Below are 107,500 nucleotides of genomic sequence, written 5' to 3'. Positions count from 1 at the left end.
TTCTAGCTGACATTTTGGTCAAAATTAAGTTATTCACATATTCTTATTAAATGTCAACCTATTTACATGATGTAATGCCTTTTTTTATAGATTGTTTAAATTTTAAGACTTTTTATTTAAAAAAAAAAAGGTTTTATCTACGAAGTCGAGCTTAGCTCTATAAAGTTCTTTCTGTGAGCCAATCATCATTTTGAATGCATGCACAAGGACCAATCAGCATCAGCTTTACTTTATTATTCCACCGGACTGCTCCGTTGACGGCAGAAAAGACCAGAAAGACAAAATCACACAAAATCAGAGTCGACTAAATAATGCTGCACCACACAAAACTGAGAAAAGAAACCTGAAACTGAAAAGATGTGTGTAAATGTGATGATTTAGAAACATTTTTTAACATTTAGATGAAATGTTAAATTTTACATTGTTGAAAAAGAAACAGTTAGTAAAAAATGTATGAATTAAATGTGACAGATTTTTATTTGTGTAAATATAGTCAGTGAAACATTAAACTCATTTGCTCATTGTTTTCATTTGAAGTCTTTACACTGCAAAAAATGCTTCTCTTACTTAGATTTTTTTGTCTTGTTTGTAGTCCAAATATCTAAAAGTTCTTAAATCAAGAAGCATTTTCTACACAAACAAAACATATTGTCTTGTTTTAAGAAATAATATGCCAAAATGAAGCGAGTTTTTTCTTAAATTAAGCTAAAAAAATCTGCCAATGGTGTAAGCAAAATAATCTTATCACTAATTGAAAAACAAGATAATTTTGCTTACCCCATTGGCAGATTATTTTGCTTGATTTGATGAAAACTTACTTCATTTTGGCATATTATTTCTTAAAACAAGACAATATGTTTTGCTTGTCTAGAAAATGCTGCTTGATTTAAGAACTTTTAGATATTTGGACTAGAAACAAGACAAAAAATCTAAGTAAGACAAGCATTTTTTTGCAGTGTACATTTAATATTAATCCTTCAAAAGGCAAAAACTTAATTTAATTCATAGAACATTTAATTGAATAAACATACATAGTTTAGTAATTCATATAAAGCATACAATTTGATAAATATAACATCAATTACATAAAATGAACATCTGCACTGGATAAAATATTTAGCACAGCCTTATATGCTTAAGAAAAATATGCATCCTAAGACATGAAATAAATGTTATAGAAAGCAAAAATGCAACTTTCTCAGGCATCAACACATTGCTACAACAACAAATTAAAAAATTTTTTTGATAGTATTTTTTAAAAAGTAACGCTTCAATAAATGATCTGCCGGAAAATGACTTTTTAGAATTAGAAGGTTCTTTCTGAATTTACCATGTTTCTTTTACTCCAATTTGCAAATGTAAGACAATGTTGATCATTTACATTTAGAGGGGTCTCTGTCAATTTAATGTATGAAAGAGAACTGTCACACGAATATTGTTTGCTATATGGATCTTTGAAGCTCAATATCTCAAAATCATTTAGAGCTCAGACAGAACCTTAAAATGTTAAGGTGACGAATTTCTTCAAATTAAAAAAGTGCAAGACGTATTCAAAATGTTACTTGTTACATTATGATTATTACACATTTTTAAATCCTACTTTTCTTGCAAATGGTATCAATATTTTAGAAAACCATATAAAACTGACAAGACTAAAGAGTGTGTTCTGTTAGTGGTGGATTTTTTGCTTTTAACCATTATTATGAAATACAATATACACCAGATTGTGGATTTATAACATGGTTACTTCTGTTATCTAGGCGACTGTTTTATTATTACACAAATTAGTTGCATAACACACTTTTTGAGATTCGATAAGCTCTAGATTTTTTTATATAATTGCAAAAAGACATTGCGCTATAATTGTTTTTAGCCATTACAATTTAGACAAGATTCATAAAAATGAATTTGCTGTTAATTGTTCATTTTCAGCATATTACGAGAGATGAGCAAGCGACCGTGTCCACCATCCCCATGACCCTTTTTGGTTGGCTCTCTTCATTTCCCATGAGCCTCGGTTAAAAATGACCTTCCATCCCTCTCCTCTCTGCTCCAAACCCCCTCGAAGAATAATAAGGGTGCCAGACACATTAATTAGACGCTCTATTTAGATAAATGTCTGCGAGCGAACGTGAGGTAGTTATTAATATTTCATATTAAAATAATTAAATTCAATTTTTCATTTGAGCTAAATAGAACATCTACATTAGCATGCATTGCTTTTTCCTTCTTACGTCTTTCCTGATGTGTGCAGTTTTATTAAAGCCTTTTTTCCCTTTTGCACACATTTTACTTGCAATGTTCCCTCTGCAACACTGATTAGGTCAAAGTGCCACATGGAGAGAAGGTACAGGAAATGACTGTTAATTAAAGAGCTGACAGCTCGCATGTCGCTTGCTGTGTGTATAAATGGGAGTGTGTGTACGTGCGTGGGGGGTTGGTTGGGGTGTTTGTGTGTGTGTGTATGTGTGTGCTACATTAGGAATGAGCATGTTTCTGAACCTGAATACATACAGTTGAAGTCAAAATGATTAGCCGTACTGTGATTTTTAAATTTATTTATTTATTTATTTATTTTTATTTTAGCTTTTTTCAACTATTTTCCATCATATTTAAAAATTAAAAATTATATATATATATATATATATATATATATATATATATATATATATATATATATATATATATATATATATATATATATACTTACCAGTCACTTTATTAGGTACAACTGTCCAACTGCTCTTCAACGCAAATTTTTAATAGGCCAATCACATGGCAGCAACTGTAAATGCATTTAGGTATGTATCCAGTGAGCAGCAGTTCTGTGGGCGCAAACGCTTTATCGACACTAGAAATCACAGGAGAATGACGAGACTAGTTTAAGCTGATACAAAGGCAACAATAACTCATGTAACCACTCGTTACAACCAAGATATGCAGAAGAGCATCTCTGAATGCACAACATGTCAAACCTCAAGGCACATGGGCTACAGCAGCAGAAAACCACGCCGGGTGCTACTCCTGTCAGCTAAGAACGGAAAACCGAGGCTACAATTTGCACAGGTTCAGCAATATTGGACAATAGAAGATTGGAAAAACGTTGCCTCATCTAATTCAATTTCTGCTGCGACATTTGAATGGTAGGTGTAATGATGTGGTGGATTTTTTCTTGACACACTTTGGGCCCATTAGTATCAATTAAGCACTGTGTCAACACCACAACCTATCTAAGTATTGTTGCTGACCATGTCCATCCACAGTGACCACAGTGTACTCATCTTCTGATGGCTACTTCCAGCACGATGCGCCATGTCATGAATCAACTCAGACTACTTTCTTAAACATGACAATGAGTTCACTGTACTCAAACGGCCTCCACAGTGACGAGAACTCAATCCAATAGAGCACCTTTGGGATGTCGTCGAACAGGAGATTCGCATCATGGATGTTTAGCTATCAAATCTGCAGCAACTGCGTGATGCTATCATGTCACTATGGACCAAAATCTCTGAGGAATATTTCCAGTAGCTTGTAGAATCTATGCCACAAATGATTAAAGCAGCTCTGAAGGCAAAAGGAGGTCCACTAGTAAGGTGTACCTAATAAAGTGGCCGGGGAGTGTATGTATGTATATATATATATATATATATATATATATATATATATATATATATATATATATATATATATATATATAGATTGATGACCTTATTGATTATCCACAGAACAAACCATTGTTGTTATCTAATAACTTGCTTAGTTAACAAAAAAGCCCAGTTAGGTCATTAAATAGCATTTTAATCAGAGTACCAGCATCTCACAAAATGAGTAGAAAATCAGTATGCGCTGTCATCATGGCAAAGAAAATATCATTTAGTTATTGGAAAGTATAAACTATTATGTTGAAAAATATGTAAAAAAAAAAAAAAAAAACGACACCTAATTATTAGAATTTCACAGAAGGGCTAACCATTTTGATAGTATAGGTAGCATCATCTGTCAGATGAGATTTTCACCAGGGTACATTCCTCAATTGTTTCAATAAAATTGCAATTTTGAGCATTGTATTTCCCATATCGTTTTCCCATCCTGTAGATTCTCATCTCATCTTCCGCCACATCACATCGTAGAGCACTTTTGTGGCCCTGATCTCTAAAAGGTTCAAATCCATCAGAAAAAAATCTTAAATGCTTCTATTGTTTCTTGTGTGGGAGGTCAGTTCTCTGTTTCGCCTGACCAGAAAGGGCTAAATGGTTGCCAGGGAGACTGGAGATCATTTGAGCGTATGTGTGTGTGTGTGTGTGCTTGTGTCTTTGTTCCTTATGTGTGTATAGTGTAGTGCGTTTAAGGTATCTATCTGCCCTGTGTCATGCTGGTTTTATTTAGAATAAGAATACCAAGCATCTCCTGTCCAAAACTCAATGGTATAAAAGACCCCCTGACCTTTTAAAAGAGAGGACTAATAGATAAATGAAAGGAAGCCTGAAAGTATGAATGGTAGGGCAGCCTTCTGTTGGGAAAAAAAGCCATTCCGACACAGCAAGCACAATAGATGTAAAGCTGCAGCAATCACAGACGATGTGTTACACAGAGAAAAGCACACAGAAAAAAAAAATCATTACTGTTGCAATAAATAGAGCAAAACACCTATACAGCAAGAGCCAAGACTGCAGAATATAATAGCAACTGAAAAATATGCATTCATTCATTCACCTTTTCCAGGTTATGAAAGCGTTCATGAAATGTGCACTAATGACAAAATGTGAAATATTTCCACTTAATTACACATCAAAGTATTTATTTTAATATTATTATTGTAAATTCTACAATTTTAGTGTGGTTTCAAAGACTGGAAGCTCACTACTGTTTGTTATTGTTGTTTTGTGTGATGTACAAATAAAGCTTTTCAAGAACTCAAGAAAGAAAATGAAAGAAATCACACAAAGAGACAGTTTGTCTTTCCTGTTATTGTTTTCTTTTTTATCATCGTCATCTTCATCATCCTTAGCCCGACAATCCATTACTGGATCCTGACTGCCTCAAGTAATTTCCGCCAATGTTCTCTGTCCCGGGCAACTGCCCACCAATTCCTTATTCCTAAAACATTGGTGTCACTGCTAATGCAGTCTCGCCATCTTGGTTTAGGCCTTCTTACTTTTCTTTTGCCTACCGGGTCAGTGCTGAAGATTTTTTTGGAATGGCATTTTCATCCATGCGTATGACGTGTCCTGGCCACCTTAGCCTCGCAAGTCTGATATATTTAACTATATCAATTTCCTTATACAAGGCTGCAAGCTCATTGTTGTGACGTATCCTCCATTGATTATTGCCTTTTATTGGGCCATATATTCTCCTCAGAATTTTTCTTTCAAAAACTAAGAGCTTTTGTTCTATGGCTTTTGTCATTATCTATGTTTCTGATCCATAGGCCAGTACTGGGCGAATCAGGACTTTATAGAGGGTTATCTTTGTCTGTCTAGGCAGTGAACGGTTCTTCATGTACTTAATTCTTTTCTTTTTGCGATATTTAAATAAAAAATTATGAAATAAAAAACACACACAATTAATTTATAGCAAAATATCATTGTGTAAATTAATTTGTGGTTAGTCAAATAAAGTAGTCTTGTTAATTTTAATGCCACAAACACACACATATTAATATAAATAATAACATATAAATCATAATAAATTAATACAAATAATAATAAATAAAATAATATGAATAATAAATATTATTATTTTATTATTATTAATTGAATCAAATTAAATTTCAATAGTTTATTTATTTATTTATCCTATTTTTTTTGTTGTTGTTGTTGTGTTACCTTTTTCTCCGAACCCCTAGAAAGGAGCAAAAATGTAACACACACACAGACACCCACACATACACTCTCTCGCTCTGACACACACACACACACACACAAGGTGGGTTTTAATTAAATAAAATGTGCAATGTAACAGGAAAAACATTGTGCACTTAAGCATTCAAATCTCATATAACTTAAAATGATTCTGGTCTTTCAGTCTCTATAGGATCTTTTCAAAAAGATAAATATGAAATAATCAACATTTATTCATGAGTTTTTGCACTCAAAGGCTGGCTGATGATTAGGCAGATATGGGGACTATTTAACATGTTATTCTCCCCCTGCTCTCTTTTGGACTCTTCCTTGGCTCTGTGCCTAGTGAGTGTAATTTGGATGAGTACTGCTCGCTTGCCTTTGGGCTCATTAACAACAATATAAACAGTAATTACAGTGATCGCCTAATTAATTCATTGAAAAACAGGCAAAAAAAGGAAAAACACTGAATGGTTAAGAAGCAAGCAAAAATCTTTTGTCAAGCCAATGATTTTACGGCAGCATTGTTGACATAATTAGCAATTTCACATGCCACAATGTAACTTCAATAATTACAACACTGTTTCTGGCTTTATTTAGGTGCATTCTCTTTTTCCACATTATTTGTGCTATTCCCCTTTTACTGAATTTTTTGGATTATCTATTTCTTATTTACCAGGACCATTATTGCATATACACGACCTAACAAAAGTCTAGTTGCCTATCTAGGTTTTACGAACAACTAAAAATAACTTGACTTCTAAATCATCATTTAGTATTAACAATGGCTTATATGAAAGGCAAAGGCCTCTAGATTTCACTTATTTTACCAAAATAAAATATGATCATGACTTGATTTTTTATTATTTTATTAGGACAGTAAGGTCTGACTTTGCTTAGGCATAAATCATGGTGCATTGTAAAAACTAATATTGTGTATAACTCCTATGAGTTTGGACGACTCCATCCATACATCTCTGCAATGACTCAAATCATTTATTAATAGAGGCATCTGGAAGAAAGAAAGAAAGAAAGAAAGAAAGAAAGAAAGAAAGAAAGAAAGAAAGAAAGAAAGAAAGCTTTTTTAAAAGACTCCCAGACCTCATCAAAATTCTTTGGATTCATCTTTAATGCCACCTTCTTCATCTTAGCCCAGACATGCTCAATAATGTTCATTTCTGGTGACTGGGCTGGCCAATCCTGGAGCACCTTGACCTTCTTTGCTTTCAGGGACTTTGATGAGGAGGCTAAACAATGAGAAAGAGTGCTATCCTGATAAAGAATTTGCCCTCTCCTCTTGTTTGTAATGTAATGGGCAGCACAATCGTCTTGATACCTCAGGCTGTTGATGTTGCCATCCACTCTGCAGATCTCTCGCACGCCCACATACTGAATATAACCCCAAACCATGATTTTTCCTTCAACAAACTTGACTGATTTCTCTGAGAATCTTGGGTCCATGAGGGTTCCAATAGGTCTTCTGCAGTATTTGTGATGATTGGGATGCAGTTCCCAATCTACTTTCTGACACTTTTCCAAATAATCAAATAGAAGTCAAGCTATTATTTATTACGTTGCGTTGTTACATTTGGGGTTGACGACAAGGCTTTTGTCTGGTAATAATCTGGGCAACTATGATGAGTCTATTGTGTGGTTATTTTTGGTATAGTGAAATATTTGCATGACTCAAATATTCATTATCAGTCTTAATTAGCAAAACTGCTAATAAATCATTAAAAGTGTATAAATAAATACTGGTAAAAGATTAATCAAGTGTAAGAGAAATTATTGAGCTTATATTGCAATGACAACTTTGACTTATATCATTAAAATGTCATTAACTCTTTTAATGTAATAATCACCTTTATTACCTTTATATGTCTGTTGCTTTTTAAGAGCGCAACATTTGATATTCAATTTATCCAATGAGTCAACAACCTTAGAATGTCATCAAGTGTAGACCAAAAAAACAGACAATATATTACAGATCCACACAGATATATTCAGATTTTAAAAACTATTAAATTTCATTAATCAGAAATCATGTTGATCTGAAACTATTTTAAGACATGATTTTAATCTCTTATGTTTGAGCATAGTATTTTAGAGGCAATTACCATTGATCAGCAGTAAAGCAGACAGACAGAAAGCATGAATGAGCTCTTGAACTACATTGAAACCTAGCAGTAGTGGTGCCAGCTGACTAGTTGCCAGCAATGAAAACGTCTCACATTAGCACAAATTACTGACAGTCTGCCAGCTATCAGTGCCTGGCATCAGTCTCGGGTCTGGCAGCCAAGCAGAAATAGGAGGTGGGATCATATACAACAACGATAATGTGTGCTTCTGTGTTTTCATCCATTATCACCAGTGCTTCTGCCAATATGTGTCTCATGTTTCTGCATGTCATTTCTAAGTGGCACACGAGTGGTGTGTGCTTGTGTGCTTTAAAAAAAAATGTTGAAAAGTAATTTTGAGATGAATCATTCTATAATATATGTTTTAATATACATGCCAAATTTTAAAAGGTAAATTTTAATTTATTACCCTAAGTCCACCTGCCTTGATGGTATAACTAGATGAACTGTAAAAATGGCTATTCAATAATAATAATTGATCCATTCATTTTCTTGTCGGCTTAGTCCCTTTATTATTCCGGGGTCGCCACAGCGGAATGAACCACCAACTTATCCAGCACGTTTTTACGCAGCAGATGCCCTTCCAGCCGCAACCCATCTCTGGGAAACATCCACACACACACATGCATACACACCACAGACAATTTAGCCTACCCAATTTACCTGTATCGCATGTCCTTGGACTGTGGGGGAAACCGGAGCACCCGAAGGAAACCCACGCGAACGCAGGGAGAACATGCAAACTCCACACAGAAATGCCAACTGAGCCGAGGTTCGAACCAGCAACCAAGCAACCTTCTTGCTGTGAGGTGAAAGCACTACTTACTGCGCCACTGCGTCGTCCAATAACAATAATAATAATAATAATAATAATAATAGGGTGACGCGGTGGCGCAGTAGGTAGTGCTGTCGCCTTACAGCAAGAAGGTCGCTAGTTCGAGCCTCGGCTGGGTCAGTTGACATTTCTTTGTGGAGTTTGTATGTTCTCCCCGTGTTCGCATGGGTTTCCTCCGTGTGCTCCCGTATCGCCCACAAGTCCAAAGACATTTGGTATAGGTGAATTGGGTAGGCTAAATTGTCCATAGTGTATGAGTGTGAATGAATGTGAATAGATGTGAATGGAGTGTGAATGAAGTGTAAATGGATGTTTCCCAGTGATGGGTTGCGGCTGGAAGGGCATCCACTGCGTAAAAGCGTGCTGGATAAGTTGGCGGTTCATTCCGCTGTAGCGAACCTAGATTAATAAAGGGACTAAGCCGAAAAGAAAATGAATGAATAATAATAATAATACATTAATTCATTCATTTTCTTTTCGGCTTAGTCCCTATAATAATAATAAAATTTATTTTTATAAAGCGCCTTTAAAACTTAGTTTTCAAAGCGCTTTACACAACAAAGATACAGCTATAAAACAGTTTAGAAATTTAAAACATTCAAAATTGATGAAACATTCAAATATATAGAAACATAAAACAAACTAAGAATGCGCGAGCGTAAAGATTATTATTCTTTATCATTTTCCACATCCATCTCTTAAAAAAAAATAATAATAATCAGGCACCAGGGTTTAAATGAGACCCTTTTTTTCTCAGTTGCACAAAGAAAATGCAGAACAAACGTAAATTTCTGTAGAATAGTGTTATAGCTCCATCTAATGTTCAAAGAGGTAAGACAAATACCTAGTGCCACTATTCACAGAATAAATCTTTAATTTTGTAGTGTAATTTATGTAAATGAATGTAAATCCATGCAGTAATAATTAAAACAGTGTTTTGAAAATATAAAACTACAATCACATTTGCTCAAAGAGAAACCATCAAATAAATATTACACTACTTTCAAGACATGGTTAGATGACTAAACACAAATACCTAAAATAGAGTCTGAAGTCTGCACATTATTATAAAAATAAAAATGAGTTCATTTTCAGACCACAAAGGGAGACATTTTTTAATTAATGAATTAATTCATATAGCATTTTTATTGCTATACACGACCACAGTGTAAGCCCCGCTGGCCTCGATAACATCAAACCAAATCTAAATTTCAGTCCCACCACTGAAAGTCCATTCACCCAAGACCCAAGAGATTAACCAATGTATGTATGAATGGAGCAGTTTAATTCACGTCTCCTGAAAAGATTGCTTTATTTGATTGATAGATGTAATTTATCCCTTTATTCTGATATAAATGTTGATCAGCTAACAACGTTTTGAGATTTTATCACCAAAGCTCATGCTTGAAAGAATCATGGGATTGTGTCACTCCAGAAGTTCATCTCAGGACATGTGTTAACCCAGTTCTCTTCGATACAAAAGAAGCCTTCGGGGTAACACTTTACAATAAATAACAGTACATGAGTGATAATGTATTAATATGTAAACTAAACATTACTTTATTATGAATTAATGATGAGTTAAGATATGCACTGATCAGGAATTAACTTTAACTACAACATGATTCACACGAGTTCATGTGTAAATAATGACTACCTTAATTACTTGTTAGTACATGTTGTTAATTAACATTTAAGTTTAAGTTAAATGTAGCCAACATGAACTCATGAGCTGTTAATGTATAGTTGTGTCATGACTTTACTTAGAGAGGCACATCCTTATTAACTCATCCTTAACTACTCATAAACTCCTGTTCATGTTGATGTTGACAGAACATCAACTTTTCTATTGTTATTAAGTATTACTAGTTGGACGTGCATAAGGAGTTCATGAGTAGTTAAGAATGGGTTAATGATGATGTGCCCCTCCAAGTAAAGTCACAACGTAATTATAAATTAACATATCATGGTTAAATTAAACATAAACTAATGTGGTAATTAATACATTAATTAACAAACAATCATGTACTAACAAGTAATTAAGGTAGCCGTCATTCACACATGAACTCATGTGAACCATGTTGTAGTTAAATTTAATTCATGATTAGTGCATACCTTAACTCTTTATTAATTCAAAATAAACTAATGTTTAGTTTACATATTGTTATGTCCCGTGACTGTTTTATTTTTCTTTCTATATTGCAGTTTTTCTGTTTCCTGATTTCTTTTGTTTACAGATTGATGCCACCTGAGTCTAATCTGCGCAGCTAATCAACTAAGCTATAAAGACTGGCTACAACCGACCAGAAGGCAAGGGAGAGGGGAGATGACATGTCTCACTTGAGCTGCTCAGTCCCAGATACCAGGGGCTTCTTACTTCTTGTGGTTTCATGTTTATAATGTGAAACAAGTTGCTGGTATGAGTAAGGTGTGGGGTGTATTTTATTTTAAAACTTTTTTCTCCTGTTTTGGTGGGTAGGCAGGGAGAAAGGGAAGTAATATGTATTTTCTTTCTTTTGGGAATGTTTATTTTGTTAGGTATGCTAGTTTGTCTTAAATTAGTTATTGGTTGTTTTGTTTGTTATTTTGGACCCCCATATCCTGAAGTATTATTTTTTGGTTTTGTTTTGTTTCTTTCAAATTTAAGAAATATTATTTCATTTGATTACACAAGTCAATGGTTGCCTGATCAGAATATTAAGATGGTGTTGACTGTTGATACTGGGTATGGAAGCGGTACTCTCCCCTCTTCCTTCACTTGTTCGTTCCTAGCTGTGTTTTGCCTCTAGATTTAAATGGGAACGTAACATGAATGAAATGAACGTAATAGATTACAATAGTGTTACCGCATTCGGTAATAATGCTTGATCGACCCTAAAGGGTGTCAAACTAATTTTGTGTGTGTATATTTTATGACACCGCCCAGCAGACAATAGGGAAAATATTATAAGTCGGGAATCTGAAAGCAACCGGATCTAGCAGCAGTATGGAAAACACAAATAAAAAAAGAAAGTAGTGATTTCCAAAATTTCTTTGACTTTTATTTCATTGCAGACAAAATGAACACAAAATATTTCATGTTTTGTCTGGTCAACTTCATTTCATTTGAAAACATACTTCCTTTCCTGCCATTCAGACCTGCAACACATTCCAAAAAAAAAACTTGTGACGAGCAATTTAGGGCTAGTAATCAGGTGAATTGGTTAAATAATGATGTGATTTAAAACCGGTCATGTCAACAGGTAATTGTAATAATAATTTGACAAAAGCAGCATCTAAGAAAGGTCTAGTACTTTAGGAGCAAGGATGGGCTGATGATCGACAGATTGCCAAAAAATATGTGAGAATTTTTTTGAAATGTTTAAAAACAATGTTCCTCAAAGAAAGATAGGAAGACATTTGGATATTTCACCTTCAGTTAGAGAAATTTCAGTGTGCAAAGGACAAGGGCGGAAGCCTAAGCTAAACAACCATGATCTGCATCAAGAATCGTCATTCCTCTATAAGCGATATCACCACATGGGTTCAGGACTACTTAAACAAACTTTGTCAAGTACCACAATACGTAGTTACATTCACAAATGCCAGTTAAATCTGTACTGTGCAAAAAGGAAGCCCTATGTTAACAGTGTCCCCAAGCATTGCCTTTTCTGTGCTTGGAGGCATCTGGGATGGACCATCACACAGTGGAAACGTGTACTGGGGTCAGATGAATCAGTGTTCCAGTGTGTGTGTGTGTGTGTGAAATGAATGCTGTGTGCTGCGGACAAAAGAAGAAAAGGATCATCCAGACTGTTACCAGTCCAAAAGCCAAGGTCTGCCATGGCATGGGGTGGTGTCAGTGCCCTTGGCAAAGGTAACTTGTAACTATGTGGTGACACCATTAATGTTGAAAAGTACATAGAGATTTTGTAGCACATATGCTGCCTTATTTTCCAGGGGCGCTTATGCATATTTCAACAAGACAATACAAAACCACATTCTGCACACATTAAGTCCTGACTGGCCTTAAGACTTGACTGGCCTGCCTGCAGTCCCAACCTGTCTTCAATAGAGAATGTGTGGCACATTTTAAAGTGCAACATGTGAAAATGAAGACCCCTTACTGTTGCCCATCTTAAGACTTGTTTGCAGGAGGAATGGGACAAAATTGCACCTGATACACTTCATCACTTTATCTCTTCAGTCACTAAAGCCCTATTAAGTGTTGTGAAAAGGAAGGACAACATTACAAAGTGGTAAATACTTTACTATTCTAACTTTTAAAAAATGTGTTGCAAGAATCAAAATTGGATTATGTGTTTATTTGAAATATATATATATATATATATGAAGAACACATAAAAAATGTTTGATGTATTGTCTGCAATTAAATACAAGTCAAAGTAAATTTATAAATTGCTTCTTTCTTTTTTATTTGCATTTTCCATACTCTCCCAACCTTTTCTGATTCGAGGTTGTACATGAATTTGGCTCACTGAAGCATGTATTAGCCCACAGAAGCTACTGTAAAAAAAAAAACTGACCCTAAATAGTCAGTATTATTTACAGACTGCACACGGTCCTTCAAAAATCAATCCTAAAATAATGCTCTGCTGAAAAGAACATTTATTAATATTACTACACTCAGTTTTGAAAACTGTTGAGCTAGCGTCATATTTTTGTGGAAACTGATACAGAACCATTCAAAAGTACAATAAAAAAACAAATGCTCCTCGACCTAAAGCTTTTTTTGCTTGGCTTATACCCAGAGGAGTCAAATTATAGTTAAAGCGAACAAGTATTTATAGACCTCAGCTTGCTTTATGCCAAAAGATGTGTAGCTTTGCTGTGGACAAAGATGCAAAGACCAAACGCTACTCAATGGATAAGACAAATGTTGTCAAGTCTGCCATTAGAAAAAATAACTTACATACTAAAAGCTAAACAGCGTGTATTTGAAAACATATGGAGCCCTTTCATTATATTTCATAATGTTTGATGGACAATTCAGTTCTAGTCTTATAGTTCTGTGTTGATCCATTCTTCAATATATATTTGCTTAGTACTCAGTATATTTATAATTGTCATGTTTGAATAGATTACCATTAACGACACAAAGAGGAGCAGTTTTACTTTTTAATTTATTTTGTTTTGTTTGTTTGTTTGTTTTTTTGCTTTTAGTTTATATATATATATATATATATATATATATATATATATATATATATATATATATATATATATATATATATATCCTCATATTTTGTATAATTTGTAAATGCAACAAGGTAATTGTTGTAAAACATGTTTGCGAAATGTTGTATTTCAGTGTGTAAAAACTGAAAACGAAGAATAAAAATATTTTGGAAAAAAAGTACCATTAAAATGTATTTACATTTATTCTTCAGGGTCACATTCAATTGTTGAAGAGTGAATGTAACAACATTTAGAATTCATTCATTTATTCATTTTCCTTGGCTTAGTCCCTTTATTCATCAGGGGTCGCTACAGTGGAATGAACCGCTAACTTATCCAGCATGTTTTACACAGCGGATGCCCTTCCAGCTGCAACTCAGTACTGGGAAACATTCATATACACTCATTCATACACACACACTATGGACAATGTAGTTTATTCAATTCGCCTAGACTGCATGTCTCTGGACTGTGGAGGAAACTGGAGCACCTGGAAGAAACCCACTCTACACAGAAAATGCCAAATGACCCAGCTGGGACTTAAACCAGTAACCTTCTTGCTGTGAGGTGACAGTGCTAACCACTAAGCCACCCCAGCATTTAAAATATACAAAATAGTTTTATTTCAAAGAAGTGCTATTAGTTATACTTTATTTAACTAAAGAATCCTAAAAAGGGGTGGCACCGTGGTTCAGTGCATAGCAATTTCATGTTCAATTTTTGCATGTTCTCGTGTTTAAGTGGGTTTCCATGAAACAACAACAGAATTATTTCAACATTGATAATTATTAATAAAATCATTGTTGAATGTCAATAAAAAGTGATCTTAAAAGATCAGCATATCGGCATATAATAATAATTTCTGAAGAATCATGTGAAGACTGATAATAAATGAAGAATAATTCTTGTTTAAAAAAAATCTGCTTTGAATAATAAAAAATAAAATTTCTATAATACTGTTCAGAAATAGCAATGCAATGCGAAAAATCGAATGAATTATTTTTAATCAGTGACCCTGTGTCCTGAAGGTGACATAACATGCCAAATTCTGACAACTGATGGCCCATTTAACTCAAATGCACTAACAGAAAGTATGGGTGAATATGCAATGTTTGTTTTATCACGTCCAGTGGACAGCATCAGCTGTCATCCTGGTACTTTACGGCCATCACAGCAATCATTTTCTTTGGCAATCAAGTAGCAATTAAACTGAGGGGTTGCTCAAGTGATAACAAATCATGGGTATTAAGAGTGTAAAAGAGCACACTGTTCATTCACTTCCCATACAGCTTATGCTGGCGAGAAACAAACCTGCAACCTTCAAGAAACACTTCCCAAAGCCTGAACCAAATTGTCTCATGCGTTAGAGGGAAGAAAGACTGTAAAGTAATGAGTGTAAGGAGCTAAATACAGTTCAGGTAAGTGTGGGATATAATGTAATAATTACATTACCTTAGGAAAATTAATTCCTGTTTGTCTAATTTCCCTCTAACCTTTCCAGTAAACAGAAAAACACCAAGACTAACAAACTTTAGTCACAATGAAATGTGCACCTTTTAAATGACTAATAAAAGAATAAAAAGCGTGAACAAAGTTATTTTCAGGTCTTTGTTGTATGATTGTTTATATTGTGTAACATTCATTTCATCACAGACAATCTGATAGTAATGCTGAGCCTGTGTAACCATTTCTCTGCTTTAATATAGTTACAACAGAGTATAATTCTAGTGAGTCCCATATGTTGTTGTGGTCCATAAAATAGCATATTACCTCTTCTGTGTGGATAGTTGCCTATATGCTGATTGTGTAGGCCATGTGTGTGATCCATGCATTTGTCCTCTAAATGGGTGATCACATCATGATCTGAACTCCATCACATTAGTTGTAACAATGAGAGGAAGGAAGACAATGTGAAGACTTTTTATTATCTTATTTAACAATTGAAATGATCAGCCATGTGAATAATTACTGTATCTTTTAATTGAGAATTTTGTCATTGGTTAGGTGAAGTTGCTTGGTTTGGTGCACTAGCATTTTGTTGGACATTATAATATCTACCAAAATCTTTGAGATAACGAAAGTGTGCTAAATATATGAACCACTAGATGCCAGCAAATGCAAAGATTTGACGAAATGTTACAGTTACGTTTGAATCTTGCATTTTGAATAGAATTAATGTTGTACATAAACGTAAGTTAGGTGAAATCAGACATTTTTTTAATTGATTTCAGTCAAATTGTATTACATTTTGTTGGATTAAAACATTTTTAAGCCAGAAAACAACATGTCTCCGATTATTTAAGTGTAAACTATATATAAAAACAAAACCAACAACTACAAACTAAAACCATAAAAATAAAAAGAATGACCAGTATTTGCTTTGATATTCTTAACTGCAGCCGTGAAGGAAGGCGTGCCGTGATGATGACGCCATCAAGCATATCTCGTGCCACGTTCCCCATACGGCGCGAGAGCAGAAGACAACGTTTCCAGCTTGTTTCAGTACAGTTATAGTTTCGTTCTCTGCTGTTGCGTTGGACCCTACTTCTGTTTTGTTCTTTTGTTTACACCAGCCGTCTGCAGAAAGTTTGTCAACGTGAGTCTACTTTTCTTGTTTTCCTGAACTTTTCTTGAAGTTTGTTGCTGTTTAATGTGTTCTTTTTGAGTTCGGTGTTGCTGTTTAGCCAATGGCGTTGTTTATCCTTTATGGGAGAGATCGTAAAACATGGTATTTAAAACAACAAACAAACTTTTATTGTCAATAATAACAAACAATGCATTGTGGTTTCTTGACACCATCCGTTCTTTTCTGTCTGTCTTAATCGTGTTTTTAGCCAGTTAGCATGTTAGTAGGAAGTCTCCTAAGCCCAGTTTGTTAATCTAACATTAACGGTAACGTTAGGTCTTTAGAAAGCCTAACGTTAAACCAAAGGCTGTTACATTTCTTGATAATGGCATTTGCCTGCTCGTAAGGATATATTAGTTTTCTATGTATTACTGTTAAGCAATAATAACCATACATAACGCTTGATGCTTGTCCTGTTATTTTGGTGCCATAATCTTCGCATGATTTTTCTCAAATTGGCTTTTTCTACGAAATGAATGCTGATCTTGACTTATTTCAGTATGCCCGTCGTAAATGCTGAGCCCTTGTAAATGAAGTTGCAGATGATAGAGCCCTGGATAGAAGTCTAGCTCTTGGATGCTTCCATCCTTCATGGAGTCTGTGAGATTGAAGGGATGCTGCGTGCAAGGTTGCTATTTTATTTTGGAAAACTCCACTATGTACTCTTTTTAAAATATAGTTTAATAAATATTTATTATTGCGTTGAATTAGCCATAATTATATTTTAATGTATTTATTTGCAAAAAAAAAGAAGAAGATTATTTTAGGATTAGTTAACGAGGCCAGGTCTACATCCTCTGTCATTTTTTTATATAGCCTCTATAAAAATAATAATAAAAAAAGAATTGATGCAGTATCTGTTACAGACTGTCACTCGTAGATTTCTAAAGAGTGTATGGCTTAAAGCCGCTTGATTTCACTATATTTACTTCTATTATCTGGACAACTGCTTTTTGCTTTCATTTTAGGACAAGCATGGTACAGAGCATGTTTAGATGGCTTTAGATGTGTAGATGGCTTTCCCACAATTATGGAATGTGAGTGGGGAACGAGAAGAAGCGTACCACCCAGCTTTTTGAATGGCCAGAAAGAAGCATGGTGGTAGATCGGTGAATGTTTGACATTCATTATCATGGCATTCCCTAGGCACAATACTTGTTGCATACTAGATGGCCATGCCACTGTCATGGACTAACAAACCATTCTGGAGGAAAAGAGCATAGACAAAACCATCTGGCCACTGTGCAGGTCTTGTATCTGTCATGCCTGAGACAAATTGTCACTGTATTGGCCCTACACTATACTAATGAATTGTTGTGCTCTAAAACCAGGCGTTTCAGTTTTGATGTCGAAATGTATACGCAAGTGGTTTAAAGTATCAACGGGATTACCCTTCACATATTTTAAATAAATTTTTTCATTTAAAAAAAATGTAATTAATGACGAACCTAATAAAAGTTAAATAAATTATGTCAGCCACCCTGCTTTGCAAGATATTTGTATATCGGCATTGACCTTCTAAAAACCCAAATTGGTCGACCACTATCTGTAACCACTGTTGTCCTTTTTTATCGATTGTTGCAAGAAATCTATTGGATATTCAGAGTTATAAAAACTAACTAATTTAGATTTATGTTCGAACCGAAGTGTCAAAACCTGAAATACCATAAAAGATCTATTGTTCTCCCAAAGTGAGAGTCACAGTAAATTACCCATAACCAATACTACATGATATAAAATATACAACAAAGGAACAACAGTGTTAAGATTGCGAAGAAAATACATAACAATTTAAAGCAGGGGTCACCAAACTTGTTCCTAGAGGGCCGGTGACCTGCAGATTTTAGTTTCAACCCTAATCAAACACACCTGAACAAGCTAATCAAGGTCTTACTAGGTATACTTGAAACACCCAGGCAGGTGTGTTGATGCAAGTTGGAGCTAAACCCTGCAGGGACACCAGCCCTCCAGGACCGAGACTGGTGACCCCTGATTTAAAGGGTTTATGAACTGAGAAATATAAGATGCATATATAAGGGGCCATTTCATTAAAATAAGATATTGGAGTGTTTCAGACCTGAAATTGTCCTTGTTACTGAAATAAAAGCTTTTATTGACACCGGGAGGGCTATGCGATTTTTGGTAAAAAAAAAAAATGTAATTATGATTTTTCTGACTGATATTGCGATTTCAATTAAATTTGCGATTTGATTTAATAAATGGCTCTTTACTCAGACCCCAATTATTTTCTTAGACTACATTTGTCAAACTCTGTACTGTAGAATAAATCCTGCCCACCACCATATTAATTTATTTTACATGAGAGCACACCAAATGTGAATTTAAGTATTTGTGCAAGTAGATTTTACGTACAAAATTAAATGCAAACTGGGTGGCATTGAATGATGTGTAATGTGTTGTGTGTTTGCCACCAACATGCAGAATTTCCTTCAAATGAGTCCATTGCGGAGTTTAGGACATTCAAGATGCGCAAATTTTGCGAGATTTAAAAATGTAAAAAAAAATAAGTAGTGTTGTTCATGTGGTGAATTTATAAAATATTAATAGTTTTAATTCACAGAAAAAGTGCTATATCAAGATGTAAGCCCTAGTAACATGTATACAATCTTAAAGGTGCAGTAGGTGATCTTCAACAATGCCTTACAACTTAGCATAAATTTGTTGTTAAACTAATTAAAATCTACATTATCGATGCTGTAAAAAGTCCCTTATGAAACTGAAAAAGTCTTATCAATCTTTCATCGGAAGATTTTAGTGGCTGAACAACACTTCTGTGAAGATAAAACCCATTTGTAACAACAACATCTAACATTACATCAGCTTTGAGTGAAGCTAAAACAGTTTTAAAACAATATTACCTGTCTGAGAGAAATCCTTCAGACATTGTGTCATCCTTTCTCCAGCGTGTAAAGGTAACTCCAAAATTAATTCAGGTTTTTAAAAAGTTTTGATTCAGCAGGTTTTTACAGATCGCGCCCGTGCTCTCTCTCCTTCTCTCATGAACTTGCGGTGGTCGGCGGAGCTGCGTACAAAAGGCTGCACAGTTGTTCAATTCTGCATTTGCTGACAGACAGGCTTGGCTACTTATCGAAATTATGAGAGATGTCGGCCCGACTTTATTTAAGTGGATGAACATTTTTTAGTTTTATGCCTTTCCAAAATTTCAAAACACATATAAACATATTAAGATCATTTACCTTAATCATTACTATTGGCATGTGAAGAGACTTTCAACCAGCACAACAAAAAATGTTTCTGAAGACAATCACCTACTGCACATTTAACCTCTTTGAGAGCAGCCATGCTGTGTTCCTCAGTAAAAAGGAGTTTGACACCCCTGTCTCAGATCCATTTAAAATGACATGTCTTTTCAGGGCTTTAATTTAATATGTGCAAATAGCAGCAGCCTAAACCCATTATAATGTTACCCACAGCTACACTTCTGTAAGAGGAACAATACAATCATTTTTTGTAATGAGCACAATAAAATGCCTATATAAATACGCATCACTTAAATAATACATCAACAAAATGAAAGGAATAACTTTTAACTAGTACTGTGAGGGACTCCACATTCAATGAGAAGAGGAAAAAAATATTATTTTTGTTTGTTGTTATTGTGAATATACAAAAAATATTAGAAAGTGTCTTATGCTCTACTAAACTGTACCACTCAATGGAAACCCTATTATGTCTTAAATCTAAGCTGCATAAACTACATATGAGGCATTTATGTAATGTATCTATTTTGTTCATCAATGGCTGTTATGTTCAATAGATTTTGTTTATATTGTCAAGCTCTGTATATTTAAAAAAATAGCCCTGCTATATGGTATTTCATAGCATGTTTGTCTGTTTTTTGAAGTGTTATTAAACTAGGTTCAGTAAACATTATAGGGCTGCTGATGATGATTTGACAGCAGATGTACATATAAAAGCAGCCAGAGCCTCAAGTTCTGTCATTTTATTTTTTTTGGAGCTGTTGAACAACATAGGAACAATGAGGGGATGAGTCAAGGTTTCTGTTGCTTAGAAACAAGCACCCACCCAGAAGACACCAGCCTCTATTAACACATCCTTACATTGTGTATTTATAATGTACAATGTTCTTCTCCTTAAATTTTTAAAGTGTGTTTTAGGGGTGTAACAATGCACCAATGCCTTGGTTTGGTTCATTGTTTTGGGGCCACTGAGAGGGCAGGGCTTGTTCTGTGGCACAATCAATGTTATAGAACACTAGGTTTCCTTTTAATAACAGCAATAATTAAACCTAATAACTTTGTGCATTGACTTTACATGTTTCTGTTTAATGAAGACAGCTGATCTGGGTCAATTAAAAATGAAATTTCTCCACAGCAGAATAGTCAAAATAAAAACGTTATGCTACCATGCCGTACATTTGAAATACAGCCTCAGTCTGTCTATCTATCTGACATGGTGATCGATTACAGGAGGGTTTCTCCTACCCCCAGCATGACAACTATTAATGGTTTAGACATTGAAATTGTCGACACATAAATATCTAGGCGTTGTTATCGACAATATGTTGACATTCCAATCTAACATCCAGGGTGTCTATAAAAAGTGCAACAGTTTTTTTTTCTGAGGGCACTTAAATAGTTTAGAGTATATACATCTATGATGATACTGTTTTAGAAACAATTTATTGAATCCGTTTTCTTTTTCTGCTTTGTAGCATGGTAAGTTAATCTGAGTGTGTCAAAAAGGAAACCGATTGAGTAGCCTTGTGAAGATGGCAGGCAAGATTATCAGTTTTTACCAAACTGGGCCAATGGTAATTTACCAAAGTGATGTCTTGAAGAGAGCCCAGGTTATCTCATGTACCCTGGATCACCCATTGTATTCTGTGTTTCAGTTGTTGCCATCAAGATTTCGTTTTACAGTTCCTATGTGCAGGACAAACATTCATTCATTCATTTTCTTGTCGGCTTAGTCCCTTTATTAATCCGGGGTCGCCACAGCGGAATGAACCGTCAACTTATCCAGCACATTTTTACACATCGATCCCCTTCCAGCTGCAACCCATTTCTGGGAAACACTCGTACACTCTTTCACTCACCTACACGACTGACAATTTTTTAGCTTACAATTCACCTAAACTGCAAGTCTTTGGACTGTTGGGGAAACTGGAGTACCCAGAGCAAACCCACGTGAATGCGGGGAGAACTGCACACAGAAATGCCAACTGATTCAGCTGTGGCTCAAATCAGCAACCTTCTTGCTGTGAGGCAACAGTACTACTTACTGCGCCACCGCGTCGCCTGCATTTAAAAGAATATATTTATATATATATATATACACACAACTCTGTATTTGCTCCCTTTTTTATGAGCTGAACTCAAAGTTCATAAATCTATTTCTATGTAAAAGTCTTTAAAATTACAAAACCAGTCTGTATTTGATGTGTTCACTATTTGCCAGTTTTAGTGCAACACATCTTCTTCACATTTTTATTTATTTTTCTGGCGTCCAGGAATTGTGTACAGATCGCTGCAACATGAGGTGGTTATGGATGAATGGCATAAAAACAGGCCTTTGGATCTCGTTGCTTTTCCCTGTTCATTCAAAAAGCCATCAATAATGTGCAGCTGTGTTCGTAACGTATGTCTTCCTCTACCATATCCACACCGCCACCATGGGCAAACTCCGTTCACAACATTGACATCAGCAAACTGCTCACCCATGCTGTCTGTCATCTGCCCTGTACATTGAAAGCCAAGAATCATTTGTGAACAGAACACCTCCCCAAAGTGCCTGATGCATCAAATTTTTAGAGAAAACTCAAATTGGTTGCTATGGCAATTACAGTTCTTACAGTTTGTGTAGAAATTGTTTGGTTTTGCAAACCGACTTTTGCCAGCAGTTGTGCAGATGGCTGTTCTCAAATGATCTTGAAGATAAAGATGCTGGATGTGGGGTTCTTGGTCTGGTGTGATTTCACATGGTCTGTGATTGTGAGGCCAGTAGAATGTACTGCCAAATTCTCTTAAACCCATTTGAAAGGCCTAGAGAAAAGAACATTCTGTTCATGGTGGACATCCCTGCAGTCAGCATGCCAATTGCACTTGTGTCATCTGTGTTATTGTGCTGCATGATAAAATTGCACTTCTTAAAGTGGCCAGCCATGTGCATCTTGATATGCCACACCTGTGAGGTGGATGGATTATCTAGGCAAAGGAAAAGTGCTCACTTACACTGATTTAGAGTATTAAACAATATCTAATATTGGCTTTTTAAAATTAAAATAAATGAGTTTAATTCTTACAGTGAAGATGCTTGAAACAAAGTTTGCATACTTTTATTACATATTTAAAAATTGAGAAATTTTTGTTAGTTTCTTCTTTGTCCTATTCTCTTGTGGTATTTAAAATTGTGAAATTCCATAACATTTGCAATATACAGGTCTAATAGCGCAAAACATTTATGTTAATTTATGTAAACCATGAATCATATATTTTTAGTTACAAATTTGACCAAAAATAATTGTGATTCTGATTTTCCCCCTATAATCAAGCAGCCATAATATAAGAGAATTTCTTCTGTTCTGTTCTTTTTTTTTTTTTTTTTTTGCCAGGTAAAAATCTTTAGACAGAGCCTGGTCAACTGGTCAAGCCTGTGGATTTCCTCTGGCACTAGGTAAGGATCTGTCTTTTATATCATATTTCCTTTAATATTGATCATCAAAAAAGAAAGAGGTGACCTAAAGGATTATGTTGTGGAATAACTTGATCAGACGCTTTTGATTTTCTGGTAGAAACTACTCTTTTAAAAACATGACTTGAACATTCTGTAATCTGCTGTTGCCTAGCAACCAAGAGGAAATAAAAGTCCACCTGTGTGGACTACTGTTACTGGCCAATCCTGACTCATTACATCCTCTGTAAACTGGTGTGCATCGGTTGACTTTCACAGAAATTTTCTTCTAAAAACCACTATAGTGTCACTGCCTAAATCACTGAGTTATGCCTAAATGGTCATGTTTGTGATCATGGATTGCTAGAAGTCTCTGCATTCTTAACTGGCTGCATAGCTGTAAAATCACAAAATATGTGGTTTCTGTGTGAAAAAAAAGTAATGTGAAGAAGCTTTTAAAAACTGACTAATGTAATATTTTCACAGGGTTCTTATTCATGTATTCTTAACTAAGGCTAAACGATAAATCGCATGCTTTTGTCTATAAAGCCGGCTCTGCAATAAGCAGTGAATTTCCAGCACCTGTGTTCAGCTGGAGCTGTGTTTACTACACAAAGATTAATATAGTTAATGGAAATGAACAAAAAGGCCTTATTCTTCAATACGGAAGTGCGCTCGTTTTTGTGATTGTTCTAGAACTTCTGATTCAGCTGCCTATGGGAGAAATGACTAGGAATAATAAACTGCAGAAAACAGTCTAACTACTAGCTCTACAAACAAGTGTTTGCATTATTATACAAACAAAGCAGAATTAAATAATAAGAAAATGTCAGTTTGCAACAGTAGAGTAAGGGTTTAACCCCAGCATCCTGGCCAAATTTGCACACTGGCTGCTGTCCATCATGCACTCCTAACTATCCCCATATGATAATTGTCTCCTCTCCACCAATCTGCTGGTGTGTGGTGTGTGGTCTGACATATCATCAGTGTCATCCAGGTGGATGCTGCACACTGGTGGTGGATAGGAGATCCCCCCATTGTGTAAAGCAATTTGAGTGTCCAGAAAAGCACTATATAAATTTAAGGAATTATTATTATTATTATTATTAACATCAAGCAGCATAAGTTGTTTTTAATGTCTAAAAATAAATAGAAGTGAATGAGACCGAAGTCAAAAAGATTTTATTGACTGCACTCGCTCGTATTCTCGTGAAGAATAAGTTGAATATCTTGTGTCTTTAGAGACCTGGGAGTAGGGATGGTTTAATGCCTTAATTTTAGAGTTGGTATGATATCAAAATTCTTGGATATCGATAGCATAGGTAACAAATAACCAGCCTCAAAAGTTAATTGAAAACCTTAGGTAAAAAACAAGATTTCTATGTATTGATACCTTTGCATCACATTGTAACAAATGTTACATTTTTATTTCATTAGGGGTGTCACTGAAAAAAATTTAAATGGTCTATTCTAAATTTGCTAATCTTGTCTGCAAATCATTTTCAGTTGGTATATTTCTTTTTCCAAGTTGTAAAGAAAAGATTTGTTAAATTTCTCATAGCAAGTTAAAAAAAACCCTGATGTACAGAACATTAGCGCACAAAAGATATGGAAGATTTCTTTAGAAAAGTTAAAATAATCAAGTAATTGCAGAAAGGCCTCACTGAAAACAGGATTTGCATTTCACATGCTAATCAAACTTTAAAAGGCTAAATTGCCTGCGCAAGCATGTTTGGAGTGCAAAACCAAGGCACAGAAGATTATATTTGAACAAAAAAATAGCTAACTTTCAGCAGCAAAAAAGAAAAAAGAAAAAAACAATTAAATGAAAAGAGTCAGAACGAAGCAATAAAGAAATTTGTGGAAAATGCCTGAAGTGCAGATAACATATTCAAAATGTGAATCAAAAATACTTCAATAAGATAACACTGAAGGAACAATATATGAAATAAAAATAAGCTAGTTAAATTACAATTTGTTTGTATTCTGACCACATGGCTTTATGGTATAATGCAGGGGTGTCAAACTCAATTCCTGGAGGGCCGAAGCCCTGCACAGTTTAGTTCCAACCCTGCTCCAACACACTTACCTCTAGGTTTCAAACAAGCCTGAAGGACTCAATTAGTTTGATCAGGTGTGTTTAATTGGGGTTGGAACTAAACTGTGCAGAGCTGCGGCCCTTTTGGACCCGAGTTTGACACCTGTGGTATGATGTATCTATAAGGTGTTTACTGTGTTTGGTCTTTTAAAACACTGTTGTTATACATTGATCCACTAAGCAATGTTCTTATGACGTTTGTCTACTGCAGAAAAACATCCATTATTTCCAAATTCTACAAATGTAGTCTGTGTTAGTAAATGCAAGTCTATATATGAAATCCAGGCATACTGTTGTATGACAGCATTTATATGACTGTTCTATAGCCTACAGCTAATCAATCTGTCAGGTTCTGGGCTTCATTCAAGTATTAAATAAAATGATAAAAGAAATATCCTAAATAAAACAAATAAGTGTATAAGAATTTCACTTACCAGGTCAAAGTCACTTACCAGACTTGAATGCTTTGTGAGCAAAGTTAGGTGCACAGCATGCCAAATTATCTGATAATTGTAAGAAATAATCCCAAAAGGCAGTTGACTTTGTGAAGCCACATAAAACTAAAGCAAAAACGTAATCCATGTGCCAAGTGCAGTGGCTGGAATCAGCCAGAATGACTATCACAAGTGGTCATATCTTTAATTATGCAGAATTCTATGGCTTAAAATATATTAAACGAATGAGTTATAAAAAAAACATCCACTCCCTCACAGTTGTCAAAATGGCTGATATTGGATCTATGTACCATATAGATTTTTTGTACCAAGCTGTAAACACCTTTTTTTTTCTGTAAATGTGGGTATTTTTACATCAGGCCCAATAGAGATTTGATATATTTTGGAGCCAGCGCCCCATTGGCCCTTCAATGAAATGCAGTTTCAGTAACTTCCATATTAACTTGAAAAAGAGAGCAGGAGGTTGCCGCTTGGATTGATCAGTGTTCTAAATATTAAATTATTAAAGAGGAATAGTGCATTCACGTGTCAATCCTTAAATTTGTGGAAAAGATCAGGATGGTAAAGTGACAATTGCTTGGTTGAGATCTGATGTGCTCCTGTAGCAACGCATGATTTATAGTAACTCTTGCATATGGGTGCGTTTGTTGGGTCAATTCATTCATCTTTAGCATCTGTTTCATATTCAAAATAAAGACAGTTTCACGTCTAATATTTTGCGTGCGTATCATCCTTGATCAATCACATGATTCTGTTGTTATGTATTGGGTTTAAACATCAAATTGATTCATGTGAATCCTGTGAAATACAGAATTGAGCAAATTTATGATTTTAAATTTAGCATGTATTGATATTTTTCCATATACCTTAATCCTCAATGATTCCTTTTAAACCATAAAATCTTAATCTTTTTAGTTTTGTCCTGCCACTTCTTTAGTTTTACTTAAGATAGTATCTATTTGTTTTTGTCCATATGAAATGATGGAAAACATTTAAAAGATTGTTTGTTTTCTTATTTCAATTTAAAGGGTTGATTTGCTTTTCTGTGCAGAACCTTTTTTTTTTTAAAGAGTGAATTGCCTTCATTTCTTAAGGTGGCGAATGTAATAATACACTATAAAATCCAACAGTCAACTTTCACAAATGAAATTTGTGTAGTTACCTCAATTTACAGAAAGTTAATTCTATGTATTTGAAAAGGGTTTAGAACTCTGTGTTGAAGGTAATGAGTTAACTAAATATCTTATTACTTTAACTTAAATTGATTAAGTACATACTCGTATAGATTCGTTTTTTAACTCAAATGGTTTGTAACTACAAATTTCCTCAAATGCTTTGAGTTGCCTTAACTTTTGTGTTTTTTTTTTTGTATCAAACCCAAACTAAGAGCACTTGTTGGGACTTGCACACAAGGTGTACTGGTGTATCCATCAGAAAATAATGCTTCAAGATGTCTCTAATAATAACTTAATTTGTCAAATGCATATTTCTAAGTATAAAGTTTAATAAGTTCTTATCACTATAAATATTGCACCTCAGATTTTTTTAATGTTCATTAGGTTGGCATGTGTTTGTGATTTCAGCCTGTAAGCTTACATTTGCATTTAGCAGACACTTTTATCTAAAGTGACTCGCACATGAACACGCGCAGATCAGGTTGAGGGTTTGGTGTCTTGCGAGTCAGGAGGCTCACCTCAGCATGGTACCATCCACATTGTGCCATCAACATCTGTTGATTGCACAATCTCCGGGTTATTTGTTGTGAGAAAATCTGTGGTCATCAATGCAGAGCCAATAAACTAAAAAAACATAAAATAAAGAACAATAAATCAGAAGTGATATTGCAGCAAATTGCCTAGCTCTGTGGAATGTTTACAGTTAGACCTTCATGGATAATGTTTTTTATCAAAAGCTGATGTCGTCATTGCTTAAATAATGATTTCTGTAAATATCACTATTGTCCATGTGGTCTGGTGAATAACGGACCACATGGAGAATAAGCCCAAACTCTGTCAGCAGACAGATGCCACCAGAGAACTGCCTACACACTGAAACCAATCAATCACTCCGGCACATGGCACTAATTTTTGGCAGAACCTGAGCTATTTTCTTTATGTAACGCATGATGGAACTGAACAAATTCCTCCACACCGACTAACTTTACATGGGCATCAGTAATCTAATTATTTTCCTTAATCTGAATCCTATAATATAAATCATATGTTTGTTTGTGTAAGTTGCTTTTTGAATCTTCTTTCCATGTTCCTGTTTTACTTAGTTGCGTCACCATTCAGACAGTGTTTCACTCATCAATAGTTCATGTTCGTCATAGCCCCAAATGTGATTTAGGGCGTTTAGTTTTTAATTTTCCAACAAGTTCAACTGCAGTTCATCTCTCACACTGTGGGTGCAAGCAGACAATGGCGGATACAAATTCTCAAGCAACAGGCCTCCTCTGCCCATTCATTCACTAACTTTACATTTATTCCCCTGCGACAGACTCAGAGGTACTAGATTACAGCATGCAGTGAGGAATTCTCAGCATAGTCATCGTTTTCCACTCGCACCAAAAATGATAACTGACAACTGCCGTGTGTACATCCTGTCGCAAAATGTATCAAAGTACTACAAGACGGTAATCGTTAGGTAATGTGTTTACATGTCTTTGCTGCACTTCAGTAATGCTACTAAAATAGGAATACTCCACAGGTCTTAATTCGATTTTGGTTTTGTTCGATTATGAGTTTAGTTAAATGCTGTATGTAAGTGTTGTATAATTGGTATAGGTTTTGGCATGTATATAGGCAATGCTGCTGATATGGCATTAAAACACAAAGAAATATGAAGAGTATGACAAAACAAGGGTAATCAATAAAAGCTCATATGTCCAAAAATAAAACAGATTTTTGTTTAATTTCTGTGAATGAAGCCTCGACTTTTAGGGCCAATTAATGTCACACTGCAGTCTATTCTTTTCCATAATGGTTTCACTTATGCCTAGTTCAGACTGCGTGATTTTAGCCCCGATTTTGGCTCGCCGACAGGTTTTGAGAAATCGCCGACAAATGCCTGAAATCACAGGCAAATCAGTGCTCGTGCACGTGAGTGACAATCACACAGTATGAACTATCAAAGACGCAATCTCAGAGAATCGCCGATAAGTCGCCGATGCCTGCGAGATATCTGGCGTGTTAAATATCTGGAGCTGTCGCGATTCAAATCATGCTGTGTGAAATGAGTTTTGACTGAAAATAACACCAGCGATCGCCTACAGCCAATGAGAGAGCAGTCTGAACTCAGCATTAGTTAAAGGTGCTTTGTGTAACAACACCCTATGTCTTAAGAACAAGCTCGGGGACAAGATAAGCAATTTGTCTGTTTGTACCAGGCGAAACATGGCTGAAATTTAAACAAATACAATCAAAACCACAGAATAGTGCACTTGCTGCGCTCCCAACAAATTGGTAAAGTTTATAATCAAATTAATACATATCAATCCTCTTTAGCGTTATTGAATGCACCTGCTAAATTGCTGATATTTATTGGCTTGCACTGAGCCACAGTTCCTAAGCTCAATTTCAAACGGTTTTGGTTTCAAGATCAGAGGTAAGCTATCTGCTGCTGCTTTCAGTAGTATAGCAATAAATGTCACGTAAAATGGCATTTACACATTATTAGCATTTAACACTGAATAAACCACATGAGGTGTACCTGAGGTGATCATTGTCAGTTTGTCTTGTTGTTCAGCTGCAAGAAATAGAATTCGGCAAATTTCAGGTGTTGATTAGAACAAAAACCCTTTTTAATATATGAAATATACCTCCTATTGTGTGCAGTTGCGTTTATTTAAAACACGACTTAAATCAACCTTTATGCTCAAGTCAGACACGTTCCTGCTGGTATTGTCAATCTGGCAACCTGCGCTTGTGTGTTTGTTTTGAACCATTTGTGCAATACCAAGTTCAGCCACTGAGTGTCAAACTTACATACTGCATCTTAAAGGTAATCAGAAATAGCTGTTTACATCTAAGACTTTGGCTACTTTGCTGTTGCTCAAATAGATGGAGGTCACCTGAAGTGCTCACTCTCTTTTGAAATGAAAGGTCGATTGTCAATTTGCTGCTGCGAGTTGCTCGTAGTTTGAATGAGGCTTTAATCAGAGTACTGTTTCAATCGTATTTAAAGCAGCGTATTGGTGTCCATGTAAAGGTTCTGACTGACAACTAGGGTTGCACAATATACAGTTAGCCCCCCTTTGAATTTTTAAATTTTTAAAAAAAATATTTCCCAAAATATGTTTAGCAGAGCAAGAAAATTTTCACAGCATGTCTGATAATATATATTTTTTTATTTTGGAGAAAGTCTTATTTGTTTCATTTTGGCTAGAATTAAAGCCGTTTTAAATAATAATAATTAAAAAAAAAACATTTTAAGGTCAAAACTATTAGCCTCTTTAAGCTATATTTTCTTTCGATAGTCTACAGAACAAACAAAATACAATAACTTGCCTAATTACCCTAACCTGCCTAGTTAACCTTATTACCCTAGTTAAGCCTTTAAATGTTTATTCAAGCTGTATAGAAGTGTCTTGAAAAATATCTAGTCAAATATTATTTACTGTCATCATGGCAAAGATACAACTTAGAATATAATTATAAACTATTATGTTTAGAAATGTGCTGAAAAAAATATTTTATTTGTTAAACAGAAATTGATGAAAAAAAATGACCAGGTGGGCTAATAATTCTGACTTCAACTGTATAGAAATATCACAAGTGACCTAAAATAAGCAAGCTCTACTATGAAAGCCACAAGGCAGCAAAGAAATGACTTTTTCCTAATTCTTGATTTTATTCAGGTTGATAAATGTATTGTTTAACAGTGGAAAAAAGCAGTGGTGATATATTTATTTATTTTTGTTTGTTTGTTGACTTTTGTTTTATGCGTCAGTAAAACATGGCTGTTATTTTTCAGAGGTTATAATGATGCTTTCTTTTCCCTGAAATATAAAACATGTTTTTCATGTTTATTATCCTTTTCTTTATCATATGACATTATTTAGCATACTGCATTTTTGTCTAATTTTTGGTGGAATGGTTTATAAATAACCATTGTTATAAAAAAAAAACTCTTGTCATTATTCTCACTTTCCCCTCTGTCTTTCTGTGCCTTCAGCCACTCATGTTCCAGCCACTTGAAGCAGGTCCTAGTTTTTGTGCTGCTACATATTGGCTAAATGCATATAAAATCAAATCTTAAAACACATTTTTACAATTTGTTAAAGGCTTACAGTTGCAAAATAAAATTCACAAACGAATTAAAAGCCAGTAGAAGTTAACAGCATTTCCCTCTTGCTGTATCGAAATCTCACAATTTTAATTTGTCACAATAATGTGTCCACGATCAAGCGGCTTTATTCTTTCAGTTTGTTTTTATTACATGACTTTGAAAATAACCTTTTAAAATAGTGTAATTGGTAGATTATAATCCTTTGCATTATGCTGAATGCTGTAGGGTATGAAAATGATTAAATCTATCTGTCAGTCAGTTTTTAGAATTCAAGAATTATTTTTCTTCCATTTCATGTTTGTTGTGTCTGTGTCTGACAGTTAACTATGGGAAAATTTCAAGTTTATGCAAATAGTTTTTATAGTTTTTATAGTAAATAGTTTTTACATGTATATGTGCGTGCATGCGTGCGAGCGAGCGAGTGAGTGACCAGGTGTTAACAGCCACTAAAACTGCACTTAGAGAGACAAATGCCAGTGAGGGAATAGCCTTGGCAACGTTGAAGAAAAATTAAGTACCAAAGAGGTTGCAAACCAGAAGTCATCATCAGAGTTTAACATGTTCTTGTCCCTGTGCACTGATCTAAATTAAATGTTAAGAGGCATCGCCCAGGTGGATCTGTTTAGAGAATAGCACCACTGCAGGAGATGAATCACTCGTTCTTTCATTGTTTCATGACCAGCTACACTCTGGTTAAGGTATGGTGAAGGGGAGTTTGATCGACTACACGTGGCAAACATCAACACAGTTAAAAAAAAAAAAAAAAAAAAAAAAAAAACACCCAGTGCATCTCTGCTTCTCTTTTTTTCCCTATGAAATGGGAGGTTTTTCTGTGGGAGCGGGCAAAGTCGTGACAGTTGTCTCTGCCGTGAGCAAGAGAACTGAAACACTCGTAGGAGTGCAGCTACCCACACAAATTCATATAAACCTGTGTGCGTCCACGACTGTACAACCTGCACAACTTCAAGAGTCACCTATTTCTCTTATGCAGGCGTCCAAGTGGATTGGCACACAATGGTTAGTTCTGAAATACTGTAACCATACATTTTTGTATATGAGTGTATGTCTATTCAAGATGCCAAATACCTATTTTAAAATGATGTAATTTTCTTTTGAAAATGATGACATTTAGGCCTGCACGTTATTTAAAAAAAATTGGATATTGGGTAGTGCGTCTAGTGTACTGGTTTTGCGAGATGCACAAAACTACTTTGTATTTACAGTGCTCATATTCATGGATGTAATCACAAGAAAACAACAAACAGTACCAGACATCATGTGAAAAGTATTTTCACAGCCACCACACTTTTCTAATAGACTGGCCCATTCTGTCAAGTCATCGGCTAAGGTTAGCAGAATTTAAGATAAGTTTTGTAATATTTTGCAGCAGTTATTATGGGACTGATTAGTGAAATTTAGCAATTTTTGTTTACGTTTCTTTGAAGATCATGACCAAAACTCTTTAACACATGTGATTGTAACAAATTAGGTGATTGTTTGTAGATCAGCTCTGTTTTGCAGTCTTGTTGCTGCCGTAACTGGTGTAGTTTGTAGTGGTCCTGAAAAGTCTGTTTGTAGGGCTATGGTATTTGTCCCTTCCACTCACCCAGGGCCGGAGCAAGCTGAACTGCCGCTCTAGGCAAAGGACGGTCACGCCGCCCTCAAACCTGAAGTGAAACCGGGAGGGGGGGGTCTATTCTGCCGCCCTAGACGCGCCTATAACTGAGGCGCGGGTGGCGAGGGTAGTTTAGGGCAATGGTTCTCAAAGTGGGAGTCGGGACCCCCCGAGGGGTCGCGGGACAATGAAGGGAGGTCGCCTGTTGATTTCCAAAAATTTATTTATTTTTATTAAACCATAAGTATTACCATATTTTATCCATAACCTACTGAAGAGAAAAAATAGTCGTTTATACCATATATAGTTACTATAGTAGCTTATAGTTACTACTTCTATTGGATTGCAACCCCTGGGGTATTAAAGTTATATTAAAATTATTACAATTATATTAAAATTATTATTAATATTAAAATTATATTAAAGACACAGCAATAGCGTCAGATGCAGCAGATTTCATAACACCCGGTTAAACTTTGTGGCCCATTTACAGCTCTCATACATTAAAAAATTAAAAGAAGAATAGACTTGGGTCCATTGGTGTGTGTGTGTGCCATTGCATGCAAGGTTTCTGTATTTATGACCACCTCAGAGGATATTGGGGGTCGCGTGTCACTGGCATTGTCATTTTGGGGGTCGCGGCCTGAAAAGTTTGGTAACCCCTGGTTTAGGGGACGCCGCTCTCTATATTCTGCCACCCTAGACGTGGATGAGGGCGTGGGTGGCGAGGGTAGTTTCGGGGACGCCGCCCTCTCTATTCCTAGGTCGCCTCTATGGAAGCGCCGGCCCTGCACTCACCCCTACGCCTCCAAGCTAGAGAGAATTGGGACACCCCTACAGCTTCAAGTTGTGAGATGGCTAAATCTCTCCAGAAAGTCAGACCCTAATAACTCTTATGGATTTTCATGAGGCAAGACCATAAGAATTGCTATGCAATGCTACAATAGGCTTTTTGATCTGAGTAGTGATCAGGAAACCAGCTGTTCAACTGTTCTATTCAAGTCATCCTGATTAAATCTTCCTGACTGTATGTCTTCGACAAGATCAGGGAAGAATGCAAGAATGCACCCTTCTCCTTTCACCCTAAGCCCCCCTTCTTGACCTTTAAGCGACTTGCTGATCTGAGCACATTTCACATAAAATGTCTAGGGTTTTAATATGATGCATCTTGCAACACTATATTCATGTTTGGTATCATTTTAAATGTCTCAGTGTGATTGGTAAAGTGGTCTTTATTCAAGGCATTATTTCACTTGTATATGTTGATTTTGTTTTTGACTTTGATAAGATCCTTGCCAGATGCTCCCCACTCCTTAGAGATGACTAACCCCTCAAATTCACCTGGCAGGGGTCTCTGTGACACTTCTATTGTCTTGAATTTATGGCTGTTTGTTTTGAATTGAGTATATAATGTAAAGATGTGTTATGGGTAGGGTTGTAACGGTATGAATTTTTTACGGTATGATAATTGTCTAAAACAATACCACAGTTTGACGGTTTCGCGGTATACGGTATGTTACAAATGTTACAAAATAATAGAACAGTGAAGCAAATTTGACTTTTTCCAAATAATATATTTTCAGTTACTATAAACAACACCAATAATGTGTCAAAGTCAAAATAAAGTCCAAATAAACATGGTGCAAATCCTCAGTAAAAAAATAGATATAAATATTTACTATACTATAAAAAGTTACATAACGAAACTAGATTCAATATGGAACATCCTTAGGTTTTATGTGCCAGCATGGATATGGTTGTCTGTGGATATGGATTTGAAAATGGTTGTCTGCAATGCAGACAAACAGCTGCACCTTAATTTGCGTCTTTTGAAAACAGCAAGAGCAGCAGTTCGTTTTTGCTGTGTCACTGTTTTGTCATGTTTCTGTGCTGCTGTGCATGAAAAAGTACTTAGTATGAGAATTATTTCATGCAAAACTTTTTTTTTGCGTTTTATTTAGCCGCGCATAAATGTATGCCTATCTCTCATTCTGTGTTGTTCAAAAAGCTCGTTTTTGGTCCACAAACAAAAGCGAAACCTATGCTTATTGGTTGTGATATAGCGAGTTTGAACCAATCTGGGCATGGAGGAGGGACAATGCATCAATGTATCGTGTCTGGTTTGTCCGGAGACACAGTGACGAGCGTTTCTTTGTCAAATCAGCGTTGTCAAATTTTGATGACGTAACCGCACTGATTCCGGAGCCTCCGGAGCCGCGAATGTGATGTGATACAGCACTGGAAAGCTGAGATTCTCTTCTTTGAAAGCCAATCTTTGAATTGTATGAATCGGATCAGCGGATCAAAAGTTATTAAATATTTAAGAGCAATACTTATTTTTAGCCACGGGCGGCTGTCTCGGTCTTTTAGGGTTAAAACCGTTGATATGCAATTGTTCATGGTATGATAATCGTGCACGTTCAAATCGTGGTAGACCGTCATACCGGTATATTGTTACAACCCTAGTTATGGGTCGGGGGATCTTGTAAAAAGACACCCCATTGCAGCATCCCTGAGATTTATGCTGCTATGTACTTTTCTGGTCAGGTATGAATCTATAATTCTTTGATTTATCTTTGATTAATGGATGTTTTATTGTTACAGTCTCATCTCTGAATTGGCTTCCTGATGATTTATCATATAATTGGCAGAATACAATTTAACCTGACAAATAAAATGTTAAGTTTTGATTAATTCTGGAGTTGCGAATTCATTGTATCCAGTAGATTACGAGGAGTCTTCGCTACCTTTATAGTACGGCATAAATTAGATTTTGATTGATAGGTGCATTTGATTATACGTAGTCATTGCGAGCCGATAACGCAGACCTTTTAATCATCTAACCACTGAAAGTAGCAAGTTGCAGGGCTTGACTAAATGATCTATTCTTTTAGAAAACCAGCCTATTTGAATATTAGTGAATCCTGCATCCTCTGACTATTTTCACAGTGTAGAGCATATTGTCCATGAGAAGAAGCGCAAACCCGGGGCGTATAACTCTGAGCGACATTGGTCCCTAATGAACGTACAATTTAGAATATCGGACCCCAGAAAATATCAATGCTCTAAATTAAATCATAAATGATGAACGTGATCCGTTCTTGCAATTAGAAATACAGTCTAAATTTTAGGATCATTTAAATTGGAGTCAGATTGAATTCGGAGCTAAAAAAACAAATGTACATAAATTCTAATAAATAATAAATTCTTTTCAGAAGCACTAGAAAAGGCTTACATGCATTAAACCTTCGACCATGCTGTTAGTTTCGTCATTGGGCTAATAGATGGACTCCCACAAAGTGAATGAATGAATGCATAAAAGAGGGAGTTGTAGAATTGGAATTGTCAAAAGTATTATTCAGCGTTTACTCTGCTTTATACTACCATGATAATAAGTTTTAAATACTTTAGTTCGTCCATGAACATGAAGTCCACTCTGATGTAATTAGTCATTCAACTACCCTAGTGTTTGTTATATATGCATATTGTGCCTTTTCAAGGTCTAATTTTAGACATCGAGTGGGACTGTATTATGCCGGTCCTTTCTACAGTTGTTTTAGGTAAGCCCATCCTAATATGAAATTACTACATTTATAAAATCATGCATCCTCGAAGTAGCACAATGCTGTGAAATTAGACATGGTTTGAGAGAAATTCTCTAGGGTATGTAGTAGCAGAACTGAAACTTTTTTTTTATAGAGTTATAAAAAAGAATCTTTGTTAAAAATACCATGTTTAGTATGCTGTATTGGACCGCTTTTATAACATAAAAAGCAAATGATGCAGATAGGATTGAGTTTTACGCTTAATGAAAAAGTATTCCTATGTGGGAGAAGGTCATATATATTAAATGAAGGTATCATTGGCTGATTCCTAGAACTCAAACAAATGAGGCATGGCAGTCATGTGCTCACTCATGCCTAAACATCTGTTAGAGCCCCGTGCAATGATTTCTTCGCTTCTTGATAATTAACACTTATTTAATTATAAGATTCTTTTATCCAGATGAAAAATCCCAAGCAGTCTTTCAGAAGCTGTGATGGTCTCAAAGGCAAACTCTAAGTTGTAGTTTCTAAAGTTGTTCCACTGAATACCTGCTGGCCTGATTTGATGCGTACTTAGATTTCTCTTTGACATATTTAAACTCTCATGCATTAGAAGTGGACTCTGATCAACTAGCAAAACTGAGAAAGTTGAGTAATTTAACTGTATGCAATTGAACACCAACATTAGGCAACTGCAAACAGCATGAGAAGGCAAAGTTGCTGCATGCAGCATACTTGAATGTTATTTTTTTTTTCTGGGTGAAGCATTGGTGAACAGGGTACAACCAATATTCTTTATTTTTTATTATATTGTAATATTTTAAGTTTAATTATTAACATTATAGCATCTAAATTTGCCCAATTTTATATGTAAGCATGTAGCAAGGAAATGGCTAGGCCAATAATGCTGCTTTGTTGTATATTTGTATTGTTTTTTTGTTTTTTGTTTTTTGTCTTGAGTGTTATTTAGATGGTCTGTTTGAATTTAGATTTTTCTGGTAACATATCAGTCCAAGTCAGGAGCCTAAAAAAATAATGGTTTTGTTTTTGGTGTAATCTGTTTGCCAATGATAACTTAGAGGGACTTGTACAATGGCTTTTTATTGTTTGTTTTCTTCACACTAGTATCCACAGTTATGTGGTTTGCTATTAATAGACATTGTTATGGGTCACAAAAAGTTCTCAGTATCAATATTGGTTAAGATGTGACCATGTGGTGTGGAGGAGGGGGAAAACATCTTAAATTGATTCAGTAATGGTTTGCAAATGGCCTTAAAACTTTTAACAGGTCATATTTCCACTGCCGTGATACATTTTCAAGGTTAGCGCAGTGAGTGTAAAGAGCACTTGTCTGGAAATTCCATTCAAAGCATGGAATACAAGGAAAAACTCAGATAACTGCTCCAATGGAAAACTAGATTATGAATGGTAGAGTTGCTAATGAATGAAAATAAAGACCTGTTGCATCATAAGGCTTTAGGGAGTAGAGATATCCCCTTTGGGAGTGGAGAAAGCAATATCCTATTGTTTGCGTTATACTGGTTAAAACTGTCAACATGATAATTAGTCTTCGCCAATTATAACGATAAAATGCAATCTGGAATATACCCCTGCAACAACATTTTCAGTATATTAAATAAATGTACTACAGCTTTGCATGTGCTTTAAACATTTACTGTTACAGGACCCTTTTCACAAGACGTTTAACGGTCATCATAAGCTTACATTTTTGAAAGTTTTTAATATTTAGATTTTTAAAAAAATGCATGAACATTTATATGCATTTATGTATGTTTTATATCACCTTTGCGTCAAATTACAAAAACAAATTATCGCTTATGCAAGGTGTTTCTGATGGACCGTCTATGGGGCTGAGACTAAATTTGACGTTAGTCTCTCCTCTGGCTGTCGCCATCTGTTTCGCACAATTTTCCTTTTTCTGAAAGTCTTTATAACACCATTGCAACATTTTCCTTTTATTATTTTAGCAAATAAGTTTGTAAAAAAAATATTTGTTGTACTACCTGATTCACTGCACTTTAAGTTGACCCAACAATGGCGCCTTCTGTTACCGAGAAACCCGGAAATGTGAAAAGTGTCTATTGTGTCCAAATTCAGTCCATATTCTAGACAGGAATAAAGGATATGTTGATTAATATTGCATTATAAATATACTTGATGAACATAGACAAGCCATATATTGCCATGGTCATACGTTTGTCTTTAGTACAGGGTTTTGAATTCTTGATTCTGATTAGCTGATGAACATAGCAAAGTTTGTAATTACTTTCACATAAACATCCATTCAGCCACAGTTTCTCTCGCTATGCTCATTTCACAACAAACATTCAAAACAAAAATATAGCTACAGGATCAAACCATTGGGGTTCAAGTCCATCCTATTGGGCAGTTGGTTTTGAAAAGACTTAAATGTTGACATTATAGAACTGGTGTAAATATGCCAATCCAACTGAACCAAATCTTGATACGGTTTTGCTGTAAGTCGAGTGCTAAATATTTGGCTTCCATAAACCCCTTTCAGTGTGTGTGAGATTAACATTCTATTTCCAGCATTTACCAATGCCGTTGCTGTCCAAACTACATTTAAAATGACTTTACAGCTTCATGATCATTTCTCAATGTGCCAGGAATACAGTTATGTGAGTTATGATGCAATAGATGACTCTCTTGTTGAGCATAATGAGTAATTTGTAGTCTTTCCATAAAAATATTACTTTATTCTAGGGGTGTAACGATTTATCGTTGTACGATTTATTGCGATGCAAAAATGTCACAATATGCATCGTGGCGTTATGACGATTTGATTACGATATGACATCAGTTTTCACTTATTAGTTGAGCTGTTCTCACGTGAGCTACGTTCCACCTGCTGTCGCACGTGAGTTCAGATTGCAGCAGCAGTAATGTTAGCAGACCAAGATGAGTGGAGCTGAAATAGAGGATGGCCCATCCTCTCAAAATCAGACGTCTGGCAACATTTCAGTTGTACAGTCAGTCATTGCTTTAGACTCGTCCGCTTTTTGACACGCATACTGGGTCAAACATCCTAAGTTTTAAAGTCTTCACAGTGATTTACATACTTTGCACAGCGACAGGGATACCTCCTAATGGCGTTGAAAGAGTCACATACTGTATTTATAAGGTACAATTCACCCTAAAATATCTTTCTGTCTTCATATAATGATGTATTTGCGGCCACAAAATCACACATGACGTGAGCTCACCGTGAGCTGTTACTACAGAGGGCGGACTATGATAGACGCGCGCGTATGGCAAGCCGTTTTAGCATTTAAACCTTTGTTCTGACTATCCATAAATATATTTAGAGATATCTCTAATTATATTTTGACTAGTCATAATTATAATTCGACTAGTCAGAATGACAATTAGACATATCTGCAATTACAATTGTACTAGTACGAAATCAGATTGGAGATATTTATGACTAGTCATATTCCTTCATTGACTGCCAGTGAAAAATATTTGCAGATATCTCTAAATGAGTTTTGACTAGTCACAATTGTAATTAGAGATATCTCTAAATGAATTTAATTAAATATGAATTAAATACCTGGAAATGTGGATGTTTTTTGCACACACAAAAAACGCAAGTGACCAAGCAAAGCCTTAAGCTCTTACTGTTAAATTTAATTGAATAGAAAGCTTATTTTTTGCACCTTTACTTAAATTGTTCCTTAATTTTGTCTCTGTCATTTCAATAATATTTTTTAAGAAGTTTTAAAATTGTTTTATTTTCCAGAGACAGGCCTGTTTAATTTATTTTCTTAAAGAAGGTTCAGTTTAACAAGTTGAAACAAAAGAAATACATAAAAAATAGTTTACTTGGTAAAATTTGCATTTCAGTTTAATTTTCAGTTTTTATTCCAAATATCATGATGCTTATCGAATCGTGAACATTATATCGTGATACACATCGTATCGTGAGCTGAGTGTATCGTTACACCCCTACTTTATTCACTATATAAGTAGACAAATTATATTGAATCTTCATTGTTTGGGGTTGCTCAGTTAACTTTTAAGATGTGTGTGTATGCAAATGTTCTATTTTTTTTCCCATTGAGAAAAGTCTTGTGGTTTTCGAAGTTATAGAGAAGTTTCATTTAATACAGAATTGCATGAAATCATGCATGTTTGATCATAGAAGATACTGTGCCTTCGTTTCGTTTTTTTTCTTTCTCTCGTGGTCTGACAGCATTGTTTAACGTACCCAAATTCCCATGTTGATTCCATATAGAATTAATAACGTTATAATAGTTGAGTTGAAACCATCAGTAAAGGTAATTAGAACATTTATTTGTTGGCTAGATTAGTCTTTGTCTCTTTATCAGAATGGGCAGTGTGTTGTTGTAATAAAACATTCAATTCAATTGCTATTTAACAATATTTATTTTTAGTTTTACAATTTTCTCCTTCCTCAAGTACAATACCCAGTGTATTTGGCACCTATTTTTGGCTGAAAAATATGTGATTCATTTTATTTTTTAAAGTGTCACTTGCTATTGCACACATATGTGTATATATATGTGTGTGTGCACATGCATGCACGAATATTAAATCTGCTCTCATGCATGTCGAATAATCCTTCCTTGAATGGCCTTAAACAAACAACCTTCATGTTTCTCACAAGGATTTCCCCCCTTACTCCAGCTATCAAGCCTTTGGGTTATGCTCCCCCTTTCTGTCTGTGCCAGAGCTCTCCCCCCTGTAGAGCTCTTATTTCCTGACCTTGCCCTTTTTCTGTTGTCATCTTTTCTTCACTCATTTTAGTGGCTTGGCTACCTCTATTGAACTAGCAACCAGATGGTATTTAAATTAGACCCATTGCATGAATGCAGATTTTTTTCCCCCAACGCTCTTGGGCTGGAGTGTGGGCGGGGTGACCCTGAAATAGTGACCCAGAGACCCTTGTTCTTCTTTTTCCGTTGTCTGTAAAAGAATCCAGAGACCAGTCCAGGACTCATTTCATGGCCCGCTTGACCAATGCTGCTTAAAGAATATAGTTCAGGCTAATGTCCTGCCTGTTTTTTCTAAATGATGTTGAAAGGCTAACAACCTAAAGCTAACGTTTAATTAAGTTTTATTACTCTAAGAATATTAGAGTTAAAAAAAAAATTGTTGAAGTTTGTTTAAAACAGCTATTACATACTCATGCTTCCAACTACTTGCACAAGTATCTTTCTCAGTTGGTCTTGTCAATTTACAATTTGGTTGCTCCATTTTTTTCTAACAACCATAATGATCGTTCATATTAGTTAATCATTCTGTAAATTGACCCTTCACTAAGCCCCGCCCTCCTTAGTTACTGTTGCTACGCCTGTCAAGCTTTTGTGCCTTGCACGTCTATTACAATATGTATGCGCCGATGTCAGACAGAGATATAATTAGTCATTTTTGGTGAACAGGTGAAAGCCAGACAAAAAAGGACTGCTGTATGCATTACAGGAGTATAATCATGACATAACAGGCAACCGATTAGAAAATAACTTAATCCAAATTGAAGCTAGGTTAGCCTAGCCGCCTCATACGCTGACCATTCAACAGCTTAGTTCATGCACAGCAGAAGAGGTGAAATTTAAAAATAGTTTAATAATAACAAATTAAACTCTGTTATCTCTATTTTAGCCAAAAAGCCTGATAGATTAATTGTTGTTCAATGAAATATACCGTTACTAAACGACGAGGAAACGCGCTTGGACATTGCTTTTACATAAGTCATTTATAGAAAGAGCAGCCAGAAAGGGGAAATTAATGAATTTGGGCTAAATATTAGCATCACTGACCCATAACAGTGTACGGTACCTATTACTATCAGTATGTTAGTGTGCTTTTTATACCGTTTCTATTCTAATTTGCAGTTAAGTGGAAAAAATAAATAAATTGAAATGCAAATCAAAATATAAATAGCAGAAGTAAACAAATAGATTTTTCCTACCAGCAAATATTAATCAAGCACCAAAGCTGACACTAACACAGTATAATGACTAAATCTCTCAACAACGGACAGAAGCATCAGTGAACTGTAGCTGTAACATAGACATGAGGGATATTTAAAAACAGCTGCGGGTGAAGTATATTTATGTGCTCAGATTGTGATGACATCGCGGTTTTGTTCCGTTGATATGTAATTACAAATATTTGTAGCTTGATACCGATGGATATGTGATTGCTATTAGCATGACTACTATGGCGAAGGCTTAAACGGAGCAGTGCTCATAATATTGAGCAAAAAAAAAAAAGAAAGAAAAAGACGGCTGGGAAACATAACCTGCTTTGTATTTTTGTAGGAAACACAGTTTAGATCTGTATAGGGTAAGAGGTATGTGAGTTATTGCCATCTATAACTGGATGTGTCAAAAATATATCGAAAGCAAAATTAACTTAACTCCGCTCTTTTAGCACCCCTCACAGAGCTTGATCCACGCTGGTGTTTCTCCCTTTGGGTTTTAGGTTTTGAAAAGGGGAAAAAATTCTTCCACCCCATCCAAACTTTTATGCTGTGTTCACACCAGACGCGGAAGGCGCGTCAAGCGTGAGTGATTTACATGTTAAGGCAATGCAAACGCGCGAAAAGATGCCCTGCGGCACGATACGCATGAATGGCACGGCGCAAATTGCGTGAATGGTGCGATGCGAATTGTGCGACGCAAATTGAGCATTTTGCGTGTTTTTCGCAAGTCACTCGAGTTAAAAAATCTGAACTTAAGTGGACATTCGCGCCACGTTAACCGATCAGGAGCTTGCTCTTGTGTGGGTGTGATTTTGCTGTAGGGCCTGTTGTTGGTGTCCCGGGGAAAATCCTCTAGGAGACAACAGTGCATCAAACTGGGCTCGGCTCAGTCAGAAGCACCGCTAAAAGCCTCCAGTATCCAGGTTAAGTTTCTGGAGGAGTTTGAGCTTATAGAGCTGGATGCACCTCTGAAAGGATCTAGTGGACTCAGACACGACCCTAAACATATTGACGCTGTTTTTCAGCCTTCATAAAACACACAAACGCTTATTTTCTTAATAAAATCCATGTTAGCCAGTTAGCAACAAAGCTAAAGTCACCAGGCAGACAGAAGCCCTGCCCATCAGGCAAATCCGCGTCTGTTCTGAAGTAAATTTGACGCGCGAATGACGCGAGTAAACTCAAATGTTTACGTAGCTATTTACACAGATTATTTATCCCACGTGTTCGGTGTCTAGTGTGAATACAGCATTAGGATACCGGGTGTCAGATTTGCACAGTCCATATGCACAACGCTTTGGCTTGTTTCACCCGCTTGAAAGCTTGACATGACTCCTGCGTGTAGCTACGGTTGTTTAGACACGATTGGTGTGCGGTTTTCAGGTGTGGCTTAGCGAAGGGTCAACTGTATATGCTGGTTTTGCCTTGATGTAAATTTAAATGGTTACTTGATATTTGCTAAATGTTTTAATCTGAATTTTTTGTCTAGATTTCTAAAATTGAATGGAAGTATTGTGTGTTTATCAGTGCGTTTTCACATTAGAATTCTTGATGTAAAATGAATATTATTTTCCATTTCTCAGTAAATATAGATAATATATCCTGGTTGCAATGAAACAAAACATAAGTGTTAGGCATGCCCAAATATATTATTGTAAAGCGTCCTATAGAAAATCTGAATTTTAAAGGAGATCTGTGAGGTGTGTGCTCATTTATGCTGAGCACTGTACATTTTAAATTGAACGTTCAATTGAACACTGCAATTTTCTTTGGGGGATGAAATAGCCTTAAAAAAGAACTTATGTATACTACATTTAGGACTATATGTACACTGTATATCTGCTTTAAAAATGACAATCATGTATTTTCTTAAATTATAAATTATTTTCTTAAACTATGAACTGTAAATATTAGACTATTATAATTAACTTTCTATTTTAATCATCATTAGAATGACAGATCAAAACATCAGATGATCCTCCATTTGTCCAGACCTTTGTCAGTTTTTAACTTAAGTCCAATATTAAGGGCTATGATTGAAAAATTATTAAAAATCATGTCACTGAATAAAGTCACATCTCTGACTCACAGCAGCAGTGTGACGCAGGCTGAGGAAACAAGCTTCAGTGGGCGCGGCTGCAGCCTCTGCTGCCTGTTGCCAGATCTTGTTTTTATAAGCATTGCATCGTTCCATCTGTTCTTAATGTAAAAATTATAAAATAATAAAGAGTTATGCAGTTAACAAATCTGTATTTGAATAAGCATAATTCAAGATTTTATCAATGTGGTGAGTTTTCCATAGGATTGCGCTTGTTTGTTTGCATGCAACAGCTTTGCAACAGTTTGTTTGTCATTGACACTTCAACTGACAGGCAGCATTTCAAAAAAGGATTGTTTATTGCACAGATATATTTGAGATGCACAACATTGTACTCCAACCACATGTGCTATGATAGATTTTGCTACTGAAAATTATATTTCTTCCTCTCTGTCTCACTTCGTGCACACGTACCCTCACCTGCATGTGTTGATGGTCTTCTCTCTCTCTCTCTCCCTTTCTCTGTCTCTGTCTCTCTCTCTCTCTCTCTCTCTCTCTCTCTCTCTCTCTCTCTCTCTCTCTCTCTCTCTCTCTCTCTCTCTCTCTCTCTCTCTCTCTCTCTCTCTCTCTCTCTCTCTCTCTCTCTGTCTCTCTCTCTCTCTCTCTCTCTCTCTTTCTCTCTCTCTCATCACTGTGTTTTACAATAATACCCTATAGGCTGCTTTGTATGCATGCCAGTGTTACATCTATGTGCCTCACATTGACTGCACATCTGGGACAGTACAGGTAGGGTTTTTGGTAAATCAAACCTGATTGGTTTAGAAGGTACATGTTCCAGTCCTGAACGACCTTAAAATTCTGCAGTCACACCAGAAATTTTATCTTGAACATTATCAAAAAATGGTTGCAGAGGCCTATATTACTTTGTATGGTGAGAACTTGAATGAACTCCAGGGCCAGTTCTAAAGTGGTGGTATGGGGTGGCACCCCTAAGAATATACATGGACATTATTTTGGTAATGAGCTATGACGCAGTTTGGCATCAACTGATTGGACTATAGAAGTCCACCGCAAAAGGGGACTTGAAGTAGAATAGACCAATCCCTCTCCGGTTCACTTCCATTTATTTCCCATAAATTTAAGGTACAATGCCATTGGTTTAGAGTTCTGTCAATTTCACAGCTCAAAAACAGGAGAAGCGAGACTTCACAGGCTGCAGAGAACTTCTCTGTTTATTGTAACCATGTGTTAACACCGTTGCCTACGAGAGCATCAAAATTCTGACGGCAGCAAAGTTGTGTGTTCACACCACCAACAATGAGAGCATCATTCTAATGGGGTTGGAACCAAAGTTTACATGAATGCATTCTCTGGAATCCCCTTTTGCGGTGGACTTCTATAGTCCAATCAGTTGATGCCAAACTGCGTCATAGCTCATTACCTAAATAATGTCCAGTCATATTATACATTATATAAATATTCAGATTGTAACATGATTGATGCTTTTCTCTGTTTATTGCTGGTCTACGCTGACTTTACAATCTGATCAGCAGTTCATTGTGATCTAGATGACTCTGATTGATTGAGGTATTTTCTTAGTTTCTTTTTAACACAATAGATTTAGATTATCATTGAATGATTTGGTTGCATGTAGACATACTGTAGCTACTAAAATATGTCTTGTCTAAATTCCATTTTTTCCTCCAGCCATGTTTATCCTTTAGTTTGTAATTTGAGGTTATTTTTGGACCTTAATATCTTATATTTCATGCTTGTGGTTGTCACGAATAATTGCAAAAATGTGTAAAATAAGGCTAGGTGTTGCAGCTTTAGTAATTCTTCAGCCGTTTTGATATGATTTGAGTTTTGAATGCTCTTTTTCAGCTAAAAAATGCAATGACAAATCAACTGTTAATGCATCACACAAACTTCATACAATATTTTTGTTCTCAGGCAGTTTGATAATATAATTGGATTGACATAATGCAGTCTGTTTATGTTCCGTTTTCCTTTGTGGTACCAAAGAATGTTTATAATTCGACTCCAGAGTCCCATGGGAATCTTTGACTCAGCACCAGAACACCTGTGTTCAAACATGTCTCAAACAACAGGAATGTCTGTCACAAACCTGCTTTCGCAACCTCAATGCTTTTTTACGCAGTGCAATACGATTTTGACGATTAATGCATTCACAGTTTTTGTCTTTTGTTTTTTTTCTGCTGAATGCAGCTTCCTGTCTACACTAAAGCTTTTCTTTTAAAGTGCTCACTCATTTTGACTGCAAATTAGTCTGTGGTTTTGTGAGGGTCTCTTTCAGTGCAGCTCTGACAGATGACCTATTGAAATCGCTATAGAACTGTCTGCCTGTTGCCAGGGCAACACTAGCTCGCTTCTGCTTTTTATTCAATCACGTGACTGGCTCTTGACGTCACTGGGGGAGGGTCGCTGCCAGAGTTTGGTCCACTCTTGACTGCATAGGGCTTCGAAGAATCTTGAGTACTTGTTGAATTGACACGGTTATTCTTGTTCTCTGTGATCTCTGTACTTGGTCTTTTAAAACTCCCATCATCGTCAGCTATAAACTGCTGGGTTATGGACTGTTGAAGGCAGTGGATTGCAGGGGAAAATAGAAAAAAAGAGTAAAAGAGAGGTAAGTCGTGCTCCATTTCCTTTTTTTCTGTAGTAATGCTATGTGGTTTAACAGTATATGATATCACAGAAGAGGTGAGATTTTATTGCTTCGGTTATGCAAGATGTCAGCGTGCTTGTGCGCAGCTGTTGCATGCTTTCTTCATATGCTAACAGCACATAGGGGGTCTCGGAGTAGGAGAAAGGATGTAACTCCTTTGCGCAGATCGTTTCCTCTTATCTTTCCCTGCCATTTCCGATCTCGTCTATCTCTTTACATTTGGCATTTGTTTGTGGGTTGAATTAGTAGTAAGATATCTACTTGTATCGTTCCAAGATCTGAATTTTGCCGTGTTTTCATGGCAGAAATGGCTATGTAAAAAGCCTCTCAGGAAAAGAGGAGAGATGAAGGAGCTGGCATAATCAGTTCTCTGCTCATCCTCAACTTTTCATTTTCACCTTCCCCCACACTTTCACTCTTTGCTTAACCAATGCATGTGGGTGAGCGTGCGTTAAGAATGCTTACTCCGAGGAGATGCACTGGCTCTGAATACTAGAAAAGCCCCACCCCCGTCACATTGAGCGTGGGTGGAGGGTGATTGGTGGCAAGAAAAGAAACATTTATTGCTAATTTGTGGAGTGTGTTTTTTTTAATTACTCAGTTTGGTTTAGAAAACACAATGGGTAAGCACTTGTATTATCACTTTCAACCAAAGAACAGATAATCTCAGATCTCTTTCTAGCAGACGGTCCATTTTGCTAAGGGCGTAAGATGCATTCCGTTACTAGCTAATTTACCAACAGCTTGGCTAACAATGTACCTGAGGGGCAGACCTAAAGCGACTTCATGTGAGACATTGGTTATTAGATGTTATTGGGTCCCTGCAGTGAGGTGGCAGCATTTCCTATACACACACTCATGCACACATGGCTTACTGGTAGTTTAGAAACACATGGCACCAGAGACGAACACACTTCTGCAATGGAGGCCTGCTGGCAGTATGGATGAGAGACGCTGCTGGCAGCTTGTTCTGCACAGCCCACGTGTGTGGGAGGAGATTATCCTCGCTGCAACTACTGCTATTGTGTGTTATCAGCCCTGTCTGTTATTACAGTGTGCGCGTGTGTGTGTGTGTGTGTTATGCACAGTGTGTAGGTGGTGCTTGTGTGTTGTATCTATTAAATAACTTAAATTCACATACCCCCCCCTGTCCAACTTCCATGTGCTTTTTTTTTAAAGCGTACTCGTACTCATGAGCAATTAATGGCATAATGTTTACCTCAAACCTACACAACTACTTTTAATGGGTTGATTTTTAATTTAAGATTAACACAAAGTTTTTTCCATTTCTGGAGTTTTAGATGATTTTTTTTGTTTGTTTGTTAGCAAATGATCAAAACAACATAGGTGACGCTTAATATTATGGTGCATTGTTGCACATGTTCCATGTACTTACTGTAGTAATTACGATAAGTTATGCATACTTTAGTGTAACTACCTTACAACTTATTATTAAAATTATAAAATTATTCAACTATTTCAAGTCATGTCTGTGCATTTGCACAGAAAAGTCATAAAAATGAATGGTTATATATATTCATTTTAATAACCCAATCCATTACTAACCAGATTTTAGGCGTAAACTGACCTGCTGCTATTTCAATATTCAGTAGTTCGGGTTATCAAGCTTTGGTTGTCAGCCTTCCACTTTCATTACACAGTTTAAAGGTGCAGTAGGTAATTGTCTTCAGATACTTTTTTTGTTGTGCTGGTTGAAAGTCTTTTCACATTCCAATAATAATAATTAAAGTAAATGATCTAAATGCGTTTATATTTGTGTTTACATTCTGGGCAAGGTATAAGACTAAAAAATGTTTATAAAATTAAATATTGACTGGCCAACATTTCCCATAATTTTGATGAGTAGACCAAACAGTCTGTCAGCAAATGTAAATTTGAACAGCGGCGCATCCGTTCAAGCGGACCCACCGATGTGCGTTCACGTGGGCTGCGGTCACGTGGACATGAGTGACAGTGCTAAATACAAATGCTCAATCAACTTTTAAAATCCTGAATCAGTATGGGAGTAACTGTTGCACACTGGAGGAATGATGACACAATGACTGAAGGATTTCTTTTAGACAGGTTATGTTTGAAAACCATTTTAGTCACGCAAAGCTGATGTAGATTTTGTTTGTATTACAAATGGGTTATATGGACAAAAGTGTTGTTCAGAAATCTACCGGCGAAAGCTTTATGTGACTATTTTCAGTTTTATAAGGGACCTTTTACAGCATCAATAATGTAGAATTTTTTATTTAGATTAACAACAAAACATAATAAATAGCTTTATTCTGCCTAGCCTGATTTACTTAACATTAGGTGAAGTTGTTTTTATATTCACTTTGGTTCATTTTTGAACAGTAACAACCTGTGACGTGGCCCCTATATTGTTTACCATGCTACTTTGCTACATAACCTCAAACATGCTAGATATAACAAATTTTTTTTTTGTTTGTTTAGAATTGTAGTATTATTAAGTACTATAAAGTTTCCGAACTAGCGAATGACTTATACTAGTGGGTCTCTGTCATCTTTAATGCGCTTGTTCGTGATTTTCAGACTGTTTATTTTATTATTATTTTTAAAATTATTTTAGCATCTACAATAGCCATCTATTTATTTATTTATTTTTTGCTTAAAAATCATTTTGAAAGCTCTGTGAACATTATACATCAAGCACATGAGCATTATTGACGACATGAAGCTAAAAATTTCATTTTGGGGTTTGAATAAAGAGTGAAAGCTTGGTTTGACCACTTGGTTTGTTTGATTGCGTTGGAAGAAACGAAATGACATAGACACTGAAGATGCACATTAGTTTAACCTCAAATTCAGTTTCTAAGCATGCATACAAAATATGCAATCATAATAGCGCCATATGCAAAAATAAATAGCTTTATTCTGCCTAGCCTGATTTAGTTAACATTAGGTGAAGTTGGCTTTATATTCACTTTGGTTCATTTTTGAAAAATGACAACTTGTGACAAGGACCCTATGTTGTTTACTATGTTACTTTGCTTGCTAACTACATAACTGCAAACATGCTAGATAATTTTTTTTTTGTTCAGAATTGTAGTATTATTAAGTACTATGAAGATTTCCAACCTGTCGAATAACATAATCTAATCTAAACATAATCGTTTCCATCATCTTTAATGTGTGCGTTCGCGATTTCAGGAGCCGTGGCTTTGGACACAGGGGAAGGATTGTATTTGAAAGATACTATGCTAAGCGGTTAGCATTCGGGAAGATCATCTACTGCACCTTTAAGTGATAAAAAAAAAAACATCAATCCATAATCAAACTTAAAATGAAGTAAAAATGTTGCTTTAACAGGCTCTGTTGCAACCACTGTTATACAATATCTAGTGTTGTAATGACAAGTTATTTCTGATGTCTTGAGTAATACGTTTCTTATGCAGCTCACCATAATCAGAAGGTGCAGCTTATTGAAAACTTTTTGTTTTTAATTTAAGGGGAAGTTTTTAAGCTGTGTTGTGTCTTTTCACACACTTTATAAGTTTCAGATATCTCAGGGCTCAAAATTGACTCTTGTTTTTAAGCACATTAGGGGCACATTTTCAAACACATTCTCACTCCCCACTCATCAGATGCTCAGTCAGGACTCCTCATCGCTTTGTGATGCTCGGGTTGCCTTTCAGCATCGTATTATGACAAGCAGGGTTCTCCGATTATTTTGATTAATTTTTTCAGGCAGCAATGTCTTAGTTTGCGACAGACAACCTCTAAACTGTGCAGCAAATGGATGCTTGGATCACATCAATTCCTCCCACATATAACCCATCATGCCTTGGAAGACTTTTGAATAAATTGCGACTCTAGTTGTGTCTGCATACTATATCCTGTGTTTTATATTGACAAATGGTTAGGTTTAGTGCCAGGAGTTGGGTTATGTGCTTACAAATGTTCATAATTCAATGTAAGAAATAATTTTGACTGTATACTTTATAAAATTCACACTCATTCATTCATACTGTGACCCATTGTATCAGTTAATGTTATGGATAAAATTGGCCATGCCTTTTGTGTCAGCATATTACCAAGGCTTTCTTCTTTAAAGCTATGGAGGACCCTACACATTGCAAAATGATGGATCAATATGTAATAATTTGGGAGTGAGAATGTGTTGATGTTTAGGAGCTGAAAATTAAGTCCAACAACTGCAATGCAACTTGCAATCACTGTCCTGAATATGTGTTAGTGCTAGTGAATGAGCAAATTTCACAGTCGGGCCACTGGTTTTATTTAAAGAAAAAATAAAAAAATAAATAAATAAAGCCACCTATTCTGTTGCTGTATCTATATTCACCACATGATCACTATCTTGGTATTACTTTATCTGCGTATTAAGGCAGTTGACAATAGAAATCTATCAGCATTCTTTTAATTTTTATCTTTTCTTCCCTTTACTTTTTGTACACTAGTTAGCTGCCTGTCATGAGGCAGTGGAGTGCGGTGATAGGGTTGACTGTTAATGTGGATGTTCATTTTAGTTAAATTTACTGAATGAGAGGTGACGTTTGTTAACAGAATTTTAACCATAAGAATAGAGAACCGATTCAACTTTGAATGGATAACCTATTAAAATACCTCAAATAGTTTTTCAGGAGTTTATTTTTACTTGTGCAAATAGCAGCATAAAAACATATTAGCTATATTATCACATGCTGTTTTGTTGGTCTCAGTGAAAATGTGAATTTTGTGTGCGAATATTTGGTTAGCATTCCAGAATGTGGGACTATACTGAAAAACTGCTTCCAATAGAATGAGACGTCTAACCCAAGTCTCTATCGGCTGAAAAAAATAACTGTTGCATTTGACAGCAAGCAAGATCAAATATGTAGTGATATGAATATATAGTAAATAAATAGTCTATGTAGTACATAAATAGGCCATTATTTACTATATATACTATACATTTTGTTTGCTTTAAAATCATTTCGAAAACACAGTGAACATCTACATCCAACACATGATCAATATTGATGACATTAAGCTAAAAATGTCATTTTGGGCCTTGAATAAAGAGTGAAAGCTTGGTTTGACCACTTGGTTTGTTTGATTGCGTCATAAGAAACAAAATGACAGAGACATTGAAGATGCACATTAGTTTAACCTCAAATTCGATTTGTAATCATGCATACTAAATATGTAATAAACTAATAATAATTGAAAGTGCAAAGAAGCAAAGAAGTTCATTTTACTTTGAGGCATTGCTTAAAATATTTAGAAATACAATATCCATTGTGCTGTCAAACAAATATTTGTGAATTGTGAAAATGATGTAGTGTTTGCTTTTGAAATTGTTTACAAAACCATACAAGTCTATTATTGTAAGATAAATATACACAGTATATATATGTGTACTCTGTAACTATAACTATGTTTTTTTGTGCAGGCCCAAAGTTAAGTGACACAAAATACATACATGTAATGCCATTAGTGTAAGGAAATCAGTTACCCATCTAAGGGTTGATTATAGAAAAATAATTGGTTGTTAAATGCTGCAAATGAGAATCATATATTCCAGTGGTAGGAGCCCTGTAAATATTTCAAACCTATGAATATATGTTTATATCTGTTTGTAATGCATATAATCATAAGATATGATGAACTTTAGTATATAGCAGTTTCCATTTCAGTTCCATTTCATTTACTGAAAGGGCCTCAAGGCAAAAAAAGTGTACACTGTCAAAGAGGCTTAGATTTGCTCTCAGTTTGAAATGAATAGGAGTCATTTTTGCCCTGTTTGTGTCCTGCTCATTCTCTGCAGGGCACCTCATGTCAGAAAATATCTGCCACCATGCTGAGAACTGATCACAGCTGTTCTTGTTTTGTTACGCTCTTGAGTGTTTCATGCTGCTATTTCTCCCATACATTTTGGAATGGATTTCTGTGGTTTTTAAACGTCTTAAGTCTCAATTCCTCATTACACAACTTAAGGCCTTAAAAAAAGCTTAAATTAGAGCAGAACATTTTAAAATCTTGAAATCAATGCAGTAATTCATGCATACAAAGTGCAAAAAAATAAAATATTGATGATAATGCATACAAATACAAATCCCTGAGCATTGAGGTCACACTTTACAATAAGGTGCCATCAGTTAATGAGAATGAATTAAGAATGAACAACTTTGTACAGCATTTAATAATGGTACAGACAGAAATAGGCTAAGTTAAGTTTTAAATGTAACCCAATATACATATATTATATATAAATCTCAATTTAACACATGCCTATAGCAGCATAAACTGCAGGATGTTGATTCATTGAGATATCACGTGCCAGTGCTTATCAGAGCTGCATGAGAACAAGAGTAAGCTACATTACAAATAATATCAATCCCTTTACAAGGGTTAAATAATGACCCTGACCCTTATAGTTAAAAATAAGAGTATTAGTTTACACATTTTAACGAATGAATCTGAGGTTGAACTGAATCGCAGGCTAGATTAAATATCTTGAATATATAAATATAAAGTAAAACCTAACATACATGGAAGAAGTTGCACTGCTCAACTGAAATGCTCAGCTTTGTGTCTGTTAATGTGAGCTGTGCTCCAACAAGCTGTTGCAGTTTTACAGATGGGATGAAATTATTAGGCTACCTGGAACGCATATGAATTGTCTGTATGTGGTATTTCTGCTAAATGAGAGAAGGTGGTTAATAACCTATTTTAATTTGTCTTTGCTTTTAAGTCCACGGTTGTGTAGGCCTGCTGTAGGTTTTTAAATTACTGTAATAAAAAACTGTAACTGTATATATTTTTTGTACTATAATTAAATGTACTCTATAATTACTTAATTTCCTATTTTTCTTTTGTATTTTTTTTAAAGATTAATGCAAATCACTTTCTGATGTCTTAAGTGTGATTTTTTTTTATTTTTATTTTTTTAATGCTCTCTCTCTATCTAAACAATTGTGATTTATATCTAGCAGAATTTGTATTTATGCATTTTATCCATGTAAATGTATTATAAAATGTATTTTTTTTTTATCCGTGTAAAATGTGTTAAGCCCTAAAAAATGCTTGGTTAACCTTTTAGGAAACCTTCTTAACTTTGTTCATAAAATAGTATGTTGTTTACTTGGTTTTTGAGTTGTTGTTTTTTTTGTAACTTTGTTTATTTTGAACATTCAGTTGAGTACAGTCATACAGCTTTTCAAGGTACATTGGTATCTCAGTATGTGAACTTAGGTGGTATAAAAATTATGTGCATTATTGTCAGGTGTATTTACTACACAGTAGTACTCAAATTTTGTAAATTATCAAGTGGAAAACAGCATAAAGAGAGAAGAAAAAAAATAATAGGAAAAGATAAAATAAAAATACAATAATCAAAAATAAATAAAAGTTAAAACACTATTTACATCCAGGGTTAGAACACATGTCATAATATAGTTCCTTCAAGAGTAATCTCAAGTGGCCATCTTCATTATACATATGGGGACACATTATAATATGAATAAGTGTAACCATATACATGTACATGCATTAGCATATATTTATCTATGGTTTTTGAGTTTTGCTTTGGTACCCAAATTGATACTGACAACCATGTATTTTCACTGGTATTGGTACTAAGTACTGAAGTTTTGGCACTGTGAGAACTCTACAGCAAATTGCCGTAAGCAATGTGAACAGGTTCTTTTAAAAATATAAGAAAATTTGACAATTTTCTCTTTCATGTATTGAAATACATGCATATACAAAAGGTCATTTCTGGTTAATGACAGACTCTACCAGTGTTCTGGAATGGACGTGTGAATGGTGGTTTTGCATAAAATTATGCATGTATGAACACCTGTGTGAACAGCACATTTTTAATTTACCCGTAAAGTTATTTCTAGTCATTTCCTGCTATTTACCAGTATCATGGTCTGAAATGCCTAGTGACTAACACTGGAGAGATAGTTCACCCAAAAATGAAAGTCAATGCCTGTACTTGCTTCATTGCTTTTTTTACACTTTACATATTTCAATCCTGTATGGGTTTCTTCCATTAAATACAAAAGAAGCTATTTTGAAGAAAGCTGCAAACATGAAACTATTGGTCACGTTTGCCATATTGTCTGATTAAATTATTCAAGATTTGGTGCTGTGTTTACATGAGACACCATCTATTCTGATGTGGCGTTTACATGGGCCACTTTAATTTGGAATGCAGTTGAAATTCAATTTGGAATCGCAATTTGCATTTGGGTAGATGTTTGAGAAGTTAAGTGTGTGCATTTAGGCTGCATGAAGATTTATTGTTATTGTCATTATTATAATTCATTTATTTTCTTTTTGGCTTTGTCCCTTTATTAATCTGGGGTTGCCACTGCGGAATGAACCGCCAACTTATCCAGCATATGTTTTATGCAGCGGATGCCTTTCCAGCTGCAACCCATCACTGGTAAACATCTATACATACTCATTCACATACACACACTACAGACACTTTAGCTTACCCAATTTAGCACATATCTTTGGACTTGTGGGGGAAACCGTAGCACCCAGAGGAAACCCACGCGAACACGAGGAAAACATGCAAACTCCACACAGAAATGCCAACTGACCTAGCTGAGGCTCGAACCAGCGACCTTCTTGCTGTGAGGTGATTGCTACCCACTGCGCCACCGTGCTTCTTCTTCTCCTTCTTCTTTTACTTCTTCTTTCTTCTTCTACATCCATTTGAAATGACTGCACTCAAGTCATAAGTGCATTAGTATATTTAAATCAAAATTATAGGCAAAACTTTACATTTAATAATGAAAATAAACATAAAACATACGGCAGTCTCTCACGGTGAATATCACCAAACTGAAAGCAAACAAAGTTTCCAGGCCTCGTCCACTCTCATCTTCCACTGCTGCCCTTCCATCTAGGTGGAGCACACAGGTGACACTCATTAACACACACGCCACCAGCCTCATACTGCAAAACATCATGATATACATCCAGACACTCTTCAAAAGGAAGAAACTGTCTGGACATCAGTTACCTAAAAATGATTTCTGTTGGTGATTGAGTTGAATCCCTTTAAGAGATGCGAAATGGAAAATAAAATGGCAGTTGTCTTTCTCTTTTTTTGCACTGTACACAGTCCATTGGAGTTTTAAAGTTGCCATGAAATCAAATTTCATATTTTTTATCTATGTAGTTGTTCTTGTTATAAACGTTGTATCTGTGCACTTTGTTGTTTTTCTAAAAATGTATTTGCCCTCTTCAAAATGACTTTTTCACTTCCTGGTCACATGGAATTTCTTTAGGGCAGGCATATCAGTGGGTGTCTCATTTTTGCTCTGAATTCGGTCATTTGTCAATCTTCCTTCATTTTGTTAGCGACATCTGTGTTTCAACGATTTAATCAGCTCTCAAAGTTCAAAATAATCCACCACCCTACTTTTTATTTTTTTATGTTTATTTCATCATGCTAGCAGAAAAAAAAGAACAGTAGTAACTTCCATTTCATGACGACTTTAAAGTCTGATACGTGCTTTTGGAGGGAAAAAAACATGTGGCTTACTTTATTGCATGCATTTGTATGACCCATATATTATGGCTGTGTAATTAATCAAAATTCAATTTCGATTTTGGCCTTTAACGATTATAAAAAAACATTCATCGAGATAAAGTGATTATTGCATTATAATCCGCCCCTTTCAAATAGTCTGCATTCGTTCCCATGCAAAGCTCAGTTAAACGTGGAAATTAGTGAAAGCATGTAACATGCATTCGATTTGTTCATGTTTTTACGAACACAAAACAGAGCAGCTCTGTGCATTAGCTGAGAATAGCAGAACACACACATGTAGTCATCTTAAGGTGAGTGTCTAACTATAGCTCAAATACATGCAAACATGTCAAAACGTGGTGCTTGGTTATTAACCCTTGTTTATGTGAAGTCTTAAATTTAACTTCTTAAAACCTTCAGAGACCCTCTGTACATTTTCTGTAGAAATGTTTTTTTATTTATTTAATTTTTTTTTTTTTAAGAGAAATTTATTTCATAGCTTTAAGCTTTTTTTGTTTACTTGGACATATCAAGTGACTTCTTAACTAATGAAAACTCAAATGTTTAGTTTATACCTTATTAATCCAACATGTATTTCACATTAAACACACTGCCATAGTTAAAAATATGCTTGTAGAAGATTTGGACGGGGTGCAGTTGTGCTCCTTTTTAGTTTGTTTTATTTATGAATTTTTTTTAGTAAGATGTGTTAATAATAATCGGTCTGTTTTCCCATTTTTATTACAGTTGTTTATTTCTTGGCAAGTCAAAATTGAATGTCTCCTAATATATTCAGCATAATTTCTGCCTGTCCCTTGATCTTTTTCTGAACATAAATAAAATGCAAAAGGGACCTTGATCACATAAATGCTGTAATGAAATGTATTTTCACCAACATAACTTTCTTTTCTGCTCCAACAGTTTTTTTTACCTTCATGTTGTCAAACAGGTTATGATTTTGCAGATACTCTCAAAAAAAGACACTTACTGTATCTATCAGTAATGATTAGGACTGTGCTAAAGTCTTTCTCAAAAATGTATTGTAATGTTTTTTTTAGGGTCCTAAATCTATATATATATTTAATATATGTCATTGTTGTTTATTTTATTCATAAGAGTTTTATCTGTTATAAGAGTAATGAAGACACCAGGAAAGTTTTTCATTATAAACGATTTTCATTGTCACCCTGGATCATGTCAACCAGACATTTCAGGAAGAACACGGAATATCTGAGATCCATGACTGCACTTTTGCCTGAATTTGGTCAGGATATTCTGTGGAACAAGAAATTGTTTCCTTTCTGGTCATGATAGTTTCCTATTTAACCTCTGGAGTATTTCAGTTTCCTTGTGTTCACACAAATTGTACAGTTGTGTTCATATCAACAGCAATTAAAAAAAAAACACTAAAAGAGGTCTGCTGTTGGTGCTCAATAGATAAAAGTCTCCACAGTCCTTTGTTTATTTTCTTTGTCAACAAGATGCTGCATACTTTGGCATGAACATTTAAACTCTCTTAAAATAGATAATTAAAAATATTTGACCTTATACCTGCAATCAAAACAGTAGACTGGCTAAATAAAAATGCAAATTCAGAGCAACAATATAGAGTTTCCCTGATCAAAACGTTAGACAAAGCAGCGCTGCTTTTAAAAATGGTGTTTAACATCCCTTATTCAGAGGTTATATGAAAAAATGCAATCAAAGCTTATCTAAAGACAGACTCAAAGACAAAATTTCCCCTCAAACGTCAAGAACTGTAAGCTGCACAGATTCTAACTTATGTTTCTGAGATTATAATATTATTGTGAGTTATTTAATACAACCAAAAATTCAACACGCACTAAACCTTAGTATATTGAACATTACACATGGGGTATGCTTACTCCAATTGCAAATGTAAATTTTTTTAATATTCTGCACATTTTCTTCCCAAATTTGAAACAATGCTGCCTTGTAAAAGTCAAAGCAATCGGCTAAACATAAACTATAAAGAAAACTGCCAAACATTTAAGTCATCTCTGTACAGTTTTTTTGTTTAATGCTGAAAACATCACATGAAGGAACAAAGTCTGATACGACACTTGCGCTGCACATAGTGTATGAAATAACAGTCTGGGAAGAGGCTGAAAGTTGAAACGGTGAGCACAATAATGATCAACCTTTTAGGCACAGTTCAGCAAGATCTTAATTAGGTTCATATCTCGGTCAGCAAACTACCACTCTTTTTATTTTTGGAGTTTCAAGCTGCCAATAGAAATGCTTTTAACATTTTTACATGGTTTCAAGCAGGTAAATCAGGTTGTTGGTTTCCTCAGTGACCTGCAGTGGGTTAGTGTTATTAATTTACTATTATAGAATAAATTTGTATTTAACGATTTATTAAATTTTACAAAAAGATCTTACTGTTATTATTTTATAATATAGTATTTTAAAATAAAGAAACAATACTTATGAAGACATCACAATTCAAAACTATATGTATTTTTTCAGCCTCAAATAAATGCATAAGACCCATAGCAAGAAACCATGATATGTATTGTAGTCAGCAAGATATATGGCTCTGATCGTGAATGTGGTGGCAAATTAATAAATGAACTGTTGCTCAGTAATATGTGTCACCAAATATGAAAAACTATATAGCATTTGAAAGCTTACAAATTGTAGCTATTGTGATTGTCTGATTTTGACTAAAATACTTTGTTGAACGATATTTCCACTATTAAATGCCCATAAGCAGGATGATGACAGATCCAGCAGTAAATTTAACTATGGACACGAGTTACCTTATTATCCCGAGTGCAGCTTTGTGATTTTTGCCTGCAGTTTGGAGACGATTTTTGTGAAAGTCTGTGTCATGTTCACTTCTGCTCAATCACAAGTGCAACAGATAGTTTTGATGATTATGTACATTCAGCCGACAGTCTCATAAAAGAAATGATAGACATATTATAGTTCTTTCTGCAAATTATCTGAGAAAATCAACAGCTTTCTAATGTGGGACACTTTATGATAAAGGGCTAAAATCACTGTGATTTAAGTGGAATAGTAAAATGCACTTTGTTATGAATGTTTAAAACATGGATCATTAAATATCACCAGAAAAAAAAGACAATATGATTCACAAATGCATTTTTAAAGGCGTTATGTAACTTATAGGTTTATGTCGATACAAGAAAGTTCCTAGTATTTCTTTCTCAGATGTTATTCTCTTTGTCGTTGTGACTTGAAATGCATTTAATTTAAGCATTAGATGAACAAAATAAAGTGGAATGGCTGTATTGTTTTTACAGTTTTTCTCCATATCCCCTAACTCTAACCCTAAACCTACCCCTCGCTGCTTTTAGCTTTTCAAAACACTTGAACCTGTATGGTTTCTAAGTTTTATTTCCCTCATGGGGACCAAAATGTCCCCACAAGTTCAAAATTTGCTGATATTACTATTCCTTTGGGGACAAATTGTCTTAACATAGGGAATACTAGGCACACATGCAAACTCAAAAACCACAAAAGACAAACCCTCCCCCAAGAAAACTTCACATCATCTTAAACACCTGCAGTAACAGTTATATAAATCATTACCAAAACCTTACACTGTAAAAAACAGCCATGATTTTAACGGTAAAAACTTTTAAAATGCTACAGTCAAAATCCTTAACCTGGTTAACGGTACGTTTTCTTTATATATATACGGCGAATAACCGTAAATTGACTTTCCCAGAATTACCTGTATGGAACATCACTCTTTATACTTTTTGTTGACATTAATATGGATCTTTTTAGTTGTTTCCCCATCAGTAATGTATATTAGAGATTTATGTTACATTTAATGTTGAAAAACAATGTTTATTTCATGACTTTAATTTTATGCATGTTACTATACTGGCGTTTAGTAGCTGTGTGAATGACACTAAGCACCTTCTATATATTAATACACTTTTCTGCTTGTGGAAAAGGTTGATTGTGATTAGCTTTGGTTCATTATGTAACTTTCTCATCACCACCTGCATATGGGTGTGCTAACGTGTCTAACTGTGTAACAAAAGATGTTGGTCATTCAAAATACAGACATATCACCTCTATAAATTAATGAAATATGATAGTTTACAGTGAAAATGAGAAATTACTTTTACGGTTTGTACAGTGCTTTTAACGATAAAGTACTGGCAACCACAGCTGCCATTTTTTTTACAGTAAATTTTACGGATTTATTTTTTTACAGTGTATCAATAACCTCACAAACCATCCCACATTAAGCAAACTGCATTGTCTCACTTTTCAAAAACACATTTCCTAACTCGGGACACTGGGAAATCAGATAAAAATACACACACAAAATCAAACTATATTTTCAGGCAAAAACACATTAGAACTACAAGTAGCATGACTGTTACGTTTCAAATTCATTTATGCTCATTAGCATGGAGTTCAACAAAAGTTTGTCACTGAGCTTTGGGTAGTTTTCACAGAAGCTGCCTCTGGTTTTATGATTGCTCTGCATGAAACATTTTTAGAGGTCATGTTATTTGGATCACATGACAACACAGCTTTTCAACATTGTTTTACTATCATTTATGCATTTATGAGCGAGATACAAACACTGACCTTAGGATTCCTGTGTTAAGCAGTGTGTGTGTGTGTGTGTGTGTGTGTGTGTGTGTGTGTGTGTGTGTGTGTGTGTGTGTGTGTGTGTGTGTGTGTGTGTGTGTGTGTGTGTGTGTGTGTGTGTGTGTGTGTGTGTGTGTGTGTGTGTGTGTGTGTGTGTGTGTGTGTGTGTGCACATTGGTAAACATGTAACATACTGTGTTTTATAATCAGTGTTATGGGTAACGCATTACAAGTACACTGAAAAAAATTATTCAGAGATGATTCCTTGGATTTACTCATTTTTTTATGTTAAGTGGTTGTAAACAATTTATTTGTGTTGAATTTAAACAAACAAATTAAGTTGAACATTAATAAACATTATTTGTTTAAATTCAACACAAATAAATTGTTTGCAACAGTTCTGCATGCAACACTTTTTTCAGTGTAACGCGAGTTATGTAATAGTATTATTTCTAAGTAACAAGTGACGCGTTACTTTTCAAAATGAAGTCATAATATTTGAGTTACTTTTTAAAAAATGTAATACGAGTTACTTTCTAGTTAATTCACTATTAAAAAACTAATTTCAGAATTAAAATGATTGTAGTCACGTTGAATCCTGCATGCAGTGAGTGAAAGCAGAAACAGGCAGAAAGGAAGATTGCAGAGACTAACATTTCTGCCATAGAAATATTCTCTTTAATTTGAACACATGGAAGGAAATGAAATAAGGATTATCTAAATGGACAGTGATTTTATTTTTGCGTGAAACTTTCATTAATCTGTATATATGGTATGTAATGCTCTGGGGTCTGGAAGTTCTAAAAAAAAAAAAAAAGCATTATCCTACAATAATTTATGTGTGTTTTTCTAAGGGTAAGTGAAGGTTTTTGCAGTGTGTTGTTAATTGCAGAGCTCCTCTATTAAAAAAACGAAAAGCAAAAAAAAACTGAAATTTCTGTAAGAGATCAAGCCTCAGCCAGATCAGGAAAAAGTAACGCAAATGTAACGTAACACATTACTTACCATAAAAAGTAACTCAGTAATGCAACTTTTTGGGGGACTAACTCAATATTGTAATGCATTATTTCTGAAGTACCTTTCACTAACACTGTTTGTCATTACTGTAAACGGAATAACTGAAACTAATTTATAAATGAACAGAAATAAAAATAGAGCAGGAAAGTTTAAAAAGTGTGAAGCTCAAGATGTCAGTGCCATTTTTTCAGTCAAGTCCTGTGCAAGATGTAACCGTTTGCAAGGCTGTAGACCGCTGATGGAGTGATTGGTCACATGCTTAAATGTGCATGTCAACAACTGGAGCAGATCTTTCCTAGATTCTCTTGCAGATTCTTGCACATAAAGCGCGCACATTCAAATAAACACTTTCACCACCTACTGAACAGCACCTGTTTGACAGCTCACATAAAATAAAAGACACATTAAGAAGCTTCTCGATCAATCCCTAATTGACCTATTATTTTACATTTTTGACTAACAACTCCTAACATATTTGTCTAAAACGCATGACTGACTAACAAACTGAAAATGACATTAGTCTCTGCTGAATCAGATAAAAGTAATAGCGTATAGAAATAGTCAGAAATTCTCTTCCACGCCATACACAATACTGTTCTCTTGTCTCTCCAAATGGCTAAATACAGATTTCGAGCAGCAGTCTTCCATCTAAAGATGCAAACATCTGTACTCTCATTGATTTGTTTTCTCTCTGCTAACCAGTGCTGCATGTAGTGCCGGTTTCCATGGCAACATGGCAATAGGTCACAGAGATTCATTATTGTACATGAACACAGCATTGCTAACTGTGTTGTAATTAAGCCCCAGCCTGTCCTCTGTGTTCAAATTGGTGTTCAATTAAATCAGATACGTAATACATGCCTGTCAGCCATAACACCTCAAGCACGTGACAAATGAAATTGAAGTCTTGTGAATGTAGCTCATAGTTAATGCAGTGTGACCTCAGGATCTGCTCTTCCTTTCGTTTTCTGCTTAAGATAGCTTAAACTGAACATGTAGTTGCAGAAATGCCCCTATTATACATTAAAAAGGGTCATATTTCGGTTATATGGGTCTCCAACAACATACTGATATGCATGCAAGGTCAAAAAACACTTTCATGTTCTTATAATATGAATTTATTTTTACCTAATCATCCCAGCGACTCCTATATGAATCATTCACTGGTTCATTTGTTCCCAAACCCTTCCTTGGCGTGAAGCTGATTGGACTTATGACAGCCTGTTTTGATTGGTCGACAGCATTCAGCGCGAGACAGTAAAATGCCCAACCGGGTTTGTCAAGCCCCTGGGTTCCCAACATTGTTATAGAATCCAATCGCAGCGGATGCCCGAAGCACGATTCATAGCTTACTCAACAGTGTTATTCAGACACCTTACCACCAAAAGTAGTATAGTTAAACACCAGCATATTGCTCCACTCTTAACTATGATACACATTCAGTATTAATCCATACAGTGGCAAAAGCTGAACTACTCTGAACCTTGCCACTGCACGTGTGTAGAAACAGCTGACAGTGGCCATAGCAACGACAAACAGCAGTAGAACACTGTGGCGAGGGGGCGTGGCTGAGAGCCGTGGGAACGTGGTGAGGCCACCGCGTAAGTGGATACACCTGCAGTGCGCACCTGCCTCGGATCCCACGGAAGGAGCTCTGGACTATAAAAGGAGGACCGATGGCAGAGGAAGGCGAGAGAGGACCGGGCCCAGGCATATTGTTTTACTTTTGCTTTCAGTGGAGACTGCCGTCCGTTTGTTTTGGTTTAGACGGCAGTCTCCGTGAGGAGCTGCCGTCATTGTTATTAATAAATATTTTAAACCTGCGTCGGTTCTCCGCCTCCTTCTTCCTGGCGGCCAAAGGGCCGTAAACTTCATTACAAACACGAGCTCACAAAAACATTTAAATCCATAAACAAAGCAGGGCGCATCACGTTTTTAATGTGGCATTAGAAACGATATGAGAATATATAGAATTAACCGTATACAGAACAAGCGGTTACAAGTAACAAAACACAGTTAAACAGATCATTTGCAAGCTAGAGAAAACAACGAGACAGCCTTTTACTTACACTTATGAAGTGTGTCACGTGCCAGATCTGATTTCATTAATTATCTTGGAGCTTTTCTACTTTCTCAGCTGTAGATCATTTGTATTTGCAATCATTTCTGTGGCACCTCTTGCGTGAAGTGTTAAATGTTTTCAGGGCTTACCTGTACTCTCCTTTGCCCAACAATCACATCCCCAGCCGGGGAGTTGGTCCTTTTCAAAAACCCACAATAGGGGCTCTTTAATGCACTCTTATCATACAACTGAAACATGGAAACGAACTGGCAGATGAAGCAGCAAAACAGGCCATCTCCTTGAAAGTGACAAAATGTTTAATTCCTCCTGAGCACTTGAAACCTACAATTTACTTGTATATAAACGAAACATGATAAAGGGAATGGGGTAACTGCACAAATATTAAATTACATGAAATTAACCCAAAAATAAATGATAGACACTTGGAAAATTATAATTTTGAGACCAGGCATGATCAAACTGTTTATACTAGATGTCGAATTGGACATTCTAGGCTGACTCATTTGTATTTACTCAATAATGAAGCACCACCTTAATGTAATTACTGCCAGACTGCTCTTACCATGAAACCTATTTTATTGGAATGTGGAAGTATGAATACCATTAGACAAAATTTTTATAGTGAGAGTACTTTGGATAAATAATCTTAAGTTATTTATCTGAAATTGAACTGAAAAATCATATTTAACTTTGAATATATTTTTGTGTGAATTTTATTTATTTATATTTTATATCCAAGTAACTTTTTATTGTAATACAAATTTGTTTTTATCATGTAATATTTTTATGTATATCTATTTTGCCATATTTCATTGCTGATGTGGCAATCAATCAATCAATCAATCAATCAATCAATCAATCAATCAATGAGTACAAGTGGCAAGTGGTTCAGTAAGGAATTTGGTTACATGTATTAAAAGATAACAGCAGTTTGTCTCCTCTGATCCTAGTCTTTGCATTTACTAGGGTGCTAAGCTGATTTAAATAGATTCATGTGTGAAAATAAAGTTCCTTCACAATTTGAGCTCAGAGAATCTGCCGTCTTGCAAAGTGACTCTGGGACATTTTATCCAACATGAATGTTTTAAGAGAAAAAAGCTCCACACTGTATTAGTTAAAGTGTTAAAAGAACTGTTGTTAATCATTAAAAAATCCAGAAACGCATCACTGCAATAAAGATTTGTGGGCAGTGTTTATTGAGCAGCAAACAATGGTTTCTAAAGGATTGTGTATCACTAAAGACTGTACAGTGCTTCCTTATACTTTTTAATACATTTTAGTTTATTTTATATTACATGTGTAAACATTGCTGAAATTAAATCACCAAAAAATGAAGGACCACCATTTTACCAAACAGTTAGGATGGGATGTATTGTACTTGCTGGGTAATTCAGAAAGGCAGTTTTAGATCTTCAAGTGTTCTTAGGTTTGAAGAGCTGCAGTTTGATCTAGTGAACAATGTTTTTCTGTTCTGAGGAGTCATTCAGCCCATTTCAAAACAATTGTAAATCGGTGTATTATTCTATTTTTGAAGTCTGCTTGTGTGTGCGCTAAGAAGTTTAGCAAGGCATTTGGTTCATGCAAAAACCCATGACCCAACTAAGAAACAGGAGTTACTTCCTGCGTATAGATATGTGATGTAACAGCTGACGCTCTCCAGACCTTCAGGCCGCAAAGGAGGTTCTGCAGCTGGACACTGTAAATGACCTATCACATGGGCATATTTAATTTCTGTTTTGCCATTTTATTCATTGCTATTTGTGTATCTAGAATGATTTGTTCTCTTGAGATTTGGCAATGTTTGTGCTGGTTTTCCCTAGATGTTTTAAATCTACAGTTGAAGTCAGAATTATTAGCCCCCCTGAATTATTAGCCCCCTGTTTATTTTTCCCCCCAATTTCTGTTTAACGAAGAGAAAAAAATTCAATACATTTCTTAACAGAATAGTTTAAGTAACTCATTTCTAATAACTAACTTATTTTATCTTTTCCATGATGACATAAAAAATAATCGATTTTTCAAGACACTTCTATACAGCTTAAAGAAACATTTAAAGGCTTAACTAGATTAATTAGGTTTACTAGGCAGGTTAGGATAATTAGGCAAGTCCTTGTATAATGATGGTTTGTTCTGTAGACTATCGAAAATACATAGCTTAAAGGGGCTAATAATTTTGACCTTAAAATGGCTTTTAAAAAATTAAAAACTGCTTTTATTTTAGTAGAAATAAAACAAATAAAACTTTATCATAAAGAAAAAATATTATCAGACATACTATGAAAATTTCCTTGCTCTGTTAAACATCATTTGGGAAATATTTAAAAAAGGAAAAAAAATCAAATGTGGGCTAATAATTCTGACTTCAACTGAATATTTCCTCTCATTTTTCTCGCATTAATCATTGTAGTTGGCTATTGCACTTTTATTTATAAAGAACTAAATGTTTATAAAGACAAGTAGTTTAAGATTTGGAGCTGAGAGTAACTTATTTATCTTACTGTGACTGAACTGTATCAAAGAAGTCTAAAGTTAATGCAAGACAATCTGATTGAAACAATCGTTAATGCAATACGTATAAATTTACTGCAACTCCTTCCTCTGTATTTTAGTTTTTTAATACCAATATCTAACATTTTTTAAATAGAACAAAAATAATAAATAGAACTATAGCCAGTATCCTGCAGAAAGCTTTGGCACAACTCTTCAATTAACTGAATGGTGTGAGAAGGTGTATAGAATCGTGCACATAAGTATGCAGACCTCCTTCTACAAACAATAGTGAATGAATGGGTCACACTTAGGAGCTCAGTGAGTTTAAGCATGGTATTGTGATAGCATAGTCCATTGGTAAAAAATCCTCACTACAAAATATTCAACAGTCAACAGTTGAAAGCTTCATAGCAAAGTGGAAGCAGTTCAAGTAGAACAACAGCAACTCATTCCATGAAGTGTTAGGTGCATATAAAGCTTAATGCATGGGTTTACAGTAGGGGTGGGAAGTCCAATTGCAGTCCAATTCTGATTCTGCGGGTCACTATTCCTATGCTTATGTTTATGATTGAAATCTATGTATGACAGTACTTTTATTATTATTATTTTGATTAACAAGTAAATGCTCTGAATGTAACAAAGAAATACTAATTGCAAAGTTTTTATACAGTTCTTATACTTAAATCTGCCGAGCTTCCTAACCTGATTTCTCTCCCTTTTCTTTTGCCAGTGCTGTCTTGTGAAACGAAACCATGGGGAAACAGAACAGCAAGCTCCGGCCTGAGGTGATGCAAGACCTGTTAGAGAGCACAGACTTTACAGAGCATGAGATCCAGGAATGGTACAAAGGCTTTCTAAGGGACTGTCCCAGTGGCAACCTCTCAATGGAGGAGTTTAAGAAAATCTATGGAAACTTCTTTCCTTATGGAGATGCCTCAAAGTTTGCAGAGCACGTTTTCCGTACGTTTGATGCAAACGGCGATGGTACCATTGACTTTCGGGAGTTCATAATTGCATTGAGCGTCACGTCACGAGGAAAACTGGAACAGAAGCTTAAGTGGGCTTTTAGTATGTATGATCTGGATGGAAACGGCTACATCAGCAAATCAGAGATGCTTGAGATTGTGCAGGTATGTGAGCCTGCCTAAATCCTTTATGATTTAACTTAAATGTTGGAACTCAGATCCATTTTTTTTTCTTTTTTTTTTGATAACTGTTCACAATGTTGTTTTCAATATCGCCAATAGCAGGTTTCCAATGTGAACTGATCATGGTCCTAAACTGACATGTGTGAGCAAAAGAACAACTACACAAAGTGGAAACTTTCTAATCACAGCGGGGAAAATAAGTAATTAAACACATCAGCATTTTTCTCAGAAAATTTATTTCTAAAGGATGTTGGTAATAACCAAAAAAAAAAATTATAAATCAAAGAAAACAAATCTAATTAGTTGACAAAAATTAATTATGCCTAATAAAATGAATTAATGCAGGGAAAAAGTATTGAACACATGAAGAAAGGAAAGTGTAGGAAGGCAGTGAAAACCCAGACTGCAGCTGAAACCTCTGTGTTGTTCTTCAGCAACCTTCTGCCCTTCCTCATTATAATTATGTATGTCCAAATCTAATCACATGATCGAAAATAGGGCCTGATCACGCGGTTATAGATACGATTGAAATTGGACATTATCCCAGATCAGGACTCGAATATTATTTTTTAACACATCTATAGTTATGCGGTGCCACAGCATGTGGCATGACATCACTTTGTTGCAGAGATGCTATTGGTTAAATGCCTTTGCAAACACTGCGACACAATTTTTTTGTTTACATGCCTGCTGGGTATTTGAAGTTGAGCTATTTGTTTTTATATTAGTTTTTTTTACATATATACTGTTGCACTCAAATCCAAAAGTGAAGAACTTATGTTATTTATCATTTAAGCTACCTCACAGCAGTGATCTGTTTAAAAGGAACATCCTGGACCTGTTTTTTAATGTATTATAGACCTATCAGATTGAGTTTCAGTATCGGTAGATACTCAAAATGAAATGACTCTGACTCAAGGGAAAAAAAATGTTCAGGACATTCCTATTGTAAATTAATATAAACTGCTTTAGTCCAACATCTACATCATCAGGATGATGAAATAAAACCATTTCAGGAGGACAATGATCCAAAACACAGCCAAGGAAGCGCTCAAATGCTCTCAAAGAAAGAAAATCAAGCTGTAGAATGGCCCAACCAGTCATCTGACTTTAATCCGATAGAAAATACAAAATAACGCTCAGATTTGATAGACGAGACCCACAGAATCATCAAGATTTTTACACTGTTAAAGTCTGTGAAAAAAATCACACCTGAGCAATTCATGTGACTTGTCTATAAGCTGCCATTATCAAAAAAAGCCTTTTATATAAAGGATTAAATAGGTTTCAGTACTTTCTCCATTGGTATTACACAGAGATAATTTTTCAGATTTGTTTTGTTATATTTTTATTTAAGGAACTAAATCTGGTTTAGTTCCATATTAACAGCTACTTTAGAGATATAATTCACAGGAAAAAACCTGACGTCTTTAATACTTTGCCCGTTCTATGTACACAGCCGTATGATGTTGGAAAAAGCATGTGCACATTGTTTTGCTAGTAGTTAATGTGGATTTCAATATTTGACTTTTAACATAAGAGTTATTTGATTGAAAAAGTTGTGATCTATGACAAGTGTGGCTCGCACCTTTCCCTGGCTAAGCCCCAGCCCTTGCGTAAAAGTGGATTCGAATTTAGCAGCTTTGCACGCGACACACTGAACATTCGAATTACTCCACTGTGATCATTCGCTTCAGAGAACAGCCAAGACTGACCATGCTGGTGTAGCGATTGTATTGAACTGTTCATCGCAAAACGTTAGATCTGTATCGCATTTAACGCCACATATGATAGTGGCACAAAATAGAACTGAAAAGATTCCATGTGGTTTGTGCTGTTCACACTGTCATAACAAAAACAGCTCTGAGTCACATATGGGCAGATAAATTGGGATTTAAGCCACATTTGTCTGCAGTATGAAAGTAGCCTATGACTGTTGTGGTCTAAAATAGAAACCGACATTTCTTTAGGGAAGCTCAAAAGAGATTCCAACCCAATCCTGCTACCCAATTTTCACATCGCATATGCTTTATTTTTTTCTCACTTCCAGATTGTAGTGCGTTAGCAGCACAGATAGCTGTGGTGTTAGACTGTCAGGAAGCTCCATACTGTAAAGAAAGTCTTATTTCTGTCTTCGATAAACAGGCTTTTAATCAGAGTGCTCTATTTCACATTTGCTCTTGTTGCACTTGGCCATGTTTGTCTTTTGATTCATTCTTGCAAAAAGTGATTCCTCAGGTTTCGATACTGTCAAAACCAACATATTACAGTGTTGCTTCATATTCGTTCATATTACAGTGTACCTTTGCATTTTAGCTGTGACCTTGACTAAGGTTGGTGTGTTGATTCATAATTCTCTTTGCCTGGCAGGCTGATGTAAAACCAATGTACTGAATGTGTTAATTATGTATAGACAGGTTGTAAAGTGGATCCCCTGTAGAGTGAATTCTCAATAACTCTCCACAGGAGAGCTGCACTTTACATCATGAATGCTTTTTCAGATGATCAGGTTGTGGGAAATTATTAATAATCTATATTCATCTTTATTAATTTATCATGTTTTATTTTTCTCAGTAGAACTTTTGGTTGATGTTGAATTGTTGTTCAGTAGGGAAAAGGAATGACATTAAACTTTATGTATTGCTGCTTTTTAAGTGATTAGCAAGAATATTCAATTCAATTCACCTTTATTTGTATAGCACTTTTACAATGTTTGAAATCACAACAAAGTGTAATTAATCGGGAGCAACAGTAACCTCAGCCAAGATAGGCAACTAAGGCCCCGTTTACTCTAATACATTTTAGTTTTAAAACAGCTATTAAACCAGTTTAAAACACTATTGTTTCACCCAGCATTTCTGAACAGCTCTCAGTCTACACCACACCACTGAAAACGCACATCACATGACCACACACACACTCTGGTATGCGCTGCAGCAGATCTAGCCAGATGTGAGCTGTGCTCTTCGGACTGTTCATCAAGGATCTAACGTTTAATTCAATCTCACTATATTTGTTAAACGTGATATTTAATTCATTTTGTTGTCCATATCTAACGACACATTCCCCAACTATGGTCTATTAAATCTATTACTTGTTCTCAGGTAACGTGTTTCGGCTGAGCGCAAAGATATGATAAGATAAACTAGCAGTTCCTTATATCATGTTTTCATTTAATTGTTAAGATAGTGAAACAACGTATCCAGGATGATGTGAATAAGGTTATGAAGTACACTGTTCCCTTTGAAGGTTTACCCAACGTGACCTCGGGAGTATGTTTTGCATATCAAACTTGCAAAGTCTGGAAGAACTTACAAGGAGAAGAAGACTGAACTGTGTGTAGGCTACTTAATATTGAGAAAAAAGCCCCAATCAGATGGGCGAATGTCTTCAGCCCCGTCTCTGTTTTCACATGTCTCCGTTTTCCCCCATCCACACAGACACGTTTTAGAATGAAAATGGCCTCTCCAGCGTTTTCAAAACGTTCCGTTTCCGGAGCTCGAGAACTCCGGCGTAGTGTGGACGGATGGCGTAACCGTAGCAAAACTTATGTGTTTTAAAACTAAAATGTATCAGTATAAACGGGGCCTCAAAGTCATAGTGCCAAGCCTGCGTATTCTGAGTTGCACTGTGTGCAGATGTCACCAACTTTTTGCAGTCGATAACTACAGACCTCTAAACTTCTATTATTACTTATACATTAGTTTATTTATTTCCACAACAAGTGGACAGTGTGCATTAATCAACATTCCTCACGAATGTAAATGTTCCCATTTTAGCCCAAAGACTTTTCATTGGTAGTCTCTTTTGCTGGATGTTTTGACCTAAAACCTTAATAATACAAATGAAATGTATAAACAAGTGTACAAATATACACATCAGCAAGAACCTAATGTTCACAATGTTTATTATTAAGAAGCCATACATTATACATAATTTAAAGGATGCATGTTCTCTAACAGACTGTGGTAATAAATTCTAATGGAAATTTTTAATGGAATAAAGTCAGAGAGAGAGGGATGAGCTAAAGGAGGCATATTCTTGTAAACTACACAACCATTTTTTAGCCCAATCATGTTTTCCCAAGTAAGCAAGTAATATTTTTCAGTTAGTTCAACAATGAAAACTAAACTTTTTTTTCTACTATTTTAATTCCAGATGATTTAAAAAAAGTAGATTTTGTGTTCAGATAAATTTATCAAACTACAATTGATATGAGAGAGAATAAACTTAATATTAACTATCTTTCTAACTAATTATCTTTTTATACTCGTTTTAAAACTGAGAAAGGAGTCTAGATGAACCCTTAGGTCTGGTGTTTAGCCTGTGGGCCACAGCCCCCCAGTGGGCTGTGAGGGAATTGTAGGTTTGCGAAATATTGAGAAATAACTTCCTACTATGCAATCACTATTTGATTTAGCCAATTTATAAAAATATTTATTTTGCTACTTGGCTGTCAGTGGGTCCATTGCTCCATTCTCTGCTGATATTTACTGCTCTTCCAACACGAGACCTGCACTCGCAGAACTTGATGCAACCAGAACAAGATGAATTAGCCACTAAAACTATTTATTTATTTATTTTTATAAAGCATATACATTGGTATTGAACTAATTTATAGAAGCAAAGCAAGGATGCAATATTAACGCTTCCTTCAGACATGACTAAATCTCTGGTCTTGGTGACACGCTATGTATATTTTATGAAATCATTGGTTGTTTATTTAATAAAGAGTCAGCAGGTTTGAATCAAAATAAATTAATCTGCCACATATAGCGGGTTCATTAAAAAAGTTGCAGTGGGCCATGGAAAAACATGTGCTTGGTTAAATTATTAAAGTTGTTAGCCATTGCCCTAGGTATTTACAGTATAATCTAATTCTCTTCTGAGATAACAATATTCTGTTTTATATCAACATTATATCCTTTAGAGAAGAACATACAAGCTGTTTTGACATTTAATTTTAGATAACACTGATTAAGCCACACTTATTACTTTTGATTAACCATATTTCAACTCATTTGTAAGCTCTTCCACATTTTTTACCAGGTGTACCCACATTCGTTCACAACTCTCATTCCTCTTGTGTGAGTTCTCTTTACAGTTTGAGGTTCAGTGTTTAAATACCAAAAGCTTGTGAATTTAGTTTAAACAGGAATGGTGACGTACTGCGTGGGCTTCTGGTCCCATGTGTCACTTCACTTTCATTTCAACATGAAAGCATCCCTAACTTTAGCGCTCACTGATTGGAAATTTGTTCTCTCGAGTGACAAATCACACTTTTCTGTCTGGCAATCCAATGGATAAGTCTAGGTTTGGTGGTTGCCAGGAGAACTTGACTATATTGTGCCAAGTGTAAAGTTTGGTGGAGAGTGGGATTATGGTGTGAGGCTGTTTTCACAATATACACGCTATATACAGTTAGGGTTAGGGTTTATAATTAGGGTTTATATTAGTCAGAATTATAAGCCCCCTTGAATTATTAGACTGCTTGTTTATTTTTTCCCCAATTTCTATTTAACAGAGATAAGATTTTTTTAACACATTTCTAATTATAATAGTTTTAATAACTCATTTCTAATAACTAATTTACTTTGTCTTTGCCATGATGATAGTCAATAATAATTTTTCTAGATATTTTTCAAGACACTTCTATACAGCTTAAAGTGACATTTAAAGGCTTAACTAGGTTCATTAGGTTAACTAGCTAGGTTAGGGTACTTAGGCAAGTTATTGTATATAATGATGTTTTGTTTTGCAGATTATCGAGAAAAAAATACAGCTTAAAGGGGCTAATAATTTTGACCATAAAATGGTGTTTAAAAAATTAAAATCTCTTTTTTTTGTTGCTGTAATAAAACAAATAAGTCTTTCTCCAAAAGAAAAAAACTTTTCAGACATACTGTGAAAATTTCCTTGCTCTGTTAAACATTATAATAACTAATAATCCTGACTTCAACTGTATGTAGGCTTGCTTTTTCTGTTGTATGTTTTTATGAAGGGAGAATCACCTGTGTGTTGTCTCATTCAGGCTATTTACAAGATGGTGTCATCAGTGATGAAGATGCCAGAGGATGAGTCCACACCTGAGAAGAGAACAGAAAAGATCTTCCGACAAATGGACACCAATCGGGATGGTAAGGATGGTCCTTTTTCTCCCACTTTCATGAATCGTCTTTGACAGTATATATTAAAAATACATGGCAGTCTTCTCTCTCGTGATGTGAAATGTAATGTCCCAAACACTGTAATAATGTGTGAGCAAGGTTTGTTTCCCTCTCCGTGTTGATTAGTGTGTTGTTTAGTGATTACATTCGATTTTTTTTTTTTTTTCAGTTTTTGGCTAATTGTAACAACTATTGTGCTTAAAAGTTGCAACTTATTTATTACATGATTTGAATTACAATTCAATTCAATTCAATTCAATTCAGCTTTATTTGTTTAGCACTTTTACAATGTAGATTGTGTCAAAGCAGCTTCACATAAATGGTCATAGTAACTGGAACAGTGTCTTTCAGTTTTTTAGTGTTTAAGTTCAGTTCAGTTTAGCTCAGTTCAGTGTGATTTAATTATTACTGAGAGTTCAAACACTGAAGAGCAAATTCATCGATGCGTAGCTCTACCAATCCTGAACCATGCAAGCCAGTGGCGACAGCGGAGAGGGAAAAAAAACTTCACCTGATGGGAGTGAAGAAAAAAAAACCTTGAGAGAACCAGACTCAGTTGGGCACGACCATTTTAATTTCTCCGCTGGCCAAAAGTCTTGTGCAGAGCTTCAGTCGCCGTGGTGGAGGCTGGAAGACAATTACACTGAATTACACTGGAAAACACGCAGGGTTCCACACAATTCATTCATGTTGTCTTAACACAAATTGACCAAACTGACAAATTTAAGTAACATAAAACAATTAAGTTGTCAGGAAAAATCTCAAGAATTGTTTTCTCAGCTCATTTAAAAAAAAAAAAATTGTGGCAACAAGCAGCAAAATCTTTTTGACTGTCCCTAAAGCAAATGATGATGATGATAATAATAACAACAAATGTGCTCTCGCATAAAGTTTGTCTTTGTTCAAGCACTCTAATACAACCTATTTAAATGTACCATGCCACTATAAAAGGTCTTAAATAATTGAGTGCTGTGAAGAGTCCTATTAATGGTTAAACAAGATATAAGACTGTTCAACTTTTCTGGGTAAGAGTGTGCTGCCACTTGAGGACTGAGAATCACACAGATTGATAATGTGGAATGTAAAGCGTTCACTGATTCTATAGTCTAAAGATATATTTCTTGCTCTTTCTTGACCAGTCTCAAAGGGCAGACACATATTTTAGTATTTGCGTAGAGAAAATGTACTATCTACTTTAAAGATCACAGTGAAAACTCCAAACACTATGCACAGTTAAAATCAAAAGAAGCCATGCAGGCTAATTGTGGACTAAAAGTGATTTAAGAGGGCCTGTACGTTAATCATTTCATGAAATCTCACTGCGGTAGCACTGTACAAATGCGCTTTGATTCTTAGCATTGTTCGCTGCCTGTTTTTATGTATTTTTTTTATTATATATTTTTAAGGACTGTACTGCCACCTGCTGACTGATACTGTAATTAACACTTTTGGGACGAGGAGTTGTATGTTTTTCTGTGTGCATGTGATGGTCAGATATAAATCTACCTGTATTTATTATGGATTATATTAAAACTAAAACAACAATTTAAAACTTAATCCCTCAGATTTCTCTAAATTACTCTGAAGTTTTTATTTTATATCATACATTCAAAATGAGAATCTTATTTACCAGTTATAAAATCATAAAATTTTCCCAGAGATGGGTTGCGGCTGGAAGGGCATCCGCTGCGTAAAAACATACTGGATAAGTTGGCGGTTCATTCTGCTGTGGCTACCCCGAATTAATAAAGGGACTACGCTGACAAGAAAATGAATGAATGAGGATGAAAATCATTAAATTCTGGAACACAAAGGAATAATTCAACCAGAAATTTCATTTTTTATTCACCCTTAGGTCTTGTATCATACATGTGGATTTTTTTTTCTTCAGTTCAACACTGAATATTATTTGCAACATTATTACTGTATTATTATCCACAGCCTCTGCAAACAGTCCTGACCCTGTTCATGACTATGTCCTGGGCCCAGTTTTTTAAAATAATTTAATCTGGATTTTTGCTATCCAGGATTAACTGATCTATCTTATTTTTATATCAGTTTTTTAAAAGAAACATTGGATTGAATCACTGTGATCCAAATACCGAATTTCAGGAATACCAAATCCTGTTTTCCACAGACCAACAATGTAGCCTTCTGGCTTAGCAAAGAACAACAGGTAGGCAAAATACCAGTGGCTACAAACAGCCATTGTTTGTCTTAATAGTAAAAAAACAAAAACACTGTAATCAAGATTTACATTTTTAGTTTGTTCTTATACAAAACTGCTTTGATATTGTTTTGTTGTTGTTGTTGTTGTTGTTTTCTATATCTCATTAGATGTGTGATGTTTCATATAGGCTTTAAAATATGAAAGAATTTATATATCATCAGTGACTATTAAGTTGATCATTTACTTAAAAAATAAAACATTTTTTATTTTATTTGGTTTATTTGGTTAAAATCACAACTGAATCCAACCTTCTGATGAAATCAAGATAATCATTTTGTTTTTTTGGATCAAGTAGATCACAATCTGAATTCAATATTTTGAATAACCTGAAGGGCAGGTTTGATCTAAATCAAATGTAAGATTGGATTACATGGTCTTATCTTAATTCAAAATCCCTCTGTTACTTTGAAAAACCCATTTCCAATATCTGATTCCATCTGTGATCCAAAGTCCCACTGGATTAATTTTGAAAAACTGGCCCCTGGTGTGTAATGATGTTCAACAAACTGTGGAAATCTTTCAAGTTGAGACTGCACACACAAATCGTCACCTTAGAGTTATAAGGTTCTATCTGACAGAGTTACTGACATGTTCATATTAAATGACATTTTATTTACATTATGGGATGTTTTTTTTTTATTATTTAAAAATTGTTTTCATTTTAAGACTTTTTATTTAAAAATTATATATATATTTTACACACACATTGTTTGCTATGAAATGCAAAAACTTTGAAGCTCAATATCTCAAAATCAGTCAGAGCGCAGATAGAACCTTATAATTCCAAGGTGACGAAATGTAATGTTCTTTTTTTTATTTATTATTTTTTTTATTTATTTATTTTTTTTTAGAGCTTACAGCATCAAGCAATGGCGTAAAGTAATGGATTACAAATACTCAATTTACTGTAATTGAGTAGTTTTTTAATAATTTGTTATTTACTCAGTAGTTAAAAAAAATATACTTTTACATTTTAGTTTTGTAAAATGTTTTGCTTTTACTGCACTGTTTTCCTTCAACCTGCAGTTTCTACTTTTGTGTATATTTTTTTCTTCTCTATGGTTTTTGGTTAAGATACAAATGACACAATACCGCATATCACAAATGCGAAGAAAAGATGCCAAATGTACTAAATTAATTAGACTCGAATGTTTGATTTTCAATTATATGCACCAATTGCATGTATTTTGTCAATGCTTTTTAAGCTTTTAATGTGTAGTGACATCTAGATTTTTGGCCCTCAGTATAGATTTCACTCCTGTTTGCATACTAAAGGTGCACTATAATAATCTATTGTCTTCTCACATTAAAAAAAAAATAATGATAAATAAATAAATAAATAAATATATATATATATATATATATATATATATATATATATATATATATATATATATATATATATATATATATGGCTGATTATCTATGTTATGGATGTGACATTTGCAGTAAAAATTCAAAACATAAATTCGCAGAGAAAGTATACGTTAACATTATATTGAACCATCTGTTTATATTTTCCAAAACAACTAACCACAGAGTTATGGGATCAAAAAAGTTCAATCTGTGAACATTTTTATACTTTAAATGAGGAAAATAAAGAAGCGTTATGGATGTGACAAAAAAAAGTCTGCGAGTTTACAGTATACATCATATGTCGTAGAAATTCTGTGAATTAAACTGCACAACCCAAAGTAAATAATGCTCAACAAAAGGATAAGAGTTGGCTCTTTATAGAACAAAACTGATTGATTTTATTTTATTTTGACATTTTTGCATTTTTGAGGGAAAAGCTTTGTTATGGATGTGACACTTTTTCGTTATGGATGTGACAGATGTGAAATTGCCATTTGTTTGACTTTGGTAAATCAAATGTAATAGTTTGAAAACATTGACAGAGACATTTTAAAGTATTTTTAAAGTACTGTAAAACACTTGCCTGCGCAAAAATGTAGAACCGGTTTCGCTATTTTGGTGAAAACATTTTTCTTTTCATGGCAAGGTTGACATTTTCATGGAATTGCTCATATATATATATATATATATATATATATATATATATATATATATATATATATATATATATATATATATATATATATATAGAGAGAGAGAGAGAGAGAGTTGGGGTCTCAGTGAGGTTTATCGTCATCAAAGCAGAAGACCTGACTGATGGATTGCACCTTCATTTTTCATCAATGTGCACAAGGAGGAGCATTAACTGCCTTACTCCTGACGTCATTCAAGTATAATGATATTATGTAGTGCTATAATGTGCGCATATGACGAAGCCGCTGACAATATGCAAGTTTATGAAATCACTATGAATGCATGCGTGACTGTGCACTTTTTCCGCGCTTGCATTTGGATCATGTCCCGTGCGCTCTATGTACAATATAAATTAAGCCTGGAAGCAATTTTGTTATCCTCTGCAGGTCATCTGTCCTGATGTCTTTATTTACTTAGTGCTACAGCTTAGCACCTGAAATGTAATACCTGAAATTGTCATGAAATTAGTTTGATGATAATACCAATTTATAAAAATATATTTTAGAATTAATTAAACCGATTTAAAAGCAATGAGTATGCTGAAGGAAAGGTAAAGGGATTAACTCTTTAGCAATGCATGATATATTTTTCAGGGTAGAATCCTTCTTTTTGTCCTCAGCCTATCGCATGCCTGGTCACCAGGACACTTTTTTATATCATATAATAATATTAAAAATCTTAATTATTTATGTATTCATTTGTTTTTTTTTTTTTATTGTATATTTATTAATGAAATGTTTTTGCCATAAAAACAGCCGTTGTTGTTGAGATGGCATTAAGTAAAAATATGTAATCATTGAAGAGAGTCACTCCCCCCTCCCCAAAAAAAAAAGTTCAGGCTCAGTATATATATTTTTTTACTTTAACTCCTGAATATGATATGTGACCTCCATTATATAAATCACCAAGAACCACAATTTCAGGCAAAAATCTGTCATCTTTAAAAAAACACTAAACAAAAAAAGTCGCCTTGTATGGCAGAATGGAAAAAGACATTATGCATTATTTATTTATTTATTTATTTTGCATATTTGGATGAAAAATAAAATGCTAAATATCTTCTGTAGTCTTCAATACACCTTTTTGCACACTGATTCATGTTCTGAATGGGGTATATGCCGAAGCATGCTAATAGGACTTTTAATTTGCCAGTAACCTGGGTTAAGCGCTTCCGGCAAATTGAATGCCAATGCAAAATCCGGTGCGTTTAAGGTCTGTTTTCTTTAAAAATCAGCGATCTCCACTAGCTGAGTGATATCCGATTTTAAAGTGGGTCTCAGATTGTACAAGAAGCACTGCATGAAATTACATTTCCCCCGCCATATCTTTATAATATGAGCATTTATTTTACCCCAGTATATTTAATGGAGCTTCTGCGTTAGCCTGCCGATTCTGACGGGCACGTGCGGGTAAACGGCTTTTTGTCTCGTTTTACGCTTGAGCAACCAAATAAATGCTAAAGTTTATTTAACTGAATGTATTTTAATGACATTACAACATCGATGCATTATAAGGAACCGTATAAAATGGAAAAAAGTTCACAATAACAGGTCACCGGAAGTGTATCAGCATGGGAACAGCACTAGCTCGGCATATACCTTATAGTGGAAAACTAGCCACCTCATGTTTTATTGTAAACTAACACCATTTTAAGAGCCTGTGTCCTCTTCTGTTTTATTCTAGGAAAACTGTCTCTGGAGGAGTTTATCAAAGGCGCAAAGAGTGACCCATCCATTGTTCGTCTGCTACAGTGTGATCCCAGCAGTGCAGGACAGTTCTGAGATCAGCGTCTCGTTCTTCAACCTTTTATTTATTTATTGGTTTTAATTTTGTTTTTGAGAGTCACTCCTTTTGCTTGCAGGGAAATGATGCACGGTCCGTTTTTTTTTTCTTTCTTTTTTTTTCTTTTTTTCTTTCTTTTCAGAATATGGCATCTGGGTCTCATCAAACTGAGTTTGGCCAGAAATAGTAACACACATACGCACACACAGAGTTATTGGCCATGTTGTCTCAGCAGGGAGCCGTACCAGGTCTGAAAGAGGCATGTGATGGAGTGAACTAGAGCTGAAATCTGAGCTGAATTAATTTCCTGATAAGACAAGAGGTTTTAGATCTTGTTAGGAATACTATCTGGGTACTAGAGCTGTGACAGTTTAAGCTTGACCAACACATGAATATAATATAAGATTGGAAATCATTCTTGAACAGTAGTGGAATCGCTTTTGTGTCTACAAACACCTCAGCATTGGTTATGTCTAAGTATTTGAGGTCGTTTTTCAATTTCAGATTGTGTATCTCAAATCAATGGTTATGCCAACGTCATAATTGGCAGATCACAGTACAGTTCTCCTAAGGGACCAATACGTCAGGCATGCAGAATTCCAGTTGTACACTGACGATTCCCCACATTGTGCTCAATCTAAAGAGCCTTGTCATTTATGCTGAAAACGAACATCAGATTTTGATTCATTCGGTTTTAGTCTTCTGTTTGGAAAAACATGAACGTTTTCTAATATTTGTATTCTGGTAACGGTAAGCTTGTATATAAATCTAAAAGCATCAGACACGCATGCGAAACTCTACTCATCTTAGGATGCAGCGATTGGTTTTATTGATGTTTTGAACAAAAGCATGCGACAGCGAGTTTATCTTCATTGGTAGACAGGAGAGTATTTGTGTAATTTGTATGCATGTGTTGTGTGTATGTATTTGGTTAATATCAGTTACAGCCTGGTTCGCTCACCCTGGTTCTAGATGTTGTGATGCATTGTTCGCATTTTACCGAAGGTTTGTGTTGTTGGAAAAACAACTAAAGCTTTATTGATTTAAAGGTTTCTACGATCACGTTTATCTGCTATACAGCCGGTCTTTAACTCCTGATTGTACACGTGTGCATCATCACGTTACTGAATTGCCTTATACTGTACACACTGAAGTGTTTCTGGGGATGAGTGAGATTTATATGCCTTTTTCAAATTAAGCTGAAGCTCTTCTTATTCACTCATTGGGCAGATGTCGTTTTGTCGAGAGCATCTTGCTTCTAATATTAACCTGGCATACTAAATTGTACTTTCGGTTATGATCTCATGTCATAGAACGAGTTTTTCCACTCATGCGGTATCCATTGCACTTGCAGCATGTACTGATTAAACAACGGGTGGAGAGCATTTATTCTGATCTCCTAACAGTTCCTATAGCACCCTCTGCCCTGCTTTTAGTGATCGCGCTGAAACCACGGAAAGCCACGCTTCTGCTTCTCATGTTCTTGAATTTCCCTGTGAACGTTAAATGCCTCACCACAGTGCATTCAATTCTGCTATACTGTTAATGAACTTGTTTGAATGATTTGTTTTTGACTCATTGAACAACTGCTGTTTTTTGTAAAAATGTTGAGTAAAAAAAAGTTAAAGCAGCAGATCAAACTGCTTTGTTATTTCATGTTTTATGTGAATTTTATGTCGTTTTTCCATTTTGTTTTCCATTTTAAACATCTGACGTAACATTTCTGTATCACCGATATATCATGTGGGCAGGTGCCAAAAATATAAAAGCAGTATTGTATAAATTTATACTGTAAAAAATATTCTTTGTCAAACTACTTGTTTGTAATTGTTGCATTTTGTAGATTTTGTATGGTAATCTGTATTTTGTGTCTGTAGATTTGAGACATGAAAAAATTGTTTTGGTTATAATATTGAGCAGAGATTAAATCTGGAGAGAACAGAACGTGTTTATTTGCTTTTTTTTTATGTGTGTCTGAAATGTAGCAATGCTTACTTTGGCCACAAGAAGTCAGCTTGATTCTTGTGAAATGCTCAAAGTCAATAGCTCTGGTGTTGTCAATTCTTCCTACCCTGTCAGATGGTCCTACCTCCCAGTTAAAAAGTAGACGGCACATTTTGATGACGCTACCCATCAGATTTTGCTACCGGTGTACATTTTAATATGGAGTAGTGTGATATGAAGCTGTAACATCGCCCTAATCCCTAAACCCATCCTCATTCAAATACAGTGTTGGTAGCATAATCTGATGGGTAGGATAAAATGTCAGGGCACCCGGCTTATTTTATAAGAAAGTGTGCATATAACCATGTAGTGTAAATAGTTATTCTTTCTTATTCAGTAACTGCTCATTAATATTTATGTGCATAATTGATGTGATTATTTTAAATGTCTTCTACTTTGAAATGTGTTCATTATTTTTCAGCCTTGCATGTTGTGTTAAAGCATAGTTCATCCAAAAATTATTCTTCTATTTACTTTTATAAGCTTTTTTTGTTCCTTTAAACACTTATTTTATTATTATAATTTTATTTTAATCAGTGAAAGCTGAAAACATGCAATCATTGACACCCATAAAAATAAATGCCACAGAACACAATAGTAACAGGTTTTCAGCTTCAGGTAAACTTACATATGTCTGATTCTGTCTAAGACACTGGGCTGTCTCTGACTTTGCGGCACTGTAAGATTAAATATCGCTGAAACAGATCTGAATGTGCCTTTCTTATACCACAAAATGTATAAGATGTATTTGATGTAATTCCTTGTTCTCGTGCTCAAACAAGAGATGACATGAGTCAGCAGGATTACTCCGACATTGTTCACTGACGTTTTCCCATCAGTTCAGAATGAATAATTTGCAAACAGAAGTCTTTTGTAAGGTCATGGGAATTGTTTTGTTTATTATTATTAATAATAATTTGAATTAACAGGCACAATAAGATACAACATGTGAGTTATCAGAGGTCAGCTCTGACCAGAGTTTTGAGCCTTTATTGGACTGGTTTGACTGGTTAATTTTGTCAATTCAATGTTTGTGTGATGTATAAACTACTGTCACATTTAGCTAACAATGCAAAATCGTTACCTGTCGGACGAGTAGAAGCTGAAGCCCTTCAAGTAAAAACAGGTTCTTTTTCTTTCGAGTACACACTCGGCGTGACACACCTCTTATGAAATGTCCCATGAAGTGTGATAAGGATGCAGATTAAGTACAAGTATCATATTTATGAGAGAATTAGACAGACCATTTAAAAAATATGAAAACAGACTAAAATCTTTTTTTTTTGTTTATATTTTATTTAAAGTTTTTTTTTTTACATTTTAAAGAACAAATCCCTCACATGCCAGCAAATAATAATAAATTAACATATGTGAAATGTAAATACATATGCACATCCACAACTGTACAGATACTTAATCATATTCCTCCATGACTAATCTATACCTGCACATATCCACAAGTCCAGTCAAATATCTGCATATATACATTACATATAGAGCATAAATACATATGAGAAAGTACAAATCAATACAAAAGACAAGAGAAGAGGAAAAAAAACAGAAAATATATTAATAAAAATAGGAAAAACGTTTTGGGATGTATGAGGACCTCTACATACCTAATTATTGAAAATTTGTATTTTGTACACATTGCTATGATTTGTAAAATCTTCCACACCAGTCAGTTTTATTAGTCATTCTGTAGACATCCAAAAAAAGGGCTTCCACATTTTTTTAAATTTCTTTGGTTTACCTGCAATTTCATTTCTAATCTTTTCAATGTGTAGTACATTGCAAAACTCTGTGAGCCATGTCTCAAATTTAGGTGTACACTCTGTTCCACATCATTCATATATATATATATATATATATATATATATATATATATATGTATATATATATATATATATATATATATATATATATATATATATATATATATATATATATATATATTATTAATTTTTTTTTTTTACTTTTTTTTTTACTTTCAAATTGAGCAAATTATGAAAGCATTTGTTCCAATTGGTGATGCTGATCATTTAGATTGTTGAAACCTGAAATCTTCATCTAGAAAGAAACCCCGATGTGTTTTAATCAATTCACTCATTCATTTATTACTTGCTGCGTATGAAAAACATGAGCTGATCCACAGATTCCTTTAATCAAAGAAGAAGAAAACAAAAACGTTTGAAGCCTTTAAAATCGTGCCACGCCTGTTAGTTTAACAGACATTTTCCATCTGTAGCCTTAACAAATAAAACTAGATATATTTCATTCCACCATTTTAAAATAGTGAATTGTTAATGTCAGACTAAAACAATCTGAGCTTTTCCAATCGTTTTAATCGCCTATTATATATATATATATATATATATATATATATATATATATATATATATATATATATATATATATATATATATATATATATATATATATATATATTGTTATTAAGAAGTCTAATCACTAATTGCCGTGAAACCCATCTCATTGCGCAATCGACGAAGAAAAATCTCCCACGAACATATTTATATTCTCTGTTAAGAGCCATTTGAGGAGAGGTGAGCTCCAGAGAGGGGGAGCATGAGCTGTCGCTCCTCCTCCTGTAAGCTGTTTTAATGCGTACACCAACCCCACCCCTAACCCTACCCCCAGTGACATCACTCGTAGAAGAAGTGCAAAAAAGGTGGAGCTCAAGCTTAAGCTCCCCCTCTCTGGAGCTCACCTCTCCTCAAATGGCTCTGCAGTGAGCACCACTTGTGTTTTAACAGTGTAAGCCACGCCTTCTTACTGTTAAACTAATCCCCATCGCCGAATCAAAGTAGCTACTTCGGGATTGGCTGCTTCGTCCCCTCCTCCAGGTAACGAGAGCGCACCTTTACTTGCTTATAGTAACAGTCACCTTGAGTCCTCCCAGAATTAAAACGCTTTTCCGCTTGATCCTGAATGTTTGGCTCCTGTCCTTTGTGCGGTACAGACGGAGGATGCTGTAATGAGAGTCGGATGCGAGAAGTTGTTTGACCTGTAGTCCGAGTTTTTTTTTTCATCCAGCCTTTCCCTGCTACTCACCTGCCGTATCTTCACCGACCTGAAAGTCCAGTTTCACTGTGGGAGCCCAGCAAACTGCACATGGCTCAGGAGGAGAAGTAAGTCCCTGATGTAAACACTAGCATAATTTACAAGAAAAGACTCAACAAACGGAGTCAAGCGCAACCAGATGTTACAATGATTTTCATGACGTGTTTTATTTACATGTGACGTAATTTTAGAAGATTGTTTTTTTTATATAATTGTTTAATTGTTTCCAGTGTACATTGCAACAACAATCAACAAGTGTGATGTTTTAATGTTTTTTCGTTAACTTTTCTCTTCTGTTATGAGTTTGTCTATTGTAGTACAGCTATAACGGTGGGCATGGCAGGTGCCTTATATTAGCTAACATCCTTGTACAACCCCGCCCATGGAACCCTTCCTCACTGTAGTATCAATATCCAGCAGGATACAGTCTATTGTCCCATGGAAAAAAAGCATTTGTGTGGAAAACGTAAAAGGATAGTGCTGGGAATTTCTATGTTCCAACCCTTTGTAAACTTTATGAACCCTTAGGTATAGAGAGGTTAGGTAGTGTTATTGCTTTTAAGCCTGCTGTCTGCAGTGTTGTTGTTTTAACTCCTTTCCTTAATCATTGTACATTAGGCTACATGTAACTTTTGTCTATATGCTTCAGATTATTTGATGTATCCTTAATATATACTGTCAAGCCTAAAATGATTCATACCCCTGGTACATTCCCTAAAGTTTTTGTTTGAATCTAAATAAAATCTGAGAAATATATAACTTTTGGCAGACGCCTGTGTTATTACTTTAAGTCAGAATTTGCCTGGGGTATTAATCATATTGGGCTTGACTGTACAAATTGAATAATAAATGTGTACAGTTGAAGTCAGAATTTTCAGTCCCCCTGAAATATTAGCCCCCCTGTTTATTTTTTTCACCAATTTCTGTTTAACAGAGAGCAGATTTCTTCCACACATTTCTAAGCATAATAGTTTTAATAACTCATCCTTAATACCTGATTTATTTTATGTCTGCCATGATGACAGTCAATAATATTTGACTAGATACTTTTCAAGACACTTCTGTACAGCTTGAAGTGACATTTAAATGCTTAACTAGGTTAATTAGGTTGACTAGGCAGGTTAGGGTAATTAGGCAAGTTATTGTATAACAATGTTTTTTTCTGTACACTATAGAAGGAAAAAATAGCTTAAAGGGGCTAATAATTTTGCCCTTAAAATGGTTTTTAAAAAATTAAAAACTGCTTTTATTTAAGCCGAAATAAGACTTTTTCCAGAAGAAGAAGAAAATTAAATATACTGTGAAAATGTCCTTGCTTATCATTTGGGAAATATTTAAAAAAAAGAAGAAAAAAAATATTCAAAGAGGGACTACACTCTAAAAAAAAAACATGGATTATTTTTTCTTCCCAAATCTTGGGTTGAGGCATTTGGGTAATTTTTGAGGGTTATTTTCAGAGTCTTGGGTAGTTCCAACCCAGCTCTTTGGGTTAAATCAACTCACAGCAGGGGCTGACTGGGATTATATACTAATTTGTTTAAATGCAATGAAAATGGTGTAACATAAACGCAGATTCCTTGCATTTACAGATGTTTAAAATGAGATTTATGCTCAAAGCAGCCCTTAGTCAGACCTTTCTGAATTTTGACATTTCTTACTAGCACCTTTTGTACACCTGTAATCAAAGCTGCACATCCCCCACCGTACTTCAGTGACACCAAGTCAAAACAGCACAATTGGATTTTTTTGGATCAAATTAACCTATTATTTAAGTAAAAAAATAACCAATTATTGGGTGGAAAAAACAACCCATTTATGGGGTTAAAAATAATAACCCAATTACTTGGGTTAATCTAACCCCTGATGTGTTCTGTCCCATATTTACCCAACAGTAGGGTTAAAAACAACCCAATTTGGGTAGTTTTTAACCCTGTGTTTTTAGAGTGTCATAATTCTTCAACTGTATATGCAATTATTATTTATTTCTAATAGATAAATAAATGCATACCTTTGTCCATTTATATCAGCATGTCTGTATGTTATAGTAAGCGTCTGGTGGTGGTGGTCCCTAATGAAATGACTGTTCCATCGCGCCGTGCCTTCACAAGTGAAGACGAGGCATGGAAGTCTTACTTGGAGAATCCACTGACTGCTGCCACCAAGGCCATGATGAGCATTAATGGAGATGAGGACAGTGTGGCTGCCCTGGGAATCCTTTATGATTACTATAAGGTGAGAGCAGTTTAAGAAATGTGGCTGCTCAGGGCATGTGTATTTGAAGATTTAATGTCGGAAAGTATCTCTTTTCCATTAGGTTCCTAAAGAGAAGAGGCTCCTGCCAGTGCACAAACTTCCAGAAGATCATGAAAAAAGGTTGGTTATTCTTTTGCAAGCAAGTCAAAGGTTCAACTGCAAACTTCGGAGCATCTTTTTGATAAATGTTACACCTCAAATATTTAAGAATGATGCGAAAAGAAATCTTGCACTTAAAAGAACCAAGAAAACTTTATAAATCACCTAAAAAAAAATCAAAATTCTGTTATTTGTCCACCCTGTTAATCCAAACCCATAAGAGATAATGTATCAGATTTAAAGCTGTTGCGGGAAAAAAATCATATGGAAATTTGAGATTTTCAAAATGCATTGCTATTCTCTTTCAAATGAATTCTGAGCTAATATTTAAGATCAGATGGTGCTATAGGCTTTTAAAAATTACTGTGTTCTCCTTTCATCCATTTTTTTTTACAAATACAGCTTGTGACTTAAAAACTGACTTGCATGACCGAATGCACAAGTGCTCATCCTCTTGAGCAATGAATGTACAGTTAAAACCTTGCATAGAGCTCCTCCTGCCATTACAACGAAGCTTAGAATTGATTTAAGAGAGAATAGTTTTAAGAATGTGCCACCCCCCAGCCTACTTCATTTAATACATTTTCCCTTTTCTCTCACTTTTTTAAAAAATTTCTTTTTTATTTTTTTCTATTTGTTTATTTTATTTTATTTTATTTTATTATTACTGTTTATTTTACTTAATACACCATGCTGTCAACCTCAACGTCTGGTACAGACCTGTTTATATGCTCAATTTGAAAATTGATTTATGCACATCATATAGTGTTTATGCATGTCATATACTGTGTGTCGTACAGTATGAGGGTTATAGTGTGGTTTATTTATTTATTTTTTAATCAATGCTGTACTGTTATATATATATTTTTTTTCTGTTTGTACTGTTATTGTCTCTTTTTACTTTGTTTGTTAACTGTCAAAAAAATCTAATAAATAAATCTTTAAAAGAAAGAGAGAATAGTGATGCATTTGAAAATCTTTGAATCTATTTCATTATAGATTTTTTGCAACAGCTCTAATAACATGATCGCTTTATTTTGTAAACAAATGTTTTTCACATGCTAGAACAAAACTAGCTGGTTTCTTAAACATGATTAATGTCCTTAATTAGCAAGTATACAGTATGACGTGCACGGTGTATGTGTGTTGATCATTGTGTAGATGTAAATGAAATCTTTTTATCAATTAAAACACTAGAGTCCCTCTTGAGGGATTTGGATCAAACCACTTGACTCCTATGGTTAAGATTATGTTTCCTTCATGACCATAGTTTGATCATTTGGGAGAGAAATCTCTCTGGTTTCATTATAAATATCTACATTGAGTTAAAGGGATTGTTCACCCTATAAATTATCCTGAAAACCTGTAGCCATTGACCTCTATAATGTCTGTTTTTCATATCATGAAAGTCAATGGCTACAGGTTTTTAAATCATTTTTGGGTAAACTAATGCAGATATTTATAATGAAACTCGGAAAGAACTCTCTATATAGTATAGTATCTTTAGTTTCTACACTACATAGTGTCAATAGTAGTAATATAGCATCTTTAGCATAGGTCTCAAACTCAATTCCTGGAGGGCCACAGCTCTGCACTGTTTTGCGCCAACCCTATTCAAACACAGCTAATCCAAATAATAGAGTGTTCAAAAGAGTCTTGAACTCCTTGATTAGTTGCATCAGCTGTGTTTGATTGGGGTTGGAGTAAAATATGCAGAGCTGTGGCCCTCCAGGAATCGAGTTTGAGACCTGTGATCTAAAGTATCTGTTTTTATACCATGAGATGGTATGTCAATGGTTACAGGTTTTCAGATTTCTTCAACACAGTATATCTTCTTTTGTGTTCAACAGAAGAAAGAAACTAAATGTTTGTAAGCACTTGAGAGTGAGAAAATATTCGGGTGAACTGTTTCCTAAACAATAACCGAATGTTTATTTTTGGGTGAACTGTCCCTGTAAATATTTCTTTAATTTATAACATTTACTAGAAGACGATAAAGAAATTTCATTTTGTTTGCTGACTCTTTCTTTTAGTCGGATCAGTCAAGATGGCCTCGAGTCCGCAGAAAATCGTATTCATGTCCTGAAGTCACTTCCGGTCAACCTGTCACTGAATCCTGATTCAGAAAACAAGCAAGACCTGTTCGGCACAGTGCCTGCCGAGGACGGTGTAGTGGCCACTGTAAAGCCAGAGGTTTATGCTCAGTCATTCTCCAGCCATCACCAGCAGCTTCATTATCACCGTACGCCCTACCATCCGCATTTACAGGATTCAGTGAGCGTCAGCCATGATAGATACATGAAGGACGATCAGTGCAGCACACCAGACAGCACCTTTGAGGACTCCTATCCTGAGGACCCTATGGTGAGCTTTATGACATAACATTTAGATAATGACTTTTTTTTTTTTTTTTTTTTTGCAGTAGATTGACTTTTGTGTCATGTTTACTGTTTTTAGAGGTACAGGGTGCCTACTACACCTGCGGCTGAAGATTTCACACATGAGCAAGCAGGGTTGTAAGTATTGTTGTTAAAATTATGTTTTTAAACTTGCTGACCACATACTTCTGATCAGTATATTGCATTTTTTAAATACAGTCAAAGTCAGAATTGTTAGCCACCCTATTTAATACCCAGTCTAATTATTAGACTGCTTGTTTATTTTTTCCCCAATTTCTGTTTAACAGAGAGAAGATTTTTTAACACATTTCTAAACATAATAGTTTTGATTAATTCATTTCTTATAATGGGTTTATTTTATCTTTGCCATGATGACAGTCAATAGAATTTTACTAGATATTTTTCAAGACATTTCTATACAGCTTAAAGTGACATTTAAAAGCTTAACTAGGTTAATTAGGTTTACTAGGCAGGTTAGGGTAATTAGGCAGGTTATTGTATAATGATGGTTTGTTCTGTAGACTATTAAAAAATATAGAGCTTAAAGAGGCTTATAATTTTGTCCCTAAAATGGTGTTTAAAAAAAATGAATACTGCTTTTATTCTTGCTGAAATAAAACAAATAAGACTTTTTCCAGAAGAACAAATATTATCAGACATACTGTGAAAATTTCCTTGTTCTGTTAAACATCATTTGGAAAATATTAAAAAAGAATAAAAAAATTTGAAGGGGGCTAATAATTCTGACTTCAACTGTATATTCTAGACTCGAAGTACCTACAGGATTTCATTTAAATAACATTTTTCTGAAAGATTTGATGGTATTAAAAACATCCAGATTTGACCATTTCTTTATAATTTAGGACTGCGCTCCTTAACTGATCTCATTAGTTCAAAACTAAACCTCTGATTAGTGTTTCTTCAAAATAGAGATGCAACATTTAGCCAACACAGATTATTATTATAAGCAATGCATTATTTTGAATTGTAATTTTAATTGTGTATACATTAAAACTATTCAATGGATTATCTGATATTGTACAATATTTTTATTCTATTTCAATATTCTAAGTAAAGGTAACCACTGGAAATATAGAAATCACATAAATATGGAGTAGATTTAGAGAAAAATACAGGGTCTTGCAAAATTCCAATTAGACCTTATACCATGGGTGCCCAAACGTTTGGTATGATCAGCCAAAAAACAAATATCATTGAGAGCAGTGGGCCAAACATAAATATGCCAAGCTATTTTGCATTAAAGTTGCAATGGGCAATTTCCTAATATTTAAAAATAAATGGAAAACATGACTTTGAATTGTATTAACTAATGCAGTATAACCTTTTAATGATAACTCATGACAATAAAGCAAAAACAATCACATGTATAACACAGTGCAGTTCAATGCTGAATACACCTGTCAAGCAGAATCTTCCTTTGGCTTGATTTGCTCAGCAAAGTCTCTGCATTGTCCTCTACTGGTCTGGTGACAGTACATACATATTGAACTAAATTACAGCATTTAAATTAAACTTTTTTTGTAGCTTAACAATAAAACAAACAAATAAACAAATATATTTGAAATGACAATCTCTAAACCATCCCCATCATTCTCCCTCTCTTCTCAGATGGGATGGTGGCCCAAATCATAAGTTACCATGGGCCAACTTTGGCCCTCAGGCTTTTTTTCTACAATATTCCATATTCCTGATGAAGAATGTGAAGCATAAAGATTTTTCAGTCATTAGCCATTCGGCCATGTTTTCTTCTCTTTTTTTTTACCATTATGGTTTGATAAATTTTTATTTATAGTGATTTTTTTTATTCTCACTTTTTTCTCATCCTCCCCTAGAAACATGTTCCAGTATAATATTGAAGCAAGCCGTTCTGTCCGTGAGAAGGCTGCCGATGGGCCGATGGTGTATCTGAACAAGGGCCAGTTCTATGGCATCACACTCAGTGAGACCGGGGCCAACAAGGGCCTTCGTCATCCCATCAGTAAAGTGCGGGTGAGTTCTGCTTGCCATGAAAACCACTATCAACTTCACATTAGAGACCAATAATTGTTATTCCGCAAATCTTTCCCTCAAGACTGTAGTGATGGTGGTGTTCGGACAGGAGAAGTGTCGGGATGAGCAGTTGAAACATTGGAACTACTGGCACACCCGTCAACACACTGCCAAACAGAGAGTCCTTGACATAGGTGGGATTTTCTTTTTAAATGCATTTTTTATATATCTAGCTTCGGGGTTATTAACCAACTTTGTTGTTAAATGAGAGATATTTGGTGGTGGTTTGAAAAAAAAAAAAGAAAGAAAGATTTGGAGACCATTAATCCATTTATTCATTTTATTTTCGGCTTAGTCCCTTTATTAATCTGAGGTCGCCATAGCAGAAATTAACTGCCAATTTATTCAGCATATTTTTACGCAGTGGATGCCCTTCCATCCACAACCCAGTACTGGGAAACACCCATACACTTCTGCATTCACACACATACACTACTGTCAATTTAGTTTATTTAATTCACCTATAGTGCATGTCTTTGGGGGAAACCAGAGCACCCAAAGGAAACCCACGGGTACAAGGGGAGAACATGCAAACTCCACACAGAAATGCCAACTGAAGCTCGAACCAGTGACCTTCTTACTGTGAGGCGATCACACTACACACTACACCACTGTGATGCCAGATTTGGAAATATTAGACCAAAAATATTATTTTAGAGCATTGAGGTTTTACAGTGGCTGTGTTATACACAAGATGATGCAAATTTCTAGTGCCAAGTTTAAAACTTTTTATAGTGTAAATATTGTACAAATACATTCTGAAATCAGATTACAGTTACCTTAGAAAAAAATACTTAAAAGGACAGTTCACCCATAACTGAAAATTCTGTCATCATTTACTCATCCTTTACTTGCTTCAAACCTATTTGACTTTCTTTCTTCTGTTAAACACAAAGGAAATTTTTCTGAAGAATGTTGGAAATGGGTAACCGTTGACTTCAATAGCATTTGTTTTCCAACAATGAAAGTCAAGGGTTACAGGTTTTTAGCTTCCTTCAAAATATCTTATTTTGTGTTCAGCATTCAGTTCAAATCCTCTTTATTTCTATAGCCCTTTTACATTGTAGATTGTGTAAAAACAGCTTCACGTAGAAGATTATCGTGACTTGAAACTGTGTCTGTTCAGTTTTCAGAGTTTAATTTCAGTTCAGTTTAGTCTGGTTTAATATTCACTGCTGAGAGTCCAAACATTGAAGTGCAAACCCATCAATGCAAAACATAAAAAAGAATCTCATAAATGTTTGGAATCACTTAAGTCTGAGGAAATAGTGAAAAAGTTTACATTTTTGGGTGAACAATCCCTTTTAATACTTTAAAAATAGCCTTCTCTTCCTTCCCAATTTAGCTTTTAACTTTAATTATATACATTAACCAACATGAGTTAACAATATAATATAATTTTAAAGCATGTATTTATCTTAGTTTATGATGATTTCTAATTTTACTGATTCTATAATCAAAAGGAAATATTATTTAGGGGTCCCAAAGCAATAAAACTGAAGACATTTTAGGTTGCATTTCATTAATATTACTCAAACATTGATATATTCTGTAAGAAATTTCTTGCTCATTGCTGCTTAATGTTAGTTATGTTAGTTGCATTAACTTATTGTTCTAATGGGATAACTAACCATACTAGATATAAAGTCAAATTACAGTAAAAAAAAAAAAAAGAAAAAAAGACAAATTGTCAACAGCCGTAAGACAAATACATTTGTTTTCTCTTTAGATGAAGTATATTTATTCAATCTCATTAGATGATATTGGAAGTCACTTCAGTTTGATACAAATATTATTTGTGTTTCTTTATAACAAATATGCAATTTTGCTTAATATATAAATAAATATAAAAAAAAAAAAAAAAAAAAAAAAAAATATATATATATATATATATATATATATATATATATATATATATATATATATTATTCAACTATTAAGCTAGATATAAATCTCAATTTCCGAAAATTCACACTTTTGACTGGGTTAGTGATCCAGGGTCTTATATTATTTCAATTATTCAAAATTATCAGTAAAAATTCCTGTTCTATTTGAAATGACTGAAATGATGTATATAACTATATACTTTATGAATAATACTGATCCTTTTTTGGGTGGTGTGTCTTTGTTTTGTTCTTCTTTCAATTTACGCGTCTGTATTCCTAGGATAATAGATAATGGCAGTCTCTTCTTTTGTTCGTCATTCATCTTGCCATTTCCTTATTCACTTTTTTGAGGTGTATCCAAAAAAAAAGGGGTCTGCAACTTTAGTACAATGCTTTGGGCAAAGTCTTCCATCATAACTCCCAGCTGGGAAACGTAAGGACAATGGGAGGGTCAAGTTAAAAGAGGCGGGGTGGGGGGGTTGACACCTGGGGGGCACCGTGATGGTCTTCTCAGTGGCATCTGGCAGACTGACATGGTTTGGGCATGATTCTGGAAGATGGAAACCCGATCTGCTGATGCTGATGTTGTCCTGATTTGAATAACAGTATCCAGGGATTTTTCATAGTGCCTGAGGCTGAAGATCAGGATTTGAATAGGAGCGTTAACCGTTGGGAGGGAGACTGAATCCTCAGACAAACGGGGGCTTGGGAAAGGGTCCTGCTCTTTTGTAAACGGAAGGCTTGAGTAACATCTGCCATACATTTAAACAGTGTTGTATTTACACAGCAGGCAGGTACCATGTCATAGACGTGAAGCGTGTAATAGAATGCCTGCCATTAAGGTCATAGTGTGTGTGTGTGTGTGTGTGTGTGTGTGTGTGTGTGTGTGTGTGTGTGTGTGTGTGTGTGTGTGTGTGTGTTTTAAATGATTGAATATATCCTCAAGTGCTCAAATTTGTTTGCAGCTTTGCATATTAAATGCACATTTGCACATTTCTGGTGGTGTTTAAATGTACAATGAACGATTTCACTAATAATATTATCTGCGCGATCATTTCAAAAGGCCTTAGTCTTAAAATAACACTCAAGTGGGCTAATCCTGAGGGTCGTGTTTTTAGCATCATTTGTAAAATCTTTCAAAGAGCATCTACTTTTAACGGAAATTTGTACTTTTGGGTAAAAAAAAGTTTAAATGCTCTCAATCTTGCTTAGTAAGTCAAACATAATGGGCCCTATCACACACCCATCTCAATGTGGCGCAAGGCGCTGCGCGATAGTCTTTTGCTACTTTAAGCTTGGCGCAATGGTCATTTTGAGGTGTTGCGCCACACTGTTCAAACAGCAAATGCATTTGCGCTCAAATGTGCGCCCATAGGCGTTCTGGTCTAAAAAAAGCAGGCGTGTTTTGGCGCGTTGCTATTTTGAGAAACTGTAAATAGTCTGTTCTTTAGACCAGAACAAAGTCGGTCTATTGTCTGGCGCAAAGTGCGCCTGGCTTACACAGTACACACAAGATGTAGAGCAATACGCAAATATCTTTACATATGAAAAAGATATAATATATTAAGGATATATGTAATAAGGATAAATATAGGATATAAATATAAATTATTAAAATATTACAAAACATATTCATTTCTAGCCTACATGAATTTAAAAACCACTGCCTTCATACTTTCTTCATCTCGGGAGGCTTTTTCAGTTCATTCAATTTGCTTTTGTATAATGTTATTATTATTAGCAGTATTATTTATTATATCCATATTTATATTTGTTTTATTAAAAACAAGCTTAGATTTGTCCACCTGTCAGGTTTTAGACCATATGGGGCACAAGCAGGTGTATTTGAAAATAACTCAGTATTTTGTGCACACTTTGTTATTAATAATCATTTATTCGTTTGCTGGAAATTAGAACTGAAGTTAGAAATAGATTTGAAACAAATCTTTGCGCTTAACAAACTAAATTAATTATTTATAGGCTAATTGATGTCTGTGCGGTAAGGTTTCCCTATCCACGAGAGCAAAAGTAAAAAAGTGAACTTACTTTACGTCTTGTTAATAGCAATGTGCTTATGGCACGACGCAGCTGGCTCTTAAAGGGAATGGGAGATGAGACTCTGATTGGTTTATTCTCAAAACACACCTATAACTCATTAAGAAAATAAACTCAACACTTTTAGACCATGCGCCAATGCGCAAAGCGGATTTTCCCATCCTTAAGTTAGCAAAAATGCGTTCTGACAGGCCCTGAAAGCATTTGCGCCGTGCGTTTTGCGCTCTGCGCATGGACCGTCAAAATAGAGCCCAAAGAGATTGTTCACTCAAAAATGATTATTTACCCTCTATTTACTTTCCCTCAAGTGGTTCCAAACCATTTATAATGTTTCTTTCTTCTGTTGGACACAAAAGAAGATCTTTTAAAGAAAGCTGGAAACCTGTAATTGATTTTAATAGTAAGAAATACAAATGTAATAGAAGTCAATTACAGGTTTCTTGCTTTTTTGCAAAATATCATCTTGTGTGTTCGACAGAAGAAAGAAACTCAAAGACAAGTAAAGTAAATATGGCAGAATTTGACATTTTGGGTGAACTGTGTGTCTTTATGAATAGCATCATTTCATTTGGTATTTTTAACATTTAAAAATGGTGTTTCCCAGAGATGGGTTGCAGCTGGAAGGGCTTCCGCCTTGTAAAACATATGCTGGATAAGTTGGCGGTTCATTCCAATGTGGTGACCTTAGATTAATAAAGGGACTAAGCCGAAAAGAAAATGAATGAATGAACATTTCGAAATAAATACAGAAAATCTCAAGCAATCCCACTTCAGATTTATGCCTTAATTATTTTTTAATAGACAGTAACTAATATCATGTTCCCCCCTTTTCCCCCCTCAGCTGACTATAAAGAGAGTTTCAACACCATTGGCAACATCGAGGAAATCGCTTATAATGCAGTGTCATTCACTTGGGATGTCAATGAGGAGGCTAAGGTGAGACTTTCAAGCTTTTTCAGAGTTTCACTTGAATGTCCAGTTTGTCGCAGGACTACCTGAAGTTTGATAAAAGCCTGGAAAGGACTTCCATCTCCTCTTCCAGCATCCTTTTCACAGTCAGAAGCTTTTTACTTCTTAGTTTCAGTACTTAACAAGCTTACTTTAAGTGCACACTTAAGGGTGGAGGTCCACCCAGCCTCACGGTCAATATTTGTCTTTTAAAATGGGCTTTTGAAGTAGCCTTGATGTGTCATCGTTACATCTAGTGGAATACCCAATAGAAAGAAGTCTGGATCTCTGAATGTGTGTGTGCTTGCGTGCATGTGTTAAAGATGTTTCTAAAAATGGGGTGCACACATTTACATGTCTTTTATATCAGGAAAGTGTGATCTGTGATTGGAGTAGAGCTGGAGTCTCTGGTCGAGGTGTCTGAGGAAAAAAAAACTTCTCAGTATGCTTAGAAATAAATCACACCCCTGCATGTGACATTGATGTCATATAGAAACACATTCAGTCACAGACTAAAACTACCAAAATCCACTACGGAGCCCCACATGAAATCATTCATACCTGTGGCTATTCAAATTCTATAGGCCCTATCATACACCTGGCGTAATAAGGCGCAAGATGCTTTTGCCGCAACGTGTTGCTATTTTCAGACCAGCGCAACAGAAATGTTCTCATTTTGCACCATGTTGTTTAAATAGCAAATCCATTTTTGCCCCTTTATGCGCTTATGGGTGTTCCAGTCTAGAAAAGAGGTGTGTTAATTGTTGGCGCGTTAAGGAATTAAAATAGACTGCACGATAGACCAGCTGATAGCAGGTCTAAAGTCAATTGCTGAGTGTGTCAGTTGTGCGCCTCGCTTACACATTGCTTAATACACATAGGATGTACAGCAATACAGAAATATCTTTACATATGAAAAAGAATTAAAGGATTAAAATATTACAAAGGTTATTATTTTCGACATAAATATTAAAACCCCTACATCCATGCCACCTTATCTCGAGGGGCTTTTTTTAGTTTAGTATATTTAGATTAGTTTTATTAAAAACAAGCTTAGATTTGTCCACCTGTCAGGTTTTGGACCATACATGGCATAGGACGTGTGTTTGGATATAACTTTTTTGAGCACACTTCGTTATTATTGTTCATTTATTCGTTTGCTGGAAATTAAAACTGAATTTAGAAATAGTTTTAAAACAAATATTTGCGCTCAACAGACAACATTATGTAGGCTACTGTGTGTCTGTGCATACAATAGAGTTTCCTTATCCACTAAAGAAAGAAGGAGAAAGTAAAGGGGCTGAATGGAGGAGACTAATTCTTTATCCTCGCGCTGCAGATGCTCTGTTTAACTGTTTTCTCGGTAATGAAGAGTTCAGTTTTTTCATTTAGTTTCTCCACTTACAAAGTCCGCCATGTAAATAGCAAATCCGCCATGGTGCGACACAACTGGGAAAAGCAAACATTAAAGGGAATGGGAGATGAGACTCTGATTGTTATTTTTTTTTATCCTTAAAATAACAAAAGTGGATTCGGACATGCCCTTAATGCTTTAGCGCCATGTGTTTTAGACTTTGCACCTAGATCCTTAAAATAGAGCCCTATAACTTAACCCCCTAAATAATTTAGTTATAATTATGATGATTATTATTATTTATTCTTACTCAAAGGAGACCTTTTATGCAAAAATCTCTTTTGTAAGTGGTTTAAACAACATTGTCTGCCAACAGTGTGTGAATATATCCACCCTCCAATGATCATTTGTTTTTTTATAATCACGATTTGTTTAATAAATCAGTCTGCAGAAACACGTTGATGACCTATAGAAAGAAAGAATGAGAGGATAGCCCCGCCCATCAGTGATGATCCCTCCTCATTACCATAAACAGCCCTTAATGAGAAGCTGCCATCCGCCATATGAGTTTTAAATCTGGCACTATGCTGACTCATAGGTGTTTGAAATGAGTGTGTGTGGAGTACATTCTCATTTGAATTTAAAGAGACAGTCACTAAAATGGCACAATTTGAATCAAAGTCTAAAAGGTGCTGTTTCAAAAAGTTATTAGTTTTTTGTGTGGTATTTTTTTAGCTGAAACTTCACATACACACACTGGGGACATCAAAGACTTATTTTATATCTTGTTGAAAGGGGTATAATTCATCCCTTTTAATATGTAATTTTATTATTATTATAATTCCACTACTGGTCAAGAGTTTGGGGTCAGTTTTATTATTTTTTTAAAGAAAACTATTCTGTTCAAGGCGGCATTTATTAAATGTAAAAAACAATGTTAAATATTTATTAGAATTTTAAATAACTGCTTTCTTATTGTATGTAGTTTCAAATAGAATTTTTACTCCAATCCTCATTGCTTTTAATACTATTACCATTACTAATAATAATATTAATTAATATTAGAGTGATTTCTGAAGAACCATGTAACTCTGAAGACTGGAAGCTGAATATTCCTTATTAAAAGCACTGGAATAAATGATTACATTAAATGATAAACTACTTTTGACCATTTATAGTGCAATAACACTTCATAATTTTCAAAATTTGTACTGTATATTTGATGGAAAAAAATGCAGCCTTTGTAAGCAGGAGAAGCTTATTTAAAAATATAAAAAAATCCGACTGACCCCAAACTTTTGACCGGTAGTGTAAATTATTATTGTTATCAGTGTTAGTGTAATATTGTATTTCAACAAGCAGTCTCTGGAAAAAGAACCTAATCTTAATCTTGTCAAGATACAACTGATGTTGTAAGGTTTCAGTGATACTTTGTATTTATTCAACCATCATTTTCCCACATGCACCTACACGCACACTCCTACTGAAAGACTAGGAAGATCTGTTGTGAAAGATTTGTCTGCATATGTGGTCGCTAACTGATTCCTGTCAGAATTGGTCACATGGCCCTGAGAAAGCAAGTGGTTCTCATAACGCAGAACAACAGGCTCCTCTATGAAACAACAGCTACAGGCACAGACATGAAAGGACGGGAGACCGTCAGTGGGAAACTATTTTCACCTCAGGCCGAAAGATTCGCTAGCTTTCATCTATCAACAGACGTTTTTCCAGTGTCTCTTGATGTATTGGCATTCGACAGGTTACAGTTGGGAATATTTCGAATCAAATTTTGTTTTGCTTACTATTTGAATAAACTGCAGAAAGGTGCACAGTTAAAGAGTGCTTAAGTGGTTTTTGTCTGGAGCATTGGCACTTAAATTTTTTCCTATGAAGGGCAAAAAAACAAACTTGATTGAGGCTTGTGGGCCGAAGGAAAATATAGTTTCCATGGCTAATTTCCTTATTTATTTGATAATGTTTAAAAATGGCTGGAAAACATTGCTTTATATTTACTAATACAGTTTTTTCTTTACATTTTATAATAAACTTATTATAGTAAAAACAAAAAACTGTCTAATTTATAAGAGAATTACACTAGTTGTTGTCTTGATTTGCTCACTGATGTCTTCTGCATATTCATAAATACTGTCTCTCGGCGGATTATTTATAACTGCATTTATATTGATTATTTAATTTACAACATTTAATTGAAACATTTAATTTCAGGGTTTTTTGTAGCTCAGCAATAAAACACAAAGAAGTTTACGTCTAATTAGAAATGATGATCTCTGCGTTAAAGGCATTTTAACCAACCCCCTCCATTTTTTGTATATATTTTTTTAACGTTATTTATCAAGATCCCCATTTGCCACTACCAAGCTCTATTCTGGACTAACTGTAATCTAAGTCTTTACTTGATGCACTCGACCATACCACTGGACCATAATCTAGATAAGAACAATTGCCTGAATATTTTGAGAGATATAGGACTGTGGTAAAAGTTTTACACATCTCTTAATAATTGATAAACCTCTTCCCATAACTATTAGCATTTTATCAATCTGTTTTGACCACTTTAACCTACTATCACAAAGAACTTCAAGAAGCCTAATTTCCTCTACCCGTTCAATAGGCACACTCAATACAGACTAATTTAACAGTGGTTTACATTTAAATTGAAAGTGTGAACCAAACACGATACTTTTGATTTTTATTAAATTTAAAACCATTGTATTATTCTGTACACACTTTACCACTAATTGTAACTCCTCATCTAAATCAGCAGATAATTTTTCAATTGATGCCGCTGGTAGATATAATGTTGTATCATCTGCAAACATAACTGCCCTAGCATGCATAACCAAAGAAAGATCATTGGTAATAATAGAAAATATCAATGGTCCTAAACAACTTCCTTGAGGTACACCACATTACAACTCTTTCACTTTTGAATAACTTGTATTATTAAATACACATTGCCTCCTACTAGTCAGATAACTATATAGACTTTTAAACCAGTGCACAGTTTGAGAAGAAAATTTATATAATTTAAATTTTCAAGCAATAATTTATGATCCAGTACATCAAAAGCAGAGCTAAAATCCAACAATACTGCTCCTACTAAATTACTATCATCAATCTTTACTAAATAATCATTAATTATTTCTGTTAATGCTGTTCCTTTTGAGTGTCCTACTTGATGTGCATGCTGGAAGTCAAAGAATAAATTGATTTCTTTAAAAAAATAATAGAATTTGTTCACACACTATCGTTTCAAACCCTTTACTAAGAACTTATTGGTTGACTTTTAGCCCCACTAAACCTCAGCGCTGCATTTTTCTGTAAAGGGAAAACCTTTGCTTCTTTCCAAGCTAAAGGGAAAATCCCTCCTTTAGTACTCAGTTTCACTCTCCTCTCAGATGGTATAGTGGGCCAAATCAAAGGTTACAATGGGCCAACTTTGGCCTGTGGGCCTTATTTTGGGCATCTCTGGTGTAGAGTCACTGTTTGGAGATTTTACTTCATAAGGTTAACACATTGAACAGAAAATGCAATTTAACAAAACAGATATTTTTAGGTTTTAAGAGATGCTTCCTCCAAAAAGTGGTTCCATAGCTTTAAAAGTTTTCGTTTCTCTTTCGATGTGTTCGTGTAATTTCACTACCACCTATAACACTACTAGCATCACCAAACGGAATGATTTTTATGTTTACTGAACTTGTCCTGTCTGTCATTGGACAAACATATTGCCTAGCTTTTAAAGTTTCACAATTAAGCCACCAGTTTATATTACACCAATCTAAAACCAAATCTGCATGTGTGTTTTCTGTCTAGGTTTTCATTACTGTGAACTGTCTGAGCACCGATTTCTCCTCTCAGAAGGGAGTTAAAGGTCTTCCACTTATGATCCAGATTGACACATACAGTTACAATAACAGGAGCAACAGACCCATCCATAGAGCCTACGCTCAGATCAAGGTCTTCTGTGACAAGGTTTGTTCAATGTCAGTGCGGTTGTTTTACATCACATGGTTTTAAAATAAGTGTTAAGCATTTGCATTGGAAATATCCTATGTTTGCCATTTGTTGTTTTCAGTACTGGCTATATTTGTGACATTAGTAGTCTAATTCTATTTGTGTTTAAGTTGTCTTTTGAATTCCTCTGCCATTTAAGGGATAATTTACCCCAAAATTAACATTTAGTCAGTATTTAATTAAATAAATAGTTCACCCAAAAATAAAAATGCTGTCATGCCTAACCTTTACTAGTGCCGTACCTGTTTGTCTCGTTTTCTTTTTCTTTTTTTGAACTCAAGATATTTTGAAGCAAGCCTGTGAAAACGTACTTCCCTAATATTGTTTTTCCAATTATGAATGTCAATGGTTACAGGATTTCAGGTTTCTCCAATATGCATTTAAAGTCAGAATTATTAGCCCCCCTTTGATTTTTTTTTTTTTTCTTTTTTAAATATTTCCCAAATGATGTTTAACTGAGCAATGGAATTTTCACAGTATGTCTGATAATATTTTTTCTTCTGGAGAAAGTCTTATTTGTTGCATTTCGGCTAGAATAAAAGCAGTTCTTAATTTTTTAAAGAACATTTTAAGCTCAATATTATTAACCTCTTTAAGCTATATATTTTTCGATCGTCTACAGAACAAACCATCGTTATACAATAACTTGCCTAATTACCCTAACCTGCCTAGTTAACCTAATTAACCTAGTTAAGCCTTTAATTGTCACTTTAAGCTGTATAGAAGTGTCTTGAAACATATCTAGTCAAATATTATTTACTGTCATCATGGCAAAAATAAAATAAAACAGTTATTAGAAATGAGTTGATAAAAATTATTTTTAGAAATGTCTTTAAAACAAAATCTGCTCTCCGTTAAACATTAAATGGGGGGCTAATAATTCAGGGCGGCTAATAATTCTGTTCATCAAATGTAACTCATAAATGTTTGGAACCATATGAGGTTGGGTAAATAGTATTTTGTGGCAAACTGTTCATTTTAACCTCAAGTTGTTCCAAGCCTTTATGAGTTTTCTTTTCTGTTGAACACGAAAGTAGGTGATATTGTGAAAAATGTTATGACCGTTGATTTCCATAGTACAATTACGAAGGAGTTCAATGATTACAGGTTTTCAACATTGTTCAAAATAACTTCATTTGTCTTCAACAGAAAAAAGAGAGTCAAACAGGTTTATGACAAATGAAGGTTGAGCAAATGATGACACAATTTACATTTTTGGGTGAACTGTCCCTTCAAGATCACACAAACCTCTCTTCTGTACAGGGAGCCGAGCGAAAAATACGTGATGAGGAGAAAAAGCAACTTCGGAAGAAGGTTAAAGGTCAGACTGTTGGCGGGCACGGTCAGGATGGTAAGAGTTTTGTCAGTTATACTTTCATTTACACAGAATGTTCTTATATTAGTTGGCGATGAATCAGAATATGGGAGTATATGCATTTCTCTACATCGGCTTTCTGATTGTGATGTTTTTTCATATTTTAGGTAAGAGAGGAAATTTGGCCAGTTTACCTCCAAAGAGGCCAGACATTACGCTTTTCAAAGCTATGACAGACTTGGAGTCCCAGCCTGTGCTCTTCATCCCCGATGTCCATTTGAACAATCTCCAGAGAGCCGGCCAGGTGAGGAAGAGAATGAGCACAGTTCATGAAGTCATACTGAAATTGTCTAATGATCCGTTCTTATTACTGGGGTGTAGTCTCTTAGTAATCATTAGACGTAATTAAAGGATATTATGGCTGCGTTATTTTGTAGCGTCCTGTATGTGTAGTCTTTATAATGTTTTGTGATCTCTTTGTGTACAGGTGTTCAGTTTTGGTGTTGAAGAAATGGAGAATGACGGGTCAGTTAAATTACTGTGAATATTCTTCTACAGGGATGTAGTATAGCTTTTCCCACACCAAAATTGTTAGTGGAAAGTGTGTTTTATGGTGCATGTTTATTTTTCCTATTTTATGTTTAACTTTGTCATGCTTCAGCTCTGTAAAAAAATCATAAACCACTTTAAGGTTATTATTGCCTGCAATAATACCTATTTTTTTGTGTGATTTATTTATAAACTGCAAAATTTTAGAGAACTGATAATAAGTGTGGTCTAATTATTTCCCAGAACAGTATACGAGCTAAACAGCTTGATGTATAAACCTTATATTCAACAACCAAAAAATACAAATAAAATTAGTTTGTGTTTATAATTTTATTACATAAAAAAAAACAATTCTCAATAAAATCATTCTAAAATCTTCAATAATTTAATAACACTGTTGATAGTCTTTAACAAAGTCTTTTTTGTTTGTGTTTGTTATCAGCCCTCTATTCATCTTTGAGCATAGCACATAATAATTTTCTACTACTCTGATTTGTGAGCTGGTTTTTCTCTATAAAATAATAGCATTTCTTTTATATCAAGTCTTTTAAAGTCTTGGCAAGCCAGTGTTTCAGTCTGTTATGATTTATTTCTTACAGAGTTAATGTAGCCTTGAAAAGCACTACTGTCATTTCTAAATGAGTTTATCTGTTTGGCATCCAGGGTGGCCGTGAAGAGACCGTTCGGGACATCAGAGGCCGATTCTCCACCTACCAAATACAGCAGAGAGGAGAGGAAAGGTATGAATTAATGCACAAGTGTCAAATTTAAACTACCAACAAACCTTGTACATTAATAAATATGAATATACAGTGCTTAGCGTATATAAGTACACCCTTCACAAGTTATCTTTTAAATTTATATTTTTAATAGGAAGCTATACAGTATTGTGTTTGTGCATACATCAGATAAGTCAGTACTGAAGCCAAATCTGGAGCATATCTAACAAAATAACTTACGATAATGGTCCAAACACTAGTACACCCAAATGTATACTGTATGTTATAGAAAAGTATTAAATACAAATATTAAAAAGGAAAACTCTAGAGAAGCAAAAAAATATTGTTGTTCAATATTTTGCTGATGTTCTTGTATTATATTTCAATTTCTAAATATGGTTGATGACTAAAAAAATATTATAATAAATATATCTGTTTAATAAAGTTTGTTTTGTTTAAATAAACCAAAATATAGTGCCTATATTCACTGAGAAATGGATAAAAATATTCATTTTCAAAATGGGGTGTACTCAATTATGCTGAGCACTGTATATGTATACCAGCACTGACTGAAACACATTCACACGCATATCTGAACATGATGTTTCTGCAGTCCTGCTGTACGTAAGGAGAGAAGCTGATGAGGTTTTTGATGCACTGATGCTGAGGTCTCCAACACTGAAAAGTTTACTTGAAGCTGTAAGTACAGTGTCACATGGAGTTTACCCTTAAATAATAAAAGGTGCCGTTATTTCTTTTTTAAAGGTGCAGTTTAGGATTGAACTAAGTATTGAGTGGTTGAACTAGGTATTCAGTCATTCTTTTTCTTGTCGGCTTAGTCCCTTTATTAATGCCGGGTCGCCACAGCGGAATGAACCGCCAACTTATCCAGCATGTTTTGACGCAGCGGATGCCCTTCCAGCCACAACCCATCTCTGGGAAATGAACTAGGTATTGCTGTCCGAATTCAAAACACTAGAGAAGGGTTTTTTTCACCCGACCCCTCATCTGACGACTTCACGTAAATGCAGGTTGCCAGATTGACAACACCAACAAAAGTGAGCGTGCCTGACTATTGAGCCCACAATGTTTGCAACTACACGTGACGACAAATGATCAAAGGGAATATTTTGCCATGTTAAAGGAGTTTTTTGATCTAACCAACTGCGACAACGACATCTGATATTACTATTCTAAAAATGGTTTCTTTTTCTGCGATATTGTAGCTAAACATCAGTATAATCAGGGCTTTACATTAACACCCGCCAAATGCAGGTAGATTTCAGCCTTGGCGGGTTAGACAGCCGCTCCCACTAGCCACTTTGGCAGGTTGGAAATAATTTTTACATTGTAATTTTCTTAAAGCAGAGTTCGACTATAAGGATGGCCCAATATGCGTGCAAATGTGATCTTAGAATCGAGAAGCAGCACGACTGACAACAACTGTGTTCGCACGAGACAAAGCAGGTGAATACCTTATCAGAGGATGATTACTCGCGCGCACAGGTGATGTAATGCCACAGCGGAATGAACCGTTAAAAAACTGTTAAAAAGCGCGCGCTTCCGTTTACTTGCGCGAAACAACCGTGTGTAAAGGAAGCACAACTGGTGCGATCAGTTCTCTGAAAAAGATTGGACAAAAAAACAATGCTGGTGTACCCACAGTCCTGCTGCTTTTAAGAGCTCAAGATTTTTTTAAATATTCTCAGGCACGTAATCATCCTTTCATTATTACTCGTGGTATGTTTTTACCTGCTTAACTCCCCGATTGTGTGTAGTAACTGCTGATCTGGTACCTTTAGCCAGGACAGATTACTGTGCATATTTTAGATACATGACAATAGATCTTTTTAAATGTTAATTTTTAAAAAAAAAAAAGAAAAGTTTTGTTGAATAAAAAGCGCATGTATACAGCTATATATTTGCTTGCTTTGACACATTTAAAATATGTGGCTAAGAAATATATATTTTTTTCTTTTTGGTGTGGTTAGAGATGAATTTGGTAAAACCTTAATTCTGAGCCCTAAAAAGTCATCTGAAATAAAAACCAATTGCAATGCAACACAACCCATTTGCTCATGCACAGTGAGCAAGCTCACACACAACACTCAAACAGTGAAATGAATGAGGAGGCATGTGGACAACACAACATTTAAATCAAGTCATTTTAGCATGTCAAAGTCACATTTATTCATATAAAATAGATTTTCCAAACAACAAAATTGTGGCTAGTGAAAATGGCAAGTGGCTAGTAATGTTGGAAATCTACTAGCCACATTGGCTGGTGATTAAAAAAGTTCATGTAAAGCCCTGAGTATAACTACTATAAATAAAGCACATAATCAGTACCTGAGGTGATCATTGTCAGCGTTAAATGCCACCAATGTGAGTTTAAATACCATTTTACTTGACATTTATTGCTATACTTAAAGAAGCAGCAGATCTTGAAAATAAAATAACTAGCAAACATAAAGTTTGAAAAAGAAAAGTTAGAACTGGCCAAAAAGAATTGGGTTATAGAGACCAAAACAAAGATCGCGTTCTGACACGGAACGCACATTTTTAAAAGAGGAGAACCGATTATAGGATTGTTTTTCAGATAAACTAGTATGTTTACTTG

At 35.0% G+C, this 107,500-nt stretch overlaps 2 protein-coding genes across 7 annotated transcripts in view; both read left to right on the top strand.

Annotated features, from left to right (window-relative positions):
• Window positions 1-16,461: 16,461 nt before the first annotated feature.
• On the top strand, window positions 16,462-82,054 carry ncalda (neurocalcin delta a). 6 transcript variants are annotated; one of them, XR_012391467.1, is made up of 6 exons: window positions 16,462-16,590; window positions 23,237-23,298; window positions 67,468-67,867; window positions 73,917-74,202; window positions 74,697-76,838; window positions 77,054-77,589. XR_012391467.1 is itself a non-coding variant. In NM_001114410.1 (5 exon segments), coding segments are annotated over 3 exon segments (582 nt in total). In that variant the 5' UTR covers window positions 16,499-16,590; window positions 23,237-23,298; window positions 67,468-67,489; the 3' UTR covers window positions 80,113-82,054.
• Window positions 82,055-84,994: 2,940 nt separating this feature from the next.
• The window catches only part of grhl2a (grainyhead-like transcription factor 2a), a 23,526-nt gene continuing 1,020 nt past the window's right edge, over window positions 84,995-107,500 (top strand). Inside the window, 14 exon segments of the mRNA NM_001326533.1 lie at window positions 84,995-85,266; window positions 87,244-87,430; window positions 87,513-87,571; window positions 89,584-89,914; window positions 90,008-90,066; window positions 91,803-91,959; window positions 92,042-92,153; window positions 96,802-96,896; window positions 102,097-102,255; window positions 103,561-103,648; window positions 103,780-103,916; window positions 104,100-104,137; window positions 104,825-104,901; window positions 105,494-105,579. Of these exon segments, the coding sequence (NP_001313462.1) occupies window positions 85,250-85,266; window positions 87,244-87,430; window positions 87,513-87,571; window positions 89,584-89,914; window positions 90,008-90,066; window positions 91,803-91,959; window positions 92,042-92,153; window positions 96,802-96,896; window positions 102,097-102,255; window positions 103,561-103,648; window positions 103,780-103,916; window positions 104,100-104,137; window positions 104,825-104,901; window positions 105,494-105,579 (1,602 nt within the window). The 5' untranslated portion in view covers window positions 84,995-85,249.

Source organism: Danio rerio, chromosome 16, assembly GCF_049306965.1.
Source record: "Danio rerio strain Tuebingen ecotype United States chromosome 16, GRCz12tu, whole genome shotgun sequence".
NCBI lineage: Eukaryota > Metazoa > Chordata > Actinopteri > Cypriniformes > Danionidae > Danio > Danio rerio.
Note: the sequence above shows the minus strand (reverse complement) of the source record. Positions and strands in the feature narration are given on the sequence as shown.

Bases quoted from the DNA above. Each gene is read 5' to 3' on its own strand.
- ncalda (XM_005173483.6), top strand. From the start codon at position 67,490: ATGGGGAAACAGAACAGCAAGCTCCGGCCTGAGGTGATGCAAGACCTG. The intron at 67,868-73,916 runs GTATGTGAGCCT...TGTCTCATTCAG, and splicing joins AGATGCTTGAGATTGTGCAG to GCTATTTACAAGATGGTGTC. The intron at 74,023-80,014 runs GTAAGGATGGTC...GTTTTATTCTAG, and splicing joins AATGGACACCAATCGGGATG to GAAAACTGTCTCTGGAGGAG.